Consider the following 144,179-nt stretch of genomic DNA (forward strand, 5'->3'; position numbering starts at 1 on the left):
GTTTGAGAACTGGGATGAATGTTCCTGTTAGGACATTCATATCCAGGTTCAAAATTCACCTATCATTTCTCTGTCCTATACTTACAGTGAATGAAAGCACCATTTTACAATATAGTTCAAGTTTGAAAGCAAGTTGATCACAAATAAAAAAATTCCAGGGATCCATCCATAGCTCAACTCTTAAAATTTATAAACCATAAATATATTAATCTACCTACTTTGAAAAGCTCTACAAGAACTGACTACTAGTGAGTTGCAGGCTGCTATTGAAGGCACCAAGCAGCCCACATTTGAAGTATCAACATCATATTTATTACTTAAAAGTAACCCAATGAAAACTTGCATTAACTAGAGAAAAATATTTTCTTTTATATGAAACACCCTATTATTTTCAGATTAAAAATGGTAGCAAAAAAAGTTCTATGACAAAGAAACAAGAATGAAAAGTCTAAAGAATTACATGTTACAATCACTGAAGCTGGAAAAGAGAAAGGTAATTCCACATTTCTTTCTGCTCCATTTATCTCAGATACATGACTTAAGGCATAAAGCAAGAGTGCAATCGATTCCAAACAACTTGGAATTTTATTGTAAACATCCCATAAAGAATGGCAACGAATTAGTCCAGTTTTCTTGAAGGTAATTGCTTATAACAACTGACAACTGCCAAATAAAACATCTTTTATAAACCAAGCCACTTTAGTTCACCTTTTTTGTTTTTTACTGAATTTTAGTTTAATGGACATTTTGCCCATATACAACATCACATCAACTATTAACTGAATTTTTCCATATTTAAACTTGTGGATACTAAGAACAAACATAAGATACAGTTTTGTTAATACTGTGTAAAGGATTACAAAAGACAAGGATGATAAGTTACAGGACAAAGAAATAAATTACTGATTGCCATCACCACAGTATTGTTTAAAGAAATACATTTGTAGTACTGCCTGTGTACTTGGTGACATACGTAAAAACACATTTCCCAACTGGGTTTCTAGGTATTTCTGTAGGCAATTTAAAAAGTCAATTACCAATGGCGATTTCAATATGTATCAATAGTTTTTATTTTTATTTTTTAGAAAATACTTATCATGCTTTTAGATGTCGAAGTCTCATATTCTAGATAGGTATGAGAGTAACAAATGGGAATACATATAAATAAACAAACACACCTTAACTCTAAACTGCAGGGCCTTTCTACTATACTTCTCCCATCAATGAATCAGAAATTTCCAGTCTTTTTGGAAGTGTACTATGTTAGGTGCAGTCTTCATCACAGAAAGAGAAGTGAGGATAAAAGGAAGCAGAAGAGGAAAGATGAAAAAGAAATCAAGGGTAAGGCTATATAAGAAATAAATATTAAGAAACCTGAGTGCTATCAATATTTCACAAAATACAGCACCATGAAAAAATTTAACTTTATATCGGATTTTAACCAAAACTTTGTAAATTGGTAATCAAACCTTAGTAGGGAAATTTTGAGAAAAGATGAAAAGCAAGCAAAGCATGAAACCATTGTCCTGATGATTTTTAAAACAAACTTTAAAAGTGATCTCAGAATACTCTTTTCAATAAAATATTAATAAAGCCTCATGTACCACAAAAATGTTAGGGATGGGGTTACCTTTCAAAACACTAGATTGTAGAGGTCAAAACAATCCCTTCCCCGAGAACTACACTACTCATTTCAGAATTAAAAATATTACTATACTTGTTCAATAGGCTGGATATCAAGTTATAATGAAAATTACGTATGATTTAAGTCTCCTTTTGTGTATGTGAAAATTCCAACTTTGAAATACCAGTTGGCAAATATGCATAAATGATTCCCGAGATACGGAAGTGAGTAATAAGGTGTTTGTCATTACCACAAACATATAAATTTTGAAAAATGCTCAAAAAAGCTTTATCAAAAGTTAGAAGTGGCATTCACATCTTTCAATCACTCTGTTAGTCTGATGACAATCTCTACATGAATAAAATAAAAACAACAAAAGATAGATCATTTAAGTGTACTTCAAAATGTTGGAAGGTTGAGTTAGATATATGGGCACACAATTGTGCTGAATGATAATTACCCAGCTTCTCTGCCTCTGGGTCAAAGTGCTGTACCTAAGAATTCTAGAACAAGCCTGATTTCTTGGGAAGGAAAGGGAAAAATAAACAAAAGGGCAAATTAAAACAGAAGGACACAGGTACATGATAAAACCTGGGTGGTTATCTGGAAGGCATAATGAAATGAAATGATCAAGAATTAGGAAACACACAGGCTAAGAGCAAAGAATTGGTAGACAGGGTCCTCCATATAAAATATTCTCTTTTTTAATGTCTGAGATAAGGTATGTCAAACTGGAAATAAAAGCTACATACATACAACTACACACATACATGTACAAAAACAAATTTAGTCATTAGGCTAGTAGGTTACTGACTTTTTGGGAGAGCGTCCTACTGCTGGATGAGATACATACAGCAAAGCCATAGAAGACATGATTCAGTTTTTATAAATATATACATATGCTAAGGTCTTAAAGCTAGGAATTTAAACATTATTAGCATTCATGATAAATATTACAGCTGACTATTCATATCTAGCATAGGACTAGGCTTATACATGTGTATGCTCTCATGGGTCTAATGTAACAGTGGTTTTTCTTAGAATTCTTAGCTTATTTCCTAATTGCTTTGCTATTGCTGAACTCAGATCTTATTTAGATTTAAGGGGCCCTAAAAAGGTAAAATGATAAAGTATTCAATGTGATACAAATCATAATACATTCACAGAAGGTGGTATTACTAAATAAAAAAATGCAATGTATAAATTGGGGTGGGATGTCCAAATAAAAACATAAAAATACTATCTCCCAGACTTATTGTCACACTTACCAAAATAATTTGCATGCAAACAGAAAATTACCTGTTTTTTAATAATAAATGATCACTATGCTCATCTAACATATCCTGGTGACTAACTCTTTGAATCCTAAGAACAGAAATCAACATTACAGCAAAATGCTGTTCACTAGTATTTTCACAGTATTTCACTACATATAAAATATGTTTAAAAATGTCTCCAGCCTTATTATTCTAATCACCTAAACCTAGGAAATCTTGACATTTTGGAATAAATGTGGCATTTGTATTTTTTCAAAATAAATTATAAATAAAGCTCCAGATAGCTAAAAGTCAAACAAATGGCAATTCTTCTATAGTTCAAGAGGTCAGCTCTTCATAGAAGAATGGCAACAAAAAAAATTCCACACTACAAGGATATACATGACACACATTTGGGTATAGTCAGGAATTTAAGCAACTATGACACTTTAGGTTAGGCCAAAGAGTTATTGATTCCAGGAAAATATAGGCACAATTTAAATGCCCGAGATGAATAAATGAAATAGTACACTTTTGCAAAAATCAAATGTAGAATTTCAAATAAAAATGTTTTGAACCTATACTTATGGATACAAATTGCAGCTGAGTAATAACTAGAAACAGTTTTGGTTTAGAAAAAAAAGACCACAACAAAAAAATATCAGGTTGATCTAGTTCTACTATCTAGTAACAGCAGTTAGTGCCATTAACAACTCACAATACTTTCTTAAAGCCTGAACATCATTTCTACTGCAAGTGAAAATTGCTTAAAGATGTTAGTCCAAGAGTAACCCCCCAATCCAACCCCAAAAGCAAAGTTATGTGTGTACTCCTTCCTCTGTACTTTTTCAGGATTTTCAGATGCATGAAATGACTGAAAGCATGAGACAAACACATGAGCTCAATAAATATCCTGGGATAATTAGGTTTACATTAAGAAGTCTGTTTTCTCACATAAATTTGATCTAAGTGCAACATATGTGATGTCAAAAAGAAAGATCACTATCATCCTCACTTCAAAAATTTTAAGCATCTAACAAACTAGCAAATCTGCAATCTCAATTTTGAGGGGTAAAAATGAACTTGGAGCTCAAGCTCACTTATGGAATCATGTGCACTCCACTGCTGTAAACAAGAACATAAAATTTTTTAAAGATTTATCAATAAAATAATGATTCAAAGTATCTGTGAGCAGTCAATGAGGTCCTTTGCTGAAAGACTAAAACAGAAGAACCCTTTGGAATGGTAAAAGCAGAAATTGTTGATTCGAAATATTCGCTAGCCAAAGCATTCCAACTCAAATTAGGTGTTTTGTTACATTTTAAGAGTCAAGCGAAAACTAGTAACTCACAGCTGGTTAAAAAAAGTAAGTGGTAGCAGAAATGTAAGCAGTAGCACAAGTCTACTCACACAAATATGTTCTAAGAAGCCTATGGTAGAGTATATGATATTTAGGAAAGAGTTATTAATTGGAGAGCCAATATGATTATTAACAACCTTTCGGCTTATAACTTAAAAGAGTATTCACTCCTACCAAGCTTGTTCTATTTCTCCTTAGTCATGAGTAACAGCATCTATTTTCCAGTAGTTGTAGTTAATAGAGGTAGCTTAGCTACTATTCAGAGTTATTCTTTGTGCATGAGGATTTTTTCAAATGTTTAAGTTATTCTTTAAGCTACACAGTTCTACTAATGCAATAAAATATAACAGAAAAAAAGAAAATGGATGCAAGAAACTTTTGCATTTGGCACCTTGTCTAGATTGATACCTCAAGTATTCTCTTTTAATAAAGTTAATGCACACATCAGGACACACCACAATGATTTGCTACATATTTACAAGGCACCAACCCTTTCTCACCTTTAACGTGAATTAAGCAAATCAATGAAAAGCATATCAAGATTCCCCCCAACCCCCCAAAAAACTGCAGTATAAATATATACTTCAGTTCAGTACAGTTCGCGAAAGTTTGGCCTGGGAAGCGTAAAATAATCCAGATCATTCTTACAATATAGAAACTGTAAACATTTAATAGCTGCCTTTAGGATTGGTGTATTGTGCAAAAGTTATTATTACTGGGTATAGGAATCAAAATGGCAAAAACAAACTATATAAAACTCTGTAAGAAGGTGCTATACGTCTGTGATACAAAAGCAAAAGAGGGATATTCCATTGCAATAAAAATGTCATGCTACTCTTAAGAAGCGGAATGCTCCTTTAATGTAGTTAAATCTGTAGTGTGTCTGGTGTGTGTGTCTGGTGTGTGTGTGTGTGTGTGTGTGTGTGTGTGTGTGTGTGTGTGTGTGTGTGTGTGTGTGTGTGTGTGTGTGTGTGTGTGTGTGTGTGTGTGTGTGTGTGTGTGTGTGTGTGTGTATGTATGTATGTATGTGGGCAGATTTTTCTTTTAATTTAAGGCCCAATGAGTAAGGCTTGTTTGGACAAATGAAGTGTGGAGATCAAAAGTCTTGAAACAAATATATACTGGCATAATGGAAAAAGCACCAATGTGAAAGGAAGCAGAAGTCCCCACACAACTTGCTTTGAAGATTTCCTGGTAATTCCCTGCAGTAGAAGGCCATTGAATTTTTAAATTATTCTACATTTATTGTTAGTAATTCCATCCCATGAGATGGCTAACCCTGGCTTTTTCTGTCATTTTTCGTACTCTGCCTGACCTGGATGTACCAAGATTCAGAGGATCTTCAGTGGACACAAAATTATCATTATCAGAATCATCATTGTATAAAACAGTCCTCCTGCCTTGGTTTCTTGTTTTAATTCGAGGCAGTCTACTGAAACGTCCCGAAAACATTGTATCAAATTCGTCATCTGTGATACGTGCTCGTTTGGCTCTGGTGGCTCCTCTAGAGGTCCCTCTTCCACCTCTCCCTCTCCCTCTCCCCCTAGTACTACTACTACTACCTCTTCCTCGACCACCTCGCCCTCTGCCTCCTCGCCCTCTGCCTCCTCTACTCCATCTGCCCCATCTACCCCATCTGCCTCTTCCTCCTGTGCCTCTCATCTTCCAGTTTCTTTTTCCATTGGCATACTGTTTTCTGAGTTTCCTTTTAGGTCTAGTTTGTATGAATTTGCTATAGTCATGGTCTCCGTCTACATAATCTTGATCTGTTCTGGAGGTTGATTCAGAGTCTGAATCAGAACCACAAGTACTTTCTGAACTTAAACTGGATCCTAACTCTCCACTCTCTGAGGAGGACAGATGGGATTTCTCTTTTGTTTCTTTTGCTTTTTCTTCTCCTCCCATGCTTTCATCTTCTTCTGATGCACTAAGTAGTTTTCTCTTGATTCCTGGCCAAGTTTCTCTGCCATCACCATTTGTAAGAGGTCCATCAGTGGAGTGATCTAAATCAAAAGATTTTTTTAAAGTTAAATTGTGACATTGATATAATGATCATTTACATTGAGAAGAAAAACAGCTCATTTACAAAACTGGTGCCCCAACGCAGATTCGATGACACGAAGGAAAGTGTTGAACTAGGAAAGGGCCTGTTTGAAATGGGAGATACTGAAGTTTTGATTTGTACCAGACTGCTCTTTCTTAGGGGGCAGGGTTTATGGAGACAGACTGTCAGATGGTGAGGTTAACTAGTCAGAATTATGCGGTAACATGAATCCAGGGTTCCACTCACATACTTGCAAATATTTACTTACTATAGGCCAAGCACTGCTAGAAAGCTTGGAACATGGTGATGAAGGAAACAAAGTCCTGCTCTTACAATTTGTATTTTAGTGGTAATGGCTCATTACATGAAATAAAATCAGTTGTACTACTAAAATGGGGAATGCTCCTCTGAAACTTCCTCAAGTACCATCAGAAAGCCACTGGGTTGATGACATAGTAGGCCTAGGGAGATACTATCTGAGCTATATAACTAAAACATCCTAGGGAGATAGAAGTGGGTATTGATTGAAAGGACGATCAGTTTTCAACATAGGCCTTTTTTTTTTAAAACTGGAAAAGCCCCCCTCCCTCTTCTATTCCCAATAGGATATTTAATATTTATTTAAAGACCACCTAGGAAACTTTTTTCCTTTATTAACATGGTTAATATTTGAAAACTCCTAACAGTATGGTTCCTGTGTGATTGGGAAAATAATTCCTTACTTGATTTTTCGTTCTATTCATTTCATTTAACATTTTGAAAGACTAAATAATGTTTCAGAACAGTTACCAGAAATCCACTAATGGGTTGTTCCTAGTTGTAGATATGAAGTCTAAGCTGATTCCCACTGACAACATCAAGTAAAAAGGACATACTAGTTTTACTACTTTCAACACATCAGTTTTTGGACTAATCTTTCATCATAAAAAATAAACAACAAAGTGAACAAATGCAGCAGTGGTATTCACAAGTTAAAAATGAACTATACAACTTGTGAGTGGGGATAGGAGGAAAAAATCATTGGAGAGAGCAAGGGATGGAGTGACACTGTCCAAAAAGAAATGTCCCCTTTACCTGGTTTATGTAACTGTAATACCTCTGTACATCATCTTTATAATAATAATAAAAATACCAAATAAATAAATAATATGTACCATATTTATTTCTTACCTTGTTTAACTGGTGCAATTCTATTCCGAAATGATTTGGCTTTCCCTGGGTCATGGCTATTACCACTTCGGCCATATCCACTTAAGCTTGATGAAGAAAATGGCCCATCCAGTTCATCATCAATTAGATATAGTGGAAGTCCTTCAGCAGTATCTGAAACTTGCATTTTAAAAGGTTGTGATGTTAATAGAAATTCATTTTAACACTGATCTTAAAAGTCCCTCTCAGTTATTCTACATTAAACCAAAACCCACAAATTTTTTCTAGAAGGAAATATGGGACTCGGCTTTGTGTCTTTTATCTATAATCATAGAACTTGTAGAGGCAAAAGCATTGTTAACCTACGCTGGGCTACATAGCAAGACCTTGTCTAAAACAAATGCTTTATCACCACCAAGTTCACAAATACAAAACATCAGAAAAATTTCTCCAGATGAATACCTCTAACACATATTGAATAATCATGTGCTATACTGGCATATTATACATGAATTCTCAGATATATCATAGATATTACAAAATCATTCAAGCCAGGTGCTACTGGCTATACCTATAATCATTAGCTACTGGGGGAGGGGTGGAGATGATATCTGAGGATACTAGTTTCCAGCCTGGGCAGGGAAGTCCATGGAACTCTTATTTCTTGTTATTTTATCCAGGGTTATATAACTAATAAGTAGAAGTGTGAACAAAATACTGTTTTCTAAATCCAAATCTATTGCTTTTTGCAGTATAAAAATCAGAGTTCCTTTTATACAGTTAATATAGATATTAAACTTAGAAATAGTACATAAAAATAACACTATTTACCAGGAGATGAGAAAGGGGAACTAGTTCTGACATAAGACACTGAGGTATTCTGGTCCGTTTTAGGCTGTAACTTTAATTGCTTCTGTTTCCCTTTTGGACTGCAAGTAAAAAGAAATAATGATGAGCATTTTTTTTTCTGTTAGTAACTCATTACAATAAACAGCATGATAAAGATGACTAAGCTGCACAAATAAGGCCTGAAGTTCAACTGAAACATTTCAAATTGGTTATTTATCAGTTAAACATTAATCATTAGAATATTTTTTTGAGCCGGGTGCCAGTGGTTCATGCCTATAATCTTAGCTACTCAGGAGGCTGAGATCTAAGCATTGTGGTTCAAAGCCAGCCTGGGCAGGAAAAATCTGAAGCTCTTATCTCCAATAAACAATCAGAAAACTGGAAGTGGTGCTGTGTCTCAAATGGTAGAGAGCTCACCTTGAGCTGAAGAGCTCAGGGACATACCTCAGGCCCAGAGTTCAAGCCTCACGACAAGAAAAAATAAAAATTTTACACACACACACACACACACACACACACACACACACACACACATTTGAAGTTTTGTCCATTTAAATTTCACATAAACAGTATTTTGTGTTACCACATCCACTTTTTTTTATAAACACTAGAGTTCTCAATAAAGATCTTTTGGGATTTCCTCCAATTGTTAATAAAGTTTGAGAAATAGGGTAAAACAAACACCTTAAGAACATAAAATGCTGTACCAATGTAATATACCTAGGTGCTCTGCTACTTGATAAAGAACTGCTGCTGCTTCTCAGACGTTTTCTGTACCGAGGCCTTCTCCTCTTCTGACTCTGCATTGCTGACTTATATTCAGAGATGATATTTTTAATATGATTTTCAAATAAGGCAGATAATCGCAGTGTCATGCTGTAGATCTGAAAAATGTAAAAATTGTAGTCATGGTTTTCCAGATATGTATATAAAAAATATATATACAATCCTGGAGCTGGTGGCTCACGCTGGTAATCCTAGCTACTGCTAAGATCTGGGGATAGTATTTTGAAGCAAGCCTGGGCAGAAAAGTCCCTATAAGACTTTCATCTCCAATTAACCACTCAAAAACTGGAAGTGGTGCTATGGCTCAAGTGGTAGAGCACTAGCTTGAGTAAATAAAGTACAGGGACAGAGCTCAAGCCGAGAATTCAAGCCCCAGGAACTGCCAAAAAAACAAACTATGCCTGATCAATATCAGCATCACTAGTTCCAGACAAAAATATACACTATTTACTTGAAAAGTTCTTTTGAGGAATTAAGATACTACTTTCACTAAAAAGAATTCATTAATACATTTGAAAATAATGTTTATGGCTGTGAAATGTAGGGAAAAAAGACCCTTCTAAATTATATGAGGGCATTTTATTTTTTAACTTTCTATAGAAATATTACCTTAATTATGAACAATGCTGGGGAAAGCAAATGTGAGAAAAACTTATGTCTAAGAAATTAGGGATGACTCATTTTATATGAGGTAGAAATAAGCAAATATATACCTATCATGGAACTTTTTACAAGTTAATCAGATATTACTTCAAAGACAAAAATGATTATTACATTTTTCTGCAAGGTATTTCAAATTGTGATAAAATAGAAATATTATATTTGAGCACTTCTTGTTATATAATAAAGGGACAATTCATATTCAGATCTTGAATCATACCTCAGTAACTATGTCACAGTTCCAGTGATTGTTTGGCAACTAAATATTAGAATATTAGAATTCTAATATATAGTTGTCATAAAACTATTGAAAGAGAACTGCCCAACATATATATTTACACACATAATATATAATTAAGTGCTTAATTAACCCATCTAATATTAATTTTCATACCCTTGACTTTTTATTGGAGGTATAAGCTTTGGAGTTGCTAAATATTTGGTGAACATCCTCATAAAATTCCAGAGGACTACCATAGTTTCCTGCTTCCAAAGTTTCTTTCACAGTGCTGAAGTCCATAGGCGTGTCTATAACATCATGATTATCCTATAAAGAATAATGCATTATATTGAAACACTGAAGCCACAAAACAGTATTAAGTAACACGATGGAATTGGGATTTGCATTACCTATTGAACAATTCACCTTGAAATAATCAGCCTAAACCATCTTTTGATGCTTGTTGAAATGGTAAAGTTCTGTTGGAGATTTTACATTGCAGTCAATGACCAGAAGTGACTGACCATTACAACAGAAAAATCCATTATCAGTGGCTTGAGTCTAGAGAGTCCTTTATATGGAAGTCCATTTAAGGCCAAAAAGGTGCAACTTATAACACCTCAGCAAAGTACTTTATAATAGCAAATGATGTTTCCTTCTTTTAAAATTTATCCTGTTAGACACTAAAATTAGTCCTTGCTAAAACTTACAAAAAAATTAGGGGATTATTTGGGCATAATACAATAATTTCACTCCACAAATCAACTAGGTATTTACAAGATGCTCAGATATAAAGATATTCTACTTAAAATATTAGTTGAAGATCCAAGTGAACTGAGCCATGTTTGGGCTTCTTTTGGAATTTTTTCTTTTGTGAGACAGGGTCTCATATAATCCAGGTTGGCCATACATTCACAATCTTCTTTCATTAGCCTTTTAAGTGCTAGGATTTTGGGTGGATAGTGCCATGCCCAATTTTGATTTTTAATTGATCTTTCAGCTAAGGATCTTTTATCTCATAGGTCCAGAATTTAGTTAAATTGTGATTACAGGAGAGAGAAGATTCTATTTAAACTTAAATCTTTCAAGTTTACTTAATGTTTTTGTAGGGTTATCACAGGGAATAACTAACTCTCAATATGTAAGTTTTGAAGTGAAAACAGTACTAGCCTACTTATCCTACTTTGATTCATTAATAAACTCTCCTCTAAAAGCCTCATAGCCAAAGAAGAGATAGAAAAACTAAAAAAGATTACATATTTTCAAAAATATGAGAAACAACATTTATTCTAAACATATCTCATTTTGTTAAGTCAAATAGTCAAAGTGCACTCCAACACAATATGGCTTATAAAATACTTAATACTTCCATAGAGAAAAATTTTAGAATTCATGTTAATATGATTTAAAAAAAAACTCAGAGCTAAACCAGCCAAAGTAAATTATCTGTGTGAATAATCAACTGTAATATAGACAAAGTATTGTGCAATTAATGTTTTTGACTATGCTATGGTACCTTTAGATCTATATGACCAAATAGATATCTACATGTATTCGATAAAAAATATTGAGAATATGTTGATTTAAAGTGAATATGTTGATTTAAAGAACAAAAAATAAATCATAACCAAGAAAAGAAACAAAGGTTAAAAAATAAACAGAAGGGGGTAATAATAAATCACAAACAGTTCATGTACAGTATGGAGATTTTTTTTTTTTGGGGGGGGGGGGGGTCTGGTCATGGGGCCTTAATTCTGGGCCTGGGCGCTATCTCTCAGCTCTTCAGCTCAACGCTAGCGCTCTACCAGCCACAGCGCCACTTCCGGCTTTTTTCTTTTTGTTTATGTTGTGCTGAGGAATTGAACCCAGGGCCTCATGCATGCAAGGCAAGCGCTCTACCACTGAGCCACCTTCCCAGCCCCCAGTATGGAGATTTTAAAAAGTAAAAATACAAAACAATCAGCATGGGGTTTTATTTGCCAGTTTTGGGGCTTAAACTCTAGGCCTGGGCACTGTTGCTGAGCTTCTTTTGTTCAAGGCTAGCACTCTACCACTTGAGCCACAGCCCCACTTCTGGCTTTTTCTGTGTATGTGGAACTGAGGAATCGAACCCAGGGCTTCATTCATGCTAGGCAAGCACTCTCCCACTAAGCCACCTTTCCAGCCCCTAATCAGCATGTTTTTAAAGAGATTCCTAGGCCTACCTCAGAAAGAGAAGAGTCTTGTCTTTCTGTTACAACCGAGTCTGAGGACTCTCCTTCTTGTTCTTGATGGCCCTATTAGAGTAAAACAATATTTTGAGAACACCATTACAAAATATCAAGACTTGTAAGACTTAAGGTTCAAAGACACATTAATAAAAATGACAGCATTTACCCAAATCTACAAATAAATCAAGCTTTCTTGAATAGTTTATGTATATATTCTCTTTAATTTAATTTTGTTGTAAAGGTGATATATTCTTTTACAAACCATTTCTCTAGAAAAGTTAAACGTAATTAAATGTTTACGTAAATAGACTCTTAGAAAAGGAATCCTAAAAAGTATGTATGGCAGTGTACATCAGTAATTCAAGGAGTCAGAAGATAGAGGAAAGAAGATTACAGTTTGAGGTTAGGCTGGACTAATTATTGAGATGCTGTGTCAAAAGAATATCCTATAATCTGAGTTCTCAGACTTTCATCTTTGATGAAAATAGTTGTGTATATTAAGAGCTGTTGTATCAAGTGGCCATATGAATAATATATTTGGTATAAATTAAACAGAACTGATGTCTCACCAAGTATCTACATTGTATAGAAATGTATTAGAATTTAGTATATTTTGAGGCTGGGAATGTGGCACAGTGGTAGAGTGCTTGCTTAGCATGCAGGAAGCCCTGGGCTTGGATTCCTCAGTACCACATAAACCAGAAAAGGCTGGAAGTGGTGCTATGGCTCAAGTGGTAGAGTGCTAGCTTGAGCAAAAGCAGCTGAGAGACAGTGCCCAGGCCCTGAGTTCAAGTCCCAGGACTGGCAAAAAAATGTACATCTTAAAATATCTGAAATAAAAGTAGGAAGGAATGTAAAAACTGATTTAAATATGGCTTACAACTGTATAATTTACACACTCAATACATAACAAGTATTTTATAAAGTCATGAGAACTCACAAGACAGAAGAAGGAGATAAAGTATGGAAAGAAAAAAAGAAGGTGGGAGGGAGGAAGGGAAATTGTTAGCATGGACAGTTATGGGAAATGAGCATGTTGGTAATTATTTACACAACTGTGTGCTTACTGGGTAAGAAAGAGGATCAGCTGGCTGTCGAAATGGCTCTGAATCTTCACGTTCATAAATGAGGCTTAATAGTTCTTTGCATTGTTTTCTCCAAGCATCAGGATTTAACTTTAAAGATTGTCTCCTGCCTCGGTATTTGACCTATTTAAAAGAAAAAAACAAAACTAAAAGCTTTTGCCTTAACTCTTCATTGATATTCTCATAAACCCCAAGTATTCACATATTTTGTAAAATAGAGGACTATTTAATTAATTTTTAATGTAGACATTATTTTCTCTAGTAAAAATTACATAAACACGAACTAGGTGTTGCCTTCAAGTAAATGGCAAGAATTCAAAGTATTCTTAATTTTTTTTTTTTTTGGTGGGTGTGGGGCTTGAACTCTGGGCTTGGGTCTTGTCCCTGAGCTCTTCAGCTCAAGGCCAGCATGATACCACTTGAGCCACAGTGCCAGCTCTGGTTTTCTGGTGGTTAAGTGGAGATAATAGTCTCACAGACCTTCCTGCACAGGCTGGTAAAGGTTCAAGCCTCAGATCTCAGTCTCCTAAGTAGCTAGGATTACAGGCATGAGCCACCAGCACCTGGCTTAATTTTCATTTTAAGGTAGTCTGAACCTCAAATAAAAATAAAATGCTTTCTCCTCTTCAAGAACAACTTGACTTAAAATGTTGACCGTTTACTGGGACTGGGAAACATTTTCAGTATTTCACCTGTTTCTTAAGTTATAAAGGTGATTTACTGTACTTAGTATAAACAATGTGATAAGTACTGAATACCTGCTTTCCATTTACAAATCTAAAATCTTGGTACATACTAGTCAGAAGGTACCTACATAGTGAGTCTCTAATAAAATCCTTGGGGACTCATCTCTAATCACACAAATGTCATTCTAACTTCATTGTCCTTATAAGAGAGGGAGGGAATATGAAAACCTGCACATGATTCCTCTAGACTCTTCCTGTGATTGTCTTTGGGATCCCCAGCATAGGAAGTCTGAAAAACTTTCTACTCAGAAATTCACTAATCTACTTACCCTTCGTCCAGATGATGTGCCAGGACCATCTGAATCTAAATCAACCATTTCTGTATCCTAAATTAAAGGGGACAGAAGCAGATGTGAAGTTACAGTCAAAGGTTTACAAATTAGATGAACATTTACAAATAAATGGAAAATATAATCATGTATTGCATTCTCTTATTGGATCAGAACAAAGGCTTATTTATGGGAAGACAATCAAAATTTTGCCAATATTCTATTGAGTTAGAAAACAAGTAAATACACAGGGAGAACATCTAAACAAGATATATCGCTAAGAATATAGAAAGGAGGGGAAAAGATATTGTGTAGAAGTTTGTATCTTGAAAGTTTTAGTTCCTTAAAAAATGTATTCTAGGGCTGGGAAGGTGGCTCAGTGGTAGAGTGCTTGCTTTGCATGCATGAGGCCCTGGGTTCAGCACCACATAAGCAGAAAAGGCCAGATGTGGCACTGTGGTCAAGTGATAGAACACTAGCCTTAAGCTGAAGAGCTGAGGGACAGCGTCTAGGCCCAGAGTTCAGACCCCACGACTGGAAAAAAAAATGTATTCAAGGGTTGGAATGCAGCTCACTGGCAAAGTGCTTGCGTAGCAAGTGCAACATCCTGGGTTCAATCTCCAGTACCAAAAAAGACCAGAAAAACAAAACAATCCCATTTGTCCAACTTTTCTTTGATGGGTCTCTATTAAGAAAATTTCGGCCTGTGCCAAGAAGCCCTAGAGTTTCTCTTATTCCTTCCTGTAATGTTTTCATAGAGTCTGTTTTTATTTCAAGGTCTTTGATCCATTTGGAGTCGATTCTGGTGAAGGGTAATATATATGGATTTAGCTCTAGTTTTCTACAAGTGTTTAACCAATACTGCATTGTTGGTGGGAGAGTAAACTTGTTCACCACTTTGGAAAGCAGTATGGAGGTTCCTCAAAAGACTCCACATAGAGCTCCCTTATGACCCAGAAATCCCACTTTTGGGCATTTACCCAAACGATCACAATCAAGGTCATACCAAAGCTACCAGCACAACCATGTTTATCACAGCTTTATTTACCATAGCTAAGATATGGAACCAACCCCAATGCCCCTCAGTAGATGAATGGATCAAGAAAATGTGGTATACATATACAATGGAATTCTATGCCTCTGTCAGAAAGAATGGCATTGCCTCATTTGTTAGGAAATGGAAAGACTTGGAAAAAATTATATTAACTGAAGTAAGTCAGGCCCAAAGAAACATAGGTCCCATGGTTCCCCTTGTTTGCAATGACTAGTACATGTCTAGGACAAGTAGAGAAGATCAAAGGTTATGTACATATGACCACATGAGATAATGTTAAGCAAAATGTTCCCCAAGACAGGGACCCAAGTGGTTTTTTCTTTCTTGCTAGTGTTTTTAATGTACTTACAATGCACTATGTGATTCTTTTGTTTCTTTTGTATGTTTCTTTCCCCCATGGTATAACCCGTTTTCACTGGATTTGATGCCAGTGTTCTGCACCTTGTATATACATTTTTGTAATTTGGGGAGGGGAAGGGATATTGGGGAATGCTTAAATGGGGATGCAGGCTGACCCATTGTGACAACGACATGTACAGGACACTATGTTGAAAACAAACTTTCCAATGTCAGGGTGGGGATGGGGCAAGAGGAGTTGGGGAGGTGGGGAGGGAAGTGATAGTAGGGGGAAAACAAAGGAGGCAGTAACAATGCTTGCTATGAAATGTTCTCATTACCCTACTCATGTAACTGTAACCCCTCTGTACAACATTTTTACAATAAATATATATTAAAAAACAAAACCCAAAAAACAGTTTAAAAATGCATTCTAGATGGGAGCCAATGGCTCATGCCTGTAATCCTAGCTACTCAGGTGGATGAGATCAAGGTTCAAAGCTAGTCTGGGCAAGCTTTGAACTGAATTCTAATTAACTGCCAAAAAGCCAGAAGTGGAGCTATAGATCAAGTTGTAGAGCACTAGCTTTACACAGGGACAGTCCCAGGCCTTGAGTTCAAGTCCCAGGGCTGGCACACACACAAAAAAGAAACAGAAAGAAAAGAAAGGATTTTGTATCATTCTCATTTAATATAAAGTAATTATAAAATATTCATAATCATTGCTATTTCAAGAAATGCATTTTTTGGGGTTTTTTTTTGTTTTTTTTGGGGGGTCCGGTCGTGGGGCCTGAACTCTGGGCCTGGGCACTGTCCCTCAGCTCTTCAGCTCAAGGCTAGTGCTCTACCACTTGAGCCACAGTGCCACTTCCGGCTTTTTTCTTTTTGCTTATGTGGTGCTGAGGAATCTAACCCAGGGCCTCAGGCATGCAAGGCAAGCGCTCTACCACTGAGCCACCTTCCTAGCCCAAGAAATGCATTTTTTATATAAGAAAAACACAAATGTGTACTAATCCTGAGATTCACTGAAACATTGTTTTGTTAAAACAAAGTCAAGATGCAGGAACCATTGTGAGGACTGAGACAACTAGGAGTTATCTATGCAGTTTATGAGCTTTTGGAACTCCTTTGTATTAGAATAAAGATGTTGAATTACATTTTGCTTTAATTTTCTGTTTTTATCTAAATAATGCTAGTCTGAGAAAGAGTTCTTGTTATGTAAAATCCTGAGTTAAAATAAACTTATTCTAAAGGCCCAAGAACATATGAAGAAAATGAATAGCAAATTTGTCTTGAGTTTTATTAGGCGAACTGTCTAATTTGTGTGTTTTCCTTATAGTTAAATGCTGTGTAAATACAATTTATTCATTTATATTTACTTTTATTTATATAGTAAATTATATAAAAATGAAGTTATGCTTATTTATTATGCTATATAAATATCATTTCAATTTTCTTTACATAGTATTTAGCTCCAATAATGCAATATTTTATACTTAGGTATATCTTGTAAAAGCAAGTAAGAGCAGCATTGGAGGGTTACCATTCTAGAGATTATCAGTATAGATATAACAAATATGAAAAATATCTCATGCCACTCCAACATTATTGTGGCCATTTGCTCCTCAGGTGAATTGTTTCCCAGTAAAGATTTTGAAATAATGATAATAATCATGTTTAAGTTATGGTTTTATGAAAATAAGTTAGGGATGTGGGTGTGTGGAGAAAGCTAGTGTGTGATAATCAATTGAGAATACTAATTTCATTCCATTCCCAAGAGATTGGTATACATTTACACATTTTAACAAAGCAATAAAGTAGTCACTCTATCAAACATTTAAGTGCTTCAAATATATACTTGTAAAATAAAATAAAAGTAATAGTAGTTTTAGAGACTATCAAGAAAATATTCTTAAATTAAATCATTGTTCTGAGGCCTAGAAAATAAAGTGTTAATTTCTCATCACTCCTACTGAGTAGCATAGAATGATTGGGCCACTTGTTTGTTACTAAGCTATACAGCACTATTAACTTTTTGGAACAGTTTACTTGAGTAGGTTTAAGAATATAAAAAGAATGCAGATATTCAGCTAGTATCCAACAATATTCCAATAGTTACAGTTGCAGTCAATTACATTTACATATAACATTTATTGTACTTCAAAATAACAGAAAAAAATCCACTTCTTACTCATCATGTACTGAGTCTTACCTCTTCTCCATCAGTACTGTTTAGTTCTTCTGCTTTAATTTTATTATAAGTATCTAATATATCAGTGCAGCTCTGATCCCTAAGAAACAGGATAATTGAAAATAATTTGAATATGTTTGAAACATCAGAAACTAGTTTTTGTGAGAGATTAAACTGTTTCTTACCCAATAAATCGAAGTAAGACATCTGTTACAATTTTAGCTGCTTTAACAATAGGACTATCTGGCTCATTGAAAGTCCGAGCATTATGCTCAATATAGCGCACCTCCCACATTAATGCTGATATTCTCCTATAAAAGAAAAGCATTCTGTTAACCTTGGTTATTACATTTAAATTACATTCTCTGAATAAATTTAGGCACACATGTCAAAAAATTTTCCATATATGGTTAAGAGAGATGGGTGACAATGTTGTCAGACACTTTGTACTCATATGCTGTTTTGTAGAATGGGAACTTCTTTGTACAACTACTTAAAGATAAAAAAATTTTTTAAAATTCCCATATATGAATGTGACAAAATACATATGCATAACTGGTATACATTGACAAGAGGGATGGTAGTTTCCCACAGGCAGGAATTTTAAGTCACTCGACTACCTATTAGAACTTAGATCTTACGCAGCACCGTGTGGGTAAAGAATTACTTGATAACAAACAAAAAGTGGTTTGATAAAATCACAGTAATACTGAGTTAAAAGAGAAGCACCAAGAAAAACAAGACAAGGAATAGCTAGAAGAAACATAACAGATTTTTATCTGGTTATATTTATGTCATATAATACATGATGTGATCAAAATGTATCATTTCTCATTATAAGAGGCAGACTAGGGCTGGGAAGGTGACTCAGTGGTAGAGTCCTTGCATGCATGAGGCCCTGGGCTCTATTCCTCAGCACTACATAAGCAGAAAAAGCTGGAAGTGGCACTGTGGCTCAAGTGGTAGAGCGCTAGCCTTAAGCTGAAGTGCTGAGAGACAGCATCCAGGCCCAGAGTTCAGGTCCCACAACCGACGACAACAACAAAAAAACAGACAGACTAATGGTTCATGCAATACTAGTTATAGTGGAGTGGACATAGATCCTGAATATATTTTAGGACTAATAAACCTAATTAAGAGCTAATTCTTCAAAGAGGATGGAAACATTCTCAATAACAATGTAGCATATTAATCAAAAGTTCACAAACTACTTGATCTACCTTAAACAAACTAAAATTAACTGTATCTTTTTAAAGTGCTACACACACAATTTGTGGTGTTCTTGTTTACCTCATTTTTCTTCACTATTTTTCACCTTGCAAAAGAATCTATTAAATAAAAGGACATTAGTGCTTCAAGTTCATAGAATAAATCTTGAAGTGAGTGTATAGACGATTATTTTGTATCATGAAAACACGGTCTTACTGGGTGCTGGTGGCTCATACCTGCAACCTTACTGAAGAGACTGAGATCTGAGGATCATGGTGTGAACCAGCCTAGGCAGGAAAAGTCTGTGAAACTCCTATCAATAAACTACTAAGAAAAAGTGGTGGTGTGGCTGAAGTAGTAGAACACTGGCCTTGAGAAAAAGAATCTCCTGGACGGTGCCCAGGACCTGAGTTCAAGTTTTAGCACTAGAACAAACACACACACACACAAACAGATCTTAAAAGGGCAAGCACCAAATCCGACTTACAGTAAATGGCAAAAGTAAACAAACCTGTAAAAGCGATTTTCAAGTCTCCGTCTGATGGTATTGAGGTCAGTTGGATATGCAACTACAGTACAATACAAGGGGTAGGCACTGAGATCCACTGGAACAGCAAAAGGGCTGGCAAAATCTACAAAATTGTCACACACACAATAAAAAAAAGTACTTATAGAGGACACCAAGACTTCATTCTAATGAACATTCATATTTCAACAAGGGAGAGCAAAATACATTTCTAAAACAATGTGAATCAATTATATAAATATTATTCTTTTGTTCAGATATAAGTATTTATAAATCATACAAGATACATTGGTTTAAACTAAGTAAAAAAAAAAAGAAGCAATGTGTTGAACTTCAGATTTCTAGGTCTTTCCTGCATAAATGCCAAAGTCTCAAGTGATATATTTTAGGAAATATAACTACTTATTTGAGTAAAATACATTACTCACTCACTGTCTTTACCAAGCAAACCCCTCCAAAGTTAGGCTCAGAAAACAGCTTGGGAGCCAAAATAATTCAAGAAAAAAAAAGACACTTATATTCCTGCCTTCACTATTATCCTCCTGGAGTATTAAGAAAGGTTATCAGGCATTATTTTAGCCAGGCATATAAAATGTTAATATTAAACTAGAATCATTGTGTCTTTTGAAATAAATGTGAAGTTTACAGTGATAAGCTGTATTTCCTTTTGTAGAACTTAGAAATCAGCTGGTTTTCTTAGCTCCTTTAGATTCTCTTAATATGTTTTAATGTTCACCGTACCCAGGGAAAGAAGATGGTTGATGCCCTGAATAACCCGTTCACACTCCTCATCTCTGGAATGAGCCCCCCACTCTCCTTCTTGGGGTTTGTATAGCAAAGCAGTTAGTTCTTCCTGGGACACAGGGACACCAGCACCAACTTCATCTGGAAAGGCAGCTAGATATTAAAAATAAAACAAACAAAAAACCATTAGTTTCGAAGGGGTGGCACTGAGCCTGACTAAGGGAATTAAAACCTCTTTTTACCCCTACTTAATAATAAATTTTAAAGTAATTAAAAAAGCATATTACTTCCTTCTGGAATTGGTTCCATATCCCAGGGGCTCATCTTTTCTCTCTCATTATTGTCCCAGCTATTAAAAAAAAAACAAGATGATGTAAATCAAATGCATGTTTTTACTTTCATATATTAGCATAAGTTTATAACATTTTAGGCATAACATTTGAAAAGTACAACTATGCTCAAGCAATAATAAATCTCTAGGAAAAAATATGGTCTATCAATATGAAACTCAGTGAGTAGTAGGTCCACCGTTAGTGTCTTTTGTTGGTATTCCAAGCAAGCGTATACCCAGTATTAATCCATGGAAAAGAATACAAAAATATCTTTTTAAAGTATCTTTCAGGTGAAGAGAGTTGGTATCATAGCACTTCCAAAATTTTATTATTCCTTTTTTTTGTCTGTAACATGAAAACTTTATAAGGTACTCCTTACTAACATTTTACAAACCTTCATTCAATAAGAATCTTACACTTCTGGGATTACAAGAATAATTATTGCCAAGGAAAATAGTATCCTGAAAGAATCTAGTCACCCTGCGAGAATTCGTAACATTAAATGACTGCGCGATAATATTTAGTGCTCTGTTCTAGCACTAAAACTTACTTTAAATATTGTTACTTTTAATATTCTCCATGAAAAGTATCTTCAATTCTTATCTAAAAATAGAATTACTTAAGAGAAAATGCCGACAGCGATACAGAAATTTCTTTAGTTCAATAGGTCAAAAGTTTTGTCATCAAATTCTGTTCAACATGTATTTTTTTCCTTGCAAGTACAGTTATTTTAAAAGATGAATAAATCAGAAAAAAAGTTGTATCTGTTAAAATTTATTTAAAGTCCATAACACTAAACTACTTTTATTTCAGGTAAACAAAACAAACAATGCAACTGTACTTACTGAACACTGTAACACTGGAAAGAGCTATCAGGATACTCTGGTTGAAAAGGCTGCTGACTCTCCACAGTTCCAAACCACCAGGCATCATCTATTATGCTTCGGAATCTATCACCTATAACGTTTTGAAAAATTCTTAAGAGGATACTTGAGAGTAACAACATTATTTCCTTCTAAGTTGAAAGTTCTCTTTAATGTAAAGCAACACTGTATCTAGCATTATCAGATATTTCAAATTGGGATTTCTAGGTGAATCAAACTTACATTTTAATCTTTAAGTGTGTTTAATGAGAAAGAAGAGCCTCAAGGATTTTGCTGCCTAGGCTGTCTTAATACCACAATCCTCAGATCTCAACCTACTGAGTAGCTAGGATTATAAGCTTTAGCCACAGTCACAGGGATAGTGTGAATGTTTAAAGTGCTCTGAATGTATATATGAAAATATCACAATGAAACCTCCTTATGCTACTTCAAAAATTAAACTTTAATTTTCTGGAAGACAAAGAAATAAAAATACAATGCATCACCTAGAAAAAATAGACAACTAAAATATTGCTAGGCACCTATGGCTCATTTTCATGACCCTAGTTACTCAGGAGGCTAAGACCTGAGGGTTGTGGTTCAAAGCCAGTCCAAGCATAAAAGTCTATGAGATACTTATCTCCAATTAACCATCAAAATGCCAGAAAAGGATCTGTGGCTCAAGTGGTAGAATGCTATCCTTTGAGGGAAAAAGCAAAGGGACAGTACCCATTCCCTGAGTTCAAGCCCTAGCACAAGACATACACAAAAAAGTAAATATTATTTACTTAGTATTTAGTATGTATCAGGTACCATTATAAGTGCTGTCTATAAATTGTTTCTACTAAAAATTTTTTTCAAGATAAAGTAGCTAATAATTAACAGACTCAAGATTCCAAGTCAGGTCGAGGAGCAATCCACCCAAAATTACATATATACTACAGCTTCAAAAATATTATATTTGTGCCAGACTTGGGGCTTGAACTAAGGGCCTTGACACTTTCCCTGAGATTTTGCTCAAGGTAGCACTCTACCACTTGAGCCACAACCCTACTTCTGGCAGGCTGGCTTTGAATAATGATACTCAGATCTTAGTGTTTTGAGAAGCTAGGATTACAGGTCTGAGCCACTGGCAACAAGCTATAAAAGCACTTAAAAAAAAATGTATATCTAACTAAATGTGTAAAGACAGGAATTTTAAAGCCTTTATGATTTAAATTATGATAACTGGGGCTGGGAAGGTGACTCAGTGGTAGAGCGCTTGCCTTGCATGCCTGAGGCCCTGGGTTCGATTCCTCAGCACCACATAAGCAAAAAGAAAAAAGCCACAAGTGGCGCTGTGGCTCAAGTGGTAGAGTGTTAGCCTTGAGCTGAAGAGTTGAGGGACAGCGCCCAGGCCCAGAGTACAGGCCCCACGACCAGACCCCCCCCCCCAAAAAAATGTGGAAATTATGATAACTGAACTATAAGCAATTCTTAAATTTTTTCCTTTATTGTTGTACTGATTTTTCAAGCAAGGGAAAGTATAGGAAAAAGAATGAGGTAGAAATGGAGAGAAACATAAAAGGAGGAAAAGGGAGTGAAGAGAAAACCACAATTGGCCTAATGCATATTTAAGGGAGTCCAAATATGCAAAGAATTCAATTTTCTTATGTTCCAACTTTCCATTTCTCATGTGTCCACAAGCCCATTACATTTTTGTGAATACCTGTTTCCTTTCATAGACATCTTCAGCAAATATATGTTGATATATAATCAGTAAACTATACAGTTCACATTTTACTTGTCCTCTACCTACTTCCTTGTAACAAACAATCCCCTTGTCTTAACAATCACTATTTTCTGTCTCTATATATGACTCTTCTGGACATTTCCATATAAATGGGATTATATGATGTCAAAAAAAGCCCGAGTATAAGAGTATTCAAAGGGGCAGTAGATATTTGAGAATTTTCTTTAATTCAGATTTATATGTTAATAAAGTGGGTATTTGCAGATGGCTTGCAAATTACAATGACCCCTTCTTCTTATCCATGAGGATAGTTTCAGAGACTACCACAATAGATAGCACCCAATTCTATATAGTTATCACTCTGTATTTGTGGGGCAACTGGTTCACAAGTACCCTACAGATACCTGAATCTATAGATGCTCAAACCCATTATATAAAATGCTGTAATACTGCATATAATCTATGTACTTCCTCTGTATACTTTAAATCATTTCTCTATTATTTATAATACCTAATAAAAGATAAATGCGAGGGCTGGGAAGGTGGCTCAGTGGTAAAGCACTTGCCTTGAATGGGTTCAATTCCTCAGCACCACATAAGCAAAAAGAAAAAAGCCAGAAGTGGCACTGTGGCTCAAGTGGTAGAGCGCTAGCCTTGAGCTGAAGAGCTGAGGGACAGCGCCCAGGCCCAGAGTTCAGGCCCCACGGCCGGACCCCAAAAAAAGAAAAAAAGAAAAAGAAAAGATAAATGCTTATAGATAAAAGATGTTCTGGCCAGGTACTGGTGGCTCACACCTGTAATCCTAACTACTGATGAGGCCAAAATCTGAGGATCACAGTTTAAGGCTAATCCAGGCAGTAAAGTCCATGAGACTCCAATTAACCACCAAAATGCTGGAAGTTCAGCTATGGCTCAGGTTGTAGAGAGCTAGCTTGAGTGAAAAATCACAGGGAGAGTGCCCAGTCTTCGAGCTCAAGCCCCAGTAACCAGCACCATACAAGTTAATAACGTGAATGTGCTCTCTTCAGCTCTTGTATCTCATGATATGAGATGATTCAGTATCAACATGATGAATGAAGTTAGGTATATAATGTAAACAGCACAACTTGAAGCTACTACATGAGGGTTATGTGAACACTGCAATACTCAGATGGTTCAGAGGAAGACAGTTAAGTGATTAACAGTTCCAACATGGATATGCTAAACCAAAGGGTAATTCGCATCCAGATGAGAGTAGGATGGTGTAAGATTTCTTATTCAAAATGAAGGGCAATTTAAAATATATAAATGACTTATTTTTAGAATTGTCCATTTTATATCTTTTGACTACAGGTGAACATAGGCAAACCGAATTACATAGAGAGAGACTGGTAATAAAGGGAGATCATTACGTATATTACACAGAGGGCATATTATCATTTAAATATAACCGAAAAAGAAACAGTAATTTTCCTAGACAGGCTAATAGATTAGACAAATTTTCTAGTTCAGTGTTAATTTAGCTTAAATTCTGGTTAAAATGTTAGTCTACAATAGGTTGAATAGTCATTAATTGGCAAATCTATACTTACCAATCTGCCAGTTCCTTTCTTTGGCTTCATTATAAAACTGATGTAGTACAAGGAAATCAATGACATCTGGCATATCATGATATCTATACAGAAAATAAAGCAAGTTAGAATCAAAGTAGATATATATATATTATACATATATATTTATAATATATATTATATATATATTGGCAGTCAGGCTTGAACTCAGGGCCTGGGCACTGTCACTGAGCTCTTTTGTTGCTCAAGACTAGCACTCTACCACTGGAACCACATCTCCACTCAGGCTGGCTTTGAACTGAAATTCTTAGATCTCTGCTTCCTGAGTAGGTAGAATTATAGTCATGAGCCACTGGCTCCTGGGAAAATTAAAAGATTTTTAAAATATTAAATTCAAATTTAAGAACCATCATTACTATTCCTACTCTTGTTAACAGAAATTATAACAACTATAATTCAAGCATACTAGCATGAACTTTAGACTGAGATCTGAAGATGGTGGTTTGAAGCCACCTCAGGCAAGAAAGTTCAGGAGACTCTTATCAACCACCAGAAAACTGGAAAGAGGAGCTGTGGCTCAAGTGGTAGAATGCTAGCCTTGAGCAAAAGAGCTCAGGGAGAGTGTCCAAGCCCAATGACTGCCTCCGATCCCCAAAACTACTCTATAAACTTACAGAACAACAAATAGCTACTCACTTAATGGAAAAAGACTCTCCAGTCATTTTGCCAGAAATGGGGTCCAGAAATGCAAGCTTCAAACAGCATAGTGTAGGTGGTCCAACCTCATATTTGATACCTACAATCTTAACAAATTCTTGCTCCTGTTCATGAAAATACCAATAATTTATTTACAATATAATTACCTAGCATTTACATGCTATCTCATTATTACTTTAACAACTTCAGAGAATTCTGCATACTCACCAAATGCTAGGCACTACACTGAGCATTGAAGGTAGTAAAAAAACATTTATACCCCTCATACTTAATAGCAAATTGTATTTATAAAAGGGCTATAAACCAAATATAAGTAGAATTCCTCAGGGAAATTTTTCAAAATTCATGTTCCGAAATTGTTTATAGAAACAATTTCTTAGGGAGCTGGGAAGATGGCTCAGTGGTAGAGCGCTTGCCTTGCATGCATGAGGCCCTGGGTTCGATTCCTCAGCACCACATAAGCAAAAAGAAAAAAGCTGGAAGTGGTGCTGTGGCTCAAGTGGTAGAGTGCTAGCCTTGAGCTGAAGAGCTGAGGGACAGCGCCCAGGCCCAAAGTTCAGGTCCCACAACCGGACCCCCCCCCAAAAAAAATTTCTTAGGTCTCATGTACAGCTGAGCTATATAATCTAAGAAAATCTCCCCAAGATTAGCAGACTGTCTAGTTAAAATAAATCTCATTGCTAGCAGAAACACAGTGAGTAAGCATATAGGTATATACGTGCATGTATGGGTTTGATATGACAGTTCTGAATATCTACAGTGATAACAATCTTGCATATTAATTACTAATCACATTTAAGAATACTGAATCTCATAGGTATAGGGACTTGATTAAAGTCATAAATTAGCATATAGCAAAGCTACCATTGAAATTTCAGTCTTACTCCAAAGCCTAGGTTTACAGAATGCACATTCTGTCTCCTACAATTTGTGAGAGTCATGGTTAGGATTAGAAGTAAGAAATTCTGTTTTACACATTCTCTTACTTCTAAAACCGAACTCAATTTTCACTTGATTCATAATAGTTGTCAGCCATGTGGCTTGTGATACTTAAACTCATAAACTTGAATAGAAATGAGAGTACATACATACCTATGTCTGTATGTCTATACAATTACGTATAAATGAATGAACATATTTATTTGAAAGACAGTCTCTCAAAATAAAACAGGCATATCTACTTTACTCAGTGTCATGTAGCTATGTAGTACAATGAAGGATCACCCGTTTCTAAATTTCTTGTGGTTTATAACATTTGAGATATTCCAAAACTTGCAGAACCTTTAGGGTATTTGTTGTACATATAGGTTGAATCTCCTGAATGTACAGAATTTCTGATAAATATTCATACTAGGGACCTAAATCTCAAAGAAATGTCGAATAGTCAAGGCAGTAAGACAGCACACACATTTCAAAAAATTGTCATATGTAAGCTGTAAGAGTCTTTTTTACAAGGATACTTATGTACCAATTTACCTTGGACAAACAATCAGCAGTGAAATAGCCATGAAACTGAGAAAAGGTTCATGGATAAAGTAACAAACTGAAAGCTCTATGATTACATAGCTTATGAATTTGGCAAACTTACCCTAAGATCCATTTTGTTCCATGGCTGCTTTTGTAAATTAACACTGTATATTTTTGCTTTCCTTACAGCCCTCACATAAGCTTCATGTCCTTGCCTAAAATAAATAAGCTAAAACAGAAAACATAAGGCATTATTCAGTAGCATCCTATTTAACAACTCTATACATCTCAATACATAATCTCCAATATCCTCTTCTGTTTGCAGAAGACAATTAGTTCTGAAAACCTTTGTTCAATAAAGGTCCTTGTCCCCATCAAATGATCTTCACTTAGGATTTATTTCTATGGAACCATGGGCTAAATACCACATCATATGAACTCAGAGAAATGGTTATAAGAAATGAAGAGAAGAATCTCTCAACAGATCTTAAGAGTATACTGAACCTTGTTTTAAGTATACTATTAAAATTAATTCAACTTGGCTTCTCTTATATCTCTTAAAACAGGCAATAAACTAACAAATTATCATTTCTGATGTGATGAAAAATTTAGTTCTGAGTTTTGTAATATAACATTAATAATGCCATATTTATTAAAAGAATCATGTAAACAAGTTTTGTTCAAAATTCCAATGCTTTTAAGAAACAAACAATAGAAGACTCACCTTGAATGAAAAAAGTTAATAAAATCTAAAGAAAATCAGCAATAGTACCTTTTCATAAAGCTATCTGACAGTTACAAGATATCTTTTATATCAGGTAATTACAAAAAATTGGTATAACTTTAATTGGTCTCAAAGTTTTAGAACTTATTTGATAGGATCTTTTTTTCCTTTTATTCTGAGGATAATACTGCATACCCACTGTTAATTCTAAATTAAACTGGGCATTTAAACATTTGATCAATCAAAAACAAATGAGTACTTAATACTTGTCAAAGTATACAATAGCCAATTACTGCTCAAATATTATAATGCTCACAAAAAGACATATTTCAACTAAATATCCTCTAGTATACTTCCTTTCCTGCTAAATACTTTTTAACAATATTAGAATTTGAATGACTACTCAAAATGATTCAATTCTATTAAGTGGATATTCAGAAAACAATCAACTCAAAGTATTTATCTTTGTATTTATCAAATATGTACTGTATTTCAGACAATGTATCAGGCTATACAAATGATTCAAAAAAATTAATAAGGTTTAGTCACCAACCTCAAGAAATACACAATGGAATAGAGGAGCAAAGACTGTATTAAAGGACAGTATTAATGTCCTAAGGCTAATTAACAAGTTCATCTTAAAGAGTAACTATTACCTCATCTCCCATCTGTGGAACAAATGGAGAACGACGTGGTATGGTATCCAAGATCCACTGTGGGGCAAACCATTCTTCATTGGGCTCCCCTGCCATAGAAACTAAACCTCCTTTCTAAAACATAAAGACATTTAAATTTTACAGCATTTATATAAGTATAGTTCATAAATACTTAAACAAGAATTATATGAAAAACAAGAATTGTATGAAACATGATATGAAAAATACCAGGTTACTAAAAACCTAAAACATACAAGTTTTAGTCATTTTCTTTTAAGAATTAGGTAAATAACTTTCTTTTTAATTGTGCTAGTCCTGGAGGAGCTTAAAGTCAGGGTCTGCGCACTGTCCATTATTTATTTTTGGTCGATTGTGGGGCCTGAACTCTAGGCCTGGGCACTGTCCCTCAGCTCTTTAGCTAAAGACTAGCTTACCACTTGAGCCACAGCGCCACTTCCGGCCTTTTCTGCTTATGTAGTGCTGAGGAATGGAACCCAGGACCTCATGCATGGAAGGCAAGCACTCTACCACTGAACCAACTTCCCAGCCCTGTCCATTTTTTTTGTTTGCTTAAGTCTAGAGCTCTACTACTTGTGCCACAGCTCCACTTCTAACATTTTTGGTGGTTAATTAGAGGTAAGAGTCTTAGGGACATTCTTGCTAGGGGTAGCTTCAAACAGCGATCCTTCAATCTCAGCCTCCTCTGTAGTTAGGACTACAGACATGAGCCATCACCTCCCAGCTTATATGTAACTTTTGTACTTTTGCACCTATAAAAAGCAAATAATGCTGAGCACTAGTGGTTCACGCCTGTAATCCTAGCTACTCAAGAGGCTGAGACCTGAGGACTGTGGTTCAACTCCCAGGCAGGAAAGTCTATGAGACTCTTATCTCCAATAAATTACTTAGAATAGGCCAGAAATAGAGCTGTAGCTCAAGTGGTAGAACTCTAGCCTTGAGTACAAATAGGCTCAGGGACAGCATTCAGGTCCTGAGTTCAAGCCACAGAACAGAAAATAAAATGAAAGAAAATTGCTCAATTTTCCCCCAAAAGACAATAACTTCACAATACAGATCATCTATAGATAACAACTCATTAGCTCTTCACTTTTTTATGTGGTACTGGGGATTGAACTGAGAACCGTATGCATGCCAGGCAAGTGTTCTATTACTTAAGCTATTTTCCCAGCACTTTCCTGCCTATTGTCCAGGGTAAACTTGAAAGTGCAATCCTCCTACATGTGACTCCTATATAGGTAAAATTACAGATGTGTGCAACCATATCTACCATTTGCTCAAGTTGATCTTAAACTATGATCTTCCCAATCTATATATCCCAAGTAGCTAAGCTTTAAAAGATTTAAACTGGGGCTGGGAAGGTGGCTCAGTGATAGAGCTCTTGCCTTGCATGCCTGAGGCCCTGGGTTCAATTCCTCAGCACCACATAAGCAAAAAAAGCCGGAAGTGGCACTGTGGCTCAAGAAGTAGAGCGCTAGCCTTGAGCTGAAGAGCTGAGGGACAGCGTCCAGGCCCAGAGTTCAGGCCCCACGACTGGACCCCCCCCCCCCAAAAAAAAAAAAAAAGATTTAAACTATTTTACTTGCTTGGTTGCTCTGATAAAATATTTTTAAAGGAAAGTTAAATATTACTACAAATATTCATGCATAAAAAGTAAAAACAGACAAAAAATAAAAGCAAAATTAAAACAACCCATTTATGTACAAACCTTCTTTCGGGTCTGTTTAGGTTTCTTTTGCTTTTCTTCTATTGACTTCATATTTTCTTCCTCTGAACTGCTGCATATTTTCCGTGTTGCCTGTCTTGTTTGTCTTTTTGGTGGCTGCAAATTTATTCCAGCATCTGCTGTCCAATCAGAATATTCACTTGATGAATCACTGTAAATAAATGAAAATTCTGAATTAAGTACAGAAAAATATTTTGTAAGCAAAAGACACTTTGTAAATCTTCAAAATTAACATGAACTTTAGAAATGGGTTGCTTTAAAACACATATAAGCCAAGCACTGGTGGCTCACACCTGTATCCTAACTATTCAAGAGACTGAGATTTGAGGATCACAGTTCAAAGCCAGCCCAGGCATGAAAGTCTGTGACTCTTAGCTCCAATTAACCACCAGAAAACCAGAAGTGAAGTGTGGCTCAAGTGGTAGAATTTGAGCCTTGAGCTGAGGGACAGTCCGAGGCCCAGAGTTCAAGCCGCCCGAACAGGGGAGGGGAGGGACACATAAAAAAGGCTGGAGGTCTGGGTCAAGAGGAAAAGCCTACTTAATTCCACTTTTTTTGGGTCAGTTCTGGGCTTGAACTCTGGGCCTGGGGACTGTCCCTCAGCTCTTCAGCTCAAGGCTAGCATTCTACCACTTGAGGCACAGCTCCATGTCCGGTTTTTTGGTGGTTAATTGGAGATAAGAGTCTCATAGACTTTCTGCCAGGGCTGGCTTTGAACCTTGATCCTCAGATCTCAGCCTTGTGAATAGCTCAGATTACAGGCATGAGCAACCAGTACCCAGGCACTGTTGAGTAATTTTGATCAAAACAAAATTATTAAAGCTACCTGGAAGAACTTTCACTTTGCCATTCCATAACAGGATCCTCTATAGAAGCATCACTGGTACCAACAGTTTCATCTTCCTATAGCAAAAAGACAGCAACAGAGTTACACCATTACTATTAGCTAGTATAACATTTTCCATTCTGCAAAAAAATTCTAGTAAACATGCACATATTATTCTCCATGTATTTTCAACTTTCAAGTGTATTTCAATTTTCCAGTATTCTTTTTTTTTGTCCATTATGAGGCTTCAACTCTGGGCCTGGGCCCTGTCCCTGAGGTCTTCAGCTCAAGGCAAGCACTCTACCACTTGAGCCACAGCCTACTTCCAGCTTTTTCTGTTTATGTGGTACCGAGGGTTTCATGCATATGAGGCAAGCATTCTATTGCTAAGCCACATTCCCAGCCTCAGTATCCTATTCTTATTAGTATAAAATATCTTTTTAACACTACAAAAAGAATCTTTAAGTGCAAATTCTCTCTTTTTGTTGGTAGTGGGTCTTGAACTCAGGGCCTGCGCATGTCACTGAGCTCTTTTGCTCAAGGCTAGTGCTCTACCACTTTGAGCCACAGCACCACTTCCAGATTTGGAGTGGTTAATTGGAGATTAGTCTCATGGAGATTTTTCTGTCCAGGCTGGCTTGAACTGCATTCCACAGATGTCAGCCTCCTGAGTAGCTAGGATTACAGGTGTGGGATACCTGCACCAGGCCAAGTACTGTCTTATATGCCAAGAATATTGTTTTAAAAATACTGTGGGGGAGCTTTCTTTAAACTATCCTGTGAAGGGAAAGGGGAGATATCATTAAAAAGAACTGTTTAAGGACCGTGGTTGGGCTCCTGTGGCTCATACCTATAGTCCAAGCTACTATGGAGGTTGAGATCTGAAGACCAAGTTCAAAGCAAGTCAGAGCAGGAGTCTGTGAGACTGTTAGCTCCAATTAACCACCAAAAGGTTTGAAGTGGAGCTGTGGTGCAATGGTAGAATGCAATGGTAGAATACGAGACTTGAGTGAAAACACTAAGGTGCAGCACACAAGCCCCAAGTTCAAGCCCCAGTACCGGCAGCAATAACAACAACAAAAATCACCTCACACCAAGAAATACTGTGAATGGTAGAATGAGAGTACCATATTATTGTCAATTCATACTTAAATGTTATGCTGTTTTCAGAGTCAAATAGATTTGGAACTATTTAACTAACTCATTAGCATTTTTATACTCTTTTTCTCCATTTCTAGAAGATTCCCTCTTGCTATTTTTTCTCAGTTTGCTAGCATATGAAATACCCTTGACAAGGTTACAAATCAGATATCTAAAAGAATTTAATATGAAAACAATTGTCTACTAAGTGGTTACTAGTGAATAAAAATATTAAATAGCTTTCAATTAAAGTAAACCTTAAAAGTAATCCAAGATGGAAATAAAAATTACATTAAATAAAAGGAGATAGGTCTAACCTCTGAGGAGCTGTCTGAAACTTCCTGTACACCTGAATTTTGACATGATGCTTGTGAAGTATGCTCTATGTTAGACCGTGTTTGATAAGTATGCTGACGCTTGCGTTGTGTCCTTCGTAAAGAACGCCCACAACTTGGCTGGTAATCATTCTGAAAATAGAAGGAAATAGATTTTGAAAATTAAAACTTAAATGAGCCTACAAAATCTCAATACAGATCACACAAATCAGAAAGGGCAGCAGCACAGACTATAAACTGTCAGTAATAAAACTAATTCAGATCTATACCCATTTGTAAAACTCACATTCTAATATATTCTTTAGTTCCATGAAAATCCAAGAAAATTTGATACTGTTAATATATAATTACACCTACTTATACTTTTGTTTACTGCAAATTAGCATTTTTAAATTTCTTAATAGTTGTTAAAGATCTTTAGAATCAATTTAACTCAATCTCTCATGCAGAAAAATGCCAAGAGAAAGTTGTTAAAAATAAACGTAAAAGCCAGGCACTGGTGGCTCATACCTATAATCCTAGCTATTTAGGAGGTTGAGATCTGAAGATCATAGTTGAAATCCAGCTTGGGGAAAGAAAGTCTATGAGAATCTTATCGCCAACTAACAACTAGAGAAGTGGAGCTGTAGCTCAAAGTGGTAGAGGGCTAGCCTTGTGCAAAATGACCTCAGGGACAGTGCCCAGGCTCTGAGTTCAAGCCTCATGACAGACAAAATGAAAATAAAAATAAATTTTAAGGCTACTAATGCAAGAAGAAAGACTCTCATCTTGTTGAAGCTTACTCTTACTAATGGTAGATAATAGAAGAGAAAATAAAACAGTAACAATGAGTAATTTTGCTGGCTCATGCCTGTAATCCTATGCACTTAGAAGGGTGAGATCTAAGGACTACTGTTCAAAGCTAGCCCAGGCAGGAAAAGTCTGTGAGATTCTTATTTCCAATAAACTGCTCAGAAAATGCTGGAAGGGGTACTGTGGCTCAAGTGATGGCGCACTAACCTTGAGCACAAAAAAGTTCAGGAGCAGCACTAAAGTCCAGCCCAAGGACTACCAAAAATTATAATAATTTCGGAGTATCAATTCAATATACAAGTAAAATGGCGATGTTGAGATTTGAATTCAGGGACTTATATTTACTTGACAGGAGCTTTTCCATTTGAGCCATGGCTCTAGTTCATAAATAATTAATTTTTAACAATTAAAATTTAAAGTTTAAACTACTTTATGGGAACATTTATAAATATGAAACACTACTTATACACCCTATAGAAAATTTGTAAGTCTAATATTACTAAGAAAAACAAATATATTGACTTATAACTGTAATCCCTCTGTATATCACCTTTACATTTTTTAAAAAAGAAATGTAATATTCCATAATAAAAAGAAAAAAACAAGTATAAAAGTCTTCTTAATTTGCAACTATCTTCAATCAGCAGAGTCAAAGTCTTTAAAAAAAATTAATCACATTGACAAAGATCAAATAAGCTAACAATGCCACAGAAAAATTTAAAATATCTATCAAAATCACCTAAGAATACATGAAGATAATTACCTAAATTTCTATTTATCAATAATGAAAGAACTTAAGTCAGTGCTCATTGCTGAGATTTAACAAAAACAAAAGATCCTAGACTGTCTACATAGCCAACAACACTCTACAAGAAGGGGTAGAACTGAGATACAAATTTGTGCATTCATATGTCCATCTGGTAAACTTCAGAATACTAATAAGCTTATCATGTACCTAATGGAATCAAGGCATCCTACTCTTTGCTTACCTATTTGTGTTGAGAAAATAAAAATAAACCCAGTACCAGTTGGGCACTGGTGCTATTCAGGTACCTAGCTACTCAGGAGGCAGGGATCTAAGAATCAAATTTCAAATCAGCCAGAGCAAAAGAAAGTCTGTTAAACTGTTATCTCCAATTCACCACTCAAAGGCTGGAAGTAGAGCTGTAGCTCAAGTGGTTAAGAGTGCCAACCTTGAACAAAAAAGGTAACAGATAGCAACCGGCTCTGAATGAGCATAAACTCAGGGTTAAAAAAATTTAAATAAAAAAGTCCATCTCAGCTACATGAGCTTTTAAATTTCAGTACAAACAAACAAATCCAATATTCCTAACATATAGATTAGATTTTACTTTTAAATAGATAGACCAGGAATGAGTCTAGGGCAAGCAAGTATTGAAGTATATTTGTGGGTTTAGATATAAAGATTTCTATTCTAAATAATCAACTCTATCTCAACAAAAAAGCAAGCCATCAATTAGTGCAACTATACTCCAATAATATTTAAAAGAAATAGGAAGCAGAGGAGATTTGGTTCATGGCTATAGCTGGCCAGCCTCTTGCCTAGGGTATCTGATTTTTTACCTTGTGATCAGATGATGTTTTATGGTAGTACTTTAATCACATGAAAAGATAATTTAACATAAATCTCCTATGCTTACAACAGCCACATGTCCTAGTTTATTTTGTACCATTTTCACTTCATAGAACTATATTTTTTATTAATAGTACTGAGATATATATGTATCAATTTTGAGTTAATAGGTTTTTTGTAAATGGACAACTATCACAAAAGTCTCTTTTATTGGCAGTACTGGTAATAGACTCCATCTCACAATGCTATGCAATTGCTCTAGCACTTGAACCACATGTCCGGCAGCTTTCTGCCTTGGTTATTTTCAAAGGAGGGGCGTGCTTTATGCCCAGGCCAGCCTAGGCTGTAATCTTCCTTCTGGTGATTTCTGTGTTGCTGGGAGAAAGGTGCTTGCTTTACATTGAGCCCAGCCATTTGTTGGAATCTCTCAAACTTCTTTTTGCTTGGGATAGGTCTGAAACTGAGATTCCTTGATTTTGCTTCCCTAGTCATTAGCTAAGATTATGGTACAACAATGTCTTACTACCTAATTTCTACCTTTTTCAAATACCTACTATCTGTAAAATATGCAGATGCTATGTAATAAAGTACTTTAAAAGTAAACTTACTCTTTGGATAGTATAAGATGGCTTTTTCTTCTTTTCTACTGTATAAAGGCCGACTTCTATGTCACCTTTTGCAGTTCGACATTCTTCCTGCACCCTAATAACAAATTATCAAAAAGAAATTACTTTACAATTTGTCACTTTAACATTTTAGTTGCTTACCTCAGTGACCTCAAATACATTCATAAAGTTACACAATCATTTCTACTATGTCCAAAACTTTTTAGTACTGCAATAAAAAATCATGTAAATAGAAACAATAACTTCTCTTTCCCCTTCCTCTAGCCTTTACTATGTGCTTGCCTCATTTAGGTATTTTATTTTGTGCTTTCATACATTTGTCTCTGCATCTGGCTTCTGTCACTTAGCATGATGCTTCCAAAGCTTACAGATGCTATAGAAGATACCAGAGTTAATTATGGTTCTATAATATATAATTGTATGGATATACCAGATTTGTATATATTTGGATATACCACTCATTTAACTGATAAGATGCTTGATTCATGCGCACCATTTGGTTACTACGAATAATTTTGCAATGAACATTATTATAAAATTATTCATAGCCCTTGCTTTAATTCAAAGTCTTTAAGTAAAAAATCATTTTAAATTGCTATACTGTTATGAATTAATAAGTGAGCTATGTCTTCTTTTTTTGCCAGTTTGGGGTAAACTCAGGTCTTGGGTGCTGTCCCTGAGCCTCTTTGAGTTCAAGGTTAGTGCTCTACCACTTTGAGCCACAGGGGCACTTCCGGCCTTTTCTGAGTGGTTTATTGGAAAAAAGAGTTTCATGGGCTTTCCTGTCCCAGCTGGATTCAAACTGCAATCTCAAAGCATAGCCTCCTGAGTAGCTAGGATTACAAGTGTGGGCCAGTGACTCCCAGTTTTACGTCTCCTTAATTATTTTTTTTTTGCCAGCCCCAGGACTGAGGGCATTATCCCTGAGCTTCTTTTGCTCAAGGTAAGCACTCTACCACTTGAGCCACAGTGCCACTTCCAGGTTTTTCTATTTATGTGGTACTGAGAAATTGAACCCAGGGCTTTGTGCATGCTAGGCAAGCACTCTACCACTAAGCCACATTCCCAGCCAACTGTTGTTTTCTAATTGTGCCAAAAACCAGAAAGAGGAGTGAAACTGAATGCATCTTCCTGATTTTGCCCGATGAGCTAAAAGGATTGTTTAGGAAGCTGCATGATCACAAACAATTTTACACTTTCTCTGTTAATGGTCCTTCCCTTCAAGAAATTCCCAGTTATTATTGCTGATTTCACACAAATATTATAGAAAATACTAGTATTTACAAATAGGAATAGAAATTCTAGGGGCTAGGAATGTGTCTTAGTGGTAGAGTGCTTGCCTAGCACGCATGAAGCCCTGGGCTCAATTTCTTAGTATGATATAAACAGAAAAAGTTGGAAGGGATGATATGGATCAAGTGGTAGAATGCTAGCCTTTAGCAAAAGAAGCTCAGTGACAGTGCCTAGGCCCTAAGTTCAAGCCCCAGGACTGGCCAAAAAAAAAAAGAATAGAAATTGTAGGTTTAACATTCAGCCTAATGAGATCCCCATGCAATGAAGCCTATTTAAATGACATTTCTAAACATAACCTAATCATTAGACTATACTACACTGAACTCCCATACTTCTCCAGTATCTAGTTGATTATTTTTCCCTTAAAACCATTGAGTAAACATCCATACACTCACAAATTTAATCACAAATGATCATTTATGAGTTGTACTCATATAGCTTTAACTTGTACTCGTATAGCTTTATCCAGATAAAGAAAGAGAACAGAAATTACACTTTGCATTTTTCAGTATTCCCCAAAGCATTTGACACAAAGTTGAAAAAATTGAAGATAATATTTATTATGGAATGAGCTAGAATAACATATAAAAAGTAAAGTATGACTCAATTAAGCTAGTAGGCTAACAATATAAGTCATTACCAACAAATAAAGCTTTAAGCTTGTGTATGAATGTTACCTTATTAAGACTCACCTACTAACCCCACTATTTAGTTCATTTACCACCACTCTTCTGCTCCACGCCATCAGATCTCGTTCAGTGGCCATCTGGCTACGAGGAGCATTGTTGTGCATCTGCCGAACCCCTTCAATTTGACCACTACGTCGAAGTCCAATATTTGGGGAAGAAGGTATATCCATATTTGGACTTCTCAAAGCTAAAACAAAAGCAAGGAAAATTACAACTTTTTGTGCAAACAACTCTGTAGGTCAGAGTTCTAAATCAAACTTTAAAGCTGAGATGTTTTTCTGCAATGTTACAAATAAAACTGAAACTGAAGAAATGCTGAAAGTTTCTATCAATTCTTTTAATTTCTTTTCTTTTTTTCTTTTTTTGGTCAGTAGCGGGGCCTGAACTCTGGGCCTCGGCACTGTCCTTCACCTCTTCAGCTCAAGGCTAGCGTTCTACCACTTGAACCAAAGCGTCACTTCTGGCTTTTTCTGCATATGAGCCTCCTCATGCATGCAAGGCAAGCACTCTACCACTGTGCCACTTTTCCAGCCCATTTTAATTTTCTTTAAAGCACCATCACAATGGATTCAGTTTTGAATACACAAATTCAAGACTCAAATATGAATTGGGAAATTCATAAATGCCTATAAGTAGTAGTTGAGAAAGCTTTTTTAATCTAAATTTTTGCTTACTCTGTTAAATGTTTCAGAGTAAGCCTGGAGTGTTGGTGTAGACCTTTAATATCTATATTAGGGAGGTAGAAACAGGATGATTGAGTTCAAGATAACCCTAAGCTAAATATTGACATAGCATGAGCCTATCTAAAGAAATTCAGTATAAGGCTTTAATAAAATTTCAAAAATAAGAAGTATAAAACCAAGGAGCTGACAAGATCACAGTCATAGATTTGTGGTCCCCTGAGCAGCACTGTTGTCATTTTGTCCTACTGTGAACATTTCTTTAGTAGTTTCTCAAAAAAATGCCTCAGTTTGGTCTTAAATAGAAATCAATGGACAAGACATACCAAAAGTATACCATCAAAATTTTATTTAAAGGGCTGGGAAGGTGGCTCAGTGATGGAGTGCTTGCCTTGCATGCATGAGGCCCTGGGTTCGATTCCTCAGCGCCACATAAGCAGAAAAAAGCCGGAAGTGACGCTGTGACTCAAGTGGTAGAGCACTAGCTTTGAGCTGAAGAGCTGAGGGACAGCATCTAGGCGGAGTTCAGGCCCCACAACAAACGAAAAAAAATTATTTCAAGATTGAACAGAGAAAGGAAGTAATAATAGTTTTGCTTTCCCTTTTAATCTTACAAAAAGTTTCCTTTTGTATCATTAAATTTACTTTTCTAATAGTTGCAAATAGAACAAATACAAACTGACCTATTCCATTATTAAATACTAGAAAATAACAAAAACAAATTAACACTACAAATAGCAGTAGGGTGCTTTTAACTAATGACATATCGAATCTATCTACAGAAACTTAATATTGAAGATAGAACTAAATGTTGATTTCACTAATGGATGTACAAATCAGGGATTTAAGAAAGTTTTATGTCCTAAAAAAAGGCCTAGCTATATAGGATTATCAGTCTACCTCTAATCATGTTCCAAGTTCAGGAAAGTTCATCTAATTTACATGCTCCAAGTGACCCAAACAAAGAACCATTTCTATTTAATTTTACAAGATACTGAAGAAACAAGAAGGGAGTAAAATATCTTGTGAAACATTTCAAATTCACTTCTGTGGTAGGGAGGGAAGAGATAGTAGGGGGAAAACAATGGAGGGGGTAACAATGCTCAATAGGAAGTTTACTTATTACCTTACTCATGTAACTGTAACCCTCTGTATAGTATCTTTACAATAAAAAATTAAAAAAAAAACAAATTCACTTCTGTGCAACACCTAATTCCATTCTATCCACACAAATCACCCTAATTATATTCAACATAAGGAACAAGTTTGCCTAAATTTCAGAGTACATTTTAAAGTAAACCTTATAGCTACTGATAAAAGTAAAATGGATACAATCACATACCCATACATCAAATTCATAAGCATATTTCATGTAAAGTGAAGTCATACAATATTCAGTTATTTTAAAATATTCATTATGTCTGCCGTCTCTGAGATGACTTATCTTTCATCATATTTTTATAAATGCACAGGAATAGTGATATGTATCTATATTTCTGAGAAGATGCTGTTATTTCAGTCATAATTGATGAGATTATGGTCCCCTATTTTAATATACCTGATATATTTAAATGAATAAAAATGTCTCCATTTAAAAATCATTAAACAAGGGCTGGGAAAGTGGCTCAGTGGTAGAGTGCTTGCCTAGCAGGCATGAGGCCCTGGGTTCCATTCCTCAGCACCACATAAACAGAAAAAGCCAGAAGTGGCGCTGTGGCTCACGTGGTAGAGCGCTAGCCTTCAGCTGAAGAGCTGAGAGACAGTGCCCAGGCCCAGAGTTCAGGCCCCATGACCGGACCCACCCCCCAAAATCATTAAACAAATTAAATTTAAAATTAAACATTGTGAAGTGTTCAATTATTTGCTGTAAGTAAAACTATTAAAATTATATTTATCATACCTCTCATTAATACCTACCACCATTAACAGAGTAGGATCTATTAATTGGAAAATGTGGAACATCTCCTTCATTAATTAGTCTTAGATCTTGTTCTCTCTGCAACTCCCTGATGATCCCATCAAGGATGCTTTCATCTTGGTCATTGGTTTGCTGCCCAATTACCTGTTCTACCACCTCTCCATCACCTTAATGAGACCAAAGATATAAAGTCACAAAATTGATTACAACTTAGTATACCCTAACAATGGTAAAAATCAAGTTTAAACTATAGTGAGAGAAATAAAAATTTACTTTAAAACAAAGTATATATCAAACAAAATACTTTATATGGAAGAATTTTTAGTTTTTGACTTTTACCTTACATTATTTGACTTAACAGATGCAATTAAGTTGCATATTATTAAGAGTACCTTTTAATTTTAAAGATTGCTAAAATTAAATTTTACAAAATAACTAAATAAATTTTCTCCATATTTCATTCAAAGATAAATGGGAATTAAGAGATCGGAGTAATGCTTAAAAAGTTCAATCAGATGCATAAATGTTTTGCATTTTCTTTAGTAAAAATTTAGACCCTAAGAAGTTAAAATTATGGTCTTTTAAGTAAATATTTTGATACATCTCAGTGTTTTATTAAGCAGAAAAGATATTTTTATGCTTTAGTAAAATTCAATGTAAATATCTGGATGAAAACTTAAAATATTCTCTTTCTAAAATGTATTATATCCGTGTTTCTCTTGTCCTGTAGTTATATCTATAGCATCAAATGCTTGATATATACAAGTCAACACTATATGTAACAACAAGGTTATATATCTTTTAAGGTTTTTTCCTAAGCGAAAGACCTCAGGTCAATATACTTTCTAATATATTTGTTTCTTCTAAAAACCTACTCTGATAAGATTAAAACTAAAATAGGAGCTTTAGGTAAAACATGTTACAAACTAGTTCATAGTTTAGAAAAATATCATAGAATAGCAGCAAGTCTTAACAGTTTATGAAAAGTTCTAGAATTCATTTTTGAGGTAACATACCATTAGCCACATAACCCAGTTGTGGTATAAGTTGTTCATCTTTGCAATTTTCCCGTCCTGGTACTAGCCGTTGAAATTTTGTAGGATGAGGATTTCCATCAACATCCACCAAGAAAGGAGGAGGCATGAGGTGAGGGGCTTGTTGTGTTTGTTCATCTAATACATAGTTATTGGCATCACGGATAAGAGGTCGATAATCCGTGTGGAAGAACATCTGATCTGGAATCTATGGTTAAATTTTTAGTATTTAAATTTTTAGTATTTAACATATACCAAATGTCAATTGGACACTTATTTTCAATTCTAAGAGCACAGACCTCATCAGTCAGAAAACTTGCACTCTCAATTTTATGTTGCAAAATGTTCCCTCCAGGTACAAATAAATTACCTACCAAGTAATTCTTTTACCTACAAAATTCTATAACATGCATTACTTTTTGGTCCCATATCATATTTCTGTAATTAGAACAGTAAGTAAGCATCAAAGAAACAATCTAGTGGGTAAAAGTATGTTTTTATTTTTCTCCCCTGGGTCCTGGGGCTTGAAGTCTGGGCCTGGGCACTGTCCCAGAGCTTTTTTTGCCCAAGGCGAGCACTCTACCACTTAGCCACAGCACTTCTTCTGGAAATTTTGAGTAGTTTATTGGAGATAAGAAACTCATGGAGGGGCTGGGAAGGCGGCTCAGCAGTAGAGTGCCTGTCTCGCATGTAGGAAGCTCTGGGTTCGATTCCTCAGCACTACATAAAAAAGGCTGAAAGTGGTACTGTGGCTCAAGTGGTAGAGCGCTTGCCTTGAGCTGAAGAGCTCAGGGACAGTGCCCAGGCCTAGAGTTCAAGCCCTATGACTGACCAAGAGAGAGAGATGGGTAGAGGGGAAGAGGGGGAGAGGGGGAGAGGGGGAGAGGGGGAGAGGGAGAGAGAGAAACTGACTGGCTGGCTCATGGAGTGTCCTGTCTGGGCTAGCTTCAAACGGCAATCTTCAGATCTCAGCCTCCTGAGTAGCAAGGATTACAGGCGTGAGCCACCAGCATGTGCCTAAAAGTAGGTTAAGTTGTAAATTTAAATAGAAATTGCCAGGCACCTGTGGCTCATATGCCTGTAGTCCTGGCTACTCTCAGGAGGCTGAGATCTGAGGATTGCTGTTCAAAGCCAGCCAGGACAGGAACAAAAAACCACTCAGAAAACCAGAAGTGGTACTGTGGCTCAAATGGTAGAGCACTAGCCTTGAGTTGAAGAGCTGAGGGACAGCGCCCATGCCCAGAGTTCAAGCTCCACAACTGACAAACAAAAATCATATAAATCTATAGTTTTTCTTATTTTTATTCACAAGAGGAAAATTGAAATATACGTGGTGATATATGTCAGAATTGATCACATCAATGACGCTAAAAGCTGGTCCAAGTATTGAGCTGATGTTAATGCTTCTGTTATTTTCACACTCTTAAGATTCCATAATTTAGGGCTGGGAAGGTGGCTCAGTGGTAGAGCGCTTGCCTTGCATGCATGAGGCCCTGGGTTCCATTCCTCAGCACCACATAAGCAAAAAGAAAAAAGCCGGAAGTGGCACTGTGGCTCAAGAGGTAGAGTGCTAGCCTTGAGCTGAAGACATGAGGAACAGCACCAGGCCCAGAGTTCCGGTCCCATGACCGGACCCCCCCCCCCCCAAAAAAAAAAAGATTCCATAATTTATCCCAAATTCACAGTGAATAGGGAATAAAAGACTATGTTAGTGCCCTAAGTATTTAATAGCCAACCAAGAAAATGAACATTATTTTGGTAACCAGCTGTTAATTCCCAATTTATAAGTAGAAGATACAACCTACTAGTAGAGAGTATGTTCTAAGCAAAACAATTTCTTAATGACCTTGTACATATCATCCTGTACCTCAACAGTGACTCTTTCTGCCATGTCTGATGATTACAAACAAAGTATTTATTAACTGGAAAACTTCAAATGCAATTTGTCAATAATAATAACCCAAATTATAGACTATAACAAAAATAAAATACACTGACCTTTTCATAGTATTTACTACATCCAAAACCAAAAAGGAGCAAATGCCCATGAGAATCTGTACAGGCAAAATGGTTTCCATCTGGTGAAAATTTACAATCAAACACCGCACCATGACCTTGGCCTTCAATCTGAAATTCAGAGGAGTCTTTTATGTTATTTTAAAAGTAGTTTTCATAAGTAGGTGCTAACTTCTTCCAATACTTTGGATTTTGTCAGGCATCAAGTTCCATGAACTCTCTGACTTCAGTTTCCAGAACTACAAACAGTCAAGCTCTCAAAAAAATTAGGGAAAATCAAATGGCAATGGATGGAATAAATCACAGCTAACAATGTCGTGTCTCCTGATATACTAAATCAGTGACCGAGATTTAAAAAGACCTACATGCAATCAAACTGACAAAAGTGCTACTTAACAAAACCAAAGTATTATAGATCTTAAGCTATAATGTCTTCAAATAACTATTCTAAAATTACAACAAAAAAGTCAGTTTTACAAATGCTCTGGGCCGGAAGTGGCACTATAGCTCAAGTGGTAGAGCGCTCTCCTTGAGCTGAAGAGCACAGGGACAGCGCCCAGGCCCAGAGTTCAAGCCCCACTACTGGCAAAAAAAAAAAAAAAAAAAAAAATGCTCTGGGTCAACATCTACAGAAGTGAGCTTAAAAGCCAACTAATTATTCAGAAATGTTTAGTAGAAAATATAAAAAATATCAGTATTTCCCTCGCCATAAAAGGATATTTCACTGAGAGGATAGATAGTTCAAAGTTTCCTAGGATGTCTATGAAATAGGCTTTTAAAACATCCTCATCTTCAAAGCAATGTTTCCCAAATAACTTTCTGAATACTAAGCAATTTAACAGGAGCAAATAAAAGTATTACAGTACTTCATAAATTAATACTAGAGTTTCAGCATTAAATTTTTTGGTTACATGCTAAATCTAAGGTAAATACTTTTACTCTGAAAGGCCAAATTCTACACTGGCCATATAATTAAAACTGAATCATTTCTGAATTGTTTTCTCAATTTAAACAAAGATGTCAAGAAGTAGCATCAAGTATACTTTAAATATCTATCACATTAACTAAATCACTTTTAATGTGTACTAAACACAGATTTCTCTTACCATATTAAAATAATTCCGAATTTTGGTCCCCCGGTCAAGATCCCAAATGAAAATGTTCCCATCATGACCCGCAGAAAGTATGATCCTTTGATCAAATGGGTGTGCTTCTAAAACAAATACTTCATCATCATGCCCCTATGATACAAATTAAATATTAAAAAAGAAAAGTAGAACATAGAACATATGAATTGTTTGTTCAAAAGACCTTGGGACTGCTATGAATCTGGTTCTGTTTAATTTATGCAAATCAATTCAATAGCATTTTCATCCATCATTCTACATCACTGCTATTAAAATTGCATTTTTAAGGGGTCATGAGACTGACAAATGACAAAGCAAAGTGTCTGTACTCTCTACCTGGGGGTTCAAGATGTTATCTTAGGGGCTGGGAAGGTGGCTCAGTGGTAGAACGCTTGTCTTGCATGCATGAGGCCCTGGGTTCGATTCCTCAGCACCACATAAGGAAAAAGAAAAAAGCTGGGCCGGGCGCTAGTGGCTCACGCCTGTAATCCTAGCTACTCAGGAGGCTGAGATCTGAGGATCGCGGTTCAAAGCCAGCCCGGGCAGGAGAGACCGTGAGACTCCTATCTCCAATAAACCACCAGAAAACCGGAAGGGCGCTGTAGCTCAAGTGGTAGAGCGCTCGCCTTGAGCTGAAGAGCTGAGGGACAGCGCCCAGGCCCACAGTTCAAGCCCCACGACCGACAAAAAAAAAAAAAGAAAAGAAAAGAAAAAAGTTGGAAGTGGCGCTGTGGCTCAAGTGGTAGAGCGCTAGCCTTGAGCTGAAGAGGTGAGAGACAGTGCCCAGGCCCAGGCCCCATGACCGGACCCCCAAAAAAAGATGTTATCTAACTGAGAAACTAGACATTGCTTTAAAAAATAAAAAAGACAATGCTTTATGTTCTATGCTTCTATTTCCGCAAATGACTCTTTTTTTGTTGTTGTTGTTGTTGGTTGTGGGGCTTGAACTCTGGACCTGGGCACTGTCCCTCTCAGCTCTTCAGCTCAAGGCAAGTGCTCTACAACTTGGGTCACAGTGCCACTTTCAGTTTTCTGGTAGTTTCTTGGAGATAAGAGTCTTATGAACTTTCCTGCCCCAGCTGGCTTTGAACCATGATCATCAGATCTGACCCTCCTGAGTAGCTAGGATTACAGGTGTGAGCCACTAGCACCTGGATTTTAATGACTCTTTTCTTTTGCCAGTCATGGGGCCTGAACTCTGGGCCTGGGCACTGTCCCTCAGCTCTTCAGCTCAAAGCTAGCACTCTACAACTTGAGCCACAGTGCCACTTCCAGCTTTTTCTGCATATGTGATGCTGAGGAATTGAACTCAGGGCCTCATGCATGCAAGGCAAGAACTCTACCACTGAGCCACCTTCCCAGCCCTTAATGACTCTTAAAAATTAAAAAAAAAAAAAAAAAAGAGCCGGGCACCAGTGGCTCACACCTGTAATCCTAGCTACTCAGGAGGCTGAGATCTGAGGATCACAGATCAAAGCCAGCCCTGGCAGGAAAGTCCATGAGACTCTTATGTCCAATAAACCACTGGAAAACTGGAAATGGCGCTGTGGCTCAAACGGTAAAGCGCTCGCCTTGAGCTGAAGAGTGCAGGGACAGCTCCCAAGCCCAGAGTTCAAGCCCCACGACCGACCAAAAAAAAAAGAACTTGGAGTTGAAGGTGTAACTCAGGTGGTAAAATGCCATCCAATGAGAAACCAAGTTTGAGTACCAGTCTTGAACCAAAAAAGGTACTTACAGATAAAGTATGAAGAAGCTGTCCTGTGACAGAATTCCACACCTTCAAAAGGAAATTGTTCACTGCTGTAATAACTGTGGTGTCGTAACGATCCCAGGCCACCATAGTCACCTTCAGTTTAGAGACTTTGTCTTCTACAGATGGCAAATTATTCCTAAAAAAAGGTATTCATATATTGTAAATTTTTAACAAAGGTGTGTCCAAAATATCAAATTATGCCAAAAGTTCTCTAGGAGCTTGCAATTGATTTACATTAAAAAACAAACTATACTTCTAAATACTAATGTCTTTTTTGAAAGTACTTGAATACAGAAATATGCAAAATCTTATTTTAGGGACTAAACAAAAGACCTCAATATAACAAATGTGATAAGTATAGTTACTTGAGATCACAAAAATAGTGAAACTGCAAAGGAAGCTAGAATATTTTGAAAATAAAAGTTTATATTGTGGCTGGCAAGGTGGCTCAGTAGTAGAGTGCTTGCCTTGCATGCATGAGGCCCTGGGTTCGATTACATAAGCAAAAAAGAAAAAAGCCGGAAGTAGAGCTGTGGCTCAAGTGGTAGAGTGCTAGCCTTGAGCTGAAGAGCTGAGGGACAGCGTCCAAGGCCCAGAGTCCAGGCCCCATGACCAGCAGGGGAAAAAAAAAAAGTTTGTAGTAACTACTGGACAGTATAAAGTACTAGCATCCATTTTTATTTCTATACATATTACCTTAAAAACATTATAGACTTTATGAAAATGTAGTGGGAAATATAGTAACTTCAAATTTAATTAAAATACATTAACAGCGGGGTGCCAGCATTTGATCTGAGGATCAGGGCTGAAAGTCAGCTCAGGCAGGAAAATCTCTAAGACATCTCAAATTAAGCACCAGAAAACTGCAAGTAATGCTATGGCTCTACACTTGAGTGGGATAAAGCTCAAGGACAGAATCCAGGCCATAAGTTCAGACTCACAACTGACAAAAAATTCATTATCAGTAGCTAATATATATTAGTACTAATATTATTAATTTCATGGCCAAACCCTAATTAAATTACACTACTACAAAGACATAATAGCACATATTCCAACATTGAGCATATATATAAAATGGTGAATGCTAAATGCTAAAAATATGAAATACACAGGTATCATTAGATTACAAAAGGTTAAGCATACTATGACATGCAAAAGACAGCAAAAGATGACCTACAGGAAAAAAAAGCAGAGAATGAATCTGGTAGTATCAAGTCAGCATAGAATTATTCAAATTTTGTATGTTTGCCATGTTCCCATCTATCAATCAATGGCAAAAACTGAATTTGCTTAGATGCAAATATATGTTTTATGCTTATTAAATATAATTCAATGTGAAAGACAACACACCATATTAGAAGCACTGAAATACCTAGCATTCATTCTTACCCATTCATTTTAGTAGCCATATCTAGCACTATACTCTTCCATTCTTGTTGCTGATACTGCCATATTCTTGCTGTTCCATCTCTGCTTCCACTAACAAATCTTAAACTGAAAAGACACAGTTAAAGTAGCCTTGTTATTACTTTTCTTCAAATGAGAATCACTTGTTTTCTATTTATAAAAAAGTAAAATGATCACCCTCAGACATCACTGGGGGGGGGGGGGGAATTTTAAATGGTGGAGTCACTTTGGAAAACATTATGGTTTAAAAAATGTTAAACATCTGGGGCTGGGAATTTGGCTCAGTGGTAGAGCACTTGCCTTGCATGCATGAGGCCCTAGGTTCGATTCGTCAGCACCACATAAGCAGGAAAAAAAAAGCCGGAAGTGGCACTGTGGCTCAAGTGGTAGAGTGCTAGCCTTGAGCTGAGGGACAGCGCCCAGGCCCAGAGTTCAGGCCCCATGACAGGACCAAAAAATTAAAATTAAAAAAAATGTTAAACATGGGGCTGGGAAGGTGGCTCAGTGGTAGAGTGCTTGCCTCGTATGCACGAAGCCCTGGGTTCTATTCCTCAGCACCACATAAACAGAAAAAGCCAGAAGTGGTGCTGTGGCTCAAGTGGTAGAGCGCTAGCCTTGAGCTGAAGAGCTGAGGGACAGCGCCCAGGCCCAGAGTTCAAACCCACAACAGACCAAAAAAAAAAAAAAAAAAAAAAAAGCTAAACATATAGATACCCTATGTTCCAGAAATCATGCTTCAGTTATAATCCCCCTAAAATGAAAAATATAAGCTGGGCACTCGTAATCCTAGCTATTCAAGAGGCTGAGATCTGATGCTCACAGTTTAAAGCCAGTTGAGACAAGAAATTTCATGAGACTCATATTCAATTAACTATTAAAATGCCAGAAGTGGAGCTGTTGCTCAAATGGTAGAACACTAGCCTTGTGCAAAAAAAGCTGAGATAGTGTGCAGGACCCAAGTTCAAGCCCCAAGACCGGCAAAAAAAAAAAAAAAGTGAAAACATGAATATTCGTGGAAACGTTATTTATAATAAGCAAAAAGTAAAAACAATTCAGATGCCCATCAATGGACAAATGTCAACAAAATATGGCATATTTATATACTGGAATATTATTCAGAGTTAAAAAAGAATGAAATAATTCTATTTATTATAATACCAAACAATACTGCATACATAAGTCTATAAGTTTAAAACTAGATTAACAGTTGCCCTGAGCTGGGAAAGAAGGTAGGAAGTTTGGCAATTGACAATTATAGGATATGAGCTTTCTTTAAGAGGTATTAAAAATGTTCTAAAATTGACTGTATTGATAATTACACAATCCCATAAATATAATAAAATCATTGAAATTTGATGTGAGAATCACTTCTTAATAAACATAGATACAGCAGAAAAGGTCCAGGTAAAGAACAAGAAGAACAAAAAGACATAGGTGGAGCTGTGCCTAAAGTGGTAGAGTACAAACTTTGAGCAAAAAAGTTCGGGGACAGTGTCTTGTTCAAGTGCCTGATTTCAAGTCCCAGGACTGGCATTAAAAAAATAGTCAGGCACTGGTAGCTCATGCCTGTAATACCAGCTACTCAGGAGGCTGAGATCTGAATATCACGGTTTAATGCCAGCCTAGGCAAGAAAGTCCGTGAGACTCTTATCTTCATTAACCACCAGAAAATTAGAAGTGGTGCTGTGGCTCAAGTGGTAGAATGTTAGCCTTGAACAAAATAGTTCAGGGACAGAACCTAGATCCAGTGTAAAAGCCCCAAGAGACAGACAGACAGACACATACACACACAATTTGTCCGTGCACAATTTTGTCATTGTTATACTTTAGTTTGTGTTCATTCAAACATTACTAAATATATGTATATATTCTTATATGTTTTCCCCTAGTGGAGACATGTTTTTCCCTGGTTATCTTCTTGTTTTAGATCTATTCCTATTTATAAATTCAAAACTAGCATCAATTTTAGTAAGTATTCAATTATATGGATGTGCAAAAATGTATCTAATGAATCTAAAGTCCAATAAGTGTATTATTTCCAATTTTCCACATTACAAATAATGTTCAATGAATATCTCTGTTCACATCTTTGTACAACCTTATATACTTTTGAAGACTCAAGGTAGGCACATTTTCAGAAGCTTTTGAATGCACTGCCAAAGTGTTTCCCAAAAGAGTTAAAAGACAATTTACCAAGTTTTCATTTCTCAAAACCACTGCAAATACTGATTATTAGTTTTTTACATTTCTACTCTGAAAGGGAAATGTTAGTTATTTGCATTTGATTATTAGCAAATTGGATATCTTTCAGAGGCCAAATAACAAAAAGTATAAAGATTCTCAAAAAAAGAACAAAAATTGAAATGACCTATAATTTTCTCTTACAGAGAAATCAAAATAGTTTGTTCTTTTATATGTATGTATAATTTTATGTTTATATGCCTTTTAAATATACCTTTTAAGTATACTTGGGACAAACCTTTTTAAAGACGACTTCCAAATAGATATAACTGGTTGGAATTAAAGTCAGTGGAAGTGAAATTTATGTTGAAGTTTGAAATATTTATTTCTGTGGTTAGTTTATTGAAGGAAGTAGAGCTGTGGCTCCAGGGGTAGTATGCTAACCATTGGGCAAAAAAAAAAAAAAATTTCATGGGGCTGGGAAGGTGGCTCAGTGGTAGAGCGCTTGCCTTGCATGCCTGAGGCCCTGGGTTCGATTCCTCAGCACCACATAAGCAAAAAAAGAAAAAAAAAAGCCAGAAGTGGCGCTGTGGCTCCAAGTGGTAGAGCGCTAGCCTTGAGCTGAAGAGCTGAGGGATAGTGCCCAGGCCCAGAGTTCAGGCCCCACGACCGGACCCAAAAAAAAAAAAAATCTCAGGAACAGCAACTAGGGCCTGAGTTCAAGCCCCAGCAGTAGCACAAAAATAATTTATTTGAGGGCTGGAAATGTGTCTTAGTAGTAGAATGCTTGCCTTGGGGCTGGGAAGGTGGCTCAGTGGTAGAGCGCTTGCCTTGTATGCATGAGGCCCTGGGTTCAATTCCTCAGCACCACATAGCAGAAAAAAAAAAAGCTGGAAGTGGTGCTGTGGCTCAAGTGGTAGAGCGCTAGCCTTGAGCTGAAGAGCTAAGGGACAGCGCCCAAGCCCAGAGTTCAGGCCTCACGACCAGACCAAAAAAAAAAAAAAAAAGAGAGAGAATGCTTGCCTAGCATGCATGAAGCCCTGGATTTGATTCCTCAGTACCACATAAATAGAGAAAGCCAGGTGTGGTGCTATGGATCAAGTGGTAGAGTGCTGGCCTTGAGCACAAAGAGGCTCAAGGACAGACCCCAGGGCCTAAGTTCAAGCTCCATGACTGGCAAAATAATAATAAAAATAATAATTTATTTGAAAGTTTTGCCATTCCTGACATAGACATCACTTTGTGGACTATTATCATTTATACTTTTACTTAATAAAGGCAAATCCACTGTAGTCACTCACTGTCTGAAAATCAATATTAAAAATAGGGCTGGGAATGTGGCTCAGTGGTAGAGTGCTAACCTTGAGCTGAAGAGCTGAGGGACAGTGCCCAGGCCCAGAGTTCAAGCCTCATGACTGATAAAAATAATAGTAATAATAATACGTCAACCACATGAAGTTTTACAGACATAGATACACATGATAAGTGGTTATTTTTTAATTTAGCTGAGATCAAATTTTATACACAGCAGATTATCACCTAAAATTTTGGAAAGTTTTGTATATAATTTTTGGCTTTATAAATACAATGTGTATGATATAATTGGTAGTGACAAGTGATAACGGACATCCAGAGGAAGTCAAGATAAATATAAAATCTAGAGCACTCACAAAAGTCTTCATGTAAGGCATAAACTTTAAGAGAAGGTAAGACTTATGGAGAATAGGGAAAAAGAGAAAAAGGAGACAGAAAGCATAAAAGGGAACAGAAAAAGTAGGGGAAGGAATGGAAAATGGTATTTCTGGGTAGGAATGATGTATAGGTATAAGCAAAAGAATGGCTGAAATAAAATAAATACAGAAACAATATATAAATCAAACTTGATTTATGGGTTCATATCAGAAATAGATGAGAAAAAAATGTAGGTCTAAGTCAATTTACAGAGAGTTCTGAAAAGAAGATTGACATTTGAATTTTATTCCATAGAGAGAGGAGGAAACATTAAGGTTTTGAACAACAGCCGGGCGCCGATGGCTCACACCTGTAATCCTAGCTACTCAAGAGGCTGAGATCTGAGGATCGCAGTTCAAAACCAGCCTGGACAGGAAAGTCTGTGAGACTCTTATCTCCAATAAAGCACCAAGTAGTAGAGCACTAGTCTTGAGCTGAAGATCTGAGGGACAGCGCCCAGGCCCAGAGTTCAAGCCCCATGACCCCCCCCCCCCCCCAAAAAAAAAAGAGTTTTGAACAGAACAATATTTATCTGGCACAGAAGGACTGGTCAAATGAAATTCTTGACAAAGGTGATGGGTAAAAAAAATAAAAAGAGCAAAATAAAGAAGGAAACACTCAGCAAAAAGAAGAATTGACAGACTAAGGTTATTGCTTGATCAGGAATTTGGAAAAGATGGTAAAGATGCTGAAGACAGATGTGGGCTCTGAAGATAAGTGGCTGCTGTTTACAAGTAGCTGCTTCAAAGAAAATAGTAGAAAAACACGTCCAACATGTTTACATAAGTATGTTAACACATAATTACCTGTCTCCATTGTTACAGAACTGAACAGCAACAACTTTGTCCTAAGACAAAACAATAGACTTGGTTAAAATAAACTTAATTGCAAAAGCACCAGGGAGTAGGTTTTTAATGTTATACTTTTATTTAAATAAACCTAACTTTCGAAACTATAAAGTGAAAACAAAAACAATGCTGCCTAAAAGAATGTATTTTGAAATAAACCAGGTAGTAATAAATGTGTTAATAAAGCACATAGTTCTGAATAGGCATCAGTGGACTATGTCCTCCATAAAAATAGCACAGTAATCTAAGAAGCCACAATAAAAAAAAACACTAATAATAAGTGAATAAAGTTTCAAATCGTACTTTATAATTTCAGAAAACAAACTGTTTTCCTATTATGCCACATGGTTTATTTAATTATGTTAAAATGGTCTCCTCTAACAATACTATAGTTTATATAATGCTATCTGAATATGTATACTCTCTGATCACACGATTAAAATTTAAGCTTAATTCCCTTTACTTATAAATTAAATGTCGTACCCATTCTCACAAACCATTCAGTTAATGTAACTGCATTTGGACTTAACATTTAATAAAAAGCTGCTATCTTTGGCAATAGAGGTGCTTTTCCTCTGAGCTACAATCACGGCTTCTTATGTAATTTAACAAGTGTTATTTCTGCTTAGGAATCACAGCTGCAATTGATTCCAGTTTACTACATTTTATGTTGCCTCCATTTTGCACACTGAGTTAGCGTACATTATGTCAAATAAAATGGGAAGTTTAAAAACTGACACCAAGTATATACATGTTCAGAAGTATACCGTGATTTTCCCTATTTTGTGATCATACTGTGGTATTTACCTAATTCTGAATTCTTACTTTAATTTGCAATGGTTTTTTTTAAATGGTCTAAAAGAAAGCAGTTATTTTTAGTGACTAACATCCACCATTGAGTCCAACAATGAATATTTTCTTTGTCAGACTTTTCATCTCATATGTCTCTGGTAAATACATTTCTACTAAACCAAATTTTCTTATATCATTTCCTCAACCCTTTCTAATTTATTTATTATTTTCTCTCTCAGCTCTAAAACTTGATTGTATTTTACTTGTGTATATATACGAAGATGTCTGTTTGGAATACCCTGGCAGAAATTAATTCCTGCAGTCAGACTGAGATGTTAGTATCAAGGAATAAGTTACAGGAAAGTGAGAGCTTGTCTGGGTTAGTATGTCTTCCTAAAGGACATGTTCAGTTATGTTTCTATGGTAGAACACTTTTTAAAAGCTCCTACAAGCTTATAAGGAAGATACTACACTAGAAATTTCAGGCACTTGACTAACTCTGCAATTCATGGAACATTTGTCATTCAGAAAAAAATTATGTAGGGATTGAGGTACACTAATAATATTCTAAATGAGGTATGAACACTAAAAGAACAATGACATTAAGACTTGCAAAACTAAGTGCTTTTAATTGCTTACTAAACAGCTTGGATATCAAAGTACATGAAATATACCAGGAGTTGAAACATAAATATTCCTATATTCCACAGTAAGTAATTGAAGAAATAAGGAAAGAGAAAGAAGAGATGCGCAAAGGGTACCCAGGGATATAACTGAACAACAATGGCTTGAAGCTTCCTAAAACAGCCACAGGAAATTTAGGATAGAATAAAGACAATTCCATCACCAACAATTTTCATTCAAAGCATATACCTACTTTACTGTTATTGCTAAGGGAGCCTAGATTCTGTAAGTCTTTGATGATACTTTGAAAACAGTCTAATGACAAAATCTCAATTCATAAAAGGCACCCATCTTCCATCTTTTAAATAATAAACAGATAAAACAGATTTTCACAATTATTGCTGTATTTATTACATGTATATTTCTGTTTATAGCCAAATAGAATTCATCTTCAGTACTACAACCACAGTAAATCCAAATTCTTACACTTATTTTTATTACTAAAGGGACATAAAAATTTTATTGCTAATCTATTTCTGATACAGATCAAAAAATAAGAAATGAAATCAGTTGTTCAGGGATGTTACAAACTAAACCTTAAATTTCTCATTTGATCTTACCGTATGTGATTCTAATTCAGCAATTTTCTCAGGGATCTCAGAACCCAAATAATATATTCTAATCACATGGTCAGTGCTACCTGTTGTGATGAACATACCACCTGAAAGATTTAAAAAAAAAATGCTATCAAGAACTTAAAAAAAACTGATTGCATTTCTAGTTGTCCAACACCTTGTATTATTAAACTGGCTTCAAAAGATATAAGTTTATCTTCCAAATATTAAGCACATACTACCATTTCAGAGATAAAATAAAATTAAGCAAAAACTACAGAAATATAATTTAAGTCATTTACTATTGACCTCACAAAGTCGATGAATCATATATTACATTCAGGGTTATGGATCATAAATAACAGAAGTCATACCATTTAAAACGAATTTGTTTTTGGTAAAACTATGTTCCAAAGTTATTCATATAATTCTGTATACTCTAAATTTCTTTACAATACCTACAGTGGTTGGGTTACAAAAGATCAGCTGTCTTTTGGATGTTGAAAAAGTTCCAGAGAGTAAATGGTGGTGATGATGGAGTCAAAACAATTTACATATACTTTTTTGTGTAGTAGCAGGGCTTTACTTCTGCCCGACATACCTTTCAAGTCCCAGTTTCGAGAAATTCATATTGTTGGTTTTAGAAGATACTTAACAATATGAAAAGCACTGCTTACCTACTAAGGAAGTGTTTTTTACATAAAGCTACAACTGCTTGTTTTCTGTAAAGTGAGGGTAGATTTTTTTAAATACAATGAAGTGGTGGTGGACATTACATATTTTAATGCTGGGTATTTGGGGATGATGATGTGGTCATTTTTATTCCAAAAAATTTGAACTATAGAAAAATATATTAAATTATGAGTAAGAAAGAAATAATACATGCTCTCGCAAGACGTCTGTGTAGTATAGCATATCGTTTAGATTTTTATACTTCCTTTAATCTTTAAGAATGCTTACTTTAATACACAAAGTAAAAATAGATGTTTAAGTAGAACATTTAATATTTTGGGTAGAAGGGCTGGGAAGGTGGCTCAGTGGTACAGCGCTTGCCTTGCATGCCTGAGGCCCTGGGTTTGATTCCTCAGCACCACATAAGCAAAAAGAAAAAAAGCCATAAGTGGCGCTATGGCTCAAAGTGGTAGAGTGCTAGCCTTGAGCTGAAGGACAGTGCACAGGCCCAGAGTTCAGGCCCCACGACTGGACCCAAAAAAAAAAACATTTTGGGTAGAAGTAAGCACAATAGATTACACACCAAAGTAGTTATAAATGAATTAATTAAAGCAAATAGCAGAATTCTTTGGAAAGACTAAGTCACAGTCTAACAAAATGAATATTAGGGAATGGGTACTTGCAAGGGAGGGGATGAAGAGGAGAGGGGTAGAAGAATGAACAGGAAAAATGAGTAGAACTAAGGTGAGAATGAATTGTAAATGCCACAAACCTCAGAAAAATAAGGGTAGGGATGGGTGAAAGGCGGTGAAGATGTTGAAGGGATGACACAGATCAAATGCACTGCATACACATAAATTGCTTTGTTAATTGACAAAAAATTCAATACATAACTAAAAATTAAGAAAAGTGAAAAGATGGCTGATAATGTGGCTCAGTGGTGGAGTGTTTGCCTAGCATGTATGAAGCCCTGGGATCAATTCCTCAGCACTATATACACAGAAAAGGCTGGAGGTGGCACTGTGGCTCAAGTAGTAGAGTGCTAGCCTTGAGCAAAAGAAGCTCAGGACAGTCTCGTGAGTTCAAGTCCCAGGACTAGAAAAAAAAATGTGAAAGAAGGGGTAGGGTGGGAGGATGGGTAAGAATGTTAAAAGGGCTGACATTGATCAAGAGGCACTGATTTCATAATCTGCTCTGTTAAATAGCAACTCCTTGTATGCTACCTAAAGAAAATTGAAAATATATATTTTTTTAAAAAAGAAAAATAGAGGACTGGGAAGGTGGCTCAGTGGTAGAGTGCTTGCCTTGCATGCATGAGGCCCTGGGTTCAATTCTTCAGCATCACATAAACCGAAAAAGTCAGAAGTGGTGCTGTGGCTCAAGTGGTAGAGCGTTAGCCCTGAGCTGAAGAGCTCAGGGACAGTGCCCAGGCCCAGAGTTCAGGCCCCATGATGGGAAAGAAAAAAGAAAAAGAAAAAGAACGAGGCACCGGTGGCTCATGCCTGTAATCCTAGCTACTCCAGAGGGTGAGATCTGAGGATCGCAGTTCGAAGCTAGCTGGGGCAGAAACATCTATGAGAATCTTATCTCTAATTAATCACCAAAAAAGCTGGAAGTGGAGCTCTGGCTCAAGTGATTGAGCACTAGCCTTGAGCAAAAGAACTCAGAGACAACGCCAGGCACTGAGTTCAAGCCCCACAAAGGACAAAAAAACAAAAAGAAAGGAAAAGAAAAGAAGAAAAGAAATAACTGAGAAAATAATTTAACTCTGATACATACCAGAACTGAAGGAAGAACAAGATATCTGAACTCCAGGTCTGGATCTCTCAGTAAATTTTACTGGGCGATCTCTAAAGGGAAAAGTAAATGTTTCTATCAGGTTCCTCTCTCTTTTGCCCAGAAATTTTAACAAAATTTTGGATATTGTTCTATTTAGTATCAATATTACAGAAAAAAACTAAAAGGAGACAGACAAGTGCTATTGAAATTATTCAAAGTGAAAACTCATTAAGCCTTGATACGGGTATTATTCCAAAAGCTTTACAGATTACCACATTATTTACAATAAATTATACAATGTTCGAAGTCTACTTACTAAATAAAAATAAGACAAATTAAACTTCTTACCAACATTTTCTGTAATAATATTCTCTTCATTAAACATTCTAAAATCTCTATAAGTAGGTATGCATTCTGGTAATCGGGCAAATAATAAGCACAAATAAAAATAAACATGCCTGATTTTTCAAAAAGTAAAGTTCTTTTAAACTTACCTAAACTTCATGGTTTTTACATGCCATTGCCAGAAACAGATTGTTCCATCAGCACCAGTAGAAGTGAGGTATCTGGTTGTGCCTTTAGTTGATGGACAAAACTTTAAAGAAAAAAAATCAGATTCAAATATACAGTTTTTATGTTGAAACTATCTTTAAACACAGCATGTATTCAAATTATAGTCAACTGAGTAAATACAAACTACATAAGAAGTTTGATTTCAAGAGATTGGTTTAGTAACTTAACCTTCTTTCATGAACATGTCACAAAATTTTAAAATACCACCAGCCACTGGTGGCTTGTGTCTGCAATCCTAGCTATTCAGGAGGCTGAGATCTGAGGATCATGGACCAAAGTCAACCCAAGTAGGACCTTCCGGCCATGAGACACTTATCCCCTTAATCATAGAAAAGGCTGAAGTGCAGTTGTGACTCTAGTAGACCACTAGTCTTGAACAAAAGTTGCTCACAGAGAGCAGCCAGGCCCACAGTTCAAGCCTCATAGACTGGCAAAAACAATTTTAAATTAAAATACCAAAAACTATTTTAAAAAATTGAATTAAAAAATAGTACATTTTGGGCTGGGAAGATGGCTCAGTGGTAGAGTGCTTGCCTTGTACATGCACACATAAGACCCTGGGATCCATTCCTCAGCACTACATAAGTAGAAAAAGCCGGAAGTGGCACTGTGGCTTAAGTGGTAGAGTGCTAGCCTTGAGCTAAAGAGCTGAGGGACAGTGCCCAGGCCCAGAGTTCAAGCCCCACGACCAAGAAAATAAAAATAACCCATTTTTATGTTTTCATGAATAAAATAAATCCAATGTTCACATAATTGTGGAAAAGGATAAGAAAATATGCTTGAATTATCAGCCAGCATCTAAGCATCTGACTTTCAGTATTTTATATGTTCTCAAAAGAAATTCATGGCTGGGAATGTGGCTTAGTGGTAGAGTGCTTGCCTAGCATACATAAACAGAAAAGGCTGGAAGTGATACTGTGGCCCAAGTGGTAGAGTGCTAGCCTCAAGCAAAAGAAGCTCAGGAACAGCACCCAGTTCAAGCCCAGAACTGGTCCAAAAAAAAAAGAAGACTCAAAATCATTAGGAGCCAGGTGCTGGTGGCTCACACCTGTAATCTGAGCTACTCAGGAGGCTGGAGGATCATGGTTCAAAGCCAGTGCGGGCACGAAAGTCTGTGAGACTCTTTTTTTTTTTTTTTAAATTTAATTTAATTTTATTTGTGAACATACTGTACAGAGGAGTTACAGTTACATGGGCAGGATAATGTGTACATTTCTTACCAAGCATTGCAGCCTCCTCCTTTGTTTACCCTTCACATCCCTTCCCAGCCTCCCCCCTCCCCCCCTAATCATGTGAGACTCTTATCTCTAATAAACCACTAGAAAACCAGAAATGGTGCTGTGGCTCAAGCGGTAGAATGCTCACATGAGCTGAAGAGCTGAGAGATGGTACCCAAGCTCAGAGTTCAAGCCCCAGAACCAACAACAACAACAACAACAAAATTCATTAGGAGGGGCTGGGAAGGTGGCTCAGTGGTAGAGCACTTGCCTTGCATGCTTGAGGCCCTGGGTTCAATTCCTCAACACTACATAAGCAAAAAGAAAAAAGCTGGAAGTGGCGCTGTGGCTCAAGTGGTAGAGCGCTAGCCTTAAGCTGAAGAGCTGAGGGACAGTGCCAAGGCCCAGAGTTCAGGCCCCACAACTGGACCCAAAAAAAAAAAAAATTCATTAGGAAAGGAAGTATGAGAAGGCTCCAAATGTATATGTCAGGGCCTCTACTCTGCATATGAGTTTGAAGAAATAGTGACTCTGTATTACTATACTCAATATATTTTAACTGCTTTAGTGCTCACAAAGGTATATCAATCAGTTAAGAAGTACTGTATTTAGATTAGTTTAATATAATTTTGATTATTTTAAGTCAGAAATAACATTAGACATTGTTAAAAGAAAATGTGTATTTCTGATCTACAATTTAATGGAGGTATTCCTCTTAGAAAATATTTAGAAAGTGGGGCTGGGAAGGTAGTTCAGCGGTAGAGTGCATGCCTTGCAAGCATGAGGCCCTGGGTTCAATTCCTCAGCACCACATAAAAAGGAAAAAAAAGCTGGAAGTGGCGCTGTGGCTCAAGTGGTAGAGCGCTAGCCTTGAGCTGAAGAGCTGAGGGACAGTGCTCAGGCCCAGAGTTCAGGCCCCAAGACCAGCAAAAAAAAAAAAAAAAAAAAGCAAAAGAAGGGTAAGCCGGGTGCAGGTGGCTTATTCCTGTAATCCTAACTATTCAGGAGGCTTAAGATCAGAAGATCATGGTTCAGAGTCATCCATGGTAAGAAAGCCCATGAGACTCTTATCTCCAATTAATCATAGAAAAAGCCCCAAATGGTGCTGTGGCTCAAGTAATAAGTAGAACAGTAGCTTTGAGCAAAAGGATGTCAAAGACAGTGCCCAGGCCTACAGTTCGTTCCAGGACCATCACAAAAAAAAAAAGAAAAAATCACACACACACACACATCAGGTGACTATCCTTAAGACTATTCCTACTATTCCTATTCCCATGGGGAGGAATATACTTAGTACTGCATCGAAGGCACAGTTGGAAACAAGTAGCAGGAGATGAAATCTAAGAAAACAATGAGACTAAGAGGTTAGTGTTTATGAATCATCATAAAGACTAACTTTAACTCTGAGACTGCAAGCTAGTGAGTATTCTAAGCATGACATGATTTAACTATTTCAAAATCAAATGGCTGCTATGCAGAGTGTAGGGCAAGGGCATGCAAAGGGAAAAAAACAGGAAGAGAAGTCAAAAGTCTATTTCAGTAATCTAGGCCACAGATGATAGTGGCTAGAAAAATGATGATATTGATGAAAGTCATGAGTGTATTTCAGATTCTTGTCATAGTTCGTGCATAGAGCCAAGATGACTGAGAGGTTACATACAGGACAAAATAAAGATACAAGTTTGGGATTACTAATCTGAACAAGTACAAGCATGGAATTGTCATTTGTGTAGATGGAAATATGGCTTGGATGTTAACTGTCTTCCAAAGGTCCACATGTAATAACAGAGGGCTATACTTATTAGAAAATGTTATAAACTTTTGGAAGTAGGTTCTAGAAGGAAATCCTTAGAAGTTACTACAGCCATGTCGTCAAAAGTGATTGTTGGACCCCTCAAACTGCTTCTCTGACATCCTATTAAGTGATATAGTCTCTTATATTTAGTTCCATCATGATATGTGGATGCATTCTTGAACACGTCTACCTTTACTATTTACACCAGAAGGTGATGTAAAGGGAATCAGCCAAGGCTACAGAGTTAATAAGCCCACCTTTTCTTCATAAGTATTCTCTCAAAAGTATTTTATTACAGCTTTGAGAGCAATAACTCTGAGAAAGGAAAATGACCTCAAAATTTAAATATGTAAAGTTTAATATGTCTCATAGATCGGTACGTGATGATGCCAAGTATGAAGTAGAATAAACAAGTATAGTTCACAAAATGCTAAACAGGGGTTATGTTTGATATATAAGACTAAATTATATCATTAAGGAAAATGGTGATAATGTGGCCCATAAATGAATAGGATACCCCAGTATGTAAACAAAATGCAAAGAAATCAGCAAATAAAATTATGAAAGGATTTTCAGTATTTTAGGTTTTTGTTATGTGAAAGGATCTCCAAATTCCAGAAATAGGCATGGCATGGGAAAACAAGTAAATAATAACTCTCCTAAATCAAAATCCATGAAAGAAAGGGTTGGAGACGTAGCTCACCGGTAAAGGACCTGCTTAGAATATATAAGACCCTATATAAAACCCTGGATTTCATGCAAAGCCCAATGGGGGGGAAAAAAATCTATGAAAGCACTAAGTAAGGTGATGCATGTGTATGATACCAGCACTCAAGAGGTAAAGGCAAGGAGGACTAATGAGTTGGATAGGCCTTGGCTACAAAGCATTTTAATAGCCTCAGCTACAAAATAAGACCTTGCTTGCCTCACAAAAACCAAAACCAAAATTCCATTAAATCATTTCAACTAATCAAAATTTTGACACAAACTTTTTTAAGTCCAATATCCACTGAACCCACTTCTTGCTATATCCCCAGACACAGGTGATATATTACTAACATATATCCTAAAACTGAAAGTAATAGCTTCCAAAAGTATTCTACTTGACCAACTTATAAAAGTTTTATAAAGATTTCTCTATTTTGCTCTTAACACAAATAAGAAAACATAGCTTAGTTTTATCAAATAAAAGGTGTTTGGGGCCATCTACTACTTTGAATAATATCTGATAAAAGGATTTTATGCATAATGTATTTTATGTGAAATCATCAAGTTGAAACAAATTGCTAAAACTAAAAAAAATCTGTAAGATTAAATGAGACATATATATACTTAATCTGACAATTACCTTGAATTACATATTAATGCAGTGTATGCCAATACAACTTAGAACCTGTTTATATCCTGATTAACAGTATAAGCTTGTTTGTAAGGCATTTAAAATTTTTATATATTTTTCACAAATATAAGATAAATGTTTCACACTATAGGAAGAATCTTATCAAGTATCTTTATTACTTATTTATAAATGGATAAGATTATACGAAAAAGGACCTAAGAAGTGCCTGTCTGTCACTCTTTGCATTACTTACTGAACATAACAAATGCAAGCACTCTCAGCTTGATTGCTTACATTAGAGAGATCTTATTTTTCTTACCTGTATGGAAGTAATAGAAGCTGAATGTCCCTGAAGGACTGCAACTGGTGCACAAGTTCGAAGACACCATACTCTTACAACCTTATCACAGCTGCCTGCGGCAATGAGAGTATTTTCATAGTTGACAGCCATGTCAGAAATTTCAGCAGAGTGCCCTCGAAGTGTAGCAAGGAGGCGCCCATCATCTGTAGCCCAAATTTTTACCAAGCAGTCATCAGATCCCTACAGTTAAAATAGACACAAATTTTCCAGTGAAGCAGAAATTTCCCACCTAGCCACTGAAAATAACAAGAAGATAAAAGGTAGGGATCATTAAGTTACTGCTAAGCCTTTACCTATTAGTCTCCATAGCAAATTAGTATCCATAGCAAATATAAACTGTGTCCAAATAACATGACTGACAAGGTAAAACTATTACTAACCCTGAAAACTCAGAATATTCTACCTTACTTTTCAGTGACTTCCCACCAAATATTTCTGCCATTATTTTTTTTTTTTTATGGTCGGTCATGGGGCCTGGACTCGGCCTGGGCACTGTCTCTCAGCTCTTCAGCTCAAAGCTAGTGTTCAACCACTTGAGCCACAGCACCACTTCAAGCTTTTTCTGCTTATGTAGTACTGAGGAATCGAACCAAGGATTTCATGCATGCAAAGCAAGCACTCTACCACTGAGCCACCCTCCCGGCCCTCTGCCACTATATTTTTAAATTTTATTTTCAAGGTGATGATGTACAGAGGTCTGTCACTATTTTTCAATATATGCCTGGAAGCATTATTTTCCTTAATTTTGTAAAAAAAATGTTTTCTTCAAATTGCTAACTTATTTAAAGTATATATTCATTTTTTAGGAAACTTGAGGCCATTATAATCTGATGGGAAAATACTAAGTTGAAATTCTTACAAAGAACTTCAAAAATATTTTAAAATATTAAAATATTTGAATGTGGTAGATATTTAATGGTGACATAATATTTATTAAAAGATGGCATTTCCCATCCTCATCATACTCATTAACAACAAAATACACAGGTAACACTTAGGAGACATGAAGTCATCAATGGAAAACTCTGTAATGAAGTCTAAGGAGTTATAACATCTCAAAATAACAAACCCTGCCTTTGTTGTAGCATATAAATAGAAAAAAATAAACTGTGCTATTATCCGCACCTGTGTTAACTTAGCCATAAAGCAATGAGATTAGTATTTCTTAAAAATCCTAATGTACTCCTCCTCCAATTGTTTTACTCAAAAGCAAAAGCATGATATAGTTAATAAAATTCACTTTAAAAAGTAATCAGTGATAGTGGTGCTGTGGCTCAAGTGATAGAGCTCTCGCCTTGAGATGAAGAGCTCAGGGACAGTGCCCAGCTGCTCCTTCCCCCCCCCCCCCCAAAACAAAAGTAACCAGCACTAAAATAAAGTATATAATATAGTTAGACTCGGGCTGGGAAGGTGGCTCAGTGGTAGAGCGCTTGCCTTGCATGCCTGAGGCCCTGGGTTCGATTCCTCAGCACCACATAAGCAAAAAAGAAAAAAGCCGGAAGTGGCGCTGTGGCTCAAGTGGTAGAGTGCTAGCCTTGAGCTGAAGAGTTGGGGACAGCGCCCAGACCCAGAGTTCAGGCCCCACGACCGGACCCAAAAAAACAAACAAACAAACAAAATATAGTTAGACTCTTCAGTACCTACCATGTGACTCAACAGTTCAATCATAAAGTGATATAATCATTAATTGGGCAAAACAGTCAGCAATTATACTAAGTGAAACGTCAAAATTCATTTTGAGAGGCTGGGAAGGTAGCTCAGTGGTAGAGCGCTTGCCTTGCACGCATGAGGCCCTGGGTTCGATTCCTCAGCACCACATAAGCAAAAAGAAAAAAAAAGCCGGAAGTGGCGCTGTGGCTCAAGTGGTAGAGCGCTAGCCTTGAGCTGAAGAGCTGAGGGACAGCGCCCAGGCCCAGAGTTCAGGCCCCACGACCGGACCCAACAAAAAAAAATTCATTTTGATAAACATTTACTAAAATAGAATGAAAGAGACTCAAATATACATGTTTTACATGAATTATCCCTTACAAGAATATAGGGGCTTCTACAGATTTCATTTTGTAATTAAATTTCTCAAAAAATAGTGGACATTATTGTTCACCCTTTATATAAAAGGAGAGAGAAAAGGTCTTCAATTTCTATCCATATGTTCTTGCATTAATATGTCCAAATGGGATGAATGGTTTACAAACTATAATGCAATGCCATAATGTCTACCTTCAATTGTTTTAAATTTATAATGTTACCATATAATAAACTTCAAACTCACTGTAAAAATTCTTCTCCCACTCCGGTCAAATGCTACACAGTAGACAGAAGATAAGTGCCCCAGAATTCTCTTGTGCATCTTAATATGCTGGTAGGCAGATGAAGGGAAAATATGGCTGAAGCGACTACATCCGGTTAACTGCCTAGCGGAGGTGATATTCACTGGAGAAATAAAATAGTTCATTGAGTTCTTAAACTCTAAAAGCAAAAATATACCTTAATGAAATTAAAGCCTGTTAAGACAAAATAGGGTTAACAGGTCATAGCAATTCTACCCTGTGAAAAAGTCTAAATTCCCTTACACACTTTATAATTTTAACAAGTTGACAAAACCCAAAACACTAAGAATATTCTTTTTTATATCTCAGCAGTCTAATATTCTGCTTAGATGACTATGGAATCTGTAGTACAAACTCACGTACACAACAACCAGAGATATTGCAACTTTAAATGTATATGCAGGGGCTGGGAATGTGGCTTAGTGGTAAGAGTGCTTGCCTACCATGCATGAAGCCCTGGGTTCGATTCCTCAATACCACAAAAAAGAAAAAGCTGAAAGTGGTGCTATGGCTCAAGTGATAGAGTGCTAGCCTTGAGCAAAAGAAGCTTGGGGACAGTGCCCAGGTTCTGAGTTCAAGCCCCAGGACTGGCTAGCTAGCTAGCTAAATAAGTAAATAAATGCACAAATCTTTCTATAGCATGAAGCAAAGTGAAAATGAAAACTATATTTGGTTAACTATATACATCTTAAAAACTTATACAGGCAATTTTATGAACTCCTGACTTGTCGCATCAATATATAATAACTGCCACTAAAAATTCAGAAGTAAAGGTGGATACTATTGGGAGGGAGAAAGGCAATAGAGAGGTTGGGTGGGGGGGGATAAACTTGGTCAAAGCACTTCACATATATGTTTGAAAGTAAATGTACAAAACCTTTCAAAAATATACTAAGAAGGGAAAAGTAACATAACAGATCTATCTAGTGAGAAGAAAAGAGAAGCTATAATTCACTACATAGGTGTATAACAGGAAACAATCCTTGCTTTGAGTTCTTTCCTTTTGGTTTTTTAACCTGGAGGTTCTTCCTCTAATTAACAGTGAACTTTTAAGGCTTTTCTCCTATCAGATCATCTTAAGCCCTATCTCCTTATTTGTCTTCTCTTAATTTCTTTGTAAAAGAACATCAAAAATGAAGAACAAATCCAAAGAATTCTGATCCAAATACCACATGTATTTAATTCTGTCCAGATTTTTTCTGTTGGGGGAGAGGAAAGAGGGGGGAGGAGGAGAGCAATACAAAGGCTTGAAATCAAGGCCTGACACTTGCTAGGCAAGTACTCTATCATTTACGTTCCAATCCAAGCCTTTTATGCTTTATTTTTCTTTCATGGGAGTATCTTGTTTTTCTTTTTTTTCCCTTTTGCCTGGAGCTGGCCTCAGACAGTAACTGACTTTTGGTTAAAATGTAATTGCACATATAGCCCTTGCTGAGGGTAAACTATAATTATCCTGATGAGCAGCTAGGATTATAGTTGTGTACCACCATGCTATCCTGGTTTCTATTCACTTCCAAAATGGAGACCTCGATTCTCATATAAGTATTTACAACCACACACTTGCCTTGTTAAATTATTCCAGTATTCTTATTTATTGAAAATACTTTGTGCTTCACGTGGCATATTTTAAATCAAAATGTAGGGCTGAGAATGTGGCTTAGTGGTAGAGTGCTTGCCTAGCTCGCATGAAGCCCTGGATCCTATTCCTCAGTACCACATAAACAGAAATAGCCAGAAGTAACACTGTGGCTCAAGTGGTAGAATGCTAGCCTTGATCAAAAGAAGCTCAGAGACAGTGCCCAGGACCTGAGTTCAAGTCCCAGGACTGGCAAAAAAAAATGTAAGATCCTTGTAAGTTCAAAATCATCTCAAGGGGCTGGAAAGGTAGCTCAGTGGTAGAGTGCTTGCCTTGCATGCCTGAGGTCCTGGGTTCGATTCCTCAGCACCACATGAGCAAAAAGAAAAAAGCTAGAAGTGGCGCTGTGGCTCAAGTGGTAGAGTGATAGCCTTGAGCTGAAGAGCTGAGGGACAGTGCCCAGGCCCAGAGTTCAGGCCCCACGACCGTACCCAAAAACAAAATCATCTCAAGGCAGGGTGATGTTTTATAACACTACAAAAAATACATAGTACAAGTGATAATGGCTTTATATTTGAGCAAGGTTAAATTAAGAACTAAGTTCTATCTAGATTAGTATAATTGGAACCATGCTACAATAAATATAAATCCTTTCAATATCTGACACTTAGAAGCAAAGTTATCTTTCAAAGATATATTTATTAGTCATTTTTAAACTGTCAAAGTAGGAAGTGGCGCTGTGGCTCAAGCGGTAGAGCGCTCGCCTTGAGCTGAAAAGCTGAGGGACAGCGCCCAGGCCCAGAGTGCAAGCTCCATGACAGACCAAAATCAGTGAAACTGTGGAAATAAATCAAAGGACCATGTTAGAGATCTGAGAATTTGGGCAATATAGTAAAATACTAAGTGAATAATAGTAGAAAATATGAATGACAAGAATGACAATTATATAAAATAATTTCCTTTTGGTAGTGGTTATCCATCCTAGCAACAAGAATTTCCAAAACTCTAAAATAGGAACTTTGGAACTTCAATCTTCTTTCTACATTCAAACATTTCTTATGAGTTCTTTGAAAGTTAACTGTTAGTTCTACTTTCCTGTGCCTTTTCCATTTTTTTTCTAGGCAGGCAGCTCTGCCACCTGAGCCACACCTCTAGCTTTGCTTTTTGCTGATTATTTTGGAGATGGCTTATCTTGGACTTTTCTGCCCAGACTGGCCTACAACTATGATCCTGTAGATTTTAGCTGCTTGAGAGTAGCTATGATTATAGGTGAAAGCCAGTGGCTCATAGTTCAGAATTCTTAAATATTTAAGGACAGCATAACAGATTTACATATACTTTTACAAATTTATACCACAAATATCAGTATAGCGGACTGTTTTCTTTCCTTAAGATATGCCATTAGTTAGACATCTACTAAATGCTAAAACAGTATAATCGACTCTAAGGATTAGCTCACAAATTAAAGATCCTTGACCTCATGGAATTTGTATTCTATCAAAAGTTTGTGTTGCTTACTCAGTTTCAGAAATTAACAGGAGATGTCAATGGGAGTGACATACAAATGTATTCATCTCTGAAAATGTTCTTTTAATAAACTCCATGGGTAATAATAATATTGTGTCAAATTTGGGAGTCATTAATTTTAGTTCAGGCTCCTCTACCCAAAAGTATCCTTTGTATTATTTATCCAAATATTCAGGCCCTGACTAAATACTTCTAATAAAGAGGTTACTGTTTCCTAGTATTAGTCAATTTATTTGTTAAGTGTCTCTATTTCTGAGGAGACTATTGTTAATTCAATTCCATCTCTCTTCTTGTACTTTTCCTTTGTTACATGGTAACTGAGAAGCATTTCAAGATAACTATCATTTGTACCTTTAGACATTTTTTTTGGTGGGGGAGAGGAGGGAGGGAGGAGCCAGGGGATGGTTGTAGGGCTGGGCCTGGGCACTGTCCCTAAGCTCTTCAGCTCAAGGCTAGTGCTCTACCACTTGAGCCACAGTGCCACTTCGGGTCTTCAGGAGGTTAACTGGAGATTAAAGTCTCATGGACTTTCCTGCCTGAGCTGGCTTTGAACCACGATCCTCAGATCTCATCCTCCTGAGTAGCTAGGATTACAGGTGTGAGCCACCAGCTCCCAGTTTAGTCTTTTCTAAACATTAGGTAATTTCTATATTAAACATGGTTTACAGACATCTCTTTTCCTATCATGCCTCAAACAATAGTCCCTCACTTCAAACGTTTTTGTGATTGCTTTCTTCTGCAAAGTCTTGAGGTTATCAAAGTCTGACCCTTTAAAATAAACAAGAATCAAGAAAAGTATTCTAATTGCCTGACTAGAACAGAATATGGTGGATTATTTCCTTTCATTAGGAAATTATACTGTGAACGGATCTCAAGACTGAAAAGACTAATAGCACATACTTGAAATCGTACCTACTAGGAAGGCAGAAATTGGAAGGATCCCAGTTCAAGGCCAACCTGGGCTAAAGATAGGGAGATCCCACCACGAACAAAGAAAGAACATAATGGTGTACATCTATAATCATAGTTATGTTAGATCTAAAGTGGGGGATCATGAGGCAGACCATCTGAAAAAGCAAAAATGGCATAGTGACACTGCTTAAGTGGCAGAGTGCTTGCCTAGCAAGTTCAAGTCCAGAATGTGGAGTTCAAACCCAAGTACCAGCAAAAAATAAAAAAATTTAAAAAAAGTCCAGGCTGGCTTTGTGCCATGATCCTCAAATCTCAGCCTACAACATAACTAGGATTATAAGTGTGAGCCACCAGAGCCTGGCTGTTTAACATTCTTAATTTCATTTGATATGCAGGAGCTTTTGGATTTGATGCATCTTATTCAGAAAGTAACTGCCAATCCTTATATCTTAAAACATTTTTCATATGTTTTACTCTAGATTCAGGTGTTACATTAAGGTCTTTTAAAATCTATTATGAATTGGTTTTTATACATGGTGAGAGTTAGGGAACTGGATGCAGTCTTTTACATGTAGGTATCCAGGAGTCCTAGCACTATTTGAAAACTATCTTTTCTTGAGAAAAGTTGTAAGCTACATGGATTTTGGTCAGCAGTCTTGTTAGCAAGACACCTTCTCTCTCTCTTTTTTTTTTTGTCGGTGTGGGCCCTGAACTCTGGGCCTGGGCACTGTCCCTCAGCTCTTCAGCTCACGGCTAGCGCTCTACTACTTGAGCTACATCATAATTTCCGGCATTGTCTGCTTATATGGTACTGAGGAATCGAACCCAGGACCACATGCATGCAAGGCAAGCACACTACCACTTAGCCACCTCCCCAGCTGAAGCCACCTTATCTTGAGGACTCACTTTCCAGTATTCATTCAGAGGAAAAAGTAAATAAAATTCCCTAACAGCAACCACATTGTTCAGGCTGGTGCTTTATGAATGCTGAGAACAGGACCAGTACTGGTTCAATTGTGTGCTTCAGGCACCATTAACTTTAGAAGCTTCCATTCTTTGCATACCAGATTATGCTGCTGGCTCTAAAGAGCTCTGTAGCCCCTGGGCTGGACAGGTTCTTACTTGCTCCCAAAGACTTTCTAGTTTGTGCCCCGAGGGGAGGCAAATAGAACCATGAGATCTACACTAGAGTTGGAAAACTAGAGGGAACCAAATGCCACTATGTTTCCTATTCTCAGAGCTTTCATATTCTGTCCAGCAGCAAAGCAGCCTTCATGAGGGAGAAGGCTGGAAAATCAAATGACCACTGTACTTGGTCACAGAGCTCTCAGTCTTACACACAACAGGAGGGTAGCTCGAGAAGTGAAGGAATCAAATCTGCCTACCTCAGAGTTCTTTCAATTTTCGCAGTGATCCACAGACAATGTGGCTCATTCCTTCTCAGAGGGCAAGCACATTGACCACAGAGCCCTCCACAAGCTAAGTTCCCCACTATTTAACCTTCTCAACAGGTCCTTATCTTTCCTCCCCCCCCCCCCCCCCACCTCTTCCAACCAGACAAGATGGGAATGTGTCTCCAGGCTCACTAACTTGCTATTGTTCCTTATTTCCAGGTCCCCAGAGAAGCTCAGTCTCAACAATAGGCCTTTCAAGACTAGGAGTGATAAAATGGGTTTCTTCCCCAAAGCTGACCAGCTGGCACAGTAGGAGTTCCCAGGTCACTAATTCTCCCACTCCTTAGTCTTAAGGCTTGGGAGAACTATGGACTTTGACTTATCTGGTAGCTAGCCAGTCTGAGGTCAGCAGGGCAGCCTTGCTTATCTTATGTTTGTGGCTTCAGCTTCTCTTCTCCCCCCAGGGCTGGGGTTGTGTGCTATTTCGTACTTCTCACAGCAGTTTCTCCCAGTTTTTCAGGTATCCCACAACTCTTTTGTGATTTCTGGTGCTCTCCCTCCTCTCTTTTGCTTTTGAAAACATTCTACCTTTGTTATCCTGGCTTGTCTCATTGTCAGGGTAGCACAGAGGAAGGTTCAAATCTATACTGCCTTACCTCATGGCTCAAGATTTTTTTCTTTATTTTTATAAAGATTTTTATACAAAAGTGTTTTACAGTAAGCTTCTGGCATTTATTTATTTATTCAGCCAATTCATTGAATATTTTTGGTCAGTTATGGGGCTTGAACTCTGGGCCTGGCCACTGTCCATCCCTGACCTCTTCAGCTCAAGGCTAGCACTCTACTACTTGAGCCACAGTAGCCATTCTGTTTTTTCTGGTGTTTATTGGAGATAAGAATCATGGACTTCCCTTTGAACCACACCCCTCAGATCTCAGCCTCCTGGGTAGCTAGGATTACAGACTCCAAGGCCTGGCTCATTGAATAAATATTAAGAAATAGATTTGGTAATATGCCTTACACATCTTCATCAGGTAAATCAAAGTCATTGGTCCTCTTTGTATGTCCCTTCCCCATGGTATAACCCCTGCTTTCACTGTATTTGATGTTGTTATAATTTGTGGAGGGGATGGGAAAAAACAAATCGTTTAAATAGGGATACAGGTGGACCCATTGCAACAATGAGACATACAAGTTATGTCATGTCGAAAATGAACTTTACAACCTTGGTGGTGGGGGGGGCAGGGAGAAGGATTGGGTGGTGGGACAGAGGGAGGATGGGAAGGGATGGGAAGGGGAAACAAAGGAGGAGGCTACAATGCTTGACAAGAAATGTACTCATTCACTAGCCATACAATAGACAAGGGTCTCATGTCTATAATATACTTAGAACACAAAAAATTAAATCTTCCAAAAACAAATCCTCAAAGAAACAACCATCCGACAAATAAGTGGACTAAAGAATTAAAGAGATATTTCTCTGAAGAGGAAATAAGAATGGCCAATAGACACAGGAAGAAATGCTCAACTCTGGCCATAAAAGAAATGCAAATGAGAGTCCACCTCACCCCCAATTACAACGGCTAAAATCAAGAAATCTAATAACAACAGATGCTGGAGGGGATATGGCCAAAAGGGAACCCTGCTGCACTGTTGGTGGGAATGTAAACTTGTTCAACCACTCTGGAAAGCAGTATGGAGGTTCTTTAAAAGACTACACATAGAGCTCTTCTATGAGCCAATGATCCTACTCTTTGGCATTTACCCAAATGATCACAAACAGGGCCTTGCTAAAGCCACCAGCACAATTATGTTTATCGCAGTATTATCCACTATAGCTAAGCTATGGAACCAACCAGAAGCACCTCAGTAGATGAATGGATCAAGAAAATGTGGTATATACAAATATATATATATATATATAGTACATAATATTACATATTATACCTAATATTGTACATAATACACATATTATATACATATAAATGTGGTATATATAGGTGTGTGTGTACACATACATACAGTGGATTTTATGCTTCTATCAGAAAGAATGACACTGCCCCATTTGTTAGGAAATGAACATTTCACTAAATTAGAGGTTGCAAACAGTGACTCATGCCTGTAAACCCCAGATGCTTGGAGGTGGAGATCTTCAAGATTGCAGTTTGAGGTTATCCTGGACAAATCCTAATGATACCACATCTCAACTGGTAAATCATTTCTTTACTTCTGCAATCGCAATTATTTGGGAGGCCCAGGTAGTTAGATAGGACTTTGAGATGCTCCAAGCAAAAAAATGATATCCTATTCAAAAAGTAACTAAGCACAAGGAAAATGTGGGGGCTGGGGTTGGATTTAAATAGTAGAGCACCTTAGGGGCAAACCTGTGGAGCCCTGAGTTCAAATACAAGTACAGCTAAAAAAGAAACTTTACTAATTTACATTACAAAGCGATGATGATATATTTATATTAGGCTGATATCTAGTGTATGTTTTGGTGATTAAAATTTACCAATATACATTTTTTCCATTTGAAGTAAGGAAAGAACTGTTGAAAACATTTTATTTTGTAAAATAAAAAACTGAAATGCTTAACTATAAAAAAAAAAAAAAGAAATGTACTCATTATCTTGCCCATGTAATTGTAACCCCTCTGCACAGTATTTTCACAATTAAAATTATATATATATATATATATATATATATATATCTACTTCCAAAAAAAAAAAAGAGCAGAACAAGGCAATTTGTTCAACTCATCACCAAATCTGAACAATTAGGGTGCAGACAAGGGAGGTGGAACACTGAAAAGAAGTAAATCAAAACACTCAAGCTTTTGATTTTGTTCTTTCCAGTTCAAAAATTGCCAGTGTCTCCAGTTGGGTGTCAGGGATCAATGATACATTATTTCTTGTTTTTCTAAGTCCTTAATAAAAAGAGAAAATTTAAATAGCCTATCAAATTGCTAGGATGTTAATTATATAATCTTTGGTATTTCATAGAATATCTTTAGTATACTTAGACTTCAGATACTTAATAAAACAGCTTAATTGGGATAAAAATTCATTTTCAGGGGCTGGGAAGGTGGCTCAGTGGTAGAGCACTTGCCTTGCATGCCTGAGGCCCTGGGTTCGATTCCTCAGCACCACATAAGAAAAAAGAAAAAATCCGGAAGTGGCGCTGTGGCTCAAGTGGTAGAGTGCTAGCCTTGAGCTGAAGAGCTGAGGGACAGCGCCCAGGCCCAGAGTTCAGGCCCCACGACCGAAACCAAAAAAAAAAAAAAAAAAATTCATTTTCAGCTTTCCAACAAAATGAACACATATTCATTTACTGTCCTCTGTAAACATCCTAGCAGATGATCAAATTCATAAAGATAAAGCGGTAGGACATTGGGACTAACTGTGGTATCATTTAGTTAATTTTTAACTTAAAAAGTGGAGCCATTGATAACATGTTAATTTATCCTGTAATGGGAAAGAATCTTATTGTCGTCTTTTTTAAATTATATTTTTATTATCTTTGGCTGTACAAGAGTTATCTTTCAATAAATCAGTTTTTAAGTAAAAAAAAAAAAAATGAAAGTCATTGGTCCTTAACCAACGTAGTTTAGAATCTTACCAAGCTGAGATCACAAGGTATGAAGCAGTATGGTATAGGTGATGGGCGGTGGTGTAGAAAACAACCCTGGGCTGAAAACAACCCACCCTGAATCTACTCAGAAACAAGCAGCAACCCATGATGCCTGAGCACAAGCTAGTGATTGATTGAAATGTCTGGACCTACCCCATCCCAGGAAAAGCCTTATAGGGACAGTTCTTTATACGTACTCCTTGAGTCATTCTGAACAACATACCAACTATTGATTGTGGCCCAACTTGAGGTAAGTTTCATCCTTGGTAACATATCTACATCTAACACCCAGCAAACCAAACGTGTACCTTTCAGTGCTAAAATGACAATCACTATAGCCCCAGAATAAATAAAAGCATAAACAGAGCAGATTAGGAAAACTGGGAAAATACTTATTTAAAACCCAGGTGAGGTCACATGTCAATAAGCATTACAAGTTTCAGGAAAAATAAGTTTTCCTATCACTCAAAATAAAGTGCCAAAAACTGACTGGGTGGTAATCAGTAGGGAAAACATTAGAACAGCCATTTTTTTAAACTTTTAGACCTGAAAAAATTAGTAAGATTCAATATATGAACAGGAAAACTTAAAAGACAAAAGCAGCTTTAAAAAATCTGATAAATTTTTGACCTGAAAACCACATGCAGCAAAATTAAAAACACAGCAGAAGGCATTAAGTGAAGGACAGCTCGATCAAACAAAAGATTTCGTAAACCTGAAAATAAGCTATTTGGAAAGAAAAAAGGATGATAAAGATGGCTCAGGGGAAAAAAATAAAACATCAAATATTCAGGTTATTTGGGATTCAACAGTAAGTCCAGAATATCAAAGAGGTAGAAAGCTTATTCAAATAATAGAGAATATGCCAAATCTTGAGAATACAAGTCTTTGGATATAGAAGCTCAAATGTCATCCATAAATTCAAACAAGTTTACCCAAGACACAATTAAGTTTTCAAAAGTAAACAATAAAGATATTCTAAATGCTTTAAAAGAGATTCAGAACCTTCCAAATTGTCCAAATTTGCCTAACAGCAGATTTATCAGCAGAACCTCTCTGGGAAGGAAACAACAGTATCATATTTTTATAGTACTGACAGGAAACAATATTTACCAAGAATACCATCATAAATAAAAATAAAGAGGGTGAGCTCTAGTGGCTTACATCTGTAATTCTAAATACTCGGGATTTAGAAACAGATATTGCCAGTCTGCATCCATCGGCCTATGGGGTAAAAGGACAACAGTTCAAAGCCAGGTCAGGCAGTCAAACCTGAAAGATTTTTTTACATCCAATTAACCAGCAAAAGGGTTGGGAAGGTGGCTCAGTGGTAGAGCGCTTACCTTGCATGCCTGAGGCCCTGGGTTCGATTCCTCAGCACCACATAAGAAAAAAGAAAAAAGCCGGAAGTGGAGCTGTGGCTCAAGTGGTAGTGCCCTAGCCTTGAGCTGAAGAGCTGGGGGACAGCACCCAGGCCCAGAGTTCAGGCCCCACGACCAGACCAAAAAAAAAAAAATTAACCAGCAAAAAAGTCAGAAGTGGAGCTGTGGCTCAAGTGGTAGAATGTCAGCCTTGAGTAACAAAAGCTAAGGAAGAGCCCCCAGGCCTGACTTCATGTGCGCGGGCGCGCGCGCGCGCGCACACACACACACACACACACACACACACACACACACACACACACACACACACACACACACACACACACACACACACACACACACACACACACACACACACACACACACACACACACAGTAAATGGTTCCACAAAAGTGAAGTAGAAGTTATTGTAATCCCCAACGGCAAACACCAACACACAACACACACACACACAACACACACACACACACACACACACACACACACACACACACACACACACACACACACAGAGTAAATGGCTCCACAAAAGCAAGGTAGAAGTTATTGTAATCACCAAGGCCAAAGAGGGCATGAAGTGTGTTTAAGGGACACAAAGTGAGTATTTTCAGATTTGTCAAAATGAGGCATGTCTTCATGTCTTTAGAAAGAAGTTGAGCAGTACTTTGAGGAAAATTAATCAAACATCCAAGGTACTAGAGATTAAAAAAAAATGAAATAAGATCTAGTTTGGATAAACACTATTAATGAGTGCAACAGCAATTAGGAAAGTAATGGAGCCTATCCCATATGGTTTCAAGCCATGGATAGTTATAGTGTAGGTAAAGCTGAATACAGTAGGTTAAGTCTGTATGTTGAAAGCAACACTAAGTAATTTTAGAGTGCTGAATTGTATTGATCCTAAGCATTTGTAGTTTTTCCACAAGAACAGCCTCCTTGAAACCATATACTATAAGATTTCAAGGCTCTATTATTGTATAAATGCATTCAATATTAGAGTACCCAAATATGTAAAGCAAACACTAACAGACCCAGAGATACGACTGGTACCATAACAGTTGAGGACTTTACATTCCACTTTTAGCAACATATATATTAATGAGATAGAATAAAGTCAAAGTATATCCTACAACATCTAACAGATAGTTACAAAACAGTCTATCAAAAACTACAGAATAGTTCTGGAAACATTGTACTCATAACCTGAAATATGGAATACAACAACTTAATACCAATTTAAAAAGCTACAGAATAATGACTATGCACATCAGGTCATAGACCATGCTTCTGAATAATGTGGGTGATAGGCTACAAGACAAGTCCTAATAAATTTTTAAAACATTGCATATGTTTTATATTACATTGACATTATACTACATTGACATTATACCAAATATCCCTTCTGAAAAACGAAATAAAACTGGATATCACCATAAAGAAAATCTTTGGAAAATATTAAGTATGAGGAAATTAGACAAATTTCTCTAGAGCAAACAAGGAATAAAGGGGAAAAAATCAAACAGAACATACAAAAATTTCAAAAGAAGTCAGGGGCAGGTGGCTCACGCCTGTAATCTTAGCTATTAAGGAGGCTGAGAACTGAGGCTCACAGTTCAAAGCCAGCCTGGGCAGGAAGTCCGTGAGACTCTCATCTCCAATAAACCACCAGTCCTCAATAAAACTACAGCAAATCAAACCTAACAATACAAGACCATTCATTATGCTCAAATGAGATTTAACCCAGCAATGTAATGATGGTTTAACATACAAAAATCAGTTCATATATCAAAAGAAAATAGCACAAAAATGATTATGTCATTAGATGCAGAAAGGATTCATAGAATTTAATATTCTCCCAGATAAAAATGCTAAAATGTAGATACAGAAGGAAAATCTTCATCTTCATAAAGGTTATTTATAATAAACCACTAATGGTTTAATATAACAAAATGGAAAGTTTTTACTTGAAAACAAAATCACTTTTGGCCATGTTTAAATTCAAAATAGTGCTGGAAGTTGTAGCAAAAGCAATCAAGCAACAAGAAGAAAAAAAAGGGCAGGGACTGGGAAGGTGGCTCAGTGGTAGAGTGCTTGCCTTGCATCCACGAGGCCCTGGGTTTGATTCCTCAGCACCACATAAGCAGAAAAGGCTGGAAGTGGCACTGTGGCTCAAGTGGTAGAGCTGAAGAGCTCAGAGACAGTGCCTAGGCCCAGAGTTCAAGCCTCATGACCAACCAAAAAATAAGTTAATTAAATTAACTTTTAACTTTGAGGGGAAGGTTGTACCAGAGTTGGAACAATCTTGTACTTGCTAAAGCAGTATTCGACCACTTAAGACACTCTACCAAACCTTTGGTACAGTTTTGAAATAACAATCTTGTTTTATGCCTGGGCCAGCATGGACTGTGATCCTCCAATTTGAACTTCTCTGCCTGCCAACAAGCCAAGTCATGGTACTTCCCTTATAGCTGGGATAACAGCCAGAAGCCACTGTCTAGCCCTTAGTTGAACTGGAGTTTTGCAATCCCCTCCCATCCTTAGGCAGGCTTTGAACTAAGATAGCCAAATTTCTCTCCTGCTCAACTAGCTAAGATGTGCTTCCAGCTCAAAATCCAAATCTATAACTATTGACATGATGGCATGAACAGTACAAATTAATCTTACTCACATGACCTGAATATTGGGTAATCAGAATTTTACTGATAGCTGAACAAAAGTATATTAAAAATACTGTATAAAATTTGCTCATTGCAAGTCTTTCCATTTCCTAACAAATGGGGCAATGTCATTCTTTCTGATGGAGGCATAGAAGTCCATTGTGTATATATATCATATTTTCTTGATCCATTCATCTATTGAGGGACATCTGGGTTGGTTCCATATCTTAGCTATGGTAAATAATGCTGCAATAAAGATAGTCGTGCTGGTAGCTTTAGTGTGGCCTTGTTTGTGATCATTTGGGTAAATGCCCAAAAGTGGGATTGCTGGGTCATAGGGGAGCTCTATGTGGAGTCTTTTGAGTAACCTCCATATTGCTTTCCAAAGTGGTTGAACAAGTTTACACTCCCACCAACAATGCGGTAAGGTTCCCTTCTGTCCACATCCCCTTAAGTGAAGTAAGCCAGGCCCAAAGAAACTTAGGTCCCATGGTTTCCTTTATTTGCAATAACTAGTATATGTCTGAGTCAAGCAGAAAAGGTCAGATAAGTTGATGTTAGGGAACTGAACCCTAAGATATGTATTCAAATGTTTTTTTCTTTCAGGTGATTGTTTCAAACACATTTATAAGATTATTTCTTTGTTGCTTTGTATCTCCCTCCTCTATGGTATAACCCCTGCTTTCACTGTATTTGAGGTTGTTATAACTTGTGGAGGGGAAGGGAAAAAACAAATCATTTAAATAGGGATGCAGGGGGCTGGGAAAGTGGCTCAGTGGTAGAGCGCTTGCCTTGCATGCATGAGGCACTGGGTTCGATTCCTGAGCACCACATAAGCAAAAAGAAAAAAGCTGGAAATGGCGCTGTGGCTCAAGTGGTAGAGTGCTAGTCTTGAGCTGAAGAGCTGAGGGACAGCGCCCAGGCCCAGAGTTCAGGCCCCAAAACTGGACCCCCCCCCCCAAAAAAATAGGGATGCAGGTGGATCCATTGCAACAATGAGATGTACAAGTCGTTATGTGGAAAAACGAACTTTACAACTTTGGTGGGGAGAAGGTTTGGGGGGGGGGGGAGGATGGGAAGGGATGGGAAGGGTAAACAAAGGAGGAGGCTACAAAAGGAGGAGGCTACAATGCTTGATAAGAAATGTACTTATTATTTTGCCCATGTAATTGTAACCCCTCTGTATTTTCACAATAAAAATAAAAATTTTAAAATTTGCTCGTTGCTGTGTGTAAGGTGTACATAAAACATAAACCAAGTTGATGTCACATCCCAAACATCTTGTTATGTATATGCAAATATTCCAAATCTGAAATTCAAAACACTTCTAAGCATGTATATTAAAAGAATTTTCAATCTAAACCGGCCCTGGTGGCACGCCTATAATCCTAGCTACTCAGGAAGCTGAAATCTGAGGATCAAGGTTCAAAGCCAGCCTGGTCAGGAAAGTCCATGAGACTCCAGAAAACTGGAAGTGGTGCTGTGGCTCAAGTGGTAGACCACTAGTCTTGAGCTGAAGACTCAGGGAAAGCGCCCAGGCCCAGAGTTCAAGTGCCACAACTGACCAAAACATAAAAAAAAATCAATCTAGTTGGGCAAAGGTGGCTCACACCTGTAATCCTAGCTTCTCAGGAGGCTGAGAACAAAGGATGGAGGATTGGAGCCAGGCTGGACAGAAAAGTCCCCTTGAGACTCTCATCTTCAACTCTCAAAAACCAGAAGTAGAGCTGTGGCTCAAAGTGGTAATGCGCTAGCCTTGGGCAAAATAATTCAGGGACAGTGTCCAGGCCCTGAGTTCAAGCCACCAACCGAAGAAAAGAACAATAATAATATTCAATCTGCATGTACTATCGCCTGTGATTAAGTCTAATGGAAAACAACAACTGACATCCACTATTTCAGCGATGAAGGTTCCAGTCTCTATCCATGTTCCCATTCTAGTTAGTGGGAAAAAGTAGTACTAAATACTAACTATGACTATATGTTTACTTTGAGAAATAAAGACTTTGTTATTCATATTCCACTTTTACATATGTGCATATATAAAAGGCTAATTTCTTTGCTTTCCTTTACCAGGTAGAATATATTAAACTTTATAACAGGATTAATGGATATAAGTTTTACATAATATTTTAGTGAAGGTATATCAAGTAAGAAACATTCAGAGGACTTCTGAGAAAAGGGTTAATGAATTTCAGTTGAACATAGAATACATTATATTACAATTGGCAATACTATAACCTTGTTGTAATGCTCTTCTTATGGATTGTAAAATACCATTTCTGATTCTCCTCTCTCTCCAAAATCACCCTAGGTTCTCTTATTGTCTTTTGACATTGATTCGGTGTTGTTAACATGTTATTTCCTTCTAAATCTATTTGGGTACCTCTTATCATCATGAAGTCCCTGAATGTCCTTTCCTACACTACATACTAATTATTACTAAATCTTAATTAAATTCTGGTGCCTTAGCTTGAGGGCTACATTTTCAAATACATATCACAGATAAGAGATTTCTCTAATCCAGTTCTGATCCTCCCATCACAAGCTGTCCCTATCTTCAATTTTACCTCTATCATTAATTTTATTTTCTTCTTTTGTGACAACCAAACTTTTATTACTGTCACTTTCAAACTCTTGCTACAATTCATCCGGTTATCCCCATTTCTATTGCTATCATTTCCATATTCACAATCATTTCCCATGTCTACCTTTTGTTTTCCCTGCTTTCTCCAGGTTCTAATTCTTTCCAATTATTATTTGCATACTCTACTACCTGAGTTGCTTTTGCAAAATAAAATTCTAATCATAAAATTTTCTCATTCAAAACCTCCAACACATATGAGTCAAGCGGAAAAGGTCAGATAATGTGATGTTAGGAAAATGAACCCTTAGATATGTATTTTAATGTTTTTGTTTCTTTCATGCATGTGTTTCTAACGCATTTATAACTCTTTGTTGCTTTGTATGTCCCTCCCCCACAGTATAACCCCTGCTTTCACTATATTTGATGTCAGTATAACTTGTGGAGGAGATGGGGAAAAACAAGTCGTTTAAGGATACAGGTGGACCTGTTGCAACAATGAGAAGCACAAGTTGTCATGTCAAAAATGAGCTTTACAACGTTGGGGGGGGAGGATTGGGTGAGGGGGTAGGGGGGGAGACTGGGAAGGGATGTGAAGGGTAAACAAAGGAGGAGGCTGTAATGCTTGATAAGAAATGTACGCATTATCCTGCCCATGTAATTGTAACCCCTCTGTACAGAATGTTCACAAAAAAATAAAATTAAATTAAAAAAAAAAACCTCCAACACAGTAGCAGACCCTTATAATCTTAAATACTTGGGAGTCAAAATCAGGAGGATTGAAATTCTAGATTAACCCAGGCAAAAGTTAGCAAGACCTCACTTCAATCAAGAAGCCAGGCATGGTAGTACATGTCTATAAGCAGAACTATACAGGAGGCATAAGTGGGTGGATCAAGATGCAAGGCAAAGCCTGGGAAAAAGATGTGAGGCCCTATCATCTTTAAATTCAAACAAAAAAGTCTAGGGTATGTCTCAAGCAATGGAGCTCCTGCCTAGCAAGCATGAGGTTCTGAGTTCAAACCCCAGGCTCACCAAATAAATAAATAAATAGTTCTTTCATATCTCTAGTATAAAATCTAAACTCATTACATAATAGAAAGCAAGGATTAGCAAATTAAGGTCAATAAGCTAAATGTAACTATTCACCTCTTTTTGTAAATAGTTTTATTGGAAAATAGGCATATCTATATATTAGCTACAACTGCTTTCAAACTGAAACAGAGCTAAGAAACTGAGCAAGAACCAAATGGACTAGAAAACCCAAATCATTTGCCATCTGGCCTTTAAAGAAAATTGTTTGCAGGCTCCTAGCATGGAGGGTGCAAAATAATTTAGCCTAAGCCTCCCTTTGTAGTTTGTACACACATACTCCAGGCTCTAATAATATCAAATAGGTCATTCTCTTAGCTAAACCACTACTCATTTGTCTAGGGCTTTTCTGATACAGTTGGAGCTAAATGTACATTTAAAAACATTATTTTGGGGCTCAATATGTGGCTTAGTGGTAGAGTAATTGCCTATTTGCATGCACAAAGCCCTGGGGTTCCCCAATACCACACAAACAGAAAAAGCTGGAAATGGCACTGTGGTTCAAGTGGTAGAGTACTAGCCTTGAGCAAAAGCTCAAGGACAGTACCTAGGCACTGAGTTGAAGCCCCCAAAAGTAAACATTTTACTAATTCCCACATGGTGGATAAATTAAAACTTAGCATTTTATTCAAAATACACTGAACAATTCAGAGTTAGCCTTTGAGAATTTTCCAAAATCCAAAATGCTCTAAAAATATACAGCACTTCTGGTCCTAAGTAATTTGAGTAAGGTACACTCAACCTGTATTTACTTTGCTGAAATAACTTGTAGAAAGAGTACTGGGTCTGAAGTAAAAGAGCTTAGGTCTGATACATCAATTGCATATTAGAGATTTCCATGAAGATAATTCAAACACTTGAATACTTAATTTGTACTCTACAACTATATTGTCAACATTATTATAATCTGTGATTCCACACTATATATAATTTCTTTTGGACAGTCCTGGGGATTGAACTCAGGGCTTGGGCACTATTCTAGAGCTGCTTTTGCTCACCACTTCTGGCTTTTTTTTTTTTAATGTAGTACTGAGGAATCGAACCCAGGCTTCATGCACACTAGGCAAACACTCTACCACTAAACCACATGCCCAGCCTCTATACCATAATTATAAATTATATTTGCACCACATTTAAAGGTTGGAGTAGGTGCATCTGATCAAGGAATATTGCATTCATATGTGGGAATATCAAAATTAAAAACTTCCTTGTAGGGGCTGGGAAGGAGGCTCAGTGGTAGAGTGCTTGCCTTGTATGCATGAGGCCCTAGGTTCGATTCCTCAGCACCCATAAGCAGAAAAGGCCAGAAGTGGTGCTGTGGCTCAAGTGGTAGAGCACTAGCCTTGACCTGAAGAGCTAAGGGACAGCATACAGGCCCAGAGTTCAGGCCATACAACTGATAAAAAAAAAAAACTTCCTTGAAGTAGTAAATGACTATAATACAATGTCAGAACTGGGCACCAGTGGATCGCTTTAATCCTAGCTACTCAACAGGCTGAGATCTGAGGATCATGGTTTAAAGCCAGCCTGGGCAGGAAAGTCCATGAGACTCTTATCTAAAATTAACCACCAGAAAATCAGAAGTGGCACTGTGGCTCAAGTGATGGAGTACTAGATGAGAGTAAAAAAGCTCAGGGACAGCGCTCAGGCCCAGAGTTAAAGCACCATATCTGATGAAAAAAAAAAAAAAAGAGCTTATAACAAAATTCCATAGATATCACATTTGAGTTCACAATAATCCTATTATGATTTGAAGGCAAGTAATTTCCTTCTTTTGTACATGAGGAAATCAAGGCCCAATGGCATGGCCCTAAATCGCCAATAAATGGCAACACTTAGGCTCAATCTTGGTTCTCCAATTTTAGGTCAGTAGTCTTCACACTTTTCTATGTTGTGTATTTAATGATTGATACAGAAAACACAACCTGCTAGGATCAAAACTTGTGCATGATATCCCTCAATTTCAGCTCCATCTGCAAGACAGTTAATACTATGAGCAGAGATTCAGGCTTCTACTAGAAGGCCCATCAATAATCAAAGATAAAATACCGAAATGGCCAGATCAGAGTTGTTATAGAACCAGTTCATTCATTCTCTATGTATAAAAAAATGTTTCTATGAGAACAATTTCACACATGGATATACATTGAACTGGCATCGGAAAATGTTTCCAGGCAAGAAGAGATTTTTCAATTCTACAAACTAAGATTCCTTAAATATCAAATTACTACATGCTGCCTCATGCTTTTAAACAGTTAAAACCTTTCCAGAAAGGAAAGAGTAAATATCAACTAGGACTGAATTTACACACACACACACACACACACACACACAAAACAGCCCTGCAATTAATCAGGCTGGGGAGGACAGACACAGATAAAGCCAGCTGCAATGTTAACAGGAAACACTTTTTCCCAAGGTCATGCAAGAGTTGTAAAATATCATTAACCACTACTTTTGAGCTAGCACTGTTTTCTTACCAATGATGCCCCCAAGAACCTCTTTGCTATTTGCATTTATGGCTAGGAAGAAATACCTAATTCCTAAACTGCCTTAGTTTCACAAACACCAGATCCTTAGATAATGTGCACTTTTCCCAATCAGCCTCAGAGACAGCCAGCCACCAATCCAGAATTGCTCCTAGCTTCCTTTACATCCTCAGAATTCCTTAGCTTAAGCCAACCCTTTAAAAGATACTTCCTTCATCCCTCAGAAGCCTTTCATGGTCTCTTGAGAGTTTACTCCCTCAATAAATCTGATTTTGTGAGTCAATATATCTGATTTTGTCAGATTAGAAACTAATTTTTGATGGCCTTTAGTTGATTACACTTAAACAAGAAAATTTGTATTTTCACTGATCCTACAGTTGAATATTCCAAAATTCACTACTGACAAAAGCTCCCCCTAACATCCCAATCCCAAAAGAAACTTCTGAGCATAAACGGGGGGGGGGGGGGGGATCACTAACCATAACTATTACTGCTTTTAAAAAAGGAGAGCAATTCACTGAATTCTACTGCCTTCTATCACAGGAAATATTTTGATCGATAATACTGATGGATGTGACTTAATCAAAGTAAGATAACATCGCTATCTGTTGGAAGAACAACTTTATTATCAACTTGGCACCATGCCCTACATAAAACCAGAAGTTTACAAATTAGTGATGCTATCTGTTTAGTATGAATGAGTAATATAACCCCTGGGCAATTTTATCTGTCATTTGTAGTAGGTTGTAAACAGCATTCATGAAATATCTGTATAGTTTCTTTGTTGTTTTTTTAATGTATTTTTTTATTGTAAAGATACTGTACAGAGGTGGGTGTTACAGTTATATGAGTAAGGCAATGAGTACATTTCCTATCGAGCATTGTTACCCCCCCTCTTTGTTTTTCCTGTACCGTACCTTCCCTACCGACCTCCCCAACTCCTCCCCCTTCCCCGAAGTTGTAAAGTTTATTTTCAACATAGTGTCTTGTACATCTCATTGTTATAAAAGGTCAACCTGTATCCTTGTTTCAGCATTTTGTTATTTCCCTTCCCTACCCCAAATTAGAAAAATATATCTACAAGATGCAGGGCACCAGAATCAAATATAGTAAAAACAGGGGTTATAGCATGGGGGAAGAACATACAAAAGAAACAAAAAAATCACATAGTACATTAAAAACAACAGCGACAAAGATAGAATCTCTTCTGTCCCTATCTTGGGGTTCATTTTGCTTAGCATCATCTTATATGGGCATATGTACATAGCTTGATCCCTTCATTTCTACTGTACCCTCTCTTCCTCATGGACACTAAAGGACCTTTTATGTACATAGCTTTTTTTTTGGGGGGGAGGTCTGGTCATGGGGCCTGAACTCTGGGCCTGGGCACTGTCCCTCAGCTCTTCAGCTCAAGGCTAGTGCTCTACCACTTGAGCCACAGCATCACTTCCGGCTTTTTTCTTTTTGCTTATGTGGTGCTGAGGAATAGAACCCAGGGCCTCGAGCATGCAAGGCAAGCGCTCTACCACTGAGCCAGCTTCCCAGCCCCTGTACATAGCTTTTGACCTTTTCTGTTTGTCTGGTAAAATTATCCTAGACATATACTAATTATTGCAAATAAGGGAAACCATGGGACTTATGTTTCTTCGGGTCTGGCTTATTTCATTTAATATGATTTTTCCAAATGTCCATTTCCTAACAAATGGAGCAGTGTCATACTTTATAGTTTAATTCTTAAGCTTTAACACAAATTATAGAAAAATGGAATTCTTCCAACTTTCTTAAATGGGATTTTAAAAGACAAATTGAATCCATTGTTTACCCAAAGGTCAACTTGATCTCATATACATACAGGCCACATTCCATTTATTATACTGGTTTAAAAAAAAAAGACACTTGATAACAACAAGCTTTTAGAAAGTGTAGCTATTTTAGATAATCCTAATCCAGGGCTGGGAAGGTGGCTCAGTGGTAGAGCACTTGCCTTGCATGCATGAGGCCCTGGGTTCGATTCCTCAGCACCACATAAGCAGAAAAAAAAAAGCCGGAAGTGGTGCTATGGCTCAAGTGGTAGTGTGCTAGACTTGAGCTGAAGAGCTGAGGGATAGCACCCAGGCCCAGAGTTCAGGCCCCACGACCAGACCCCCCCCAAAAAAAAATCCTAATCCAATTTTACTAAATTTAGTCTTAGGAAGGGAATAAAAATCAAAGCAAATTATTGCCAAAACAATGTTCTAGTATGTGGTGCTAAGATTGAGAAGAAATGTTGATTTTTCAGTCTTAATCAACTTCAAAACAATCAAGTTTCAAACTTCTAAAATATATTAGCAACACACCTATATCAAGTAACAAGAATGTGGATAGGAATAAATAAAGAATAACAAGAGAAAAGTTTGCTTTCAATAAAAAAGTGAATATGAATGAAAAATAGTACCAATCTCAAGAATTTATTATATACTAAGGACAATATCCTCGCTTGCAAATACAAAAATACTTGAGGAAACAAAATTCTTACTGGGACAAAATAAGGAAGGAGGTGACACTGTTCAAAAAGAAATGTACATGTGTAGGACAAGTAGAAAAGGCCCAAAGCTATGTATATATGACCATATAAGATGATGTTAAGCAAAATGAACCCCAAGACAGGGACACAAATACCTTTTTTCTTTCTTACTATTGTTTCTAATGAATTTATAATGTACCATGTGATTTTTTTTGTTGCTTTGTATGTTCCTCCCCCTGGTATAACCCCTGTATTCACTGTATTTGATGTTGGTGCCCTGCATCTTGTACATACACTTCTGTAACTGGGGGAAGGGAAGGGAAAAAACAAAATGCTTAAATAAGGATACAGGTTGACCCATTGTAACAACAAGATGTACAAAACACTTTGCTGAAAATGAACTTTACAACTTGGGGGGGTATAGATGTGGAGGTGGGAGGGAAGGGATGGTAGGGGGAAAACAAAGGAGGAAGCAACAATGCTCAATAAGAAATGTACTCATTACCTTGCTCATTTAGCTGTAACCCCTCTGGGCAGCATTTTTAAAATAAAAAATGTACAAACAAAAAGAAAGAAAAAAGAAATGTACTCAGCAGGGTACTGGTGGCTCACATCTTTAAGTCTAGCTATTCAAGAGGCTTGAGATCTGGGGATCGATGTTTAAAGCCATCGGGGCAGGAAAGTCCATGAGACTCTTATCTCCAATTAACCACCAGAAAACCGGAAGGGGTGCTGGGGCTCAAATGGTACAGTGCTTGCCTTGAGCTGAAGAGCTGAGGGGCAGCGCCCAAGCCCTGAGTTCAAGCACCACGACCAACCAAAAAAAAAAAAGTAATCATTACTTGACTGATGTAACTGTAACTCCTGTGTAGATCACCTTTACAAAAAAAAATATATAAAACATGGGCTGGGAAGGTGGCTCAGCGGTAGAGCACTTGCCTTGCATGCTCGAGGCCCTGGGTTCGATTCCTCAGCACCACATAAGCAAAAAGAAAAAAAGCCGGAAGTGGTGCTGTGGCTCAAGTGGTAGAGCTCTAGCCTTGAGCTGAAGAGCTGAGGGACAGCGCCCAGGCCCAGAGTTCAGGCCCCACGACCGGACCCAAAAAAAAAAAAAAAAAAAAAATATATATATATATATATATATATATATATAACAAAATTTTCTCTTTTACAAAAAAAAAAACAAAACTTGTCAATGAGTTTTATTTTTCTGCTTTTAATCAGAAACTAAGAGTACATATTTGCAACCATCCGATTTGTTAAAATGTAGTCCTATAAGTACAAAGCACAATAAATAATAGAAAATATTGTCAAAAATTCTGGGAATAGGCCGGGCGCTGGTGGCTCACGCCTGTAATCCTAGCTACTCAGGAGGCTGAGATCTGAGGATCTGGGTTCAAAGGCAGCCCGGGCAGGAGAGACCGTGAGACTCCTATCTCCAATAAACCACCAGAAAACCGGAAGTGGCGCTGTAGCTCAAGTGGTAGAGCGCTCGCCTTGAGCTGAAGAGCTGAGGGACAGCGCCCAGGCCCAGAGTTCAAGCCCCACGACCGACCAAAAAAAAAAAAAAAAAGAAAGCAGCACATGAAATTTAGTTGTTCATTTAAGAAAAGCAAAGTCTACTGTAAAGCATGTGAGTGGGGTGGGTGGAGTTCCCACAAAAAAAGATCTACCAATAGAACAGTTAACATAGGTTAATTTTAAAAGGCCCAAAGAACAAAAGTGAACTTGAGTCAAAGTAGAAAATTCTCCCCAAAAGTACAAAATGGCAAAATTATTTCTTTCACGGATTTAAATTACAATCTCTAAATCTTTAACCATTCACAGCAAAAGGTTTACAGTTTAAGGAACATGACCATCTTGCTCCATAATACACAGTAAAACTTCAATAATACTAATATCTCTGTAAAACTTACTAGCCCAGTCACTGTGTTACTGCTTCAATTTTCTTGAGATGACAAAGAAATATCATTTCCAAACCCTTTCATATTTTCTGCACAGTTCCTTTAACATAACAAAACTGGAGATGACATTTATCTCACATTTTAGAGTTTTAATTTTTATTTAGTTCTTCCTTTTGCTCATGTAGGCATTTGAAATCAAGGCCCCAACATTTTCTCAGCTGGCTTGCGTGGCTAGTGCTCTATCACTTAGGCCATGTCTCCAACCTGGCTTTTTGTTGGCTATTTTGGAGATGGGGTCTTGCAGAATTTCCCTGGCTGATCTCAAACTGCAATCCTCAGGAACTCAGCCTTATGATCATTAGGATTACAGGCATAAGCCACTTGTACCAAGCTCACATTTTAAACTTTATCCTCTTCTAAACCTTTTAACCTGATTTGGATATTATATCAAGAAGTTTTAGAATTTTTTTTTTCCACATAAACAAAGCTGGTACTTTTTCCTTTTATGTATTATAAGATTCTCTTTCTGTAAGGCATTGAACTAAAGGTACAGAAGAAATAGCAAAGATTTTCTTAAGCCCCAATTGATGCCATACACTTGTAATTCCAACACTCTAGATGCAGAGGAAGGAAGAAAACAAGTTAGAGGCCAGGCTGGACTACCAAACTAGATTTTCTTACCAAAACAGAAGAAACAAAAGAAGCTCAGGGAAAGTGCCCAGGAGAAATATTCTTTTAGAATAGTTTGGTACATATTTATAATAGAAAGCTTCAGGAGCTGACTGAAGGTGGCTGCCTGTAATCCTAGCTATTCAGAAAGCTCAGATTTGAGGATTTGGGTTCAAGGATTGTAATCCAAAGCCAGCCCAGGAAGCAGAGTTCTTGACTGTTATCTCCAATTAACCACAAAATAGCCAAAAGTAGAGCTGTGGCTCAAGTGGTAGAGCAAAAATAAAGCTCAGAGACATAACCCAGGTCATGAATTCAAAAGCCCCAGGACTAGCACCAAAAAAAAAGGCTTAAGGAGAGAAGAAATAATGAACAAAGAAAGTATGTTCATAACTGGGCACTAGTGGATCACACTACTCAGGAGTCTGAGATCTGAAGAGGAGTTGTTACTCTAGCTATAGAGTGCTAACCTTAAGTGAAGAAGCTCAGCACAGTTCCTAAGCCCTTAGTTGAAGCCCAAGTACCAGCACTAAAAGAAAATGCTAATAGGATTACAGAGTAATAATTTCCATCATATTTTATAATGATGAAAATGGTCCCCCAAATAAAGCATGGTTTATTTTTTAAAGATACTAAAATTATTCATTCTAATAGTACTACAATATTGATTCCATGTAAGTAGTGTTCTAGAAACTCAGCTGCATAAAACTAAACTAATGCATTCAACAGGGATGCTTCAGTTTCCATGTGGCAGTAATTATAGCACTTCTATCCATTTAATATTTAGCATGCAGTTACAATGTAGCACATACAAAAGAGACTTAGTTTATATTCCAGTTGTAATTACTTGCAGGTGTAACAAACATCTTTGCTCCTCTCCAAGTGTATAAAAGTAATGACTATAGAAGAAACTTGCTTCATGAGCAATTATGTGAGTCTAAAAAGGAAGAAAATAAGAAGTAGAGATAGGAAATAAACAAAAAGCAAGGTCCAGCAACAGTATAACCCATGGAGAAGAAAAGACTTACATAAAATGAGAAAGGGAAAATGACTGATATTCCTGACAGAAACCCCAGAAAGAAAAAAGGTTTAAATGAGACTATCTCTCACACACACACACACACACACACACACACACACACACACACACACACACACACACACACAAGGTATAGATTTCCCATGTCTAAGTGGGATTCTGGTATTAAATGTGACACATAACCATACAAAGTATAGTAAGTGGAGTCAATCAACACTAAATGGAAGCTTATGGTAACATGTAAACACTAATTTGGCTTTAGAATTAACACAAGCTTCTTGAGGTACACGATGGAAATTAGAGGTTACTATGTAAATTACAAGACATTGCTATGAGCTAATTGTAAAGATAAAAGGAAAAAAAGTTTAAAAAGAGCCTTATAGCATCATGCCTTTGATTCCATCTAGAAATATAATCACATACATTTGTAGCTAGGTGACAATAATAGTCTGGAAGTAAGCGAATAAACCACATTTTTGCTTATCTATAGAGTTTTATAAAAATGATTTTGATATGATAATAGGAAAATTTCTAAAACCCTTACTGTGATAAATAAGTACAATCCTAGTTCATCAAATAAACAAATACATTCCTAAAGTTACTTCTGTAATGACAAGCTAGCTCAGCAGCAGTTGTGTTTGTATAAAATGTTACTTTCAAAATATAGGGGACCAGCTCATGTCTGTAACCCTAGCTACTCAGAAGGCTGAGATCTGAGGATTGCAGTTCAAAGCCAGCCCAGGTAGGAACCCATGAGACACTTATCTCCAATTAACCAGCAGAAAACCCGAGTGCTCACTTTGAGCTGAAGGACAGTGCCCATGCCCAGAGTTCAAGCCCCATGACCGTTATATGTGTGTGTGTGTGTGTGTGTATATACATGTGTGTATATATATATGTATATGTATATATGTGTATATATACACATATATACACACACATGGGGGAATCACCTACTGTAATCCTAACTACTCAGGAGGCTGAGATCTGAGGATCACTGGTCAAAGCCAGTCACAGCAGCAAAGGCTGTGACACTCCTACCTCCAAAACTACAAAACAAAAAAACAAAAAAACAAAAAACAGAAATGGAGCTGTGGCTCAAGCAATAGAGTTCTCAAAGACAGGGCTCAGGCCCTGAGTTCAAGCTTCAAAGTGGCATGCATGCTTGTGCCTGCATGTATGCACACACACACACATTCATATTTGTAAATGTATGTGTGTATATCTATATATGTATATATGTATAGGGGACCTCTTACAAAGTTTCTAAAATATGAGTACTAATCCTTAAAAGTACTAAGAAATAACATGCAATAATTCCAAGGCCTCTAAGATTGTATGTTCCAGAATTTCTTGGATTGATATAATGTATTCTGCTTATATGTCTTTTTATATATTTAGTAACAATCCTAGAGCTTGAACTCAGAATCTCAGTGCTATCCCTGGGATTTTTTGCTCAAAGATAACACTCTATCACTTAAGCTATAGCTCTACTTCAGACTTTTTGAAGATTATCTGGAAATAAAGAGTCTCAGACCTTCCTGCCCAGGCTGGCTTTGAACTTCCATCCTCACATCTCAGTCTCTTAAGTAACTAGGATTATAGGAATGACCCACAGGTTCCTGAAAGGTATTTTGCTTTGAACTTAGTTCAGTTTTCTTCCTCTGATTTTGGCACAATGCAAAACCAATTTGAATACTCAAGCCTACAGCTAATGAAATAACGTGATTAGTGTGTACATTTGTAATAATATAATCATTATAGGCATCTTTTATTTTTGCCTAAAGGAATATATAAATTACCTTGATAAAATAAGAACACACAAAGTGACAGCAGTTACTATGGAGAAAGGAATCTGAAAATTACCTCCCAAATTCTTTCCCTATGCTCCTTCACCTCCACTTCATTAAAATGCTAAAAAACATTGTGATTAACTCCGTAATAGGAACATTTTGATAAATGATCCAACATGGTATAAAGTACAGATAAGGTCAATACTATATTATTTTTACCCCAATGACTGTTATAAAACTTATAATAAAAATAATTGGAATAATACAATCTCTAAAGTGAGGTACTAAATGACCATTAACTTTTATCTATAATCATAGCTACTCAGGACACAGAACTGAAGGATAGTGGATCAACTCTAGCTCAGGCAGAAAAGACCCGAGACTCTTATCTCTAATTAGCATAAATTTCGGATTGGAAATATGACTCAAGAGGTAAAACTAGGGCTGGGAAGTTGGCTCAGTGGTAGAACGCTTGCCTTGCATGCCTGAGGCCCTGGGTTCGATTCCTCAGCACCACATAAGTAAAAAGAAAAAAGCCCGAAGTGGTGCTCAAGTGGTAGAGCGCTAGCCTTGAGCTGAAGAGCTGAGGGACAGCGCTCAGGCCCAGAGTTCAGGCCCCACGACCGGACCCAAAAAAAAAAAAGGTAAAACTAGCTGTAAGTGAAAGATAAATTAGAGCTCAAGTTTCTGAATTCAAGCCAAAATACCAGCACAAAAAAAGTAAAATACTAAATTCAGAATATGACAAACTGAAAAGTCTCTGAATATAAAGATAAGATTTAAAAAATAAACTTAGTGAACTATGCAATTTATGGGTAAGGATGGGATGGGGAAACTGGGGAAAGTGATGGAAGAGATGACACTGTACAAAAAAAAAGAAATGTACTCATTTCCTGGCTTATGAAATGACAAACCCCTCTGTACAACACGTTACTAATAACAAAATCATATTTAAAATATGTATTTCAGAGAGCAAGGGAAGGGGTAACATTGTCCAAAAAGAAATGTGTTGTTTACTTGATTCATGTAACTTAACCCCTCTGTACATCTCCTTTATAAGAATAAAAATTTAAGTATGTGTATATTTCACAGAAATGGAAACACTAAGAGTTAATAAATGCAGCAGTGGTACTCACTGAACACTATGTTGAAAAGGAACTACAGTAAATACAACTTGTGGATGGAGACAGGAGGCAGAAACTGGAAGAGAGCGAGGGAAGGGGTGCCATTGTCTAAAAGTGTACTCATTATTTGACTTGTGTAACTATAACAATTTACAAATGTAACCTGTTGTTTATAACAATAAAAATAGCATTAATAAAAATAAATTTATAAAATGGTTCTTTGGGGGCTGGGAATATGGCTAAGTGGTAGAATGCTTGCCTAGCATGCATAAAGCCCTGGGCTCTATTCCTCAGTACCACATAAACAGAAAAGGCCAGAAGTGGCACTGTGGCTCAAGTGTTAAGAGTGCTAGCCTTGAGCAAACGAAGTTCATGGACAGTGCCCAAACCCTGAGTTCAAGCCCCAGGGCCAGAAAAAAAAAAAAAAACAAAACAAGACAAAGAAACAAAAAGCCAAAAGTGGCAATGTGGCTCAAGTAGTAAAGTACTAGCCTTGAGCAAAAGTAGTTCAGGGACAGTGTCCAAGCTCTGGTTCCTTGGTCAATACATTACCCAATTATGTACCTATGCAGAATAGGTTAGCAGTGCCAATATTATTGTAAATCTTACTATCAAACTAACCACTAATCACATGTTGTAACTAAATGGCCAATTACTTAAACTTACTTTTTGTACTTTATTTCAAATTACTTGACTTTTATTGTTATTTTATTCCCAAATTGCAATGACTATTATCTCCACTGGCAAAAGAAGTTGTAGTGGACAGCATTGTTCTAAATAAATTGTCAGTTAAGCCAGGGAGTGGCTAATGCTTGTAATCTTAACTACTCAGGAGACTAAGATCTAAAGGACTTAGGTAAGAAGCCAGCATGAGCAGTCCATGAGACTCTTATCTCCAATTAACCTCCGAAAAGCTGAGGTAAAACTGTGCTCAAGCCGGGTGCTGGTGGCTCACGCCTGTAATCCTAGCTACTCAGGAGGCTGAGATCTGAGGATCTCGGTTCAAAGCCTGCCCAGGCAGGAGAGACTGTGAGACTCCTATCTCCAATAAACCACCAGAAAACCGGAAGTGGCGCTGTAGCTCAAGTGGTAGAGCGCTCACCTTGAGCTGAAGAGCTGAGGGACAGCGCCCAGGCCCAAAGTTCAAGCCCCACGACCGATAAAAAAAAAAAAAACTGTGCTCAAGCCTTAATCAAAAAGTCAGGTACAGCAAACCAGGCCCTGAGTTCAAGCTCAAGTAACAGCACAAAACAAAATATAACAAAAAAGAATGTCTGCTTGTGATTTTAAAATTTATATATGAAATATAAATTCAAGAACACATCCTAAAATGGATAAAGGCATCTATGATACTCAATGATAAAAGATTATGAACTCTTTACCCTAAGATGAAAAATAAAGGAAAGTTGTCCATTCTTACCATTCTGATTAACCACTGTACTAAATATGCTAGTAGTAAAATAATGTAGGAAAAATAAAAGGAACATTTGGAGAAAGAAAGTTTGAGAAAGAAAAAACTGCAATATTTGCTGACAATATTACCATCCATATATTTAATCCCAAAGATTATAAAAGAAACCACTAAAGTCAGTTAAATGAATTTAACAATGAAAGAAAGGAAAGAAAGAAAAGGAAAGAAAGGAGGGGGGAGGGAGGATGGAAAGAAGGGAAATCAGAGCTTTTATTTACTAGCAACAAGCAACTGGCAAAGAAAATATTTTACATATTATGAAGAACCATAAAATTCTTATGGAAAAGTTCCTAGCAGTTGTGCAAGACACAGACTTGTTCTGAGAAACTCCAGACCTAAATACTTGGAAAGAACTATGGTCCTTGATTAGAAGGATCAAAGTTACTAAGATATCAGTTATCACAAAACTAATCGGAGATTTAATTTAATCTCAGTAACATTCCTTGTAATAATTTAAAAGCCTATTCTAAAATTGACATAGGAAGGTTGACTAGAAAAGTTAAAAAACAATTTTAACAAGCTGAGTGAACACTAGATGACTTACAAGCTTAGTCCAGAAACAGACCCATACATATTTGGTCAACTGGGTAGCAACATAATCCAATAGGAGAAAAGGATGGACTTTTCAACAAATGATAGTGGCAATATTTGGACATATGCATTCAGAAACCATGAACCTATATCCCCATATCTGTTACAAAACTTAAGAATAATGTATCAAAAAATAAATAAGGGGCTGGGAATGTGTCTTAGTAGAGTGATTGCCTAGCATGAATGAAGCTCTGAGTTTGATTGCTCAGTACCACATAAACAGAGAAGGCCACAAGTGGGCACCTTGGCTGTGGCTCAAATGGTAGAGCGTTAGCCTTGAGCACAGAGAAGCTCAGGGACAGAGCCCAGGCTTTGAATTCAATCCCTAGGACCACCAAAAGATAGATAGGTAGATAGATAGATAGATAGATAGATAGATAGATAGATAGATAGATAGATAGATAGATAGATAGATAGATAGATAGATAGATAATTATATATAACTAGCCAGACATTGGTGGATAACACCTATAATCCTAGCTACTCAAAAGATTAAGGTACAAGGATCAGGGTTCAAAGCCAGCCCCAGCAGCAAAGTCCTTGAGACTCTTATCTCCAATTAACCACCAGAAAACTGAAAGTGGTGTTGGGGTTTAAGTGGTACAGTGCTAGCCTTGATCAAAAGAAGGGTAGGGACAGTACTCAGGCCCTGAGCTCAAGCCCCAGTTAAAAAATAAAAAGTAAATAGAAGTTTGGGCACTGGTGGCTCATGCCTGTAATCCTAGATACTCAGGAGGCTGAGATCTGAGGATCATGGTTCAAAGCCAGCTCAAGCAGGAAAGTCTATGATACTCCTATCTCCAATTAACCACCAGAAAACCAGAAGTGGCAATGTGGCTCAAGTAGTAGAGCATTAGCCTTGTGCTGAAGAGCTCAGGGACAGTGCCCAGGCCCAGAGTTCAAGCCCCATTACCACAAAATATATAAAAGCAAGACAGAAAATAGGAATGCAAAGTGTCAGCTACTCTTCAAACAGCTTGGTTTATAAATTCTTTGTCCAAGTTAACTTTGATATAAATGGTTTTGTACCTAAATCTGTCAAGAAATTTAATAGTGTTAGGAGTTGGTGGTCACTCCTATATTCCTAGCTACTCAGGAGGCTCAGATCTGAGCATTGTGGTTTGAAGCCAGCCCAGGCAGAAAAGTCCCCATGAGAGTCAATTAACCACTCAAAAACAGGAAGTGGCTCTGTGGCTCAAGGGGTACAGCTCTGGCCTTGAGCACAAAGAGGCTCAGGTACAGTGACCAGGCCCTGAGGTCAAGGCCCACAACCAACAACAACAACTAAAGAAATTTAGTTGTACAATTTCTTCAAAATGGTCTAGCCAGAAATGTCTCCCCAAGAAACTGGGGATATGTGAATTTTAGTAAACTGAGAATGTTGACTTTTTGCCTTAATATATATAAAATATATAACATCACTGATAACTTTGGCAACCAGGTATAAGAAATGTTAAGAAAGAAATGGAATAAACAGATCATCTTTTACAAGACACAGATTTAATAGTTTTTTTTTAGGTAAAAATGCCTTAAAAATATAAACCAATTAAGAAACTGCCCTTGAATATATAGTTTGTTTCATATTTAATGCTGCTTAGTACCTATTTTTGTTATTCTTAATGAGTTCCAGAAAGAATCAAGAATATGATTATAACGCATAGGTATTACTTACCCACATTTGGAGGTTTCACATAATTTACAGGTAGTTCTGGAGGTCTGCCTCTATGTAGAGCTGCGAAAGCAGACCCTTTCCATAGTGTACTCTTACAGTCTACATCAAAGGACAAAAAGTTAATCAAGATATGAATGCAGAACGGGTTTTTGTTCCAATTGTGTCTCATAGGCACAATCTTATTTCTATTTGCTGAGATGCATTTTTTTTTTGTCCTGTCTGGGGCTTAAACTCTGGGCCTGGGGGCTGGGAAGGTGGCTCAGTGGTAGAGCGCTTGCCTTGCATGTATGAGGCCCTGGGTTCAATTCCTCAGCACCACATAAGTAGAAAAAAAAGCCGGAAGTGGCATTGTGGCTCAAGTGGTAGAGCGCTAGCCTTTAGCTGAAGAGCTGAGGGACAGCGCCCAGGCCCAGAGTTCAGGCCCCAGGACCGGACGCAAAAAAAAAAAAAAACTCTGGGACTGGGTGCTATCCCTCAGATCTTCAGCTCAAGGCTAGCTAGCACTCTACCACTTGAGCCACAGTACCATTTCCAGCTTTTTCTGCTTATGTGGTGCTGAGTAATCAAACCCAGGTCCTCATGCATGCAAGGCAAGCACTCTACCACTGAGCCACCTTCCCAGCCACCTTCCCAGCCCTTGAGATGCATATTCTGCCTATCAAAACCATAAATATGCACATAAATTTTGGCAGTCAAGGGCCTGAACTCAGGCCTGGTGCTGTCCCTCAGATCTTCAGCTCAAGGCTAGCGCTCTACCACTTGAGCCACAGCGCCACTTCCACCTTTTTTTTCTGCTTATGTGGTGCCGAGGAATTTAACCCAGGGCCTCATGCATGCAAGGCAAGCACTCTACAACTGAGCCACTTTCCCAGCCTAACATTAATACCTTAATGTATCTTCAATGTATTTATTTGGTTTTCAAAATAACCTTTTATTATGCATATGGCTGTATCACATGCAAATATACAGATTAATAAACTTGTAAGTTTATGTTGGTCCTTCTTGATCTTCAGGCCTATAAACATCTACTCATAAAACTACAGAAGACAGGATATTACCCTAGACTAAAGATGTCAGAGAAAATTCCAGCACATTTGTTTCTAACATATTTATAAGGTACCACCATGTGATTTTTTTGTTGCTTTGAATGTCCTTCCCCCATGGTATAACCCCTGTTTTCACTGTATTTGATGTTGGTATAATTTGGGGAGGGGAAGGGAAAAAACAAATTACAGGTTGACCCATTGCAACAATGATGTACAAGATGCTAAGTTGCAAAATGAACTTTACAATTTAGTTTGGGGTGGGGGAGTGTAGTTGAGGAGGTGGGAGGGAAGGGATGGTAGGGGAAAAACAAAGGAGGATGCAAAAATGCTTGATAAGAAATGTACTCATGGGGCTGGGAAGGTGGCTCAGTGGTAAAGCACTTGCTTTGCATGCTTGAGGCCCTGGGTTCGATTCCTCAGCACCCATAAGCAAAAAAAAAAAGCCAGAAGTGGCGCTGTGGCTCAAGTGGTAGAGCGCTAGCCTTGAGCTGAAGCTGAGGGGCAGCGCCCAGGCTCAGAGTTCAGGCCCACGACTGGACCCAAAAAAAAAAAAAATGTACTCATTACCTTACTCAAGTAACTGTAACCCCTCTGTACAGTACTTTCACATTTATACTTTGTAGATGCTGGTTGTGCCCTAACATATCAGATGATAACTGGCTATAAGAATTGTGTTTAGGGGGAAAAACAAAGGAGGAGGTAATAACAATGCTCAATAGGAAATGTACTCATTACCTTACACATGTAACTGTAACCCCTCTGTACAGTATTTTTACAACAAAAAAAAAACACACAAAAAAAATGTGTTTAGGGGCTAGGAAATGTAAAAACTCAAAGGAAATGAATATTTTAAAAATTAAAGGGGCTAGGGGGCTGGGAAAGTGGCTCAGTGTTAGAGTGTTTGCCTTGCATGCATGAGGTCCTGGGTTCAATCCCTCAGCAAGACATAAGCAGAAAAAGCAGGAAGTGGCACTGTGGCTCAAGTTGTAGAGCACTAGCCTTGAGCTGAAGAGCTGAGGGCCAGCACCCAGGCCCAGAGTTCAGGCCCCATGACTGGCAAAAAAAAAAAATTCAAGGGGTTTGGTACATGTGGCTCACATTAGTAATCATGGCTACTCAGAAGGCTGAAGCCATCCTGGGCACAAAAGTCCACAAGACCCTTCTCTCCAATAAAGCATAAAAATGTCCTAAGTGGAGTTGTGGGTCAAGTGGCAGAATGCTAGCCCTGAGAAAAAAAACCTCAAGTAAAGCTTTCAGGCCCTGAGTTCAAGCCTTAGGACCAGCACCCAAATTTTTTTTTAATGCAGGAGAACATTTACCCAATTTTAAGATGCCATTTTTCATTCCTTCCTCTGACAACATGGTTCATCAATCTGAACATCTTACCTTTGGCATCCCGTAACAAAGACTGCCGACCAACACCTAGCAATGTCTGTACCCCAGGAACACTCTGAGGGATCTCCTTGTCTAGCAAGGGACCAATTCGCTCACAGATTTTAAGGAGGTAGTCTGGAGGAATGTGTGCATTGGCTGCCACCTAAAATGCAGAAATAAAACAGGAAAAAAATAAACATTTGGTTTAAACTCCTCAACCTCTTCCTTTTCCAAGTTGTTTGATCTTGTAGCAAAGTTCAGTTTTAAAATATGAAATGAGGAATATAAAAAAAACATAAGCACTTAATACTTGACTCAAATTCCATGAAGTTACAAAAGTTGTACATTAAAATGACATAGAAGCTTCTAGATAGAGGGCTGGGAAGTTGGCTCAGTGGTAGAGTTCTAGTCTTGAGCTGAAGAGCTCAGGGACAGCACCCAGGCCTAGAGTTCAAGACCCATGACTAACCAAAACAACAACAACAACAAAAAACCCAGAAGCTTCTAGATAGCAATAGGCAACTTTTATCTAGATCTAGATTAAATCATGTGCTTATGTTGTTGTATAACATGCAGCAAAAACTCATCTTATTAAAATACACAAAGGTGATATGCGATCTATTATTTCATTTACTCACTACTGATGAACCGGTAAGAATTAGATATTTTTTCCATAAGAGTTACAATAACATCTCAAACATATCACCTAAGTAGTAACATGGTTTTTCCTACAAATTATGAATGTTTTCAAAGGATATCCTATTGATGACTTTAAAAACTACAACATGAAGCCAAATTCCTTATAACTTAAAAATGCAAGTAAACTCTTTAGACACAAGCAAACGTGTTCCATTTTTATTTTTTTAATCTAAACTAGTTTTCAAATCCTTGATGCATTTCACAAATATCTAATCATTAAAATAATAAACAGAGAAAGCTATTATTGTCAAAATTGTTAGCTAAAAAGATCATTAACATTCTTTTTTTTTTTTTTTTTTGTCGGTTGTGGGGCTTGAACTGTGTGACTGGGTGCTGTCCCCTGAGCTCTTCAGCTCAAAGCTAGCACTCTACAACTTAAGCCACAGCACAACTTCCAGTTTTCTGAGTGGTTTCTTGGAGGTAAGAGTCTCGGACTTTTCTGCCCAGGCCGGCTTTGAACCAGGATCCTCAGATCTCAGCCTTCTGAGTAGCTAGGATTACAGGCATGAGCCACTGGTGTCAGGCTTACCCTCTCTTAATCTAGGTCCTAAATGTACTTTGGGCTATAATATCAAATTTTATATACATATATATATACCATATAAAGTACATAAGTCAAGAACAACAAATTCCAAAGAGTAAATAATTCCCATATATCTCTGGTGATTACTGACAGGAATAACATTGTGCCTTTTGTTCATATTCTTAGCATCCCAACAAGTATCCAACAAAAGCATGTCTGGATAAATACTGGCTGAGAGGCGGGCACCTGTGGCTCGCACCTATAATCCTAGCTACTCAGGAGGCTAAGGTCTGAGGATTACAGTTCAAAGCCAGCCTGGGCAGGAAATTCCATGAGACTTTAATCTCCAGTTAACCACCAGAAGACCATAAATGTTGCTGTGGCTCAAGTGGTAGAGCTGAAGAGCTTGAGCTGAAGAGCTGAAGAGCTGAGGAATAGCACCCAGGCCCAGAGTTCAAGCCCCACTACTGACAAAAACAGACTTTCCTACCCAACCTGACTTTGAACCATGATCTTCAGATATCATCCTCCCAAGTAGCTAGGATTACAGGCATATGCCACTGAGGAAACACAGACTACCAGGTCAAAGAACTATAATGCATATATTCAGAATTATGAGAATATAAACAAATGTATTAATTTTTTAAAAATATTTACTGCCAATTATCTTTTGGAAGCTCTTGCCAAAAAAAGCAATTTTAATATAACAAAACAGGTAGTGCTCAGGGAAATGTCATGATACACTGGAACAATAGCAAGCAGGTTAATTCAGCTCTATATCTGAAAGGCTTAGTTTATGCATTGGGGAAAAGAATTAAGCACATATTTTCTACTATAGTTCATATCTTTTGTTTTGTTTTCCAAGAAAATAGCCATATAGAAACATTTTAGTAAAATATGCAAATAATATTAAAATCAAAGTAATGATGCTTCAATCTCAAAATATCTGTTAGCTACAGAAATACTCTAAAATCCTAGCTCTTAACCTCCTTAGTAGGGTATTTTCTAAGTATGCCTCCATGTAAACAGTACCCGTAGGAAAAGATAAACTGTACCAAATGAAAAACAATCTTAAGCTCCTTATGTTAGCATTGATAATATTCATGCATTTTTCTCAACATTTTCTTTTCTTTTCCTTTTTTGTCTGTCGTGTGGCTTGAATTCTGGGCCTGGGTGCTGACCCAGCTCTTCAGCTCAAAGCAAGCCCTCTACCACTTGAGCCACAGTACTGCTTCTGCTTCTCTGGTGGTTAATTGGAGTTAAGCATCTCATGAATGGGCTGGGAAGGTGGCTCAGTGGTAGAGCAAGGCCCAGCTCTCAATATTTTCTTAAACTGGATTTCTCCTACTAGTTATTAATTTTTCATAAAGTAAATAATGAAATGACTTCTTATAAGGTGGTAGAATATTTTCTGTATACACATATATACACTTAGACATATAGACAGATATAGATATATTTATATCTACAGCTATTTATCTACTTGATCTATCTGCTTATTGATGCCCTTATTGGCAATTTTCTTTCTTTTCCTCTGACCAAACTTAACTCCCTAAAAACACAGTATGTAATCCAGAAAACAGTTATTTAATTAGAAAATGTATATTTCCTTTCTCACGGAAAAGTTTTCACAATTGCATCATAAGCTGACATACTTCATTTTTATATCAATTCAAGGTCTATTTTCAGCTAAATATAAGCATTTTTATCAACTGCTCAGAATCATAGAATCACAAATTACTGTAAATTACCCTGTATATCCAGCAACTTAAACCTTTATTCCCAAATTTTAATGCTTGAGATTTATACAGTAAAATAGTAAATGAATCACATGTTTGGTTTTTCTCTATATGCAATAGAAAATTGCCAAATTTCTAAGCATTCTAATTCTAAAAGCTCTTTCCTATAAGATAAAAATTTAATTATGCTTTAGAAGTAGAGATAGAAGAGACTATCAAAATAATGACAAAAATAATCTTTTGAGTTTAAACAAGCTAGCTTCTCCTCAAAATGACAAATTGTAGGCCATTATCAGTCTAGTTCGTACAAAAAAATCCTTTTACATCAAGTTTTAGATCTTGTGATGGTTAATGTTTACTTCAAACCGTTCTCTTTTGACTAAAGCTGTACTGCTGCTTTTTATTGGTGGGAAGAGGGGAGCAGAGTTTAACCGCACAGTCCAGACTGGCCTCCATCTCATAAAAATCCTGCCTCTGGGTTAGGAATGTGGCTTAGTGGTAGAGTGCTTGCCTAGCATGGATGAAGCCTTGGGTTCAATTCCTCAGTACCACATAAACAGAAAAAGACAGAAGTCGTGTTGTAGCTCAGTGGTAGAGTGCTAGCCTCGGACAAAAGCAGCTCAGGGACAGTGCCCTGGCCTCTAGTTCAAGCCCCAGGACTGGCAACAACAAAAAATAACCCTACGTCTGTCTCCAAGTGATAGATTTACAGATTTGCCCCAGCATACTTGGCTTAAAGTTGGAGGTTTTTGTTAGTTGGTGTTAGTGGGGTTTGAACTGAATGCCTCACATTTGGTGTTCTCAATCAGTTTTTTGCTTTAGTTGTTTTTCAAAGAGGGTCTCCATTTTTTGAACTGGCCAACCTTATATCTCAATCCTGATATATGCTCTCAATAAACTGGGGGTATAGGCTCATGCCACCATGCCCATTCAGTGATGGAAATGGAGTTTCAATTTTTTGCCAGCAGTGGTCTCCAGATCTTTGCCTGTATAGTAGCTAGGATAATAAGTATGGGCTACCAGGTGAAACCTTACAGCTATTATTTGGAAAAAACATTTTTTTACCCTAGTTACTTTCTAAAGGTTTCTTTTATGATTTTATATTAAAATACATAGAAATGTAATATAATACAATACAATTTAAAGGCAAGCACCAAAATATTCTTTTTTTTTAAATCCCTATCTTAATAATGTAAGCCACTCATGGGCTGGGAAGGTGGCTCAGTCGTAGCGCACTTGCCTTGCATGCATGAGGCCCTGGGTTCAATTCCTCAGCACCACATAAGCAAAAAGAAAAAAGCCGGAAGTGGTGCTGTGGCTCAAGTGGTAGAACGCTAGCCTTGAGCTGAAGAGCTGAGGGACAGAGCCCAGGCCCAGAGTTTAGGCCCCACTACCGGACGCCCCCACAAAAAATGTAAGCCACTCTTTTCAATCAAAGCTCATTCTAATTTCAATCATCTAACTACAATACAAAGGCCAACTAGTAAAACTTAACAAACATTTTGAAATGAGAAGAAAAAAAAATTCGTTAGTTAGGAGCCAAGGGCTCATTCCTATATTCCTGCATATTCATCCAAAAGCTGAGAGCTGAGAGTTGCTGTTCAAAGCCAGCACAGGCAGTAAAGTCATGAGACCCTTATCTTCAATAAACTACTCAGAAAAGGCTGGGAGCTGTGCCTCAATTGGTAGAGCACTATCCTAGAGCACAAAGGCTCAGGGACAGCACCTAGGCCCTGAGTTCAAGCCCCAGAACCAGCCAAAAACAAAACAAACAACAAACTTGTTCTCTAAAATCAAAGTTTAAGAACAAAACACAAGCCAGGTGACAATGAATGCCAATAATCCTAGCTATTCACGAGGCTCAAGTATGTGGTCCTAGCCATGTATCTCATGCCTGTAATCCTAGCTGAGACCTTCTAAAAATTGCAGTTCAAAACCAGCCCAGGCAGGAAAGTCCAAAAGACTCCTATCTCCAATTAACCACTAAAAATCTACAAGTGGAGCTGTCGCTCAAGTGGTGAAGCATTAGCCTTGAGCAAAAAAGCTGTGTCAGCACCCAGACCTTGAGTTCATGCCAAGGATCCCACACTAAAAAAAAATCTCCAAGGCAATAAATTATAAAATCTCTTAATTGGAAAAATCCTTTTGTACAGTCAGTCTAACTCCACATCTGACAGAAAAACATGATGTGTCCTGTCTAATTTTCAAAAAGAACAGACAGAATCTGTCTGCCTACTGCTCACTTCTCTTAACTACTATAAAACCAGTTGAAAATTTATAAAAATAGCGATAACACAAAGGATACAAAGAGGTAAAAAACCATAAATCTAATTAAAAGTAATTTAAAGAACCCTAGTATATAAGCCTTGATACAGGGAGGTTGGCTGACCTAAAAAGTAAATCTAACAACTGAAATACGTTTCAGAGTCATTATGAAACAGAGTAGACCAGAGAGCTCACAGATGACCTTACTCATCATAATTAGTTAAAAGGAATCCAGCTGGGCACTGAATAAAAAGCAACAGGTAGCTAATCTCAAGAGGCTAGTCCCGTACCAAGAGGTACATCTGAAATATCAATTTCAATAAGCAATGATATCATTGTTTTAATATGGGATTTTAGAAATAATAGAATCAGACAAATAATAATTAAACCAGAAGCAACGCTGTGGCTCAAGTGGTAGAATGCTAGCCTTGAGCTGAAGAGCAGTTCAAACCCCCAGCCGACCAAAAAAAAAAATTATTGTCTGATAAGTTTTTTTGGTTTTGGGGGGGTTTTTTTGTTTTTGTTTTTGTTTTTGCAAATCCTGTAGCTTAAACTCAGGGCCTGGGCACTGTGCTTGAATTTCTTTTGCTCAAGGCTAGCACTCTACCACTTGAGCCACAGAGTCACTTCTGGCTTTTTCTGTTTATGTGGAAATGAGGACTTGAACACAGGGTTTCATAGGTGCTAGGCAAGCACTCTACCACTAAGCCCCATTCCAGCCCTCTGCGATAGTGGAGGCAGAGATGGAAGAATACATGAAGAAGGTTTAGTCACATAATCTTAAAATATTTAAGGTTGGAAAAAGTAGGTTTTGAAGAATATATGTTTAAATATGTCAATGGAAGTGAACTATAAATATAAGCAAGGTACTTTTATGTCTGAGAATCTGGATTATTCAGACTCTAAATAATTTTCTAGCAGTTACTTTTTTAGCAGTATGATACAGTACAAAGAGCTATGAATCATTCCAGAATCCACTGTTTCTACATATGTGGCGTAACACAAAATTATCTACCCTCTATCCTGGGCCCAGCATTAGCATTAGAGACTCCATGTCAAAATAGAAAAACACTTGGGTTTGTATAAAACTATGTATGTACCTACAATAGCAGATATAACATGTAACTAACTATGTATGTACTTATAATGGCAGATATAACTCCACTGTGAAATACTTGCCTGGCACGCAATAGGCCTTATTCACTCCTCAGAACTGACAAAAAAAAATGCCTACAGTAACTACAGTAATGTGATAATATATCTTTATATTTTAAGCTGTGGGTTTTAATGTCTGATGAATTTGAAGAGGGTTAAAACTGGGTAGAAATAAAAAGAGGGGCAGGCAAGTCTTTCTAGTGGGAGGGCTGGTTAGCAAGGTGGACCACAAATTGTTTATAGACTTCCTACTGTTTTTTCTCAGTGTTAAATCATTATTCATCCCATTTCTTTTTATTAGTTTTAAGATTTCCTGAGGAAGGAGACAGCCAGAACAATGGTCCTAGAGGCAAGTATTCTCTAGGTTACTTGATCTCAAGAAAATGTTAAAAGTGCTATATAACCCAAGGGGCAGATGAAATCAAAAGGAGGACAGAGGACACATCCACATTCTAGAAGCTGCACAGTAGAGAAAAGATCCAAAGAAAGAACTCAGCACCAGCTCCCAGGCTAAAATAAGCCTACTCATTATGACATATTTCTAACAAAAGTTAAGAAAATTAAATAACAATAGGGCAACTACTACAAAGCACAACAGTTGCTTAGGTATGAGAAAACATCTTAAAACAAGAAATACAAGAATGTCAACAATACATAAAAAATAAGTTTAGGAAAAGATCAATAAATAAGAATGATTGATGGGGCTGGGAAGGTGGCTCAGTGGTAGAGCGCTTGCCTTGCATGCCTGAGGCCCTGGGTTCCATTCCTCAGCACCACATAAGCAAAAAGAAAAAAGCCGGAAGTGGCGCTGTGGCTCAAGTGGTAGAGCGCTCGCCTTGAGCTGAAGAGCTGAGGGACAGCGCCCAGGCCCAGAGTTCAGGCCCCACGACTGGAACAAAAAATAAAAAAAAGAATGATTGAAAATCTATTATAAAAGCTGACACATCTTAACTTCTTAAAAAGAGTAAAAGCTATGTGTCAGTATCACTAAATTTTTTTCTGGAATTTATAAAAACGCAAGTTAACAGTATCTTTTAACATCTGTTCTTTTATTCTTTAATACAGACACACTTAAAACACTAATTCTGATGCTCATATTTTAAATACTTTTTAATTGCACTCTTGTACCTATCTACTGTATAAAATTAGAATGTGATAGCTAGCTAAAAAAAATACAAATTCTAGTGTCTATAAATCTACAAGTAAACACACTCGATGGTAAAAGAAAAAAAAATAGGGTCTGGGAAGGTGGCTCAGTGGTAGAGTGCTTGCCTTGTACACATGAGGCCCTAAATTCGATTCCTCAGCAACATGTAAGCAGAAAAAGCTGAAGTGGCACTGTAGCTCAAATGGTAGAGTGTTAGCCTTGAGCTGAAGAGCTGAAAGACAGAGCCCAGGCCCAGATTTCAGGCCCCACATCTGACAAAAAGAAAAAAAAATACACTGGAACATGATAGATTATATAGGTCTCTGGGCATTCAAAGAGAGACTAAAGGAGGATATTCTTAGAGGATCATATAGGTGCAACAGCTATGTGCATCTGCTCATACAAAATAATATTTATTGAAATAAACTCCAGGAAATGGAAACAAGTTTTTGTTTCTCTTTGTTGCTTTTCGATTTTTCCAGTCTTGGGCCTTGAATTCTGGGACTAGGCACTGTCCCTAAGCCGCTTTTGTTCAAGGCTAGCATTCTGAATCACTTGAACTACAAAACCACTTTCAGCTTTTGCTGTGATTAACTACAGATAGCTTCAAACCCTGATCCTCAGGTTTCAACCTCCTGAGTAGGTAGGATTATAGGAGTAAGCCACTGGTGCCCAGCTTTCGGTGCTGTTTTTGTTTTCATTTCCTTTTGTCTTGCTTATCTGTCTTTGGGAGAGTAAGGGGGCACAGAAATGGAGGGACTAAGGGTAAACAACTGCAGCAGTGGTACTCACAGGATACTATGTTAAAAATGAACTATACAACTTGTTGGTGGGGATGGAAGGGAAAAACTGGGAGAGAGGGAAGGGGTGACATTGTTCAAAAGGAATGTACTCATCTGACTTACATAACTAACCTCTCTGTGCCTCATCTTTAGTGTGTGTGTGTTTGAGCCACACCATCACTTCTGGCTTTTTCTGAGTAGTTTATTGGAGATAAGAGTGTCTTGGACTTTTTAGCCTGGGCTGTCTTCAAACTGCAGTCCTCAGATCTCAGCCTCCTTGAGTAGGTAGGATTATAGATACAAGCCACCAGCACCTGGCTAACAAATATATATGCATATATATTATGTAAAATGTATTATATATAAAATATATCATATATATGTGTGTGTATATATGTATATGTATACATATATATATTAGTCAGTCCTGAAGCTTGAACTCAGGGCCAGGGCACTGTCCCTGAGCTTTTTTTTTTCCCTGAGCTTCTTATGCTCACGGCTAGCACTCTACCACTTGAGCCACAGCACTACTTCTGGCTTTTTCTGTTTATGTGGTACTGAGGAATTGAACCCAGAGCTTCATGCATGCTGGCAAACACTCTACCACTAAACCACATTTCCAGCCCTAGTTTTCTATTTCACAATACTTGAACAGGGTCACACGGTGCTACACACCTGTAATCCTAGCACTCAGGAGGCTGAGGATCAAGAGTTCAAGTCCCGAGGGGCTGAGAATGTGGCTCAGTGGTAGATTGCTTGCCTAGCATCCATGAAGCCCCAGGTTCAATTCCTCAGTACCACATAAACAGAAAAAATGCCTGAAGTGGTGCTGTGGCTCAAGTGGTAGAGCACTAGCCTTGAGCCAAAGAAGCTCATAGACAGTGCCCAGGCCCTGAGTTCAAGCCCCATAACAGGCAAAAATAAATAAAAATTCTAGAATCAATCCTTTCCAACTTCCATGCTGAGCACACTCGGTTATTTTTTTTTTTTCCATCAGTCATGGGGCCTGAACTCTGGGCCTGGGTGCTGTCCCTCTCAGCTCTTCAGCTGTTGACTAGTGCTCTACCACTTGAGCCTCAGCCCTACTACCGGCTTTCTCTGCTTATGAGGTGCTGAAGAACTGAACCCAGGGCCTCATGCATACAAGGCAAGCACTCTACCATTGAGTCACCTTCCCAGCCCCTCGGCTATTTTTAAAAGTAGCATTCATTTGTGCAGTATTTTGTAATTAAGAAAATGTATTATTTTACATTTAATCATTCCACAAGGAAATCTTGTAAAAAAAAAAAAAAGGTAGGAATTTTCATTTTCCAATTGATGAAACTGAATCTGAGAGGTTAATTAGCTTGCCCAAGGGTCACTGGTCAAAGACTATCTTCCACACTAAATCTTCAGGTTTTTCCTATTCCTACAAATCCCATGTAAGGAATGTTAAACACAAACAGAAAATTGCTTTTATTCTATATTTTCCTCCCTACCCAAAGCACTGCTTATTTATGCATAATCAATAAATTAAAAACAAAACTAGAAATTATACTAATACTCAAAAATAAATTTTAATACAAAATTTTATAAAGCTAGTTCCAGAATCTAAATTCTTACCTCCCTAACAATACCTCATTTAATTTTGATAGTATCACATTTGTACTGAGATACCAGTTTTTCTTGTATCAGCAATGACTCTCCAAAAGGATTTTCATTATTAAAAACATGTTTCCAGCTAGGCAATGACAGCTCATGCATATAATCCTAGCTGCTCAGGACACCGAGATCTGAGGACTTTGGTTCAAAGCCAGTCCAAGCAGGAGAGTCCAGGAGTCTCTCATTTACAGTAAACCACCAAAAAGCCAGAAGTGGAACTGTGGCTCACCAGTCTTAAATGAAAAACCTAAAGGACAGCACCTAGACCCTGAATTCAATCCTAGGACTGGCAAACACAAAAGTGTTTCCTACAGCTCAAAAAATCACGCCGAGCATCAAATCCAAAATAAAAACAACATGTTTTAATGGGAGGCTCAAACAAGACAGTAGTTAGAAATATTAATTTCCAGATTGACTTTTTCTGCCATAATACCTATCAGTTAGCACTATATGTGTACGCTATACTACACTAGGGTTAAGCAGCACATAATTTTTGTTTCCCATGATGCATTCCATTCTTCCTAACTATGGCTGCATGACCACATGGCAGTTAATAAATCACATGTGCTTAAACTATTTCCACACTAAAGTCAGTAACTATGCTACCAGCACTCAAAATCAGTTTGTTATTCTAATAGACAATTTAAGCTATTATTAGTTAGACAACAATAGCTGGGCAAGGTAAGAAAAAGAACATAAGTATGTATAGAATGTAAACACGTTGTTTCAAAGTAGTTACTGAGGACCAAATGACAGACTGTAAAAGTTTTAAATCTGAATGTTTTACATGCAGACAGTAACAGTAAGAAACATACTATCTCAATAAAAAGGTTTTTAATATCATTAAGTTACTTCAAATCTTTTGTATATAAAGTGAGAAAAATACAATGTGCATCTCTACACACCCAAGATTCTAATTCCATAGATGAAAATATTTAACAAATGCAAAAATACATTACCACATCTAAAGATAATTACATCTTTTGGCCCAGTCTAACCATAGGAATTTAATCTTTACCATATTTCTGAAAAACTGATAAATCACTATTTCAATGTATAAATTTTTTCTTGAACTCAGAACTGGGCTCTGTTCCTGAGCTTCTCTGTGCTCAAGGCTACCGCTCTACCACTTGAACCACAATGTCACTTCTAGCTTTTTCTGTTTATAAGGTACTGAGGAATCAAACCTAGAACTTTAGGCATGCTAAGTAAGCACTCTACCACTAAGCCACATTTCCAGACCCATCAATGTATAAAGTTTAAATTGTAACAAAAACTATTTACACACACACACACACACACACACACACACACACACACACACACACACACACACACACACACACACACACACACACACACACACACACACACACACACACACACACACACACACACACACACACACACACACACACCTGATTACTCCCTGTGGTCCCCTCAAAGCTCCTAGGAGGAAGCAATAAAATCGCCCACGATGCATAAGGGTTACCACAAATGAAAGAACATTTGTATCTATTTCAATTGTCTACCTGAAGATAAAATGCAAGAAGCAAATCTAATTCTATCAATGTGTCAAGTAAAAAGCAAAATAAATACGCCAAAGTCAAACATCAAAAACAATTGCTTCAAACCCCTTCATCATTATTTTAAAATTCAATAAAATTAATTTAGAATCTTTTATCCTGAATCCCATACTTTAAAAACTACTGCATTTCAACATAGACTGCTAAACAATTATGTACAGATTTTTTATGGCATTTAAGATCTAGATATATAAGTATATCCAGCCATTGTTTCAACATAAAAGAACCTTACTTTGTGTTGCAAATTATAAGTAAAACACTAAAAGAGATAACCATTTAAGAAAGCCTTGGAGGAGTTCTAAAATAGGTAAAAGCAGTAATAGTATTGAAGTGTTAAATATTTTTCTGGATAAAGCTAAGCAGTAAAGTCAATTCAAATTAACAAGTATACACACATGTGTTATGTATATAATATTTAAACATACACAGACCTAGACAGGACTTTTTCAAGTATGGAGTGTACATATCTATGCAGCTCAGATTTAGTATATTGACCTTGTTTATAATCCTTCAGATCTAAATTATGGATTTTTATAGTTTTTCCTTCTCATATGAAAAGATACTTTAAGTTTCAAGTATTTTTTGTAATAGTTTTGTAACATACCAGAAAAAGGCTACACTATTCATGAATACATTCCAAAATTTCAATCCAGATATGTAGTCAAGAGACCATATTGCATACACCTATCAATCTAATTATCTACCTCAATAAAAGCACTCCATTCCACCTATGATGAAACTACTCAAAGTTAGATGCCAGATATGAAAAACTTTTAATCAACAATACATTGATTAATCTAGTGATTAATTTTAACACTGGGAACCTAGTATACTTCATTTTCTTCAAATTCTCAACCCTCTTACAAAGAAATCCATAGGTAGAGAACAGACATCTGTCTTAAAAGGTCAATAATAAGCCAGGGGCTGGGAAGGTGGCTCAGTGGTAGAGCGCTTGCCTTGCATGCCTGAGGCCCTGGGTTCGATTCCTCAGCACCACATAAGCAAAAAGAAAAAAAGCCGGAAGTGGCGCTGTGGCTCAAGTGGTAGAGTGCTAGCCTTGATCTGGAGAGCTGAGGGACAGCACCCAGGCCCAGAGTTCAGGCCCCACAACCAGATTTCCCCCCCCAAAAAAAAAATAATAATAAGCCGGGTGCTAGTGGCTCACACCTATAATCCTAGCTACTCAGGAGGCTGAGATCTGAGGATCTCAGTTTAAAGCCAGCACTGGCAAAAATCTATGAGGCTCTTATCTCCAATTATCCACCAAAGAGCTGGAAATGAAACTGTGGCTCAATTGGTAGAGTACTATCCTTAAGTACAAAAGCCCATGGACAGGGCTGGGAAGGTGGCTCAGTGGTAGAATGCTTACCTTGCATGAATAAGGCCCTGGGTTTGATTCATCAGCACCACATAAGAAGAAAAAGCTGAAAGTGGAGTTATGGCAAGTGATAGAGCACTAGCCTTGAGCTGAAGAGCTGAGGGACAGTGCCCAAGCCCAGAGTTCAAGGTCCCATGACCAACAACAACAACAACAACAACAAAAAGCCCAGGGACAGCACCCAGGCCTTGAGTTCAAGCCCCAGGATTGGCACCAAAAAAAGGTCGATAAAATTTCCCCCAAACCTAGATCTTGGTATGAAAATTTAAAATTTAAATTTAAAATTTAAATCTAAGCTCACAATATAAAAGCTCAAAGGAAAGTTAAAGAGCACACCACTATGTAAAGTAAACATTTCAGCCATAGGATTCTCCATGCATAAAAACGTTAAATGTTTGAAGAAAATGATGTAGACTAATGGTAGAGCATGCTTGCAACTGGTCTGGGTTCCATTCCTAGTGCTCCAAAAACTGCAGGCAGGTAGCATAAAAAAATTATCAACTAATGGGGCTGGGAAGATGGCTCAGTGGTAGAGCGCTTGCCTTGCATGCTTGAGGCCCTGGGTTCGATTCCTCAGCACCACATAAGCAAAAAGAAAAAAGCTGGAAGTGGCGCTGTGGCTCAAGTGGTAGAGTGCTAGCCTTGAGCTGAAGAGCTGAGGGACAGTGCCCAGGCCCAGAGTTCAGGCCCCTACTACCAGACCTCCCCCCCAAAAAAAATTATCAACTAAATAAAAAAGTCAAAAGGTAGAAACGGCCTCCAAGTATCAACTGAATACAAAAAGACAATGTAGAAATGTACTCTACTTGATTTATGTAACTGTAATCCCTCTGTAAATCACCTTTATAATAACAAAAACACATAATAAATAATAGGGAGACTAAAGCAGCTGGACCACCCAGGGCTAATTGATGAGTCTTCTATATCTCAAAGCATCTAAAATATAACTAAATGAACAAAAATCAAGAATATGTAGGGATACATATAGATAAACAAGGGTAACAATAATACCTGGGGGGTTGAAGGCCAGGCTCAGGTGGTAGAGCACCAGCCAATGAGTGACTGAATTCAAATCCCAGTCTCCAACAACAACAACAAAATACCTGGTTAAAGGTTAAGTAAGCTTAACCTTTAAAAAGATATACGTATTTGTTTTGTGCCCAAACTAGGGATCAAACATAGGGTCTCAAGTTTTCACTTGGCTTTGTCTATTCAAGACCTGTCTCTGCCACTTCAACCACAGTGCCACTTCTGGCTTTTTGGGTGGTTAATTGGAGAGGCTGGGAAGGTGGCTCAGTGGTAGAGCTCTTGCCTTGCAGGCATTAGGCCCTCAGCACCACATAAGTAGAAAAAGCCGGAAGTGGGGCTGAGGCTCAAGTGGTAGAGCGCTAGCCTTGAGCTAAAGAGCTGAGGGACAGTGCCCAGGCCCAGAGTTCAGGCCCCATGCATGACCCGACCCAAAAAAAAAAAAAAAACTACAAAGCATAAAATAGATGTTAATTATATAAAAATTTTCAGGACTGCTGGGCACTGGTGCCTCCTGCCTGTAATCCTAGCTACTCAGGAGGCTGAGATCTGAGGATCACGGTTCAAAGCCATCCTGGGCAAGAAAGTCTTTAAGACTCTTATCTCCAATAAACCACTCAGAAAGCCGGAAGTGGCACTGTGGCACAAGTTGTAGAGTGCTAGCCTTGAGCTGAAGAGCTGAGGGACAGTGCCCAGCCCCAGAGTGCAAGCCCAACAACCTACAAAAAAAAAAAAATTCCAGGGCTGGCAATGTGGCTTAGTCCTACAGTGCTTGCCTCTCATGCATGAAACCCTGGGTTGGATTCTTCAGAACCACATATACAGGAAAAGGTGGAAGTGGCCCCCGGGCTCAAGTGGTAGAATGATAGCCTTAAGCAAAAGAAGCTCAGGGACAGTGCCCACGCCCTGAGTTCAAGCCCCAGGACTGGCAAAAAAAATTCCCTATGCAATATAAGTGAAGGAAAAGTCTAATATTGATGTTTAAAATGGGATAAATTTCAACCAATTTACTATGCCCTTTTAGTGAATACACAGTGATGCTTTTTAAAGGACAAAAAAGTAGCTTAACCAATTTTTAATTCCTTTCAACCTTAAATACTGAGTAGCCGCCATTTTGTTTTGTCGGGTGTGGTGGGGCTTGAACTCTGGGCCTGGGCACTGTCCCTCAGCTCTTCAGCTCAAGGCAAGTGCTCTACCACTTGAGCCACAATGCCACTTCAGTTTTCTGGTGCTTTACTGAGGATAAAGAGATTCCTTCACAGGCTTTCCTGCTTGGGCTGGCTTTGAATCTTGATCCTCAGATCTCGGCCTCCTGAGTAGCTGGGATTACAGGCAAGAGCCACCGCCCTGGGATCTGAGTAGACTTTTTTTTTGGGGGGGGGGTCCGGTCGTGGGGCCCGAACTCTGGGCCTGGACTCTGTCCCTCAGCTCTTCAGCTCAAGGCTAGCGCTCTACCACTTGAGCCACAGGCCACTTCCAGCTTTTTTCTTTTTGCTTATGTGGTGCTGAGGAATCGAACCCAGGGCCTCATGCATGCAAGGCAAGCGCTCTACCACTGAGCCACCTTCCCAGCCCTGAGTAGACTTTTTAATGACTCAATGTTCCATCAAGTTAGTCTTATTTTGTTTTGTATCTAGTACCACTTGCTTAAGAATGATCTACCCACATACCCATTTAGGTGTCAGACAAGTATAAACAAAAGCATTTTCAATACACCTCACTGTAAAAATTATTTTCAAAAACATGAATAATGACCTGTTAAAACATGTATCAGTAGGCACTGCTGTTTTTGCCTTTTGAAGGGCATGCATGACTTAAGTTCAACAAAATCTCTTGCCTATAAATTAAATAATTTGAAAATACTGTTTTTAGAAGTAATTTTTATCCTTCTGAGAAATTATTTGCAGTAATAGTGCAGACAACCCAGATTCTCTTAATCACAATTATTATACCATTTTATGATTTGCAAATTATAAGAAAAAATTTAGTATATTTGGAAATGATTAACATGCTTCACTGTTGTAATATAATACAAAGAGAAGTATCAAAATGAACAGCAAAGCAATTTAGATATTTTCTTACTGAAAGCCAATTTAAATAATTTTCTTTATATTTAGACTACCATCTTCTTCCAACTTTAACTTTGTCGTCTTTTCATCTTGTGAATCTAATTTGAAGGAAATATAGCTAAATTTAAATTTTAGTAACATCACCTCTATCCCTTCTTTATCATGTAATTCACTATGTCTATAGCTAACAGTATAACCTCCTCCCCAAAATAAAATGCATCACCTTTTTTTGTGTCAGTGCTGTACAGGTTTATTTATACTATGAATTATACTTGTAGGAGAAACAACACTCAATCCAATGACTTCAGTCCTTTACTAAAGTGTATTCTATTTTAAAAATATGCCCATTGTTGTCTTCTTGTAATGCCCAAAGCCTGATTCACCAATTCCTAAAAAGATCACAATCCAGTTTTTATTTACTGAAAATGAATTTTGTATAATTGCGATTTACTGATGACTTAATGAGGTATTTTCTAAGATCAGAACTATACAATGATGATTTTATCCCATAGCCCATTATTTAAAGCCGGGCAATTTGGGAAATCGCTTAGTGGTCCTTATTATTTTTAATTGTGTCATTTCTCCCGGTCCTGGGTCCGTCAGCTCCCCTTTTGAGCCCCTTCTCCCCTCCCCTCTTAAAAAAAGAAAAAAAAAAAGAAAAAAAAAAAAACAAGCCTGGCCTCAGTTCCCGTATTTCAAGCCAGGGCCAACCAGAAGCCAGTTTTCTTCCACTAATCCGGAACTCCGAGCTGTTACCAACGCTGTCATTGGCCAGCGTCAGTCCTTGGTACGTGCCCCAAGATAACCCCCTGGTTTCTCTCCCTTTTCCCCTACAATGGGCCTTCCCCGACGTTTGTAATATATTCATAATCTGTAACACCGCTCCTCTGATAATCAACTCACATTTTTCAAAGTTTTCAGGTGTAAGCATTAGAGGCTAAGAGAAGGAGGGCAAGGTAGCCTTTCTCCTGACTCGCGGGGAGGGGGAAGGGACAGTCGTTCTTAGGCTCAGCACCAAGCTCGCAAGCGGTGTAGGTGGAGGGGTCGGAGGCGGGTTGGGGGCACAAGGGAGGGGTGGAGTGAAGACAGAGTTGGATTAAGTTGAAGTGAAAACTTTACTCACCAGATCCTCGAAGCTTCTTCGGTGCTCTTTCCCCTCCCAGTCTAAGCGCCGCGGAATCAGCTGGGGGCCAGAGGAAAAGAAAGGGGGAGGGGGACAGACGATGAAGGCGAAGCCTTGCTCGCACCTCACCAACAGGACCTAGCCGGTGACCAGGTCCTCGACCCTTGGGCGTCTTTATTTCTCTCATCCCAATAAGCTATTCCTCTAGAACCAGACGAGTGGGAGGCCTAGGGAGAGGATATTCCGAAAAACGTCCTCCCAAAGGCATAAAGAGGGGGCGCGTAAGACCCCTGCGTCGTCCGCCCCTTTTCAGGAAAGAAACCAGTTCACCCTAGTGACAAGATCTGGTGCCTAGACCACAGAGTCCTTCCCGGGCCCTACCCTCAGCCCCACACTTGCCCTCCCCTTCCTCCACTCTCACCCCAGCCCTTCCCACCCCTTCCTGAGGGGGCTCCGTACCTGATGCTCCTCGAGCTCCTGCACTAGCACCTGAGCAAAAGAGAAACACAAATGTGAGAAGCAGCTGGGACCAACAACCCAATCCTCCCTCCCCATTTCGAACCCAGCCGCTGACTGTAGGACTAGTCAAGGCCGGCTTTTCCTCACCCTGAAAGGAACTGCTCAGCCCGCTGCCTCGATTTCCCCAGTGAGAATATTCCCCTAAGATTCCCAGATACTCTTCTTCCTCTCACCTGAGCAGATTTGTTACAGGGTCCAGACTGCAAGAACCTAGCGATCAGGTAATACAGCTCTAGGGAGGGAGGGGAGACAGAGAGGGAAGCAAAGAAGAGAATTAGAAGCTTTCTCGGGAAAAAAAAAATTGACAGCCGTCTGGCTAAGCCCCCGTCCACTTAGCCCCTGGACACAGCTACCCACCGGCTTCGATCTGAGTAGGTGCCGCCGCCATCCTTTTCCCGAGGGGATTTGGGGGCTTCGCTCCGGAGGGGTTGGCGGGGGCGGGTGAGGATGCTGCCTCTATTGTGGTGAAGCCCCCATGCCCAGGAGTCCCGCCGCTTCCGCCGCTCTCCTCGTCCCAGTTTCAGTCTCTCTCGGATTCATCGCATCACGTTTCGACCCATAGATATTCTAGCCCAAGAGCTGAGGAGGCGGAGGAGGAAGGAGAGCAAGAGAGAGAAGAAGAGGGAGGAGCCGAAGTCACGGAGGGGTGGTGGGCGGAGGCAAAAGGGGTGGAGAGAAGGGAGGGTAAAAAATGGTGAGAGGAGCTTGCAACTCCCCCTGTTCGCCGCCAGAGGCACTAAAGTAAACACCTGGCTTTATGACTACCGAAGAGGCTAAGGTTGCCTAGCTACCACTCCATGAGGGAGGAGTAAGTGTTTACTGACGTGTCGACGCTCTAGCCACTTCCGTAAAACTCACTGATCACTTTGGCCTCCACCAACCGGTTGTCGTCGGCTCTTCCGGTAAAGACAGCCCGCCCCTTTCCGGCGGAGGACCCTTTCCCCTTTTGCGGAATTGAGAAACTTCTCTTGGGTTGACTGGATACACCTACCTACTAAAATCTTAGGAACTATTTGATTTCTGTTTATTTGCTTCCCCACCACACGAAAAGGAGGCTTGCGGTCGCCTCCTTTTAGCGTATTATTCCCGAAGGAGGAAAAAAAAATAATCTTTGTATCAAATGAAAATACTGTGCTCGGTAGTCAACAGTACAAGGTTAACATTGTTACAGAAGACTAAACTATTCCCCAATTCTGGTAAATATTGCATGAGAAGTATTCTGGCAGCCATACGTCAAAACCCTTTCTAAGTGTTTAGCGTGAGCCAGGCACTGATAGCTCACACATATAATCTTAGTTACTTTAGAGGCTAACATCATAGCGAGACAGTTCAAAACCAGCCCGGGGCAGAAAATTCCTTCAGATTCTTATCTCTGTCTACCAAAAAGCCAGAAGTTGAGCTATGATTCTAAGTACTAGCCTTGAGCAGAAAAAACCTAAACAAAAGAAAGACCCTGAGTTCAAGCTCTCAGGCCCAATACTGACACACACTCGCACATAAAATTTAACACTATGGGGCTGGGAAGGTGGCTCAGTGGTAGAGCGCTTGCCTTGTATGCATGAGGCCCTGGGTTCCATTCCTCAGCACCACATAAGCAGAAAAAGCAAGAAGTGGTGCTGTGGCTCAAGTGGTAGTGCTCTATCCTTGAGCTGAAGAGCTGAGGGACAGCGTCCAGGCCCAAAGTTCAACCCCATGACCGGAAAAAAAAATAATACTACCCATCTCTGTACTGTTTATAGGATAATTTTCTATTCTATTTGAAAATACAAAATACAGGAGCTGGGAACGTGGCTTAGCGGTAGAGTGCTCACCTAGCATGCACAAAGCCCCGGGCTCAATTCCTCAGTTCCACATAAACAGAAAAAACCAGAAGTGGAGCAGTTGCTCAAGTGGGAGAGTGCTAGCCTTGAGCAAAAGAAGCTCAGGGAAGGAGGAGGAGGAGAAGGAGAGGGAGGAGGAGGGGAAGGAGAAGGGGGACTGGGAAGGAGAGGGGGAGGGAGAGGAGGAGGGGGAAGGGAAAGGGACGAGGAAAAGGAGGAAGAGGGGAAAGGGGAGGGGGAAGAGGAGGAGGAGGAGGAGGAGTATATTTGCAACGTTAGTTTTACAGAAAATGCAGTAAAAGTCATTAAAATACATTTCTGGCTTATTTCAAAATTCATGTGTCATTTGTGTCATGGTGACCACTTCCATATAAGTTTGGGTTCACTGAAGAAAAAAAACAGTGGAACTATAACAAGGAAATCCTCTCTGTATAACTAATGTATGATACATTTTTTTTTTCTGTTGTCCATGGGGCTTGAACTCTGGGCCTCGGCTCTGTCCTTCAACTCTTACTCTTCATCTCAAGTCTAGGGCTCAACCACTTGAGCCACAGGACCACTTCTGGGTTTCTGGTGGTTAATTGGATATAAGAGTCTCACAGACTTTCCTACCTGAGCTGGCTTTGAACTGTGATCCTTAGATCTCAGCCTCCTGAGTAGCAAGGATTACAACACCTGGCACAAACATTTTTTTGTATGTGTGCCACTACTGGGGCTTGAACTCTGGGCCTGGGAGATATGCCTTAGCTTTTTCCACCCTCAGGGCTAGCACTTTACCACTTGAGTCACAGCTCTACTTCTAGCTTAGCTTTTTAGAAAAGGGGCTGGCTTTGAACCAAGATCCTGAAATCTCAGCCGCCTGAGTACCTAAGATTACAAATGTGAGCCCTCCACACTCAGTGAATGAACACACAATAATTTTAACAGAAGGTTAATAACTTGAAGAATTATTAGCTCTAACAGTAGGTTAGAGTAATAATGGATTTAATAGTGTGGAGTACATAGAACTAAAGATTAGCTACCTATAACATCAGTCCTAGGGAGGCTGAGGCAGGCAGGCATTGAGTTCAAGGCCAGCCTAAACTATATTTGTAAATTAAAGGCTACTCTGAGGGCTAGGAATGTGGCTTAATGGCAGAGTGCTTGCCCAGCATGCTTGAAGCAGCCCTGGGGTTGATTCTTCAGTACCACATAAACAGAAGTGGCACTGTGGCTCAAGTGGTAGAGTGCTAGCCTTGAGCAAAAATAGGCTCAAGGACAGGGCCCAGGCCTCAAGTTCAAGCCCCAGGAGTGGCAAAAAAAAGGTTATGCGTGTGCGCCCCCACACATACACACACACACACACATACAGGATTGCAATGAAAGGTTCTGTCCTTTTTTTTTTTTTCCTTCAGTTCTGGGGCTTGAACTCAGGGCCTGGGCACTGTCCCTGAGCTGCTTTTGCTCAAAGCTAGCACTCTACCACTTGAGCCACAGCACCACTTCTGGCTTTTTCTGTTTATATGGTACTGAGGAATCAAACCCAGGGCTTCATGCATGGTAGGCAAGCACTCTACCACAAAGCCACATTCCCAACCCTAATGAATGGTTCTTGGCTAGCATGCACAGACCCTGGGTACTCCATCAGGGAAAAACAAAAACAAAAAAACAAAAAACAAAAAAAAAACAAGCAGCTTCTAAAGTTCTAGAATAGCTTCTGGAATAGGTCAGAGGAAGCTACTGAAATGTGCATAATCACATAAATGGCATTTGTTTTTCAAAAGTAACGCTAGGATAGGAAGTATTTTGAACAATTTAGGCAATGGATTTCCTTTGTAAATTAGGATTACAAAAAAATGCCTTGTTGCTGGGCACCAGTGGCTCAAACCTATAATCCTAGCTATTCAGGAGGCTGAGATCTGAGGCTCTCAATTCAAAGCCAGCCCAGTCAGAAAAGTCCATGAGACTCATCTCCAATTATCCACCAGAAAACCAGAAGTGGTGCTGTGGCAGAAGTGGTAGAATGCTCATCTTGAGCTGAAGAGATCAAGGATAGCACCCAGGCCCCAAAACTGACAAAAATGCCTTGTTAACCCCATTGTAACTTAAGGTTACAAAGTATTTGTAATATTATGGCCAAAATTATTTGAAAGGGAGGGAATAATTTAATAAACTACAGCAAACATGAATTTACCTAGACAGATTTGGAAAGTTCTTTTTAATCATATTTTGTATTTTCAAAATCTGCTTAGTAAGTATATTTGTTTCCTAGGATCTCCAATTACAAAGCATAAGAACACCCAGATAGGAGCGGGATGGGATTGGTTTACAGGCGAAATCCTAACTACTCAGTCTCCAGATTATACCAAAGCCAGGATTATACCAAAGCTGACCCATGAAGACAAATCCAAGAGACTGTATCCTCAATTTACCATCAAAAGCCTGGACATGGCTGGCACTGGTGTTTCACACCAGTAATCTTAGCTACTAAGGAAGCTGAAATCTGAGGATCATGATTGGAAGCCACCCTCAGGAGGAAAATCCATGAGACTCTTATCTCCATTTAATCACCAAAAGCCAGAAGACTTGCAGCTCAAGTGGCTAGCCCTGTGAAAGAAAGCTCAGGGACAGTGCCCCCAAGCCTTGATTTCAAACCCCAGGACTGGTACAAAAAAGCTGGACATTTCTATTGCATTTATATGGTTTGTTAATCTCTTATTTAAATATACCTGAGCCAAACATAAAATAAATATTAGAAGAATAAACTTAAGGACTATGAATGTGGCTTAGTGGTAGAGTACTTGCCTAGCATGCATGAAGCCCTGAGTTCAATTCTTCAGTACCACATACACAGAAAATGCCAGAAGTGGTTCTGTGGCTAAAGTGGTAGCGTGCTAGCATTGAGAAAGGGAAGCTCAGAAACAGTGACCAGGCCCTGAGTTCAAGCCCCAGGACTAGCAAAAAAAAAAAAAAGTGTAGATTTTGAACTGGAAGTGTAAAGGAGTAAATAGCTTGTCAGGAAACTGATAGAAATGGTGAGCTCTAAAATACAGGAAAGAGAATCATGAAAAATGAAGACAAACAAAAAAAAATCTCAAAAATGTTAGACATTACATGCCCTGATAAGCAAAGCTCAAATGGCTTCATATCATGAATTTTCACTATTTGTAGAATCTGTACCTAACATGACAATTATGTTATTAACAATAATAAGGAACATGAAAGGATAGTCTGGAATGGGTGGGGGAGGGACCCCAGGGAGTGAAGAGGGGAAAGGAAAGAATAATGAAGGATGGGCTAGGAATGTAGCTTATTGATAAGAGTGCTTGCCTAGCATGCATGAAGCCCTGGGTTAAATTCCTCATTACCACATAAACAGAAAAAGCCAGAAGTGGCACTGTGGCTCAGTTAGTAGAGTACTAGTCTTGAGCAAAAGGAGCTCAGTGACAGCACGCAAGCCACGAGTTCAAGCCTCAGGACTGGCAAAAAAAATAATGAAGGATGAAGTATGTTATATGTAAATATATAAAAACAGCGTTAAAAACCTCCAAATATTGTTTGGCTATACAGCTCAAAGTAATCTGACAACTCAGTGAAATACCGATCAAAGTTCCAATGCAATGCCAAAACTACACTGAACCAGCACTGGCAGCTCACGCCTGTAATCCTAGCTACTCAGAGGGGTGACATATGAAGATTATGGTTCAAAGCCAACCCCAGGCAGGAAAGTCCACGAGACTCTTTTTTTTTTTTGCGGGTTGTGGGGCTTGAACTCTGGGCCTGGGCGCTGTCCCTGGGCTCTTCAACTCAAGGCTAGCACTCTATCACTTGAGCCAAGTGCTACTTCCGGCTTTTTCTGCTTATGTGGTACTAAGGAATCGAACCCAGGGCCTCATGCATGCAAGGAAAGCCCTCTACCACTGAGCCACCTTTCCAGCCCTCCATGAGACTCTTATTTCCAATTTACCAACGGAAAACCGGAAGTGGCGCTGCGGCTGAAGTGTTAGAGCACTCACCTTCAGCTGAAGAGTTAGAGCACTCACCTTCAGCTGAAGAGCTCAGGGACAGAGCCCAGGCCCACAGTTCCAGCCCCATGACCAACAACAACAACAAAAAAAACTACACTAAAATCCAGGCACCAGGAGGCTACAATGCTTGATAAGAAATGTACTTATGGGACTGGGAAGGTGGCTCAGTGATAGAGTGCTTGCCTTACATGCCTGAGGCCCTGGGTTCGATTCCTCAGCACCACATAAGCAAAAAGAAAAAAGCCGGAAGTGGCACTGTGGCTCAAGTGGTAGAGGGCTAGCCTTGAGCTGAAGAGCTAAGGGACAGTGCCCAGGCCCAGAGTTCAGGCCCCATGACTGGATCCAAAAAAAAAAAAAAGAAAGAAATGTACTCATTATGTTGCCCATGTAATTGTAACCCCTCTGTACATTATTTTCACAATAAAAAATAAAAATCAAAAATAAAATCCAAGCACCAGTGGCTCTTGTTTCTAATCCTAGCTATTTAGGAGGCTTAGATCTGAGGATCGAGGCTCAAAGCTAGCCTGGGCAGGAAAAGTCTGTGAGACTCTTATCTCGAATTAACTACAGAAAACCAGAAGTGGTGCTGTGGCTCAAAGTGGTAGAGGGCTAGTCTTGAGCAAAAAAAGCTCAGGGACAGTGCCCAGGTCCTGAGTTCAAGCCCAACAATGGACAAAAACAAACAACACAAAAAAAAAAAAAAAAAAAAACTACACCAAGATTCCATTTCACTCCAGTCAGAATTGCAATGATCAAAACAGCAACAAAAACAAATTTTGGTGAGGATGCTGAGAAAAAGGAACCCTCATACACTGCTTGGGGCAGGGTGGTGGGGATGTAAACTACTTCAACCCCTGTGGAAATCAGTTATGGAGGTTCCTCAAAAGACTGAAAATAGACTTAATTTATGATCTGATCATACTACTATTGGGCATATTTGTGAGTTTCTTTCACGGGTAGGGGATGAATTGAGGAATTGTGTTGGTACCAGGGCTTGAACTAAGGGCCTGGGTGCTGTCCTTCAGGATTTTTACCCAAGGCTGACACTGTACTTCTTGAACCATACTATCAGCTTTTTGGTGGTTAATTGGAGATAAGATTCTTAAGGACTTTCTTGCCTAGGCTTGTTTTAAAACAGGATCCTCAGATCTTATCCTCTAGAGTAGCTTGAGCCACTCCCTCATTTCTTTAACATACTCAGCTGATTATGAGCGGAAATCTCCAAAATAATGAGTTAAATAAATCTTTCTGCCCTAGGTTATTTAGCTCAGGTATTTTGTGACAGTGAGAAAATTCTGACTGGAACATACATACATTTATGTATGTATGTATGTATGTATGTATGTATGTATGTATGTTTGTATGTATGTATGTCATGGGGCTTGAACTCTCAGCCTGGGTGCTGTCCCTCAGCTCTTCAGCTCAAGGCTAGCACTCTACCACTTGAGCCACAGTGATACTTCCAGGTTTTTTCTGCTTATTTGGTGCTTAGGAGTGGAACCCAGGGCCTCGTACAAGCGAGGCACTCACTCTACCACTGAGCCACCTTCCCAGCCCCTAGGACAACTATTTTATAAATGTCTTTCAGGGCTGGGAAGGTGGCTCAGTGGTAGAGCGCTTGCCTTGCACGCATGAGGCCCTGGGTTCCATTCTTCAGCACCACATAAGAAAAAAGCCAGAAGTGGCGCTGTGGCTCAAGTGGTAGAGCGCTAGCCTTGAGCTGAAGAGCTGAGGGACAGCGCCCAGGCCCAGAGTTCAGGCCCCACGCCTGGACCCAAAGATAAAAACAAAAATAAATAAATGTCTTTCATCTAGCTAGTAATAGCTGTGCTTACGGGGGGAAAAAGAAGTTTTGTTGTTCCCATTTGTTCCATGAATTGGGCAAAGGTTTAGGATAGTTAAAATTTGTCTTGGGAGGCTTGAGGGAAGGGAAGTAGGCATCAGAAGCTTCTGGCTGGGGCAATCCCACTTGTCAAAATTTTCATTCAGCCTATTCTGAGGCCTGAAAGCCTGCAGTGGTGCGTCAGGTGGTTGTCTCTCTTCTCGTTGAGGTTTTTTTTTTTTTAAATTGTTATTATAAAGGTGTTGTACAGGGTTAGGAATGTGACTTAGTGGTAGACTGCTTTCCTTGCTTTCATGAAGCCCCTGGGTTGGATTCCTCAGTACCACATCCACAGAAAAAGCCTAAGTGGCACTATGGCTCAAGTGGTAGAGTGCTAGCCTTGAGCAAAAGAAGCACAGGGACAGTGCCCAGGGCCAAGTTCAAGCCCCAGGACTGGCAAAGAAGGTGCTGTACAGAGTGGTTACAGTTACATAAATCAAGGAAAGAGTACATTTCTTTTTGGACATCACCCCTTTCCCCTCACTCTCTCAATGTTTCCTTCCCATCCCCACCCACAAGTTGTATAGTTCATTTTCAACATGTGTCCAGTGAGTACCCTTTGTTCCTCTATTTATGTGCCTCCCCTTAACCTCCCAAATACATATAAATGAACAAACAGGATGAAAAGAAACAAAAAATAGCAAAAAGGAAAGAAATTCCTTCTTGTTTCCATTTCCTGTTGTTCATTTCAATAAATATTATTTTGGATGATGAGATGCTCATTGAGTGTTATCTCTTCTAGAAGTGATAGATAGTGCTAATGAATCCAGGGCATAAAGATCCAGCAGGGCCTTATTCAGATTCTTTGCAGTGACTCTGAAAACCTCCTTCACAGTCACATTTATCTGGAAATTGTCAATCTGCCTAAACCAAAAGTGGATTTGGATTTATCTGCACTGTTGGTTTATAGCTTCAAAAATTCTCAGAGCTTCTGTAGTTCTCCACCAAGTCATTGAAAATGTAGCCCTAAACCTTCTTAGTGATATCTTTGTGGTCAAATAGAGAGCGGTTGCTGTGAATGAGATGTCAGACTCAGAGAGACATGCTTATGTTTTTCCACAATGTCAGAATTTATGGAATAAAGACCATATTCATTTTTTTTTTTTGTTTTTTTTTTTGGGGGTCCGGTCATGGGGCCTGAACTCTGGACCTGGGCACTGACCCTCAGCTCTTCAGCTCAAGGCTAGTGCTCTACCACTTGAGCCACAGCGCCACTTCCGGCTTTTTTCTTTTTGCTTATGTGGTGCTGAGGAATCGAACCTAGGGCCTTGAGCATGCAAGGCAAGTGCTCTACCACTGAGCCACCTTCCCAGCCCCACCATATTCATTTTTATTGGTGTTAATTTGCCACATACTATTAAAATCACTTGATAGCCTAGGCTCTGGACAAGGACTTTATTACAGTATGTTACATTATATATTGTCCAGTGTGTATGTGTGTGTGAGAGAGCACGCACACACACATACGCACCTGTGCAAGTGTGTACAGGGTCTTGGTGTTTGAAGTCATGGCCTGGGTGCTATCCCTAAGCTTTTTTGCTCGAGGCTAGTGCTCTACCATCTGAGCCAGACCTCTACTTCCAGCTTTTTTGGTGCTTAATTGGTGATAAGAGTCTTGAGAACTTTCCTGTCTGCACTGGCTTTAAAGCTTGATGCTGAGATCTCAGCCTAGGATTACAGTTGTGATCCACCAGCAGTGGGAAAATCTAACACTCAGATCTCACATTACATTTTACAGTACTACAGATTACAGAATGGCTGGGAAAGGGTTCAAGTGGCTAGGGCCCAGGGCTCAAAGCCCCTTTGATGTCAAAATGTAGAATCTCAATAACAATAAAATTATATCTTAAGAAAAATGCAAATGGAACTGAAAAAAATGTAATCTCTTGGAGGTGTGAGGCAGGTTGATATGAGGATTAGAATTGAGTTAAAGTACAGAGCTGGGTCTTAGATTTTTGGGCTTCCTGGATCCAGTAGGTCACCCAAGGAAAGGATCTAGTTGAGCTGAAGTCCCTGACTCAAAACACAGGATGAGATGATTTTTGGAGGGTGTGTGCCACCAAGTCCCAGTGCTCAGTGTCTTTTTATATGATATAGGTGAGGGAGCTAAATCGTTGTTGGGTCTAGTGTATCCATGAAGTTCTCACCCAGTGTTTCTGAGATGCTTTGATATATCTGCCAATGTAATTGTTTATTGGCAAAAATGATTTGCTGACAGCTCGTTTGAGGCAACTTAAAATACGCTTTTCTTGGGCCTTGCAAATTAACTAAAAGCCCCCAACTTTATATTTGTGCTCTTCAGCTATTTTCTATAGAAGTCAACTTTAAAATCACCCTCGGCTCCAAAAATGAAAATTCACATATTGTGGGCCAGGCAAACTACTCGTCAAAACAAGATAAGCTTTCCCTTTATCATTTTAAAGGTTGTTAACAAAAATGCTGGTTACCTGCAGGGTAACTTGCTCTGGTTCCCATTTCAACAGCACTTTGTTTACAATTCCCCAGAACTCCTCCCAAACAAAGGCTGAGGTAAAGCTCAACCTGGCCACACCTGTGATTTGGAACTCTTTTGACTATGCATATTTTTTCACCTCCACCCCAATTCTCCCAATATAATTTAAATTGAAGCCTATGCCTGCAAGCCTGAAGATGCCTGAAGGCACACTGAAATGGCTTCCTGTGGCTGCCAGGTAATAAATCTTTTTTCTCTGCCCTTACACTATGTCTCTTAATTTGGCTTGTTGGGGAGAGTGGCTGGATCTAACCTGGGACCCTTGGACTTGAGGCCTGGGGTCTAAAAACCGAGTTTCAGTTGTTGACTTGCATAAATAAGATGTAAAGTCATTCTGTTCTGACACTTACACAAGATGGAATGGCTTATAGTTAACACTCTTGCTTTATCTTAATTTTTTTTTGTCAGTTGGGGAGCCTGAACTCTGGGCCTGGGCGGTGTCCCTCAGCTCTCCAACTCAAGGCTAGCACTGTACCAATTGAGCCACAGCACCGCTTCCAGCTTTTTCTGTTTTTATGTGGTGCTGAGGAATTGAACCCAGGGCCTCATGCATGTGAGGGAAGCACTCTACCACTGAGCCACCTTCCCAGCTTACACTCTTGGTTTAAAATTTGAGGAGATCAAAGCTAGGCACAGCCTTGAAGGAGAAGTTCTACCCATCCTACACCAGACCAGGGCAGCCCAGTTTGTTCTCAGTGGTAGGTGTCAAAAGCAGGATGCACATTATTTACTCAGGTGAAGGCAGATTTATCCTTTGCAAAATAATTTTAGAACATCTAGGGTTAGCCAATGACATGGAAATAACTACAAAAACAGAAGCTGGAGATTACTCAGAAGATTGTTATGTGTGGGGGTTGGAGAGTGACTGTTCAGAGATTGAAAAGGGTGAATCACCTGGTCCAATTCTTCCAGACATTGCTTAAGCTAAAGACAAATCTGAACTTTGTGTTGTATACTGTTTAAATATTTGCTTAATTCTCAACAGTTAATAATGAGATTGTATGCTATAAAAATTAAGGATAGTTACTACAAAGTCAAGCTGTCTTGAATCGAGCACTTTGTATCTAGGCTCAGATGGGTACTGGAGGCAAAATGAGGGATTGAAGTTCTGGTCTTCAACCTCATCTATGCAGAGGAGAAAATAATAATTATAGTATTTGGGGGTTACAGGTACTGAGGCTTGAACTCAGGGCATAGGCACTGTTCCTGAGCTTTTTTGCTCATGGCTAGTGTTCTACCACTTGAGCCAAAGCACCAGTTTCAACTTTATTTTTTTTTTAGGTCGTGGGGCTTCAGCTCTGGGCTTGGGCACTGTCCCTGCGCTCTTCAGCTCAAGGCAAGCGCTCTACCACTTGAGCCACAGTGCCACTTCCGGCTTTCTAGTGGTTTATTCGAGATAAGAGTCTCGTAGACTTTCCTGCCTGGGCTGGCTTTGAATCGCCATCCTCAGATCTCAGCCTCTTCAGTAGCTAGGATTACAGGTGTGAGCCACCGGCACCAGGCTTCACTTCCAACTTTTTTTTTTTTTTTTTGGTGGGTCCGGTCATGGGGCCTGAACTCTGGGCCTGAGCTCTGTCCCTCAGCTCTTCACCTCAAGGCTAGCGCTCTACCACTTGAGCCACAGCACCACTTCCTGCTTTTTTCTTTTTGCTTATGTGGTGCTGAGGAATGGAACCCAGGGCCTCATGCATGCAAGGCAAGCGCTCTACCACTGAGCCACCTTCCCAGCCCAACACTTCCAACTTTTTTAGGTGGCTAATTTTGAGATAATGAGATAAGAATCTCATGGACTTTTCTGCTTGGGCTGCTTTCAAACCTTGATCCTCAGATCTCAGGCTTGAGTACCTAAGATTACAGGCATAAACCATCAGCACCTGACAAAATTTATGTATTTTTTTTTTAACATAAATAGGTTTCAAATCCAGCTCTCTGACAAGAAAACAAATGTACTTTATATTAATCACGCTGACCTTCACCTCAGTAATTTTTCCATAGGAATGAATTAAACAATGAATTTTATTACCTGCAGAGCTAACTGAATAAATTTTTTTCTGTTCAGCCAGGCATCAGTGGCTCACGCCTGTAATACTCAGGAGGTTAGGATTTGAAAGATCGCAATTCATACCCAGCCTGTGCAACAAAGTCTATGAGTCTTATCTCCAATTAGCTACCAAAAAGCCAGAAATGGAACTGTGGCTCAAAGTGGTAGAACACTAGCCTTGAGCACAAATGCTCAAGAACAGTGCTTAGGTCCAGAGTTCAAGCCCCAGGGCCAGAACAGTTAAAAAGGAAGACTTCAGAAATGTAAGTCCTGGTTCCATCATGAATGTTGTAATTAAGGCCCTAAGTAAGATCTTTTCTAATCTGAACATCATGTGCCTTACCTTTAAAAGTAAAGAATGACTAGGCTTCGGTAACTCACATCTATAATCCTGGATACTCAGGAAACTGATCTGAGGATCACACCTAGTTTTGAACTGAGATCCTCAGATCTCAGCAACTCGTGGAGCTAAGATTACAAGCTTGAGCCACCAAATTTGGTGCCTCCTTCTCCTACTCTTTCCCCTCCCCCTCTCCCCCTCCCCCTCCCCCTCCCCCTTCTCCTCCTCCTCATTCTTCTTTCTTCTTCTTCTTTTTTTTTTTTTTTTTTACCAGGTTTGGTGCTTGAACTCAGGGCTTGTACACTGTTCTGAGCTTCTTTTGCTCAAGGCCAACACTCTACCACTTGAGCCACAGCACTACTTCTGGCTTTTTCTGTTTATGTGGTACTGAGAAATCAAATCCAGGACTTCACGCATGCTAGGCCAACACTCTACCACTTGAGCCACAGTGCCAGTTTGGGCTTTTCTGCTTATGTGGTACTGAGGAATTGAACCCAGGGCTTGATGCATGCTAGACCAGCAGTCTACCACTAAGCCACATTCCCAGCCCACTTGGTATTTTAAAAAATTTATGGTACTGGGGTTTCACCTCAGAGCCTTGCTCTTATTGCTAGGCAAGCACTCCAAAATGTGAGCCACCCCCAGCCCTTTATCTTTTCATTATTTCTTAAAAAAGATCTCCCAGTTTTGCCTGGAGCTAGCATTGGACTGTGATCCTCCTTTGTAGTTGGGTTTAGGAGCATTTGCCACTATTACTGGGTTTTTTTTGGAGGTATGATGTCACTTACTCTTTGCCATAGCAGATCTCAAACCGTATCTTCTTTTTTTTTTTTTCTTTTTGTCAGTCATGGGGCTTGAACTCTGGGCTTGGGCGCTGTCCCTGCACTCTTCAGCTCAAGGCGAGCACTCTACTGCTTGAGCCATAGGGCCACTTCCAGTTTTCTAGTGGTTTATTGGAGGTAAGAGTCTCAGGGACCGGTGGCTCACGCCTGTAATCCTAGCTACTCAGGAGGCTGAGATCTGAGTATCGCGGTTCAAAGCCAGCCCCGGCAGAAAAGTTCATGAGACTCTTATCTCCAATAACCCCCCCACCCCTTCCCACCCCCATCCCCCCACCCCTCCACCCCCCCACCCCCCAGAAAACCGGAAGTGGTGCTGTGGCTCAAGCAGTAGCTGAAGAGCACAGGGACAGTGCCCAAGCACAGAGTTCAAGTCCCACAACCAACAAAAGAAAAAAAGAGAGAGTCTCAGGGACTTTCCTGCCCAGGCTGGCTTTGAATCTTGATCCTCAAATCTCAGCCTCCTGAGTAGCTAGGATTATAAGCGTGAGCCACTGATGCCCAATTAAACCTTATCTTCTTATTGTTACCACTCAAATAAATGGGAATTTATAAGCACAAGCATGATACCAAATTAAAACTTCACTGTTTTGGGCTTGGAAGGTGGCTCAGTGGTAATGCATTTCCCTTGCATGCATGAGGCCTTGGGTTCGATTCTGCAGCACCACATAAGCAGAAAAAAGCCCGATGTGGTGCCGTGGCTCAACTGGTAGAGCACTAGCCTTGAGCTGAAGAGCTGAGGGACAGTGCCCAGGCCCAGAGTTCAGGTCCCACGAACGGAACCCCCCCCCCAAAAAAAAAAGACTTAACTGTTTTGTGTGTGCTGGTCCTGGGGCTTCAACTCAGGGCCTGGGTGCTCTTTCTGAGCTTCTTTTATTTCAGATAATTTGAAATAAAGTATAAGAGTAAATTTAAATAATTTGACATTTCAAATGTCATTAATAGCTACCTTGACAGTGAAGATTTAGAATAATATGGGAACTATTAACCTATTCTGGATAGGTACATAATTAGGTAATATATTGACCACAGAACAAGTGTGTAAATTTATTTATATATATTTTTATTTTTTGCCAGTCCTGGGGCTTGAACTCAGGGCCTGGGCACTGTCCCTGAGCTTCTTTTGTACAAGGCTAGTGCTCTACCACTTGAGCCACAGTGCCACTTCTGGCTTTTTCTGTGTATGTGGTACTGAGAAATCAAACCCAGGGCTTCATGCATGCTAGGCCAACACTCTACCACTCTACCAGCCACAGTGCCAGTTTGGGCTTTTCTGCTTATTGTGGTACCCAGGGCTTGATGCATGCTAGGCAAGCACTCTACTAGTAAGCCACATTCACACCTCCAATTTATTTATTTTTTAAATATAGTTTTACTGTTACCATTTGCATTTCAATTACAAATGGTTTTTATTTTCAGGCATCCATCTTGAACTCAGGGTGCTGTCCAGGAGTTCTTTTCGCTCAACGCTAGCACTCTAGCACTTTGAGCCACAGCATGACTTGGTTGTCTGGTTGTTAATTGGAGATACCCAGACTTTCCTGCCTGGGCTGGATTTGAATAGCAATCCTCAGATCTCAGCTCCTAAGTCATTAGTATTACAGTCTTAAGCCACGAAGTACCCAGCTTAATAATGCTTTATTAATTTAAATATAATTGATTTCAAATACAAGAAAGAGCTAATAATGTTGGAAATATGATTCTTTCAAACAAATTGAAGCATACACTTCAATTAAAAAGCATAATTTTATTGTCATTATTAAGGTGTTATACAAATGGGTTATCATTTTTTAATTTATAAATAAGTTTTTTATTGTGAAAATACTGTACAGAGGAGTTACAGTTACATGAGCAAGGTAATGAGTACATTTCTTTTTTTTTTCTCCCTGAGTACATTTCTTATCAAGCATTGTTGCCTCTTCCTCTGTTTTTCCCCTACTATCCAGTACCTCCCACCTCCTCAACTACACCCCCCCACCCCCTCCACCCTCTCACCCCCTCCACCCCGCCTAAATTGTAAAGTTCATTTTTAACATAGTGCCTTGTACATCTCATTCTTGCAATGGGTCAATCTGTATCCCTATTTAAACATTTTGTTTTTTCCCTTCCCCTCCCCAAATTATACCAACATCAAATACAGTGAAAACAGGGATTATACCATGGGGGAGGGATGTACAACGCAACAAAAAAACACATGGTATCATATAAATACATTAGAAACAATAGCAAGGGAGAAAAAACAATTGTGTTCCTATTTGGGAGTTCATTTTGCTTAATATCATTTTATCTGAGCTTTTCTGCTTGTCCCAGACATATGCTAATTATTGCAAATAAGGGAAACTATGGGACCTATGTTTCTTTGGGCCTGGCTTACTTCACTCAATAGAATTTTTTCCAAGTCTTTCCATTTCCTAACAAATGGGGCAATGCCATTCTTTCTGATGGTGGCATAGAATTCCATTGTGTGTGTGTGTGTATATATATATATATATATATATATATATCACATTTTCTTGATCCATTCATCTACTGAGGGGCATCTGGATTGGTTCCATATCTTAGCTATGGTAAACAACGCTGTAATAAACATAGTTGTGCTGGTAGTTTTAGTAAGATCTTGTTTGTGATCATTTGGGCAAATGCCCAAAAGTGGGATTGCTGGGTCAAAGGGGAGCTCTATGTGGAGTCTTTTGAGTAACCTCTATACTACTTTCCAAAGTGGTTGAACAAGTTTACACTCCCTCCAAAAATGCAGTAAAGTTCTCTTCTGGCCACATCCCCTCCAGCATCTGTTGTTATCAGAGTTCTTTTTTTTTTTTTTTTTTGGGTCCAGTCGTGGGTCCTGAACTCTGGGCCTGGGCGCTGTCCCTCAGCTCTTCAGCTCAAGGCTAGCGCTCTACCACTTGAGCCACAGCGCCACTTCCAGCTTTTTTTCTTTTTGCTTATGTGGTGCTGAGGAATCGAACCCAGGGCCTCAGGCATGCAAGGCAAGCGCTCTACCACTGAGCCACCTTCCCAGCCCGCAGAGTTCTTGATTATAGCCATTCTAACTGGAGTGAGGAGGAATCTCAGTGTTGTTTTGATTTGCATTTCTTTTATGGCTAGAGAAGTTGAGCATTTGTTCATGAGTCTATTGGCCATCCTTCTTTCCTCTTCAGAGAAGTTTCTCTGGAAGTCTTTTTTTTTTTTTTTTTTGGGTCCGGTTGTGGGGCCTGAACTTGGCCTGGGCACTGTCCCTCAGCTCTTCAGCTCAAGGCTAGCGCTCTACCACTTGAGCCACAGCGCCACTTCCAGCTTTTTTTTTTTTTTTTTGCTTATGTGGTGCTGAGGAATCAAACCCAGGGCCTCATGCATGCACTGCAAGCGCTCTACCACTGAGCCACCTTCCCAGCCCTCTCTGGAAGTCTTTAGCCCACTTATTTATTGGGCAGTTGTTTTCTTTGAGGATTTGTTGTTGAAGGATTTAATTTTTTGAGTTCCAAGTATGTTTTAGATATGAGGTCCTTGTCTGTTGTATGGCTAGTGAAGATCTTCTCCCAATGCGTAGGCTTTCTATTGAGCTTGCTAGCTATGTATTTTGCCATGCAAAAGTTCTGCAGCTTCATGCAATCCCATTTGTCCAACCTTTCTTTGATTTGTTGTGTTTCTGGGTCTCTATTAAGAAAATTTCGGCCTATGCCAAGAAGGCCTAAGGCTTCCCCTGTTCGGTCCTGTAATGTTTTCAGGTTGTCTGCTTTGACTCTGAGGTCTTTGATCATTTGGAGTTGATTCTGGTGCAGGGTGATATATAAGGATCTAGCTTTAGTTTTCTACAGGTGGTTAACCAATTTTGCCAGCACCATTTACTGAAGAGGCTGTCTTTCTTCCATTCTATTTTTTAGCTCCCTTATCGAAGATTAGATGGCTATAGGTCTGTAGGTTCATTTTTGGGTTTTCAATTCTATTCCATTGGTCCTGAGGTCTGTTCTTGTGCCACCAAGCTGTTTTGATGACTATGGCTTTGTAGTAGAGTTTTAAATTTGGTATTGATATTCCTCCAGCATTGTTCTTTCAAGGATCGTTTTTTGCTATTTGGGGTCTTTTATTGTTCCATATGAACTTTTGATTGCCTCTTCTATTTCCTTGAAGAATGAGTTTGGAATATTGATAGGTTATTGCATTGAATTTGTAGATAGCCTTGGGAAGTATTGCCATTTTCACGATGTTGATCCTCCCAATCCAGGAGCATAGAGATTTTCTACTTTCTAAGTTTTGTTTTGATTTCCTTTTTCAGGTTTTTAAAGTTTTCATCACAGAGTTCCTTCACTTCTTTGGTTAAGTTAATTCCTAGGTATTTTATTTTTTGTGGTGCTATTATGAATGGAGTTGCTTTCCTGATTTCAGCCATGCTCTTCTCATTGATGGCATACAGAAAAGCCATTGAATTTTGAGGGTTAATTTTATGCCCTGCTACTTTGCCAAAGTTTCCAATCAGCTCCAGTAGTTTGGGAGTGGAGTCTGTGGAATTCTTTAAATACAAGATCATGTCATCTGCAAAGATGGAGAGTTTTACTTCATCTTTCTCTATTTGAATCCCCTTTATGTTTGCATCTTGTTTTATTGCTCTAGCTAGGCATTCTAATACTAAATTGAAGAGAAGTAGAGTGGACATCCTTGTCTCATTCCTGAGTTTAGAGGAAGTAGCTTTAGTTTTTCACCATTGAGTATAATGCTGGCTGTAGGTTTGTCATATACAGCCTTTATTGTATTGAGGAATGTTCCATGGATTCCTAATTTTTCCAGAGCCTTCATCATAAAGGGGTTTTGGATCTTGTCACATGCTTTTTCTACATTACTGAGATAACTATGTGGTTCTTATCCTTGCTCTTGTTGATGTGATGAATTATATTAATTGATTTGTGTAAATTGAACCAGATTTGCATCACTGAAATAAACCCTGTTTGATTGTGGTGTATGACTTTCTGGATGACTTGTTGTGGTTGATTGGCCAAAATTTTGTTGAGAAGTTTTGAATCGATTTTCATCAAAGAAATAGGTCTATAGTTCTCTTTTTTGATGAGTTCCTGCCTGGTTTTGGGATGAGTGTTACGATGGCTTTATAGAAAGCGTTGGGTAGTGAACTTACTCTTTCAATTTCCTTGAAGAGTTGGACGAGTATTGGTGTGAGTTCTGCTCTGAAGGCCTTGTAGAATTCCCCTGTAAATCCATCTGATCCTGGGCTTTTCTTGGGTGGTAGGTCTCTTATTGCTCTTTCTATTTTGATCCTTGATATGGGTTTGTTAAGTGGGTTTAACTCATCTTGGTTTAGTTTTGGCATATCAATATTTGCTAGGAAAAAGTCTATTTCTGCCAGGTTCTCAAACTTATTAGCATAAAGCTTTGAGAAGTATCCCCTTATAATGTTCTGAATATTGGTTGTTTCTGTGGTGATGTTTCCATTCTCATCTCTGAGTTTATTAATTTGGGTGTGTTCTCTTCTTTTTCTGATTAGATTTGCTAAGAGTCTGTCAATTTTGTTAATTTTTTTCAAAGAACGAACTCTTTTGTTGATTCTATGTTTTTGTTGGATTCTAATTTGTTTAATTCTGATTTAATTTTAATTATTTCTTTCCACCTACTGGATTGGGGTTTATCTTGCTGCTCTTTTTCAAGGAGGTTCAGATGTCTCATTAAATTGTTGGTTTCAGATCTCTCCAATTTGTTGATGTAGGAACTCAGAGATATGAACTTGCCCCTGAGTATTGCCTTTGCTGTGTCCCAGAGGCATTGGTAATTTGTGTGTTCATTTTTGTTGAATATCATGAACATTTGAATTTCCTTTCTAATCTCTTCCATGACCCACTGGTGATTCAACAGTGTGTTGTTCAGCCTCCATTTGTTACAGGACTTTCTTTGGTTGCTTTTGGTGTTGAGTTCTAATTTTATTCCCTTGTGGTCTGAGAGAATGCAGGGCATAACTTCAATGTCTCTGAATTTGGGTGTTTGTTTTGTGACCTAAAATGTGGTCTATTTTGGAAAATGTTCCATGTGCTGCTGAGAAAAAACGTGTATTCTGATGCTGCTGGGTGAAATATTAGGTAGATGTCTGTTAAATCTAGTTGATCTATGCAGTTGTTTAGATCTGCGGTTTCTCTGTTGAGTTTTTGCCAAGTTGATCTATCTAGTGGGGAGAGAAGTGTGTTGAAATCCCCAACCATTAATGTCTTTGGATCTATGTGAGATTTGAGGGAAAGTAGTGTTTCTTGGATAAATTTAGGTGCTCCATTGTTTGGTGAATTATACTTAGAATTGTAATATCCTCCTGAAGGAGAGATCCCTTAATTAGTATGTAGCGACCTTCTTTATCTCTTCTCACTAATTTTAATGGAAGTCTATTTTATCTGATATTAGGATTGCAACTCCCACCTCTTTATGGGGGCCATTTGCTTGGTAGATTTTATTCCAGCCTTTCTTTTTTCTTTCTTTCTTTTTTTCCTGGTCATGGGGCCTGAACTCTGGGCCTGGGCGCTATCCCTCAGCTCTTCAGCTCAAAGCTAGTGCTCTACCACTTGAGCCACAGTTCAACTTCTAGTTTTCTGGTGGGTTATTGGAGATGAGAGTCTCACAGACTTTCTTGCCTGGGCTGGCTTTGAACCTTGATTCTCAGATCTCAGCCTCCTGAGTATCTAGGATTACAGGCCTGATTAACCAGTGCCTGGCTTCAGTTTTTCATATTCTGACTTCAGTATCTCATTTTTTTTGCTGGTATTGGGGCTTGAATTCAGAGACTGACATTCTAATTTGTCTTTGACTTACAGCTAGAGTTCTACTTCTTGAGTCTAATTTCCAATCCAGAATTTATACTAAGAGTCTATATATAAGAGTCTTAAGGGCTTTCATGCATGAGCTGTTTTTGAACCAGTATCCTTCAAGTGTCTTCCTCCTGAGTAGCAATGATTATAGACTGTAGCGGATGGTCATTTAGTACCTCATTTTAGAGATTATATTATTTTTATTGCAAGTTGTATAGCATTTATTGGGTAAAAAAATGATATAATATTGACCTTGTCTGTATTTCATACCATGTTGGGCCATTTATCAAAACGTTCCTATTACCTGTATAGTTAATCAACAGTGTTCTTTAGTAATTTAATGAGGTGGAAGTGAAGAAGCATGGGGAAAGAATTTGGGAGGTAACTTTCAGATTCCTTTCTCCACAGTAACTGTTGTCACTTTACATGTACTTACATTTCTCAAGGGTCAATTTATATATTCCTGTAGGCAAATAGAAAAAGATGCCTATAATGCTTACATTATCACAAATGTAAACACTAATGATGCTATTTCATTAGGTGTAAACTTGAGTATTCAAATTGGTTTTGCATTGTGCCAAAATCAGAAGAAGAAAACTGAACTAAGTCAAAAGCAGACTACCAGCCAGGAACCTGTGGCTCATTCCTGTAATCCTAGTTATTTAGGAAGCTGAGATCTATGGATTGAAGTTCAAAACGAGCTTGTGCAGGAAAATCTGAGAGGCTTATCCATAAAAAATCATAACCAGGGCTGGGAATGTGGCTCAGTGGTAGAGAGCTTGCCTAGCATGCATAAAGCCTGGGCTTCAATTCCTCAGCACTACAAAACAGAAAAAGCCAGAAATGGCACTGTGGCTCAAGTGGTAGAGTGCTAGCCTTGAGCAAAAAGAAGCTCAGGGACAGTCCCCAGGCCCTGAGTTCAGCCCCAGGACTGGCAAAAAAATCATAACCATAAAAAATTCTGCAGTGGAACTTTTGCTGAGTAACTAGGATTATAGGCATGAGCCAGTGGTACCCAGCTAAGACTTTACTTTTTAAATAAAAAGTAATTGGTGTTTGAATGATGACAGGACATCAAAATCATAGGCATTCCTAAAGCTGATAGTTCCCTAGGGTATATATAGATGTGTGTGTGTGTGTGTGTGTGTGTGTGTGGCCTGAACTCTGAGCTTGGACGCTGTCCCTCAGCTCTTCAGCTCAAGCCTAGCCCTCTACCACTTGAACTATACTGCTACTTCTGGCTTTTTCTGCTTATGTGGTGCTGAGGAATTGAATCCAAGGCCTCATGCATACAAGGAAAGCACTCTACCACTGAGACACCTTCCCAGCCCAAAGGTTTTATATTTTATATTATTTTTAAAAAATGTATATTTGAGCTGGGCCCTAGTGGCTCACGTCTGTAATCCTAGCTACTCAGAAGGCTGAGATCTTAGGGTCACGGTTCAAAGACAGCTCAAGCAGGAAAGTTCATGAGACATCTCCAATAAAAAAAAAACCACCAGAAAACCTGGAGTGGCACTGTGGCTCAAGTGGTAGAGCACTAGCCTTGAGCTGAAGAACTGAGGAGCAGTGCCCAGGCCCAGAGTTCAAGCTCCATGACCCCACCACCACCAACAAAAGTATATTTGTTTCTATTTTATTTTATTTCATTCTTGCTTCAGGATTTTTTTCCCACACATTTCCTCTAGATGGTGCTCCAAAACAAAAAAAAATGATTTTTTCAGTCTAACAGCTATCAAAAAATATCTCCATTGAAGAAGACACTCCCTTTGGTTACCAAATTCTGTATTATATTCTATCTATATCACAATTTCTATGATAGTGGCACTATAAAATATAAATATGTTTTCTAAGTTTTACAATTTTACTTAATATACCACAAAGTACCATCTGTATGGAAAAATACCATCTGTTACACTATGTACCAACCCCATTATATATATCTGTTTTATGGCAGCTAGCCATGAATTTTCAGTATAATGTTGATCTGATAGATGCAATGTATGTTTTTTATAAAGTGAAGTTTTAAACAGGACATGTAGAGTTACATTTTCTTATGCATATTCCACAGAGATATCATGAATATTTTATTTATTTATTTATTTTTTGGGTCCGGTCGTGGGGCCTGAACTCTGGGCCTGGGCGCTGTCCCTCAGCTCTTCAGTTCAAGACTAGCACTCTACCACTTGAGCCACAGCACCACTTTCGGCTTTTTTCTTATGTGGTGCTGAGGAATCGAACCCAGGGCCTCGAGCATGCAAGGCAAGTGCTCTACCACTGAGCCACCTTCCCAGCCCTCCCCCCGCCCCCCCCATGAGACAGGATTGTTTTTGCCACTCATGGGGCTTGAACTCAGGACCTGGGCATTGTCCCTGAGGTTTTTTTCTCAAGGCTAGCACTCTACCACTTGAGCCACAGTACCACTTCTGGCTTTTTCTGTGTATGTGGTCCTGAGGAATTGAAGCCCAGGCTTCGTGCATGCTAGGCAAGCACTCCACCACTGAGCCACATTCCTAGCCCTTTAAGATATTTCTGTTTTGTGTGTGTGTGTGTGTGCGCACGTGTGTGTGTTGGCCAGTCCTGGTGCTGAACTGAGGGCCTGGCTGCTATCGCTGAGTTTCTTTTGCTCAAGGCTAGCACTCTACCACTTAAGCCATAACACCACTTCTGGCCTTTTTTTTCTGGTTATGTGGTACTGAGGAATCAAACTCAGAGCTTCATGCATGCTAGGCAAGCACTCTACCACTAAGCCATATTCTCAGCCCCAAGACAATATTTCTTATACTTTTATGATTATTGTTTTTTACTTCACAGAAATATTAAAACTTCAATACAAGCATAGGAGCATAGGAGTTATCCTAGACCAAAAGAATATTTCTTTTAAAAATATTTTTTTTTGTCGGTTGTGGGGCTTGAACTCTGGGCCTGAGCACTGTCCCTTAGCTCTTGAGCTCAAGGCTAGTGCTCTACCACTTAAGCTATAGGACCACTTCCGGTTTCCTGGTGGTTTATTGGAGATAAGAGTCTGGGGGGGGGGGGGGGGGGAGAGGGAGGCTGGGAAGGTGGCTCAGTGGTAGAGTGCTTGCCTTGCATGCATGAGGCCCTGGGTTCGATTCCTCAGCACCACATAAGCAGAAAAAGCCGGAAGTGGTGCTATGGCTCAAGTGGTAGAGGGCTAGCCTTGAGCTAAATTGCTGAGGGACAGTGCCCAGGCCGAGTTCAGGCCCCACGACCAGCAAAAAAAAAAAAAAAAAAAGAGTCTCACGGACTTTCCTGCCCAAGCTGGCTTTGAACTGCGATCTTCAGATCTCAGCCTCTTTAGTAGCTAGGATTACCGGCGTGAGCCACCAGTGCCCGGCTTAAAAATAATTTTTTATTGAGATTAACTGATTACATAAATTTCACAAATTTCACAGTATTGTAGGATAGTGATACTTAGTTAAAGTCTCAAACACATTTTAACCTTTGCAAGGCAAACTGTCATTATCATGGAAGAATTGTTTCTTTTATAATCAAAATAGATGATAATTTCAAATGTTAAAAATTTACAATTGCATTTGACCTTTTTGTTACTGTTTAGATATCAAACGTTCCCTCAAAAGTTTGGTCCACAGATGATGGCAATGTTAAAAAGTGTAGAACTTTGTGGAGGGCTGGGGATGTGGCTTAGTGGTAGAGTGATAGCCTTGAGCAAAAGAAGCTCAGGGATAGTGCCCAGGCACTGAGTCCAAGTCCCAAGACTGGCAAACAAACAAACAAACAAACAAAAATCTTTGTGGAAGTGGGGCTTACTGAAGGAACTTGGGTCATAATGGACTTGTCCTTTGAGATACTGGGTTCCTGGCCCCTTGCTTTCTTTCTATTTTGTAGTTCAACATGTAATAACTGCTTCTGCTCTATGATGTGCTGCCTTGCCAGTAACATTCTGCTTTACTATAGGCGCAAAGTAATGGGGCCAAGTAACCATAGACTGTGAAAACATGAACCCAAATAGGCTTCTCCACTTTTAAATTGATTTCTATCTTTTTGTGTTTATATGTGAGGGCTTGAACTCAGGTCCTCTCTACTGTCATGTAACTTTTTTGCTCAATACTGGTGCTCTACCACTTGAGCCACAGCCTTACTTCAGGCTTTTTGTGTTTATGTGGTACTGAGAAATTGAATGCAGAGCTTCCTGCATGCTAGGCAAACACTGTATCACTAAGCCGCATTCCCAGCTCACTTCTGTTTTGATGATTAATTGAAGGTAGAGTCTCATGGAATTTCCTGCTTGGGCTAGCTTTGAACATGAAATCTGAAGAGATCTCAGCCCTCTGACTAGTTAGGATTCATGTGTGAGGGATCATTGTTCAGCTTCTCTCACGTATTTCCTTACATCAAAAGAAATTTTGAGTCTTAAATATCTTGCTGCTCTTTCATTCTCTGATCTTCTTAAGGAACTAATTATCTCCAGTTGCCCACCATTGCTCTACATTCTACTCTAACCCTGGAAGTCAATGATGCCAGTTCTTTAGTGTCTCAACATTTATCACTTTCATGTTAATTACCAATTAGATAAAGAGCAGTCTCTGTGAGGTCTTTATGTACATGGGTGGGAATTTTGGTCCTAGGTATCAATTTTAGGACCTCACAGATGCTAATCATGTGCTCTGTCACTTTGGTATAACCACAGCACTAGGGGTTCTTTCTTTGTTATTTGTTTTCTGTTTTTGTTTTTGTATATGGGTTCTATCAGATCTTGTATTTATTGATTGGCCATTTAAAAAGAATTACTTTTTCATCAAATATATATATATATATATATATATATATATATATATATATACACACACACACACACATATATATATAACTTTTTTGCATCAATTGTTAGTTTTGAGAATTTTGAACGAAAAAAAATATATATATATGTTTTTTTGTCGATCATAGAGCTTGAACTCTGGACTTGGGCACTGTCCCTGCGCTCTTCAGCAAAAGGTGAGAGCTGTATTGCTTGAGCCACAGCACCACCACTAAAGCCACAGCGCCACTTCTGGTTTTCTGGTGGTTTATTAGAGATAAGAGTTTCACGGACTTTTCTGCCTGGGCTGGCTTTGAACCATGATCCTCAGATCTCAGCCTCTTGAGTAGCTAGGATTACAGGTGTGAGCCACCGACACCTGGCTGAAAATAATTTCTTGATATCACACAATATAATATCTTCTTAAATATATATGAATAAAACTAAAACTGATTGTGAGCCAGATGCCAGTGGCTCATGCCTGTAAACATAGCTACTCAGCAGGCTGAGATCTGGGAATCATGATTCAAAGGCAGCCTGAGTAGAAAAGACTGTGAGACCTTTCTCCAATTAACCAGCAAAAGGCAGGTCTGGAGATATGACTCAAGTGGTAGAATGGCAGCCAAAAGCAATTAAGCAGAACAAGTGTGAGGCTCTGAGTTCAAGCCCAAGCATGTACATATGTGTGTGTATATGTATATATATACGGTTAGTATATACACATATATAGTATATATATATATACATATATATATTATATGCACATATATAGTATATATATATATACTATACACGTGTATAGTATATATATACATATATATACTATATACATATATATACTATATATGTATATACTAACCTCATTAGTATGTACATATATATGTATATACTAACCGCATATGTATGTGAAAACTCATTTGCCATTTCTGAGTCTTCTTTACCCTGAAATGTTGCTAAATTTGTGATGTTTTATTTCTCTCTCTTTTTTTTTTGTCCATTTATGGGGCTTGAACTCTGAGCCTTGGCACTGTCCCTCAGCTCTTCAGCTCAAGGCTAGCACTCTACCACTTGAGCTATATTGCCACTTCTGGCTTTTTCTGCTTATGTGGTGCTGAGGAATCAAACCCAGGGCCTCATGCATGCAAGGCAAGCACTTTACCACTAAGCCACCTTCCCAGCCAGATGTTTTATTTCTTGAATTTAAAAAATATATACGTATATATATATATATATATATATATATATATATATATATATACATATATATATAAGATAAAGATTCATTTGACTGTTAAAAAATAGCCAGTGTCTTACTACTTTAATGTTCTTAATTGCTTTAATATCTGACTGCATTTAAAAACAAAAAAAAAGCCGGGTGCTGGTGGATCATGTCTATAATCTTAGCTACTCAGGAGGCTGAGATTTGAGAATCGAGGTTCAAAGCCAGCCTGGGCAAGAAACTCTGTGAGACTCTTATTTTCAATAAACCACTCAGAAAATCAGAAGTGGTGCTTTGGCTCAAGTGGTAGAGTGCTCTCCTTGAGCTGAAGGACAGCTAGTGCTCAGGCTCAGAGTTCAACATGACCAACAAAAAGAAAAAAGAAGGGCTGGGATGTAGCTCAGTGGCAAAGTGCTTGCCTAGCAAGTACAACGTCCTGGGTTCGATCCTCAGTACAAAAAAAAAAAAGAAAAGAAAAAAGAAAAGAAAATATCCACCAGGTGCTGCTGGCTCCTGCCTGTACTCAGGAGGCTGAGATCTGAGGATCACCATCATTGAAAGCCAGTCCAAGAAGGAAAGTCCCATGACATTCTTTTCTACAAGAAATTCCCCAAAAAGTAGAAAGTAGAATTGTGACCAAATGGTTGTGTACTAGCATTGAGCAAAAAAGCTCAGGGTCAGGTCTCAGACCCTGCAGGATTCAAGCCCCAGGACTGGCACAAAAAAAGATGAAGACTTCATGTAATTATTATTTTACAACACATTTAATCAAAGTTCACATTTTGCCAGGCGCCAGTGGCTCACAACTGTAATCCTAGCTACTCAGGAAGCTGAGATCTGAGGATAACAATTCAAAGCCAGCCCAGGCAGGAAAGTCCATGAGACTCTTTTTTGTTTCTCTTGTGAAAATACCGTACAGAGGGGTTACAATTACATGGGCGAGGTAATGAGTACATTTCTTATCAAGCATTGTTGCCTCCTCCTTTTATTCCCCATCCCATCCCTTCCCATCTCCCCCTACCCCCAACAAGTGGCTCTGTGGCTGAAGTGGGAGAGCGTTTGCCTTGAGCTGAAGAGCTGAGGGAAAGCGCCTAGACCCAGAATTCAAAGCCCTACAACTGACACAAAAACCCCAAAAAAACAAAAACAAAAACCCTCACATTTAAGATTGTAGTGTAGTGATATCACTTTGGGAGGCCAATTAAAATACCAGAATGCTTATATTCTCAGAATATTAAGAAGGAATTTTGAAATAAGTATAGTACTAATTGCTTTTTAAAACAGCCCTACATTTTTTCTTTCAGATTCTTTTACATTATTTTATTGTGCTTGGCAAAGCCATTGACGTTTCATCCTTGAATTGTTGCCAATTAAGCACACTGCCTTTTTATGGATTAGGATTGAATTTTATTTCAAATAAGGACTATAGTATAAAGAAAGCAGTTGAAAATATATTTAACAGTGTTTTAATATTAGCAGTGGGTTTAATACTGATTATCCTTTCTTAGAAAATAATAATTTTAAAACAGGAAGTAGGTTCACAATAATTAAATGTCCCAGAACTGAGAATCAATAAAGAAGTTTTGAGTTTGGCTCAGGTCTACAGATTATGCCACAGCTGTGTATCCGTGAGCAATTGGTCTAATCTATTTTTCCTCACATTTCTTGCAGAAACAA

General features: G+C 38.3%; 1 protein-coding gene across 1 annotated transcript; it reads right to left on the reverse strand.

Annotated features, from left to right (window-relative positions):
• Positions 1 to 5,282: 5,282 nt before the first annotated feature.
• Positions 5,283 to 116,849, reverse strand: Brwd3 (bromodomain and WD repeat domain containing 3). Its single transcript, XM_042668294.1, has 41 exons — positions 116,629 to 116,849; positions 116,445 to 116,503; positions 116,212 to 116,241; positions 115,753 to 115,812; positions 98,632 to 98,782; positions 96,200 to 96,298; positions 64,132 to 64,292; positions 61,821 to 62,042; positions 57,072 to 57,172; positions 56,578 to 56,648; positions 54,133 to 54,233; positions 52,055 to 52,095; positions 47,319 to 47,423; positions 45,909 to 46,062; positions 44,153 to 44,287; positions 43,029 to 43,157; positions 41,013 to 41,238; positions 39,996 to 40,163; positions 37,402 to 37,585; positions 35,399 to 35,492; positions 32,387 to 32,536; positions 30,930 to 31,006; positions 30,086 to 30,254; positions 28,360 to 28,473; positions 27,101 to 27,208; positions 25,492 to 25,616; positions 24,817 to 24,899; positions 21,496 to 21,607; positions 20,606 to 20,667; positions 20,316 to 20,471; positions 19,560 to 19,680; positions 18,025 to 18,150; positions 17,861 to 17,939; positions 14,259 to 14,315; positions 13,226 to 13,366; positions 12,153 to 12,224; positions 10,123 to 10,275; positions 9,003 to 9,166; positions 8,265 to 8,362; positions 7,455 to 7,613; positions 5,283 to 6,243 (listed from the first exon to the last, which is right to left on the reverse strand). The coding sequence occupies exons 1-41, from the start codon at positions 116,657 to 116,659 to the stop codon at positions 5,489 to 5,491; spliced, it is 5,403 nt and encodes a 1,800-aa protein (XP_042524228.1). The 5' UTR covers positions 116,660 to 116,849; the 3' UTR covers positions 5,283 to 5,488.
• Between the last annotated feature and the right edge of the window lie 27,330 nt (positions 116,850 to 144,179).

This window comes from Dipodomys spectabilis, unplaced genomic scaffold (assembly GCF_019054845.1).
Source record: "Dipodomys spectabilis isolate Male_0828 unplaced genomic scaffold, ASM1905484v1 ptg000424l, whole genome shotgun sequence".
Classification (NCBI taxonomy): Eukaryota; Metazoa; Chordata; class Mammalia; order Rodentia; family Heteromyidae; genus Dipodomys; species Dipodomys spectabilis.

Coding starts and splice junctions, on each gene's coding strand:
- Brwd3 (XM_042668294.1), bottom strand. CDS start 116,659: ATGGCGGCGGCACCTACTCAGATCGAAGCCG. Junction 37,586..39,995: donor ATCCTACTCTGTTAATGGTG/GTAGGTATTAAT, acceptor CTTTTGTTTTAG/CTTTGAGAAGTCCAAATATG. Junction 32,537..35,398: donor CATCTTATACTATCCAAAGA/GTAAGTTTACTT, acceptor TTCTATTTTCAG/AATGATTACCAGCCAAGTTG.